The following is a 144,179-nucleotide window of genomic DNA, read 5'->3' as shown; positions in this document are numbered from 1 at the left end:
AAACCTAACAAACATTTGTTTTGGTCAGTTTGAGTATGTTATATTTAAAGAATGTACAGATTAGTTTTGTGATTGGTTAGCTATGTCCAGTGACTCCTCCTAGGACTACCTCTACTAGCACACGTCTACAAAGGTGCAGGGTCACCGAAAGACCTTTGGCCCTTGCAACAAATGATATCCCCATGTTAAAGGTGAATTTGGATTGGGCAGAATGTGTCCTCCCAGCCCTGGGACTCTAGACAGTTCTCAGAACATATGTACCTCTTCAAGGTAATGAAGAAGAACACAGAGGTGCAAAGTGTTCCCTAATGTTGCTATTCCCAGATCGCCCAAGCCTGTGATAGTGCAGTCAATTAATGAAACGTGGGCAACACTCGTATCTTCTTCTCCCTGGTTCTCTAGGAACAGTCTTCTCTGTTTGAGTCACGTGTGTCGAGACCACAAAATGAAGCCCTTTCATCTGTGATTATGAGGATTTTAGTCTGAATTTCTGCAGGTGGCTCACTATCTCGATAGCTGGAATTTTCCTGCTTCCACTTTGCCCTTTGCTGGACGCCTTGTTACTGCTGCTCGCCCCGAGCTGCGGCGATCACTTCAGCTTTTCTGTGCAGTCAGAATCTGTCTCTCCTTTCTTGTTTGTTTCAGAGGCCTATAACTTCTATAGTATTCCTTAAGGCTTCTCCATGTTAGTAGCAGTTAAGCATGTGCAAGCCAAATATATGAATTCTATGCATCTGGAGGTTTCAGCTTTGGTGGAAGACATGCATACAAAGTTATGTATGTGTGTTTGTCCTCTGCCTATGTGGGTCATAAGTATGTGCTTCATGCCTAAATACAATAAACTAGTACAAGTCCGTTTAGCTTCATGAATGGATTTATACATACTTCATGTATAAGCATTGCTACGTCGTGATGTCAGTGATGATGTCATTGTTTTCTGATTTCCCAGTCCGTCGACCTGATCGATTGATGTCAATTCCATGTCGTCCAAATCATCAATTGGGTATGGTCTGCTTGGTTGTCTAAGAGAATATTGCTTATCACACCAGCGATGCATTGATGATTGCGGTGATGGGCCTAAGAGTGATGCACATCTATTGTTTCTCTTTCTTCATGTTGAGAGTCGTGTGGGGGGGCATGAGGGTCGGATTCAGCTCCTCGTTTACAATCCCTCCTCTGGTCGATGAATCGTCTGTACTTCCCCTGTGTGTGGTCCTTCTGTGATATGTTCTATACTTTTATCTGTATTCCAGTAATCATCAAACATTTTTTGAGTCTTTAAATAGTTATCTTCACATGGGAACGTTTTCTTGGACATCCACCTTAGTGTTGCTTGCTTCCCTTGAAATGGACCTCTTGTGGTGCAAATTGATAGATGTATGAGGCATTTTTGATATTGATATTGTATTTCTATTGTGCTCATACACAAGTGTTTCAGAGCGCGACAAGGCAAGGGAAGGTCAACAGAGGAGAAACAAAAACAACGATCTTACTAGGCCCAGTGACATTGAGAACTCTCAGGTGCATGGAAGAGGAGGAGAGGGAGAAGTGCATGGAAGGGGGAACAGAAAGGCGAGTGCGGAGCAAGGAGGAAAAAAAACAAATAATAATAAATAAATTAATAAATAAAAAGGCAACAAACAGAGGCAGTGCAGCCGCAAGTGGCAGTGCTGGGTTTAAGGCAGCAGGCTGGGTAGGTCTGATAAGTGCAGGAAGAACAAAAAAAAAGAGGGTGGGGTCTGTATGGGTACAGATACAGACCCCAGTGCAAGGGGTGGCCCATTGTGCTCTTGATTCTGGAATTTCAGTTTCCACAAACGTTCTGGAAGCACTCATGGCATATGGGATGAAAGAGCAGACATAACAGCTCTCTTTGGTTGTTTGTTTCCCCAGGTTAGCCATGTGGTCATACCACATGTTATTCAATATGTGGGCTGAATTAGTTGTATATGAATTTACCAGATTGAAAACTACCTCTGTACTGCACCTAACTCTTTTAACTTGTTTTAGCAGTGCTTGCTGCCTGCCTGGACATAGCTTCCATAACAGTATGGGCTGGGGTTATGTGTCATGTACCATTGGACTCGTCCCTTCTGGACTTCCTGGTTCCTGACCCATAGAGGCTTGCACTCAGCAGTACTCCCAACATGGCCACCGAACGCGAAACGCTGTGTACCAGTTTCCGCATCGCACGCATCACGTTCTATAAAGCAGACACACCCCCGCAGCTCTGCGCGTCTCAATGCTACCGCTTCCTGTGGCTAGACGTGTGCTGTCGTAATTCGCTCTCGTTACTTCTTGTTTCCTGGTTCCTGGTCCCCATTTGTTACCTCCACATCCTTTCCTTTCCGTGCCTTCACTTCATCCCAGACCTCTGAATACTCACTGCCGAGTGTACGCTTTGCTGTTTCCAAGACTTCCAGGGCTTTCTGAACGATCCAGGACTCGGACACTGAACGTACGCTGGACCCCGAGGACTCTCGCACGGGGTTGTACAAGGCCCGCACTGTATGCAGGAAGACTCCATCGAAGAAAAAACACAGATAGGTGAGAAGGGGGGAAACCTGTGACAGATTGAGACGCCAACAAACCGACACTGATACGGACATGGAGGCGGCAGTCCAAGACCTCATGCGCGGCATGCAGGAGTTAACAACAGAAGTTAAGAATCTCAAAGCCGAGAATGCCGCATTAAAGCAATTAGTCCTTGCACATGATTCCGCAACCAAGGAAAGTGTATTGCTGGGCGGAGTAGTGGATAAATATGATGGTTCATCCAAAAGCCTTCGCGGATTCCTTGATTCATGTTTAGTCCACTTTACCTTTAAGCCCTATTACTTCTCTACCCCCAGGGCAAAGGTGGGCTTTATGATTCCGCTTCTTTCCAGGAATACGCTAACTTGGGCGACGCCCTTGGTTAATTCTGGAAATGCCCTGCTGGAGGACTATGAGGGGTTCGTACAGGCTCTAGAGGCCATGTTTGACCACCCACAACAGGTCTGTAGTGCCCAGGAACGACTACTGGATTTCCAACAAGGTTCCCAGGATATGCTGACCTATGTGACACGCATTAAGCAACTGGCCAAGGACGCAGATTGGTCCCCGGAGGCCTGCTTTACCCTTTTTCGAAGAGGACTGAATGAGAAAATAAAAGATGAGCTAGCTAGGGTAGCTCGCCCAGGTTCCTTCCAGGCTCTTATGGATCTCTCTTTACAAATAGACTTCCGTATCCAGGAAAGGAAGGCAGAAAGGAAGGAGACTAAAGTGCCTTCATAGAATCTTCCTCTAAACCTGAGCCCATTCCTGCCCCCACTACAGAACCAGAACCTATGTAATTGGGGGCCTTCCATGGACCCATATCCCCGCAAGAAAGAATGTGACAGATTCACACTGGGCTGTGTATGTATTGTGCCGCAAATAAACATCTTGTGAGAGAATGTCCCTTAGCTCCTCCACAGCGTTCGGGAAACGCCAGCTCCCGATCCTAGATGGAGCACAGCTTCGGGAGAGAGATGTTTGCTCCACATCTATTCCATCCTTGAACTCTCCTGGACAAAGAAATCTTGTGATCTTGCAGGCCTTTCTTTCGCCATCCGAGAAAGTAACTTACCCCATTTTGCCATTGGTGGATTGTGGGGATATTTATAGATCAAGATTGGGTCACTACCCACCACATTACATATAAGACTCGAGGCATAATGCAGCCTGTAGAAGCTATCGATGGAAGACCCCTTTCTTCAGGACCCATCACCTTGCAAACCAAAGAGATCCAGCTCTCCATAAACCATCATCGAGAGGTTATCAAATTTTACATCATAAAGTCTGCCCATTATCCAATGGCACTGGGTATGCCTTGGTTGCAGAAGCACAACCCAGTCTGCTATGGGCTCTCACTAGGCTCCCCAAAACTGCAATTTTAACAGCCATCCACCGTTTATCTTCCAACCACTAATTTCCCTATGAATTTAATTACAGGGCCCAGCAAGAGCCAAGACTGCCCCAAGGACAGCCACTACAAACACGACCAGGACCCCACTTGGGGCTCGCAGCATTGCTTACATGGTAAGAGGACCACCCTCCTCTCCACCAATTTTCCTACCGCTCGCCCCCTCCTGCCTCTCTTGCTAACCTCTCTCTATTCTCTCTCCCCCCCCTTTCTTTTTCCAACTGTTATGGTAATCCAACTATGAATGGAATGTACAATCATGTAATGCTTTTAATCTGTAACCACCACCTCACATCACCCACCACGTTAATTCAATGTAATTAAACATGCTTGTCACAAAATGTCATTTATCACACATCACCTTGCACTCTTGAATATTGTTCAGCCTTGTGAAAGACCCTCTGGGTCAAAACATGTGTCGGCTGACTGAGCTAGCGCACAAATGCCAGAACAGTGTTCTAGACACTCACCATTGTATTGAGAAGAACCACTCCAAATACCATTAATAAAAGCGAACCTGTATCGCACTAACTACCGTGTTAGAAGGATTATTTATCCTGAAATTTGAAGCAAGATAACCAGGAGCAAACTCACTTCTCCTACGCACCAAATTGGGGTCCAGGCTAAACCCCAACCCACTCCTGTGATCTTGCGACACCAGAACAGTCTTCCAACCCAAATTGAAGTGGCGCTCAGCACGGGCAGGTTCCAATTCTAGAGCCAACCCAGACCCTCCATACAACCCATACATCAACTGGGCAGCAGGATCCTTGTTTCTTGGTTCCGAACATTGTATGTCTCATTGTCTCTCCCTGGATTCCTCGTCAACAACCCCAGAAAGTGCCTCGACAAAACAGCAAGGCCCATTCACAGTCTCAAATATTATCCAGGTTTCTCGGACCTATCAGGATTACATAGATGTGTTCTCAACTACTATTGTTCAGTCTCTACCCCCTCGCAGACCTGAAGACTGTGCTATTGATACTGAACCTTCAGCCGTGATTCCTTTTGGAATGATGTTCATACTATCCGAGCCAGAGAAAAAGGCCCTCCGAGAATACTTGGATACCAACTTAGAAAATGGCACCATATGACCATCCAAATCTCCAGCGGGAGCTTCGACGTTTTTTGTTCCCAAGAAAGATACCAAGGAGCTTAGACCTTGTCTTGATTATCATGGTTTAAACCAATATACCCTCAAAGACCGCTACCCGTTACCCTTAATCTCAGATATCCTGGAAGCGGTGAGACGAGCTGTAGTCTTCACGAAGTTGGATCTTAGGGGTGCCTACCATCTAATCCGTATAAATGAGGGTGACAAATGGAAAACAGCCTTTAGAACACCCTTTGGACATTTTGAATACCTGGTTATGCCCTTCGGACTCACCAATGCCCCAGCAGTCTTCCAACGTTTCATTGACCGGATGTTCTCCGATATGCTGTTCCTCTTCGTCATAGTTTACCTGGATCATATTCTGATATACTCGAAGGACCATCTCAAGCATGAAGAGCATGTTAAGGCAGTCCTACAGTGGTTATGTGAACATAAACTCCTGGCTAAACCCTAGAAATGCCTTTTCCATGTCTCTACTGTTCACCATCTAGGCTTTGTCTTCAGTCCAGAAGGAATCGGGATGGATCACTCAAAGGTAAAAGCCATACTATCCTGGCCTGTCCCAACCACCGTGAAACAGATTCAATCCCTCCAGGGGTTTGCAAACCTGTACCGGAAATTCATACCTTCCTTCTCGGAGATAGTTCAACCGATCATTACACTGTTGAAAAAGGATTCTCCCTTTCTTTGGTCAGCAGCCCAAGATAAAGTCTTCCAACGATTGAAATCGTAGTTTACACAAGCCCCCATCTTGGCTCAACCTGACATTGATCGACCTTTCATAGTGGAGACGGATGCCTCCAACTATGCCATCGGAGCAGTTCTCAAGCAGGAACTCGAGGACAAGTTAGAACACCCCATCGCTTATCTCTCACGAACTCTAACTCCTAGCGAGACTCATTACTCTGTCCTGGAAAAGGAACTATTAGCCATCCGTCAAGCCTTTACCGAATGGCGTCATCTACTCTTGGGGGCAAAACATCCTGTTCAGGTCCTTACGGACCATCAGAATCTTCAAGTTCTGCAATCCCTGGAATGTAGGAATAGTCGTCAAGCCCGCTGGGCCTTCTTCTTCGCACAGTATCAGTTTCAAATACAACATGTCCCTGGAACTCACAACATAATTGCTGATGCCTTATCCCGACGTCCCAACTATGAAACTCTTGAAGATCGATCCTTTACAAAGATGTTTCCCCACACAATTTTCGGAGCCCAAGCAATCAGCCTCCTGGAAGACATTCAAATCCAAACCCAGTTCTCCGAGATCTGGAAGGCATTTACTGGAAAGAACCGGTGGAATCTTAAAACAAAGGATGGGTATTTATTCAAGGATAATGGCCTGGTTATCCCCACACAAAGACTGCGAAAAAGGATCATGAACCTCTGCCACGATACCCTTCATTCAGGACATCGTGGCATCATCAACACTCTCTGTTTGATACAAAGGCAATTTTGGTGGCCACAAATGAAAGTTGATGTCCAACGATACATCCAAGCCTGTGCAATCTGCAATCAAAACAAGCATGACAACAAGAGACCAGCAGGTCTCCTACTCCAACCAACACTACCAACAAGGCCCTGGGAATTCATTGCTACGGACTTTGTTGTGAAATTGCCACCTTCCAGGGGATACACAACTATCATGGTTACCATAGATTTATTCACTCACATGGCTCATTTTACACCCTTGTATAAACTACCATCTTCCTCAGAACTCACTGGAATTTTCCTGGAACATATATTCCGACTTGATATACTCCCTTCCAAGATCATATCAGACAGAGGACCTCAATACATATCTCAATTCTGGAAACACTTATGCCGTATACTAGGAATCCAACGTGCCCTCTCCTCAGGTTATCATCCACAGACCAACAGAGCTACAGAACGTGTGAACCAAACCCTGGAGCAGTATCTTCGTTGTTTCACCACCAAGGTCCAGGACGGTTGGTCACTCTTGATACCTGTGGCTGAATTCGCCTACAACAATTCGGATCACTCGGCTGTCAAAACCAGTCCCTTTTTCTGTAGCCATGGGTTCCATCCTTCGGTTCTACCATCCTTGCTCCCACATCCTACACCAGTACCTACACTCGACTCCTGGATTGAAAACCACATCAACGTACACAAGCAAGCCAAAGAACACCTCGAAAGGGCCCGAGATTCTACCAAGCTCTATGCAGACTCGAAAAGAAGACCAGGGCCTTCCTATGCAGTAGGTGACAAGGTCTGGCTATCCTCGAAACTACTGCCTCGGCATTTACGACCAAATAAGTTGGCCCCCCGGTATTATGGTCCCCTTTCCATAAAGGAAATTATTAACCCAGTGGCCTTCTGACTCAAACTACCAGACTCCTGGAAGAGGGTCTACCCAGTGTTTCACACGTCTCGCTGAAACCATACGTCCAGTCCTCCCAGACTGGTCCATGGTCTACCCCTGTGATTGTCAATGACCAGCTCGAATATGAAGTATCCAGAATATGTGACTCCAGGTACAGACGTGGTCAGCTACAATATCTGGTCGAATGGAAAGGGTACCCTCCCAGTGGATGTGCCTGGGAACCATTGTCAAACCTCAATGCCCCCAGATTACTCAAAAGGTACCACCTTATACACCCCAGCAATCCCAGAGGGACACGCCTTCGGAGGAGGCATGTTGTCATGTACCATCGGACTCGTCCCTTCTGGACTTCCTGGTCCCTGATCCATAGAGGCTTGCACCCAGCAGTACTCCCAACATGGCCACCGAACGCAGAACGTGGTGTACCAGTTTCCGCGTCGAACACATCACGTTCTATAAAGCAGACACCCCCCACGGCTCTGCGCGTCTCAACGCTACCGATTACTGTGGCTAGACATGTGCTGTCGTAGTTCACTCTCGTTACTTCTTGTTTCCTGGTCCCCGTTTGTTACCTCCACATCCTTTCCTTTCCTTGCCTTCACTTCATCCCAGACCTCTGAATACTCTTGCCGAGTGTACGCTTCGCTGTTTCCAGGACTTCCCGGGCTTTCTGAACGATCCAGGACTCGGACACTGAACGTACGCTGGAACCCGAGGACTCTCGCACAGGGTTGTACAAGGCCCGCACTGTACACAGGAAGACTCCATCGAAGAAAGAACACAGACAGGTGAGAAGGGTGGAAACCTGTGACGTTATGTTAGTAAGGGGCAAGGCTTGTGCATGTGCAAACAACAACATTTGTAAAACATGGAGTGTAATGAAATAGAAACAGCAGAAAGCACAAAACATTATCAGGGCAGTTCATATTATTTCCCATCTTGTTGTCTTGCAATGCCTCAAATGCCTGTGGGTAGATGCTGAAAAGCCTCAAATGTGCGTCGTTATCTAGTTAGTATGTGTTAATTCAAGCTCTGCATTGCTAATATTGGGCGAGTGATGCATCGAACAATCTCTCCCACAATATATGTATTCTTGGTTTTCCAAATAAAGAAATAATGGACAGGTCTCCACTTGTCAATTGTGGCTAGGTGTGGGATACATATACAGGCCAATTCATGGAATTAATGTGCGCTGAAATTTTCAGCGAAAGCGTGCGAAAGCGTGTGAATCACAATGCCAGTTCGAAAATCGCAGTGAAACCCGCGCACAGCGATTCATGGAAGTCCGTGTGCGTGTAAATCCCAGGATGTGCGCCAAAATTCTGCGTGGCGCACACATCTCCAAACAGTGTGCGTTACGCGCACAGCGAAATCGCACATAGCGCGGCGCACACAACAAAAGTAGGAGGAACAGAGGGCGTGACACACGGAATGGGGAACGAGTGAAAATGTGGGTGTCACGGGGGAAGTACAGGAGGCAAATGCGCAGAACGCCCACACGCACGTTCAAAACACGTATTCATGGATTCGAACGGGGCTAACGCATGCGCCAAAAAAGACGCGTTAATCCTGAAACACGTATGCCAGCAGGAAGCAGGTGTACGTGGACGCACGCAGCATAAAAGTGCGCGCAAACAACAAACAAGCTCAGACGCCAGGATGAATATACCGTTCCTAGCAGCAGTGGTCGTGGGATACTGCAGGAGGAGGAGGAGGATAGTCAGGCCCAGAATTTTCACACCCAGAACCAGCCTTTTTGGGATACCTTATGACCAGGTGTATGGGAGGTACAGGTTTCCACCTCACATAATACTCGACCTGGTGAGTGAGTGGGAGGATGACCTCACATCACCCACCTTGTGCTCCCAAGCACTCAGCCCCCTGGAGAAGGTCCTCAATGTACTGCACTTCTTGGCCACTGGATCATTTCAGCGGACAAGTGCTATAGTGGGGGGTGTCACAGGCCACGCAGTCACTCTGCCTACACCAGGTCTTGGCCATCATGACTGCACGCCCATCAGTCCGCAGGAACATATACCTGCCCAGAACACCTGCAGAAAGGCAGGCTGCGTCCAGGGTTTCTATGGGGTGGCACAATTCCCTAAAGCCCTAGGTGCCATTGATTGCACCCATGTGGCTCTACGTCCCCCCAGGGCATCAGAGCACATCTATAGAAACCGCAAGCACTAGCATTCCATCAACGTCCAGGTAGTATGTGATGCCAAGGGAATCATCACCTCAGTATATGCCAACTATCCAGGGTCCACCCACGACAGTTTTATTTACAGAATGTCAACCCTAAACCCGGACCTAGAAGCTGGGCGGCATGGCGATACATGGCTGCTCGGTGCGTATAAATGCCACAGCACATGCATGCATGTCAGATACTGAGTAATGTCACAACCCCACTAATGATACTCATCACCACCTCCCCAGGGGACAGTGCCTACCCTCTGAACACCCACATGATGACGCCAATCCGGAACCCCACCACGCCACCCGAGGTAAGATACAACACAGCCCACATTGCAACCCGGGGCATAGTGGAGCGCACATTCGGAGTGCTCAAGTCCCGCTTTCGCTCCCTTGACCGTTCTGGCGGGCAGCTGTTATACGCTCTCCCAGTAGTGTGCAGGATCATAGTGGCAGCATGTGTCCTGCACAACGTTACAACATGCCGGGGCCTGCCCGTGGACATGGTGGTGCCCCCACATCCCCAACCACATGCACGCCTGCTGCGCATGGGAGGGGAAAGGGCACGGGGTGAGGCAGCCCGTACGCAGCTGGTGGCTAATTACTTCACCTAAAATCACACCCCTGTGGAGTGCACACAGCCCTGGCACATACCATCTGACAATCAATGATGATGACATAAGGGACAGTCAACTGTCACAACCATACCAGCCTGAGATTGGTCACCTGGAAGTGTTACATTGTGTGCATCCCTACCTAGACAAACACCACCAATGCTGTGTCATCAAAAGACACACTTCTATGCTGCTAAATTCATTACCCCCTTGCAAAATACAACATGACAACAGTGCCATGTCACCCAACCCCTCCCCAGCACCGCTACCCAACACACCATGGCATGTCATGCTATGTGAGAGCAAACAAAGCAATCCCCAAAACATGACACAAGTGTCACAAAGTACAGTGTCCCTAATGGAAACTGGCCACACACACAATATGCTCCCAGTAATGTAGAACTAACAACACACATGACCAAATACTTACCAACAATACAATGCAGCTACACAACCTCAAACATAGCATAAACATGACAGTACTAAGTTAAATTAGTGGTAGTCTTACAACCTGATTATGCCAGCACATCGACCACTTCCAACTGTACAGTGCTGCTGCCACGCAAATGTGTAAGTGCACTGCTTACAACATGAACTCCATCTCCAAAGTAGATGGCCTTGTGAAGACATGAGGAATGAACCTGCAAATTAGGAGGAAGACATGGATGCACAAGCACATATCAATACACCATGCGGTGTACAATACAACAACAATATCCACTAAGAATGTATACACAGTATTGACTACAGACTGCCCACACAGCTCATGGGAGTCCAACGTCACTGTGTAAGTCACTGTCACTTGGGCACACCCTTTGCAAGCCCATGGAAACGGGAAGCAGGAGGGGTGTGTGTCTCACGAACCCAAGCATCTAACCCAAACTCAGGACAAGCCTGCATGTGTCCAGCCGGAATACAGTGGATGCCCATGGGAGCCACGCAAGGCAACACACTGTAAAAAAAATTAAAAAAAATAAAAAATAAAAAATGGGCATGTGGAGGCCAAGGGGGGCACCCAGGAGGTCCGAAGACAGGGTGCGCACCAACAGCCACCTGTGTGGATGTTGGGGAAAAAAACACCTCCATGGGCTCATGGCCTGCACGGCTATGCCAATGTGGGAGAACTGCTGCTGTCGCTCTCATCACCCTCTGCTGCTGCCACAGGAGGTGGTGGTGCTATGGGAGGCAGCCCACGCAAAGCCCTGGTATGGTCCTCCCTGGCAGCAAGCATGCGGGTGTGGAAGGTCTCGTTCTGGAGGATTATAGTGCGGAGACCCCATGCACCACCTGACGTGATGCCCGGATCTCCTCCCGAGTTGCCTGCATCTCACCTGAGAGCAAACGTGTGAGCCGCTCCAGCTGCTGTTCTGTCCTCAAGTTAGTGGAAGCCTCAAGGTCAACAAGAGTCTCCCTGAGGTGATGGAGTTCTACCCTCAGGGCTTCCCTGTGGCCCTGGGACTCTATTGATATCGATTGGCGTAGAGTCTCCAGTGCCGCCCGTCTGTCCCTGTTGGACGCCAACATGTCCTCCCTGTGTGATTGGCAAATGGAGTCTGTTGCCTGCTGTAGGTGCTCCATCTGCCTTTAAGGGGGGACAATAGAAGTGGCCACCCTCTCCATTGCTTGAGCCATCATCTCAACTGATGCTGCCTGCTGGGTTGCCATACCGTACATGGATTGTTCCCATGCAGTATTGCCTGGTGGCGTACAGCCACCACGGCGGCGGGCACCACACCTGTTTGGGGCAAGGCGATCTGCGCCTTGCTGTGCCGGCACTGCTTGAGGCTGCAGGACTGCATTCCCCCTCTGATCTGCTGGCCCAGGAACAGGATCAGATGTTGTGGAGTCTGACCCTGCATCCGTAACCACCAAAGGCGGACTTACCAACACTGACATCCCCATAGAGGGTTCTACCCCTGGTGCAGGTGGGTTGGACAGAACAGAATCCCTGCCAGAAACACCTGCGATGCCACATAGGTCTCATCATCCGAATCAGCACCTGAATAGAGGTCTGGGGAGGTGCACCCAGAGACACCCCTGGACAGAACGGTCTGCAGCAAGATTGGATTCTCACCCACCACCACACCACGTCCCCCACTGGTGCCCGGTCGTGCCTGAGATCCCTCCTGGGTCTGCACCATTTCCTCAACAGCATCAAGTGCGTCATCCCCTGCAAAAAGATGAAAGACAAAAAATGGAAACAGGCATTAGCACCATAGCACACAAATAGGCCTGACAAGCTACAGAACCAGTACATGATTTACACATGTCCCATATGACTATAACCCTCCCATGCATGCACTGTCACTGAGTTGGAAGGGGAGGCAAAAGGCAGACACTGATGACACCAAGATGGAAGAGCAACACATTTGCTGCATGCTGGGTAGCACTGCCATCACACATTGGCCTGTGAGTGGCATTCCAATACACATACATGACACATGCCATCACACAGATGGCATGTACCATAGCCATGGTACATTCCACAAGTACATCCATACGTCAGTGAATGAATACTGTCAGCCATCCATGTGAGATGGACATGATGAGATGAAAAATGCTACATAGTGTGACAAAACAGGCATGTGCCACACACTGCAACACATCCAGTGTACACAAATACAGTGATTGCAGGCCGATGTACACATCGATGGTTGTGCACTTCAACATGACAGGAAACAACTATCATGTTCCACATTCAAACAGGCCCCAAAAATGTATGTGATCAGGCCAATACTCAATCAGCCTGAATGGTCAAATCATTCACCTAACAAGGTAATACATGTGGGCCAATGTGGGGTTCATCAATGACAGAAGCATGTCACAAATGTGACAATAGGGCTGAGGAATGCGTAGCAAAAGTGGCAGAATTGAAACAATCAGCCTGAACGAACACTGAAAAATACAAACAATGTTGTTGCAAGATGCCACTTCAAGAGCAACTGCCGTAATGTTGCGCTAAATTACTACTGTGGGCAGAAGGGATACTGTCACACCCAAATCCAAGGCCGCTGAATGTTTTGGCTGAAGCACATGGGTGACCCATACCACTCAGGCACACACCCTCACCTGGCACTCAATCAGAACCTGTCACCCAAACAACATACACATGCATTACACACACATGCATGGGCACTCACCGGACAATGAATCATAATCAGGTAGTTCTCCCACACCTTGGATCTGTTCCTCTGTGACGAAGGCCCAAGCAACAGACTCATGTTCAGTGAGTTTGTTGTCCTCTTGTGGAGACCCACCGCCAATCACCAGAGTAGCGGCATGATTTGAGGCCAGCTTGTTCTTTGCTCTGCGTTTCAGGTCATTCCACCGCTTGTAGCAATCATCAGCTGTGCGCCTCACAAATCCAAGGGCACTTACGAGTTCCGCAATTGTCCGCCAGTGTGCCCTACGTTGACCAGGTGTGGTCTTGCACCCTGCAGTCACCACCATTTCGCGGCTATGTGCTGACACATAGGCCACGAGTGCATCAAGTTCTGGATCATTAAAGCAAGGCTTCCTTGAGGTACCGGAGTGTGTAGCCATGTCTGGGGTCTCAGCCTGTCATGCCAGAGCACCCTTCTTCCTCTTCTTTAAAGGTGGAGCAGAGCCAGAGTGGCTTACGCCGCTCTGGTCAGTAGGGGCAGAATCACCGGTGGACTGGGTAGTAGGAGTGTGGGAATGCACAATGACCATAGGTCTTGATGCAGGCATTGGTTGCAGGGTAATGTTGGCAGGGGGAACGTCAGTTTGATGGACCTGGACTGACACTGTCCTGGCTGGGAGAGTCAGAGCTGGGGCAGATGGAGCTGCAGCTGCCCCTGCAGCCTCCCCACCCTGCATACTTGGGGCAGCAGATGACATAGCTGCCCCAGATCCACGTGGCTTGGTGACAACAACTTGCACCGCCACACGTGGCCTAGACTTGCTGGCCTGGAAGTCAGCCAGGGAGTCATCCTGTGCCAGGTCAGGTGCCACAATGGGCTGGTCCAACATTGGCTGAGCTGGGATGGTGTCAGCCACGTTTCCCTCAACCATGGGGGGGGGGGCATGGGTGTCCCTGATTGTTCCTCCACACATGGGGGTATGGGGGCACCCTGTAAATCCCGGCTATGTCCCCTACTGAGCCCACCACGCCCACCTTTTGAAGGTCGGCCACCTTTGCCTCCCTTACCGCTTGGTCGCCTCCCAACCATGGCACTGATGTTGTGCGTATGGGAGTTGCAGTAAACTATTGTCCTGGGCAATTGGGGGTCAAAGAGGTAGGATACCAGATGGAATTCGTACCCTAGTGCTCTAACAGGGCTGTCTGTGACCCCTGGGGGAAGATAACGGGTCATGCAACGCACAGGCAGCCCAAAATCAAAAATTAACGTGCACGCAACCCCTCGTAGACCACGTGCGTGAAAAAATTAACCCGCACTACGCTGTGGCACCCAGAAACACAAAACTAAGCGTACGCGTAATACACGCAGCCTACAATGGCCTCTGAAGGGGAACGCGACACACCGGGCAAGCACAGTTGCTAAGTAAGTGCGGAACTCACCGTCTGCCTGGAAAAAGAACGTGAAAAATACGCGTGTTTGCGCGTTGGCAACACCCCTGCCAAAAGAAGAATTGTACGCTGTCTGAGGAGACAGGACAAAAGGAGATGTGAACTCTGTTTGAGGAAACAGGCCCAACGAAAATTCAGAAAACAGTTGTCAGAGGTAACAGGGAGTACGAACTAGAAACGCTGTGAAGGAATCGCGTGTGTACTGACAAGAAGTACAGATTTCACCAACTCGCTCTCCACGAAAAGCACGTACAAGGAAATGGTGTCTTACACATAGCTTTCAAACCGGGCCACACGTACACGTCAGATAAGCGTGTACGCGGGCGCTTTCCTCCAATTACACGTGATGACACTCAGACGTGCAGTTTTTCCACGTGTGCTCTGCCATCACGTGCTATGAGGGAAACGCCCGCGCACGTAATGTAACTTATGCGCTTACGCGCTAAGGGCCTTTGGTCCAATGAAATCCTGTGCGTGTGCTGATGCGCTTACGCGCAAAGGCCCTTTCCTCGAATTACTCGCTGACGAGCAATTTTTTCATGTGCCAAATCACTCCGTATCAAGCTGGCCACGCGAAAACACACGGAAGACCACGCTCCAGCCCAGAAGGCCGAATTACTGCCCCCCAGAGCCCCGAGCACGCTCCCACATGCCATCTGCTGCTGCCTGACTGCCTGCTGCCCACATGCCCTGCCATTTGCTGCCTGCACGTCAGTCAGGGGTGTAGTTGCTGTGACCACCCCTGCTGGAACCGAAGACTCCCGACCGGGATTCCATCGCTCCACAGCCCAGCCCCAGGACCCAGTTGCCCACCCACTCCTGCCTCTGGGGTTGCCATGTCCAGCACAACACCATCTGGCAGCACTGGCAACCCCCAGCCAGAGAGGCAGAGGGCCACCAGCTTCATTGCCACCAAAGTTGGTGTCCTGGTGGAGCAAGTTCTGGGGCAGTATGATGCCCTCTTTGGAAGTTCGCGAGCCGACAATGAAGGACGGACCAGGATCTGGATGGACATCGTGACTGCCATCAACGCGGAGAGGGTGGCAGTCCACGACTTACATCATGTCAAGAAGCGCTGGGAGGACTTCAGGCCCAGGACCCTCAACAAGGCCTGGCGCCTCGCTAAGGCAGCGGATGCCAAGGGGTGCCGGGGCCAGCTGTCGAACCATCAAATGAGGGTCCTGGAACGCATATGCCTAGCGCTCTATGTCCAGATCCTTGAGAGGCAGACCCGTCTGGAGTCGAGCGGTAAGTGTACATGCATGTTGATAGTACGCTGTGCGTGTCGGGGTGTGCCAGTAGTGTGCAGGTTGCACATGTGTTTATGTAGGGCCATGTAGGGATGTGTATGAACATGGGCTTGAGGCTGCACATGTGAGTCCTCTCAGTTGTGAGACACATTGATGGTGTATGTGTTGGTAAGCATGCTGGGCAAATGCAGGTGTGGGAGCACACGTTTGAATTTCTGTGTATGCACATTGGCATGGTTGTGGCATGGATGGTGGTTCATAATGCATGTATCTGCACTGTGTACATGTGCATGTATGTGTATCTGACAAGTGTGCAACTGTGATGCAACATGGATGCACGTGACACTGATATGTAGAAGGATGAATGGCAGATGTGACATGTATGGTGATCTCATCACTGCAACAGTTGTAGGAGATGTAGACATGCATGTAAGTGTGGCGGCGTGTGTGCATGTCTAGTGCACTCCTTGTGTTTCATGCGATGTCAGGCTCACCTTTGGCTGTTCATGCTGTTGTATGTCTATGGATGGTGCTGCCTGGTGCAATATTGCTGTTGAAATGTTCATGTGTGTGAGTTAAAATGACATGTGTCTCATGGAGTGTGATGCCGTGTCTGAAGTTAAACATTGCCACTCATGTGCAACTGTCATGTGTGTATCAGTCCATTGTACAGTGCCCTGATGCCTGTGTTTTATCTCTCCCTGCCTGCAGCGTCAACTGAAGAAAAGGGCGGAGAGGGTGCTGTGGAGCACAGCGGCAGGGATCATCCTGCCCCCGGAGACGCAAGGTCCGGCTCCCCTCCCAGATTGTCATCTCGCCGGGGAGTGAGGAGTTTGGTGCCACGTCCCAGATCGCAGCTGCCGAGGGTAGGTCCAAGAGGCGGAGGTTGGAGGTGGACTCCTCGGCAGCAGAAGGGGCAGCTGAGACCCCACAGGGTCCGACGGAGGAAGATGGCATGGAGTCATCCGGGTTGGTGGGGGGTTTGGTGGAGGAGGAGGCCGTGGAAGGGACACACACGGGGTCTGGAGGTGGGGAGTCCACTAGTGCTAGTGGTGCAGTGCAGGACCAGGGACAGGAGGCAGCACAGGCCGCCGCGGAGGTGCCTGTGTGCAATCCTGTCCCTGATCCTGTCACTGCATCATCTGGCACCAGCAGGGATGCCTACGTCCAGACCCGTTTTCAGGGAGGGGATGAGCGCACAATAACTGGCCTTCCTCTCCCTGCGGACGTGGCTATCCGGGACCGTGTTGAGCCTGTCCTGGCCAGGATAGCGTTGCGTCAACGGGTCATGCGAGGTGACGTGCAGTTTTTTTGTGAATAGACTGCACGTCATCTCACGTGCTTCTTTGACTGCGTTGACCTGCTGGGACGGGTCACCAGTGCTGGATTCCTCTGTGTGCTGGACCTCCTTGCGACCCCCTCCTCACCTGAACCCCCTACGCGCCAGTCGTCCTCCATGCCATCTTCCCACCCATGTATCACCTGGGTACCCTGTGGAGCTGCCTCTGACCCTGCGGCCAGGCTGGTGGAGGACACATCCCTGACACAGTCGGGAGTTGGACATCCAGCAGGGGTGGCCACCTCAACAACTGCACCCCAGCCGGAGGAGGATGTGCAGGCAGCAAGAGCCAGGGCACAGGCAGAGGCACAGCAGCAGCAGCAACAAGGTGGGAGCCATCATGGCTCAGGGCCTTTGACATCGGAGGGGCAGGCATCGGCCAGAGGGCAGGAGGACCCAGGACTGGAAGTGTCTTCCGTGTGGCAGCGGTTAGGCCATGCTATAGATGCGGAGCGGCAGCAGGCAGAAGAGGCACGGCTCACGATGGTCAGGGCGGAGAACTCCATGCGGAGGGCCCTGAAGCGGGCCGAGTGCCTCGAGGCAATTCGCAGGGAGTTGGAGGAGAACATGTCGTCGTCCCTGCGAACCCTCGGGGCCATGGAAGAGGGGCGCCTCCAGGACATTGAGCAGGAGTTCGATGATGCCCTGGCCCGGGACATCCAAAAGTGAGCCGTCGGACTAGCCCGCTGCCCTTGTAAATAGTTTTTAGAGTTAGGTTTCCTTTTAGTTTTCCTTTTATTTGTGGTCAATGGACAATGCCACACAAATTTGTATATAGTTATCTTGTTAGGTAGGTTTCATTTGTTTGGTTGGGATCATGGACCCTTTACATCCTTGGACAATGGATTGTATATAGTTTCATCATGTATTCATTTTTTTTTTGCATTATAGACATGGAGCAATGGATTTATTTTTTACGGACAATGGATTGTAAATAGTTGGACTATGGATTGATTTCTCTTTTTTTTAATTATGAACATGAAGCAATGGAGATTTTTTTTTACATTTCCTTTGGATTTGCGTTGTTGGAGGGTGACTTTGGACTGTTTTTCTTTCTAATTGTTTTGGATTGGTTATCATTTTCATTCAATCATCTTTTTCACATGCTTTTCATTCCATGTTTCATATTTTGGTATGCTTTCATTTAATTTTTGATTTTATGTACATAATACATTTTCATTTTTTAGTTCCATGTGTGGGATTCGCTCATTGGGTTGATGCATGTGAAAATGTGGGTTTACACAAGCAATGCCAACCAGTGTATGTGTGTGACGGACATGTGTTGATGTACATAGTTGACTTTTGGTTTGTGTCATGAGATCGGCATTTCACTGCTGGGGGTGGGGGTGCAGGGGGACATGAGTGGGGGCCTGCTGGCAGGTGTCCCACAGGGCTGGGGGGTGGGGGCGCAGGGGGACATGAGTGGGGGCCTGCTGGCAGGTGCCCTGCACTTCTGGGGGGTGGGGGTGCAGGGGAACATGAGTGGGACATGAGTGGGGGCCTGCTGGCAGGTGCCCCTCAGTGCTGGGGGGGTGGGGGTGTAGGGGGACATGAGTGGGACATGAGTGGGGGGCTGCTGGCAGGTGCCCCTCAGTGCTGGGGGGTGGGGGTGCAGGGGAACATGAATGGGGGCCTGCTGGCAGGTGCCCCTCAGTGCTGGGGGGTGAGGGTACAGGGGGACATGAGTGGGGGCCTGCTGGCAGGTGCCCCTCAGTGCTGGGGGGTGGGATTGCAGGGGGACATGAGTGGGACATGGGTGGGGGCCTGCTGGCAGGTGCCCCACAGTGCTGGGGGGTGGGGCTGCAGGGAGACATGAGTGGGTTCCTGCTGGCAGGTGCCCCTCAGTGCTGGGGGGTGGGGGTGCATGGGGACATGAGTAGGACATGAGTGGGGGCCTGCTGGCAGCTGCCCCACAGTGCTGGGGGGTGGGGGGGTACAGGGGGACATGAGTGGGGTCCTGCTGGCAGGTGCCCCTCAGTGCTGGGGGGTGGGGGTGCAGGGGGTCATGAGTGGGACATGAGTGGGGGCCTGATGGTCACATACCCCACTCTGACAGCAAAATCGTGTGTGAAACTTCCCGCGCACCCCAGGAATACACGTACCCAGCTCCAATCGCGTGTGAGACTTCCCGCGAACCCCAGTTATACACGTACCCCACTCGCACATGGCCAATCGCATGTGAAACTTCCTGCGCACCCCAGGAATACACGTACCCGGCTCCAATCCCGTGTGAGACTTCCCACGAACCCCAGTTATACACGTACCCCGCTCGCACAGGGCCCTTTCGCGTGTAAACTTCACATGCGATTTCAGCAGGGTACGTGTATTTCGGGGGTGCCGGGGAGTCCTTCATGTGAATTGGCAGTGTGGGTCCTCCCAGGTGTTCCCTGGGGACTACCCTGCACCCCTGGTCATGTCCCGCAGGCAGCCCATCCACCATGGGCATGCCCCCCAGCCAAGCCACATGTCAGCTTGCACTACTGATCACCAACGCATGACCCCCTGGACCCCCTCCCCCCAGCAGTGCAGGGCACCTGCCAGCAGGCCCCCACTCATGTCCCACTCATGTCCCCCTGCACTCCCACCCCCAGCAGTGCAGGGCACCTGCCAGCAGGCCCCCACTCATGTCCCCCTGCACTCCCACCCCCCAGCAGTGCAGGGCGCCTGCCAGCAGGCCCCCACTCATGTCCCACTCATGTTCCCCTGCACCCCCACCCCCCAGCAGTGCAGGGCACCTGCCAGCAGGCCCCCACTCATGTCCCCCTGCACCCCCACCCCCCAGCAGTGCAGGGCACCTGCCAGCAGGCCCCCACTCATGTGCCCCTGCACCTCCACCCCCAGCAGTGCAGGGCACCTGCTAGCAGGCCCCCACTCATATTCCACTCATGTCCCCCTGCACCCCACCCCCCAGCAGTGTAGGGCACCTGCCAGCAGGCCCCCACTCATGTCCCACTCAGGTCCCCCTGCACCCCCACCCCCAGCAGTGCAGGGCACCTGCCAGCAGGCCCCCACTCATGTCCCACTCATGGCCCCCTGTACCCCCTCACCCCAGCAGTGCAGGGCACCTGCCAGCAGGCCCCCACTCATGTCCCCCTGCACCCCCACCACCCGGCAGTGCAGGGCACCTGCCGGCAGGCCCCCACTCATGTCCCCCTGCACCCGCACCCCCCAGCAGTGCAGGGCACCTGCCAGCAGGTCCACACTCATGTCCCACTCATGTCCCCCTGCACCCCCACCCCCCAGCAGTGCAGGGCACCTGCCAGAAGGCCCCCACTCATGTCCCACTCATGTCCCCTGCACCCCCACCCCCAGCAGTGCAGGGCACCTGCCAGCAGGCACCCACTCATATCCCCCTGGACCCCCACCCCCCAGCAGTACAGGGCACCTGCCAGCAGGCCCCCACTCATGTCCCCTTGCACCCCTATCCCCCAGCAGTGCAGGGCACCTGCCAGCAGTCCCCCACTCATGTCCCACTCATGTCCCCCTGACCCAGGTCATGACAATCCTCAATCGTGGCCCTTATGGCCAGCCTCCCCAGCCCAAAGACCCAACCAGGTATTGCATCCACCCACATTAAAGAAGGCAATTACATGATACAACCCCAATGGCAAGTATGTAAATGAACACATGTCCGTCACACACACACAATGGGTGCAAGTGAATGTGAAAACCCATATCATGACATGCATGAAACCAATGAGATAATACCACACATCAAAGTATGAAGAAATAAATGTATCAAACACAACATGAATGTAATCTAAATCCAACACACAACAATGGGAATAATAAAAGAAAAGCTGCATGTCTGTAAAAGAATAAAAAACAAGAAATCATAATCCAAAGAAATCCAAAAGAAATGGTGTCCAAAGTCACAGTCCAACAAAGCAAATCCAAGGGAAAAAAGAAAGTGAAAACCATTGCTCCATGATGAAAATAAATTAAAAAATGAGAACAAGCCAATGGTGAACTATGTACAGATGAACAATCCAGGGTCCACGAGCCCAACTGATGAAATTAAACTTAGCAAAAATACTACCTAATAAAAAACTATATACAAAAACATGGTGCATTGTCCAAGCGCAACCAAAATAAAGAAAAAACGAAAGGAAACCTAACACTATCTAACTATATACAATGGCGGCGGGCAAGTCCAGCGGCTCACTCTGTGGTGTCCCGGGCCAGGGCATCATCGAACTCCATGTCTATTTGCCAGAGGCGGCGCAGGGAGGCACTCATGGCCTGTTCCAACTCCCTGCGAGTTGCCTCGAGGTACTCTGCCCGCCTCAAAGCCCGACGCATGGAGAACTCCGCCCTGACCATGGTGAGCTGCGCCTCTTCCGCCCGCCGCCGCTCTGCACCTATCTGCTGGCCCAACCGGTGCCACACTCCCATTCCTGGGTCCTACTGTCCTCTGGCCGATGCCTGCCCCTCCGATGTTGATGGCCCCGAGCCATCATTGCTCCCACCTAGAGCCTGCTCCTGCTGCTGCTGTCCATGTGCCGTGTCTGATGGTGCCTGCACATCCTCCATCAGCTGGTCTCCAGTTGTGGTGTCCACCCCTGCTGGGCCGCCGACTCCGGACTGTGGCAGGGATGTGAGCTCCAACAAGCTGGCTGTGTTGGTCGGGCCAGGAATACACGTACCCCACTCGCACAGGGCCCTTTCGCGTGTAAAACTTCACGCAAACCCCAGGAATACACGTTCCCCACTCGCACAGGGCCCTTTCGCGTGTAAAACTTCATGCGAACCCCATGAATACACGTACCCCACTCGCACAGGCCCTTTCGCTTGTGAAACTTCCCGCAAACCCAGTAATACACGTACCCTGCTCCAATCGCGTGTGAAACTTCCCGCGAGCCCCAGTAATGCACGTACCCCGCTCGCACAGGACCTATCGCGTGTGAAACTTCCCGTGAACCCCAGTAATACACGTACCCCGCTCGCACAGGGCCTATCGCGTGTGAAACTTCCCGCGAACCCCAGTTATACACATACCCCACTCGCACAGGCCCTTTCGCGTGTGAAACTTCCCGCCGCACCCCCGAAATACACGTACCCGGATCCAATCGCATGTGAGACTTCCCGCGAACCCCCGTAAAACACGTACCCTGCTCCAATCACGTGTTAAATTTCACGCAAGCCCCAGTTATACACGTACCCCACTCGAACAGGCACTTTCGCGTGTGAAACTTCACGCGAACCCCAGTAATACATGTTCCCTGCTTGGCGTTTGCTGTTTGGCAGCCCTGTAAACTGGTCCAGGGTTAGCGCAGCCCTTTGCGCTGGATTGGGGATTTTGATGGCTTTTCCTTGCACGAGGGCGTTCTTGGGGGCGTAACTGGCGCTGCTGCAGGATCGCTGCGCCACTCTGCGCCACGGCTGGTTTTGGAGGCTAAAATCCATGAATACGCTGTGCGCGGAAATCGATTTTAGCGCATGCAGCTGGCGCAGAAATTCGCATGCGCACACTGTGCGCCAGCCGCGTGCACCACTTGTGCGCGAAATTCTATGAATTACCCCCTTAATAGGAAAGCATGAAAAAATAGATAGTCCTGGAAGTATCATTCGCTCTGATTCTTTTCATATTACATAATTAATAAAGCACTCCTGGAATGAGTTATGTCTTTGAAAGTTCATATGGAAAAAACTGTATTTTACTTTGTTGATGAATGCTGCGTGTAGAGAAAGGACAGTGTACCTAATTTATGTGTATGTATTATTCCTTTTCTAGCTCTCTTGCTCTGGATCTCGTTATTCGCAGCTGTGGTTCTTCTTCTTTGTCTTCTTCTTGCATCAAATTGTCTTCTTTTAGTCAGGAAGAGGCCTCACCTCGGCAGTTCTTGACATTTCCAATATAGTTCTAAACTTTTTTACCATGCAGTTGTACTGCTCTGTCTGTTGCCTTCTCGGCAATAAAGGGACCGTCGAACCACGGTTTGTACCACAGCTGCATTAAATTTCTAAGTAAGACAGTACCTCCCCGGTACAACAATGGCCATTTCAAAAGTCTCTCCGTTTCGTCAGTGCTGTTGTCGTCTTCACTGTTCTTCAACCTCTACCCCGGCGCCTGCAGTTGATGAAAAATAAAAGATGCACTAGCCATCAAAGAAGCCACATATTCATAAATGTAATCTCCACACACATTGGATGTTTCATTCACGTCTGTCAATGCCCTAGTGGGAGGAGCCAGGGGAAGTTGCATACATTATCCTGTTATCACCTCATGGGGCATTAAATGGTAGTCGGATCCGGTAAACAGTAAAGCCATCCTGTTTTCAAAGTTACCTTTATCTTGGCAATTTCCCCTTTACGCTGGCCTTTTAGGCGCTCACACATCCCGTTTGCTTGCGGGTAATAGGCACAGGAGAATTTGTGCTTTATCCTCAGTAGGGTTGGGATATGCTCAAAAGTCTTATTCACGAAATGAGGTCCATTGTCAGACTGTAGAACTTCACACACCTCCCACTTTGGGAAAACACTTCCCTAACAAGGAATTTTGCAGCCCCAAGGGTATCGGGATGTGAACAGGTACCAGCTTCATTCCATCATGAAAACAGGCACACAACCACCATCATGTAGCGGTAGCCCTGGCACACCTGGATCATATCAACATAGTCTATATGGAGAGGTTGGAAGGGACCAGTCAGGCTTGGTACGACTCCTTTAACTACACATAAGGTATGTCCTGCAGCAAATGTATTACATGTTACACAGTTCTCCATAAATGCAGCTGCATGCTCCACCATATTAGTACAGAACCATTCTTCCCCCATGAGTGCAGAAAGTACCTGTTTACGCATGTGAGTAGGGTAATGCAATTGCATAAGTGCAATCTGTAATAATGCTATTGGGAGTACTAGTTCTCCTGTGTTTTCTTGTCGCCACAAGGCATAGGTGGGGGATATTGAACACCCATTCTCATCCACAGCTGTTTCTCCTCTGCGAGAGCCCTCCCCTGAAATTCAATTATTTGCTTAGCTGGTGATGTGTTGTAGACATCTTTTTCAATCATTTTGCAGACACGAATACGTCTATTCGATGGGGTATCAAAGGGGTGTTATTCCTGAAAAATATGCTGCGCACTTTGCTTCCGCAGCCACTGCTTCGTTGCCCCGGGAGACTGCGACCTCCCTGCTATTGCTGCTGGGAGTTAAAGTGCCTCTATGATGCTGCCCAATAAGGGCATATGCTGTCCTGGTGTGCCATCAGCACGTCAGAAGCCCCTTCGGAGCCATCCTGACAGACCAGTGTGTACTGTAGACATCATGTATGCAGAATCAGAATACACTAATATCCTGGTCCTTGCGCGCTTCTAATGCTATTATGAGTGCTACTAAGTCTGCTACCTATGCTGAAAAATTTGAAGACAATCTCGCACGCACTATCATTTCTGCTGTACCATCTGCCTTTAATATCACCACTGCCACCCCCATATGTCTCTCCTCTGTTGTCTGGTCTATTGTCGATGAAACATCAATATCCACTTCTCCCCCCTCAAGAGAGTTCTCCCCTACCTTGGGAATATCATCCTACTGCTACATGTATGTAGTACAGTCATGTACATAGGGGGTGATTCCGAGGTTGGAGGTAAGGGAAAAACGATGCCGGTAAAGGATTACCGGCATCGCTTACAGCTCCGGGCTATTCTGACCTAAGACCCCGCTATTAGCGGCACCATTACTAGCGGTGCCTCTAATAGCGGCATGGCCGCGGGCACGCGGCCCATCATACGGGCATGCTGCTAATGGGAGGGAATCACAAGTCAGGTGGACAAGCAAATACCGGCATCATGAAGGTGCTAATAGGGGATACCGGCATGCTGGTAATACTGGCACCTCGAACCAACCATAAAATGATATGTGCAGTGTTCCCAACTGCCACAGATGCACACAATCAGCACAGGTGGAGGCAATGGAGTCTGGGCCAGTACAAAAGGAACGCACCCACACACCACACCCCTTCCCACACCAAGATGATTCCAATAGTAGTAGCAATACTGGAGCTGGAGGACATGCTTGCATTGCAACACCAGCAACAACAACAGCAGGCACCACAGAGGAGATGCAGGAAGAGAAGGCGGGTGAGACAGGCCCAGCATGCCCTACCATGCCAGCAGTACCACGCAGGCAGCCCCCATTCCCTCGCATCAGAGCCAGTCCTTTCAACCTAACCCCGGAGCAGATCCACACCCTGTACCGTCTGGACCGGGACACCATCACCACCATCGTGGACATGATACACGACGACATGGTCAGCCTCATTGAAATACGCACTGCCATCCCCCCTCTACTTAAGGTAGCGTCTGTGCTCCACTTCCTTGCCACAGGCACCTACCAGCACACAGTGGGGCACATGCATGGCATATCACAACCCTTATTTTCTCGCATTCTGAACCAAGTGCTGGATGCCCTCCTCAAGCACATAAGGGACTACATATCCCTACCACAGACTCCCCAGGAGATTCTTGATACCTAAGTTGGCTTCCATGCACTGGCAGGCATGCCAAATTGTATGGGGGCCCTTGACTGCACCCACGTGGAGTTGGTGGTCCCGCATGCCATGGAGGTGGTGTACCGCAACCGCAAGGAATACCACTCCATCAATGTGCAGATGGTATGTGACGCCAGCAAGATCATAACACATTGTTGTGCCCGATATCCCGGATCAACTCATGACTCTATGGTCCTGTGAAACTCCACGTTACCACGCTACATGCCAGATGGCGTGCCTGGCTGCTTGCTAAATTGCATGACAGGCATATGGCACTGATTTGGGAGGAGAGATGCAGACACCACCATGGCGTCAATGTTGATGTGACAGCATGATGTGCACATCACTAAACACACTGCCCCAAAGCATCCCAAACAGAACATGACATCCAGATCCCATTGAACAGAAGTAAGGTCGACACCTATCCCAACATGACAAACAGTAAACTCCCCCACATCCTACTAAACGTGCACCACTCATCAGCGGACCTCACCTTCCATAACACCATCCAGCAACATGCAGTGAATACGCACTATGTTGCTGTCTCCAGCAAATCACCACACAATACAAGCATTCATTGGAGTGCATTGAACCAAACCACCAATGGAATCCACTGTCTGTCACAGGGCCGCAACACCCACAGGAATGCAGCATGTCACCATGGCAAAAATCAGCGCTGAATGCCTAACATTGCAAAGCCTACTGCCAACACTCCCAGTCAGCAATTCCTACAGAAGACAACACATCACAAATTAGACACGAACACAGCTCTATGCATACACGATGCATGTACAACAAGACGGCAGTGCACACCGTGTATCATCTTGAAGATGAAACCCACACCATTAGTCCATGGCACAGGACACAATGAGGGCCTGAAAATGGCGTGCATACAACCAGGGACATGTGCATGTGACCAACGATAATTTGCAGGCATGTGTGACTAGTACAGCTGCCCATCATGAATCGACTGACATGTACCTTTTGTTGCCTCCCATGCAGGTGACAGTGGCTATCCCTTGAAGCCATGACTCCTCACCCCTGTCCGAAACCCACAGAACAGGCACGAGGAGGACTACAATCGTTCCCACACCCGTACCCGTGTGGTCAATGAGCAGACCTTTGGCCTGTTGAAGGCACAATTTCGCTGCCTTAGCCGGTCGGGTGAGGCACTCCTCTACAGGCATGAGAAGGTGGCCAAGATCATCATGGCATGTGTAATGCTGCACAATATGTGTATCCGACGGAACGTGCCCCTGCCCCCTGACATTGAACTTCTACCACCTGGTGATGATGAAGGGGATGAAGAAGATGTGGCTGCACATCATCGCGGTGCCGATGCACAGGAGGGACGTGCTGTGCATCAGTCAGTGATAGCACAATATTTCTGACACACATGGCTGCAGAGGGTGACATGACAGTTTGACAGAGGGCCCTGGGTGTGGGAGTACATGTACACTATGCACTGTATATGAATAAATGACACATGCGCAATGGTGAATGTCCACTCAAGATGTTTATTTTTCACACAACGGGTGTATTTAAATTAACAATGAAGAAAGAAGAAAGTGCACCAACCCCCCCCCCCAAAACTCCCCAACACACCTTCACCACCCTCCCCCTACTCCCAAAACTCCCCAACACACCCTCACCCCCCTACCCCCAAACTCCCCAACACACCCTCACCTCCCTCCCCCTCCCCCCAAAACTCCCCCACACATGTCCAAACAAGTGTCCATTGCCTTCATCAGGCTGGCCAGTCTACTTTCTGCCACTCCCTGCACCTGGTGGCGGCATGTCCGGGCGGCGCAGGGTGCGTGCCGACCGGCGTAGTGGGCTGGTCTATGTTGAGCTGGAGGACGATGGTGTGGGTGCCTGCTCCATCTGGGGTGCTGGACGTTCAGCCTCCATAGGATCAGCGATGCAGCTGAGGACCTGCCGCGGGGCCGATACCTCCTCGCACACTCTACTTGTATTTTCTGCAAAGATCTTGTCCTGGGAGGCAGTGTTATCGGCAATTATCATGCCCAGAGAGGCAGTGTTTTCACGCCACCCCATCCGTGCTTGGGCATTGTCATTCACAAATTGACGCACAAGGGCAGTCATCTCCTCATGCCGCTGCGGCCCCACCGGTACACTTGTGGAGGTGGAGGGTGCTTGGGTGTCATCTTCGACTTCTATGGGCTCCACTATGGGACTCATGGCCCCTTGGTTATACTCCCCCCCCCCCCCACAGACTGCTCTGGGGTGGTGGCGTGGTCAGACTCTAAAGATGTGATCTGGGGGGATGGTGCTGTACTTGGTGTGTGCGGCAGTTCGGAGGAGTCGTCCTCCACAGGCACCCACATCTCTTCCTGCGCCGCCTCCTCAGCCAGGGGTGCTGTGGCTGCCGCCTCCTTGACTGAACTGGACTCTGCTGAGTGTGGAGCTTCAGCTGTGTCCTGTGGCAGTGTGACAGGGGTTGCTGCATGCCGTGGCATCTGGAGGTGGTTTCCATGGTGGTGCATTGCGGGCCTTGTGTTGGGCCTTTGAAGTCGAAGGCCTGTTGGCCTCATCCCGGGCCCTCTTCCGGGTTCTGGTTGTCTGTGGGGGTGAGTCCCGCGCCTCGCTGTCATGGTCTGAGCCTGTGGGGGTCGAAGAGAGGGACGGCATGAGTGGTGGTTTGATTGGCATCATGCATACATTTGTATAATTGCTCATCTACACAATAGAGGGTAATAGGCATTTGAGTTTGGATGATCACATTGCTTGCTACATGGGTGGGTGATGCAGGGATCCGTCGGGGTCACTCATGTTGGGGCAGACATATTCTATGTGACATGCATAATTGTTGTGGCCGCATGCAGTGTGACCTATGCCATTGACGTCTTAGTGTGTTATGTGGAAGGTATGGCATTGCCTTGCTGCAGGCATGTGCATGTGTCTGTGCTGCTTACAACAATTATGCTGGGAATGTGTGTGTATTGGGCCATGGCTTGCCTCTTTAGATAGACATATTGGTGGACTATCATCAGACTCTGCATCACAGTGTTTTCTTAGGACACTCACCTCCTTATGCGGATGATGTGGCGCCACACTTCATGTCTCCCACGCCTTCAATTGCCTCCATTCCCATCAGGCTAGCACATATGTCCTCCCACCGGGGCAGCTTTATGGGGGAGCTTGTTCCTCCACCAGTTGCCATGGCCTGGCTCCGGTTTGCAGAGAGGATGTTGCGTCCTCGCAGGCGCAAGTCATCCCACCTCTTCCAGCAGTCTTTGGTTGTGTGTGGGGTGTTGCCAACCGCGCTTACTTTTTCCACCACTAGTGCCCAGATCTCTTTTTTTCTGATGATAGCCTCCCTTTTGAGGCTCTGGGCAAAAACCACGTTGGCATGCTCTGCCAAGGTCTCCGTGAGCATGGTGAGCTCATTTTCAGTGAAGCGCTCCTTAAACTGGCATGAGGCTCTCTTTTTAACAGCCTTGGGCATTGTGGTGGTGTTGTGGATGGGATTTCACACACAGCAATATCCTGCAGGTCCTTGATGATGAGGATGGCAATGGATTGTGTTTTTTAATATGGCTGCCGTGCTCTTTCCCGTTCCTGTGCGATGACGCTACTTCCGGTTCCGCTTATTTACGGTCACCGCTATTAGCGGTGAACACTAATGCTGCCTTGCTTCATGCTGGTAGTGCAATCTGCACTTTACTTGATGGCGCTAAGGCCCCTTTTCGGGACTTTAGCGGCATGCCGGTAATGTCATTACCGGCATGGCGCAAAGCTTGTGCCCGCAAGGTCGTAATAGCCCTCTATTAGCGGGCTGTGACCTACACGGTATTTACTCCATGCCGGTAAGGGCAGTTACTTACCTCCAACCTCGGAATGACCCCCATAGTCTCCTTCCTCCACTGGTTCTGCTACAAATGTTGCTGGATTTACAGTCCTGCATCTTACTATTTTGATTGCTGGATTTGAGATAATCACCTCGTAACCACAGGCTCTTTATGTAGTCACTATACTCTTAGGCCTTTTGAGAATAGCAAAGAAGGCCTGCTCCACATAATGTGTGGTACTACACCCCATATTAATAGTCGCCGACTTCTCTACCGCAAATGTTGCAGCAGCCAGAGTTTCCTCACAAGGGTAATGTCCACTCATCACTGGGTCTAAACGTCCACTATAATAAGCCAAGGGCTTGTGTCCAAGGGTAGTCTACTGTGTGAGTACCGCAGTCATCACTACTCCATTGGAGTGTGAGAGCAGGAAAAATTCATCAGGATAGTCTGGAATCCCTAATACTGGAGCTGTGTATATTGCTTTCTTCAGCTCTTCAAATACATCAGTCATTTTGTGTGTCAATAACAACTTGCCATTCCCATTCTGCCCTTTCTTGAGACTGTTTCACAAAGGTCTTGTGTATGTGCTATATTCAAACAACCAGGCTCTGTCATAATTACAGAGGCCTAGAAACTGCTGCATCTCCCTCACTGTCTTTGGCATCAGCGTTCTGCGAATTGCCTCCGCCCTTTCTTGCGCCACCCTTCGCCGGTCCCAAAACATCAATCGTCCTTTATATAGCAATTCCTTTTGGTAATATTGTAATTTTGCTTGTCCACCTTGTATCCCTGTTCTGCCAGTGCTGACAATAAACACGCTGAGCCATTTCCATGCTGGTCTTCTGTCCTGCTGCAAATCAGGATGTCATCTACATATTGTAGGACACTGCTCTCTGTCTGCATGTTGCCTAGATCCATTTGAAGGACCATAGTAAAGATAGATGGTGACTCGCAATAACATTGTGGTAACCTTGTATGTTTCCACTCCCGGTTTTTAAATAGGAAACATGTCAGATCTTGTGATTCTTCATGAAGTGGTATAGAAAAGAAGGTAGCTTCAAGTCTGTCACCGTGAAGGGAGTAGCGTCCGTTGGGACGCTGCACAGAATTGTCGCTGGATTTGGAACTAATGGAAATCATGCCTCTATTATCTGATCTGATATATTTTATTTATATTGCGCTCATACACAAGTGTTTCAGAGCACGACCAAGCAAAGGGAGGGGAACATGGGAGAACAAAAACAACGATCTTACTAGGTCCAGTGACATTGAGAACATGCAAGTGCATGGAAAAGGGGGAAGTGCGTGGAGGGGGAAAAGTGGAAAGTGCGGAACAGAGGAGAAAACAGAAAAAATTATGAGTGCACTAAATAAATAATACAGACAGTGAAAAGTGGTAGTGCAGCCAGCCAGTGGCAAGTGCATGATTAGTCAGATAAGGTATATCTGATAAATGCAGAAAAAAATGGGGGACTGTATGGGTAAAGATACAGATCCCAGTGCAAAGGGTGGCCCGGAGGCCGTGCAGGAGGGAGGCAGGGTGAGCAGGTGCCTGGGCCCGAAAGGACAGAGGGTGACCAGGTGCACGGTGCCAAGAGAGAAAACAGATCAGCAGGGGAGAAGAGGGACAAAGGCAGAAGAAGCGAAGAGGAAGGTCTTGAGGTGCTTCCGGAACCACAGATAGTTCTCAAGTTTCAAGGTGGTCGGGAGGCTGTTCCAAAGGGAGCCCCGGCCAAGGACAGAGATCTGGCCATAGCTCGTTTCTTTGAAAAACATCTGACCCTATAACAGTTAGAAATAGAGGCGCGAAGGGCTTGAGAGGGGAGGTATTTACGGAGGTATAGTTGAAGGTATTTTGGACCCAGTTCAAAGGACATACGTCCTGGATAAAACACCAATACTCCCCAGTCACCTTATTCAAAGGGTACACAGCCATGTTACACTGCAATTCTGAAGGGACTTATGTTCCCTGCTTCACCAATGCGGCGATTGTCTCATAAATGCCCTTGTCGGCTTCCCTTAATATGGGATACTGTCGTGCCCTCGTTAGGCTAGCTCCTGGTTTGAGCTTCATCTTTACTGCTCCATTCCCTTCCAATAACCCCATATCATAGAGACTAGTGGTCCATAAGACACTGGGTACCAGCCCCAAGTCTTCTTTGACAAATGGTGGTACTTCCCAACAATGTATTCCGACCCAATGTGTAATACTCACATCAAATATCACTTTGTTGTCTGATCGATCATTTTGAAAAAGTTCCTCATCTGTCATGTCAGTCAGTCTGTGCCCTTCCCTTACTGCAATCACTGTCCTCAACAATCATCCTGTGTTGTCTGTCCCATGCAGGGGCGTAGGAGACACATAAAATCTGGGCGGGGGAGGGGACATCTTGGGGACTTTGCTTTATTTATTTATTTATTGTGTTTTAGTCAAAGAACTCGACTTTTCACAAAATTAGAATTAAAATAGCAATACATATTAAATTAAAAATATCACTGTATAAAACAAGAGAAAAGAAGAAAAGAAAACAGAAGAAAATTAAAGGATGCAGCAGCAAAGAACATGTCTTTGTATGTTGCATTTCTGGATTTATCATCTGACTATGAGCTCATGGTAAGAGAGAGGAAATAACAATTACTTCCAGTGGGCCACAGCTAGGACGTCAGATCGTTAAGAGGCATATCACCTGTAAGTGGACTCTTGCCAAATAAAGGAGTTGCAGCCTTTTCTACCAACTGCAAGTTGCTACTTTTTTTGTTTGGGGCCAGGAGACGTGTGTGTCTCTTGGAATGGAAGGATGGGGGTTTCAAAGAAAGAGGAAATCTTGGTTGCACCTCTGAGTAAGCTCTGTTACGGGAGTAGAGGGACCAGGTGTGTGTGATGTTGCTGCTTTGACTGTCCTCCAGGGGGTGGTACAGCAAACAAGGAGGATGAGCGATCGCAAGCCCACCCCCTTATAAGCACTCCCCAGGTCCGCGGCCGGATTGTCGGACCCGGGGGATGCCTAGTAGGTGGGGTGTATGTGAACCCAGGGGGGTGGCCAGACAGGCAGCCCGCTATGTGGCCTGCTCCTCTAGCGCCCCTGTGAGGGCCGGGCCAGCCTCTCACGATGAGTCTGGTCCCTCTTATTCCATCTCATGCTGGCTTCAGGGCCTAGCCTTTTTTTGCCTTCGTTATTCTGAATGCAGAGCTGGACTCTGTTCCTTTCTCATTTAACATTTGCTGCAAAGCCTGATCTATTTGATTCTCTCATATGTTACTAGGATGGCAGAGCATGGGTCCTCTGCCCTGTTACATTATTCTTGCCCTGGTGTGGAGCCTGGCCCCTACAGCCATGATGGGGGAGGGGCCTATTACTTTTGGTTATACATACCCTTTGAGGGTTGCCAGACATTGCCTCCTGCTTTAGCCCACTAACAGCTCTGCTTTGCAACTTTATCACACATACCTGTCAGGTGGCATGGAACTCAATGCTACTAATGTTATCAGCCTAAGAAGTCTCGCATCCTTTGCCACATCAACTAGGGTACAGGCTTGCCACCTGAGACTTACCCATGTCTGAGTCGACATCTGTCGCCCTGTGGAGAAGACACACGCAGAAAGAGCAGGGCACAGTGCCCTTGTTGGTTTTTCACACTTCTTCCTCGGGGTGGCACAATTCACTCCGCAAAGAAATTGGCAAATGCTGGGCAACATTCTCCCATTTTCACAATGTCACCCAAAGAGCGAAATTGGCCATTTGAAATACCTCTGTCGACTTATTATTGCACAATCCACACCGATGGGTTTAAGCACCTGCTTAACGCGAGATGGCAATTAAGAGCATTTGCCAACGCACTCAAAAAGCACAGGACACGATCTTACCAGCGACATGCCATGCTCACTCATTCTGATCACGAATTGCTATTACATGTGTAGCGTCAGGCAAAACTCCCAAGCATCAAGGCGCAAATTAAACTGCATGGAGTGGACCACTTCCATTGGCGCACGTTTTTACTTTTCCGCCACAAAATGGAAGATTTTAGCGTAAAAGGCGGGTGAAATCACATTGCTTTTCCACTTTGGAAGAGTGTAAATACCTCGCGCAATTAGCAATTGCTGGCGGAAGTGACAATGGCTTCCTCTGGACTCTGCCCACTTTTACCAGGTTTCATTTCCAAGCAGATCCCAGAGGAATCCCTTTCCTTATTTCCAGCATGAGAATCCATGCTGGCAGTAAGGCCGAATTTGTCTGATGGAGCGGGAAATACAGGGGGTCCTGGTGTGTCCACTCGACTCCCGAACTCCACCCAGAAAATGCACGGAAATCTGGCCAATTAGAAAAAGCGACAGTAATAGTGTTTTCCACCACTTTTTCTGAACCAATTGACCTGGAAAATGCTGTGTTGCATCGGAAGCTGAATGCATTCACTCTGCCTATTATCCCACCGGAAGATTAAGCCAGGTGCTGAACACAGGTGTTACATATTCCTGTACACAATCTACATTTGGAGCATTAACTAGATGAGCTACCTTACAAATGATATCTGCTCTGGGGCTGTACCGTCTTAACCCGTTAACTACCATGGGTATTTCCCCCCAATGCCAAAGCCTTTTTTGGTGATTTCGGTATCTCACCATTCAATCCCTTGTAACTTCTTTGTTACATGAGATATCTCAGCCAAAGTTGGCCCCTTTTTTCCCCACATGTAGGCGGTCGTTACGCCACCCAGGAATCCTAGTTTGTTGTAGGGGGGGGGGGGGAGAGAAAATAACCAAAAAGGAGAACATTTTTTTTCTTCAGAAAATGCCAATAAAATGTTGTACAAAGAAGCCTGTGGTGTTTTCCTTGTAAGAGCTAGGAACAAATGGTTTGCTGTGCTGGATTCGCCATTTTCCAGGCTTTCAAGAACAGATTGAGTGGAAACCAAAATAACATATTTTGATATGCTAATCAACCATTTTGTGAGAGGTAGGTAATTTTGGCGTTTTTTGTCCAATAGGACATGCGTGGACGGAATGGAAGAAAACGGTAGGAAGGGGTGATTTGCGCAAGTCAGGCAACAACTATGCGGGGAAAGATTCCATAGTTTGGGGGGAAATTGGGAAAATGACAGAAAAAAAACACAAATTCTGCACCTTTCACTCTGGTCACCCACCGAAACACGCAGCCAACAAAACATGGCCTACCTTCCCGCATTCCTACAGGTTTCCCGTCAAAAACGGTACCTCACATGTGTGGGTGGACCTACCTGGGTGCAAAGGGAAAAACCTAAAATACTGGTAACCCTAAGTCTTTTCGCACAGCAGTTTTTCAGGAATTTTGCTCTTGTGGACAACCTACAGATTTGGGCCTAGGGTGTCGAAGCCACAAAGGAAAACAGGGAACCCCATGCATTTCCGAAAAAGAAGACACCTGTGGGAATCCACAGAGGTCTGACCTGCGCGAATCGCCCCATAATATATGACCCACAATCGCTGACAAAGTCTGAAATTTGGTGGAAAAAACACAATTTTCATTTTGTCTGGGATTGTTGGTAATACATTCTGGGGCGATTCGCGCAAGTCAGACCTCTGTGGATTCCCACGGTTGTCTTCTTTTCGGAAATGCATGGGGTACCCGGTTTTCCTTCCTGGCTTCGACACCCTAGGCCCTAATCTGTAGGTTGTCTCCCCAAACCCTTTGGGGGTTACCAGTGGTTTAACCTTTTCCCTTTGCCCCCAGGTAGGTGCACCCACACATGTGAGGTACCATTTATGTCAGGACACTTGTGGGAACGCGGGAAGGTAGGACATGTGGTCTGGGCGGTGTATTTCGGTGGGTGGCAAGAGGGAAATGTCTGAAAATTGTAGTTTTTTCACCAAACTTCAGATTTTGCCGGGGATTGTGGGTAATACATTCTAGGGTGATTTGCGCATGTAAGACCTCTGTGGATACCCACGGGTGTCCTCTTTTTGGAAATGCATGGGGTTCCCCGTTTTCCTCTGTGGCTTCGACACCCTAGGCCCAAATCTGTATGTTGTCAACATGAGCAAAATCTGCTCTGCCGTAAGGCTTGGGGTTACCAGTGGGTTAGCCTTTTGCCTTTGCGCCCAGGTAGGTGCACCCACACATGTGAAGTACCATTTTTGTTGGAACACCTGTGGGAATGCAGGACGGTAGGACATGTGTTGTTGGTGGCGTGTTTCAGTGGGTGGCCAGAGTGAAAAATTGTGGTTTTTTTCCACCAATTTTCAGAGACATTTCTCTCTGCCCACCCACCTGAAACACGCCGTCAACAACAGATGTCCTACCTTCCCACAGGTGTCCTGACAAAAACGGTACCTCACATGTGTGGATGCACCTACCTCGGCAAAAAGGGAAAAGGCTAACCCACTGATAACCCCAAGCCTTTCGGCTAAGCAGATTTTTCTCATGTGGAAAACCTACAGATTTGGGCCTAGGGTGTCGAAGCCACCAAGGAAAACAGAGAACCCCATGCATTTCTGAAAAGAAGACACCCGTAGGCACCCCCCTTTCCACTAAAAACATCCATGGTGGTTTAGTGACCCCCACACCCACCCAAAACAAGTTATCATTTTTAAAATTTTTGTTTTTGTTTTGCCTCTTTCCTAGGGGCAGATTGTGCTAGCAATCTGCCCCCAGGGAGGGCTACATGAGATGCCCCCCATCCATTTGGGGTGGGGGGGACCCCCCCTTTCCACTTAAAACATCCTTGGTGGTTCAGTGCCCCCCACACCCACCCAAAACAAGTTATGTGTTTCATTTTTGTTTTGCCCCTTTCCTAGGGGCAGATGGGCACATGTGTGTGGCCATCTGCCCCCTGGGTGTGGGGGGTAAAACGTACTGCCCCTGGCTTGGGGGGTGGCTCTGCCAGTATTTGCAGTGGCCTCCCCCCACCCCAAATGGATGGAGGGCATCTCATGTACTCCTTCGTAGGGGCAGAAATCTGCCCTCAGGGAGGGCTACATAAGGTGCCCCCATCCACTTAGGGTGGGGGGAGAGGGCCACCCCGCTTGCAAAAATCCCTGGTGGCTAGTGATCCCACCCGCACCCACCCCACCCAAAACTACGTTTTTAAAAAAAATATATATTTTTTTGTTTGCCCCACTTCCCTGGGGGCAGATGATCACCCATCTGCCCCCAGGGTATTGCCCCCATGCTTTGGGGGCCAAGCAGCCCTCCCCCGACTTCAAAAACATATCCCTGCATGACACACCAAACACATATTCTGGGGGGATAAATGACATTACATCCCCCCCACTTACAATTGTGGGGGGGGATTTGTCCCCCCTGTACCCCACCATGGCCTACGCCCATGGTCCCATGCAATGTTATCATCTCGTCTCTCACTATGGCTGCCTTGATTTCTATTGGGATCACCTTTCCTTCCTTCTTATCTAAGGGAATCTCTGGTCTAAATAAGAACTTGCTCGGTTTTCATAACAGCCTCCCCTGAATCCCTGGAAGCCATGCTATTAATACTCCACTCCATATGAAAAAAGTTCAATGTCTACTGGCACCCCCCTCTGTGCTGTCTGCCAACAATAAGCTTGCATGAGTTTCCTCACATTCATGTAATTAATAACTGGTGTCAAGCACACTATCCCTTTGTCAGTAAATGAAATGGTCATGTTCAGACTGCTCATCATGCATCTACCCATTATATTTAATGGTATCTGTCGGGAATATAACTGTGGCATGGTCATGTCGTGCTCCCCTACAGAAAGTGATAATTCATCAGTAAAAGTAACCAAATCTGATGCCCCAGAAAATCCCTGTGCATTCATGGCAATGCCAGACACTGAATATCTCCCCTCCCTGATACAGGATCTAGTCGCCCCCATATCCAGGAGGAAGAAAAAAGTATTTTGCTGTTTTTAATACTAGATACTTACCATACCTACGTTCTTGCCCCTTGCCCCAGAACAGAAATACTGCTTTCCTCAGAGAGAGGTTAGTAATTTTTACCTCGCTTGGTTGTTCAGCTATTACAATCTAGCTCCTCTTACTACCATTGAGTATAATACTTGTCCTCTTTAATTTCCCACAGGTTAAGAAATTGACTATGCCATATTACCCAAGCTATACATTTAAAGTGAAGCCCCAACCCTGAAGATGGATCAGTAGATCCGAAATGCGTCGGTCAATTGCAAACATTCGCAAAAAGGGCTTCCCTGATGGGAGTTGGTGAATTGCACGACTCCCCTTTAAGAAGATTCCCATGTGGGAACTGATTTCCGCACAAGAAAAGTTTGATCTGTGGATTGTTATGGAACGCTGTATTAAGTGGATGATGTTGTAAATGCCTATGTTAAGTGTTTCATCATATTGGTTGCATTTCTTTTAGTAGATAACTTTTGTTTTGAAACTTCACATGTGATATTTGAATTTACGTTTTGAAAAATAGAGATAGGTCAATTAAAAAGTGCCATATTTCTAGAAATTGTTGCAAACATCGTCTTACTCTAAGGATCTACTTCACTATAGACTCCGCATTGAAATTATGACCGATTTTTGTTCTGGAATAATCAACATGAATTCTTCATAACACTTCACTTGTCTAGCCTGTTTTGGAGGCTAAAATTGAATATTTGAACTGAGGTTCATTAGGAGTGCATCTGGGTTTACTGCTTAGTAATAAGCAGTTCTGTTTTTGTGCATATTTTGTGTCCCAAGTGGTCTTGTGATGCCAGCCCGTCTGCACCTGAAACATTAGAACTATTCAGAAACTACTTATATCTTTCTTGCTCTCATAAGCAGTGCATTCCCGCTCTCAGAAGAAAAAAGTCTTGCCACCTATGGTCACACCTATAAGTGGTTTCTGAGCTGGATTATGTGTAACGGATAGGATCGAACACATCAGGTTTGTCTGTGGTGGAAATAGTGACATCCCTGTCCCTGTAAATGAATTGCCACCTATGACAGTAGCCCCTCCCATTTTTTGCACAGGAGTCGGCATCTGCGTCATGGAATCTGCATGCATTGTTGCTATGGTGTTCTGTTGGATTGGTGCTTGTTGCATTGGCTGTGACTGCTGCATGTGCCCCTGTGTCTGTAATGCATGTGTCATGGGCTGATATTGTTGCGTTTTCATGTCCTCGTTATGCATTTGTTGTGGTGCATAGGCCTGTGCTTGCATGTCTTGCGTGTACATCTATTGTAGTGCATATGTCTGTGTGGGCATGTGGTCTTGAGTCCGTTGTCCATTCTGCTCAGTCTGGTACATGGGTTGTAGTTGTATTCCTTCTTCTGATATATCGGTCCTCTATCCCCGCACATTCGGGCTATGTGTCCTTGTCCACAAAACCAACATACTATGGAAAACCCTCCCGTTTTCTGCTACACTGGATGTCTGAACTCTCTTCTCCAAGACATCCCTCCTTGTCCTCTTGACCACTGGTTCATATCCCCCCAATCCTGTGAAACCTCGTCCTGCCATCTGTGGCCTGTTCTGCACATGCTGAGTAACTACGCTTATTAGCACCGCCCCTTCCATAATATAGTTGGATAATGTTTTTCTGCACTAATTTTGCTTCCTCCCGTTTCCTCTCCTCCTGCTTCTTTCTCGCATTCTCTTGCATTAATCTGCAATAGCCTCCATCCCCACTAGCTTCTAAGTTGCTTTTGCACTTGGTCTGGTAGCTCCTGACATAATATATGAAAAAATAACCCCACAGTTTTATCCCACAGCTCCCTCATCTCAAGACACCATCTCTTCTCTCTTGAATTGAAAACAAGAGAAAGAGAAGCTGGTGAAATCACAAGAAGTGAGAGAGAAGCACTAAGAAGAGAAGATGTATGGACCTTATAGAAACTGATGACGAAATAAGGAATGAAGTTCAGAAAAGAAGATTGCATGTGCGTGCAACACACTGCAGAAAATGCAAACCGTTCAATGAATGTACAGATGCAGCAACGCAAGTATACTAAGTAATCATAGGAGTTAGGTATATGTAGTGAGTAGACTGCAAGCGAAGCCGCCATTGTACAGTGTCTGAACATCAGTGTCATACGTTTCAGTACGCTCAAACCCAGAGAGAAAGATGGATCGAGAGCAGTGAACGTTGCAGCAAAGAATTAGCTGAAGATCGTGGACTTGATGGGTGTAGCTGTTTGGCCTGGTATCAAAGCTAAAGCAGCCAAGAACTGGTTATCTATCCATGAAGAACAGAAACCGTGAGACGCTGAATCATCCCATGTTAAGGTGCAAAGAAAGAACAGCATGAGTGCCAGGTTTACTAATTCAAAACAATTAAATGCTGCAAAAATATGCCAAAATACGGTCTCCTGTCACATGAGCCTAGGATGGAAAAAGGAGTTGGCGTGCAGACCAGAACTGTGAAAGGCGTGTGCCTGTACTCCCTTTTATTTGTAAGAGAAGATAATCTACTGCAAGGCCAAGTTCAAGACCGTCTGCGTGGCAGAAGGCATGGGTGATGAGAGATGTGGGGCTAATTGGGTGGGAAACAAAGTCATGCACACCTCCCGGCACCTGGGTATGAGCTTACGTGCTGCTAAGGAGCTGAATGTTCCAGACATAGCACGAGAGTGCCAACCAGTTATAGAGGGCCATATAACGAAGGGCCTTATAGTTTAGGAGCCAGTAGTATTAGGTGTACTTAATAAGTGTTGAGGATGCCTTGCACTAGAGGCAACTATCCACAATCCCTCGTAGGTTTTTCTTATTTCCCACGTAATATGTTGTCACTTATGATGCATTTTTAGTACTTAAGTGTGTTTGTGTGTGATTTGCGTTGAGAGCTCGAGTGGATGTACATTGTAACTCCCTGTTTTATACAATTGATATTAAAACAGTCGAATGAGACTTTGACAAATTCCTGAGTCGGTCTGATTATTTGGTGCAAGAGTTCCTCTGCATCCCATCCTTTGCATAACAGGTTACTGATTAAGAACTATATGTTCAAAGGGAATATGGTTGTGACACAGCAGGGTATTAAGAGTGTTCCATGTGTATTATGAGAGGCTGTAGGCAAGCAGGGGGCCCATAGATACTGAGCAGTTGTAAAATGTGCTGGAACAAGTCTCCTTGCCCTGACTCGACACAGAGGTGGTGGTGAAGTTAGAAGACCACTATCGAAGGAGGAAATTAAGATGGCAATAGAATCCCTGGGGTTGGGAAAAACACCAGGGGTAGATGGCCTGCCAGCCAAATTGTATAAAATATATGCAGACTTATTGGCCCCTCAACTCCTCTGACTTTATGAGGAGGCCTTCCAGAAAGGGCACCTGTCGGTGTCACTGAGGGAGGCGACCATTGTGGTATTGTTAAAACATAGGAGGGATTCGCAACACAGTGGGTCATATCGCCCCATCTCGCTGCTGAACATAAGATACCAAGATCCTGGGGAAAGCACTAGCTGCTCGGCTCGTACAGGAAGTTCCCCGCCTGATCCATCAGGATCAATGTGGTTTGTGTGGGGGTGGAGCACCACAATAAACCTTGGATAACTCCAGTACATTGCGGAGAGGGTACGGGGAGGGAGACAGAGTTAGCAGTAGTCTCTTTAGACACAACAAAGGCCTTTGACTCGGTGGGATGGGCATGGCTTTTCCGGCTGCTCATGGAGAAATGGTTTGCGCCAAAACATACTGCCTTGGATTTGACTTCTGGATCAGGAGCACTAGCCAAGGTTGATCTCGCGGAGCTGGCAATTAGGCAGATGTATCCGACAAGGGTGTCCTTTGTCCCAGATTCTATTTGTGCTGGCACTGAAACCAGTGGCACGAATCTTCAGAGCAGAGTTCTGGAAGGCCGGTATAGACGTGGGGGGGCTTTCGACTTGTCATCTCCCGCTATGCAGATGAAGTATTACTATATGTATGAGACCCCGGGTTGCACATCCTGTATATACTGGAAATACTACACCACCTAGAAGGCCTCACAGGTTGCCAGGTTAATGAGAGTAAATCTCTGGTATTCCGATTGGGTTCGCTGAGAGGGGTAGGGATCTCCTGGATGTGAGTCTACGGTGGGAGCTAGAATCGTTTCACTGTCTGAGGATCCAAATTCACCATTCTGTAGAGGAGGCGTTCCAGTATAACGGGGGGAGGGCACTGGCAGGTATTGAGGAAGGGATAACATTTGGAAACCGATTGCCTCTTTTCCTAATGGGCAGGATTGCAATATGCAAAATTATTACACTCCCCCAAATTACTCTGGGTTAACATCACACACATGGCCAAACCACTGTTCTTCCACTCATTGGACAGTAGTATAGCAGACCTGCATTGGGGTGGAAAACGACACCGAGATGGCAAGAAGAGGGGGGTTGGCACTCCCAGACTACGAGCTATATTTTCTGGCAGCGCAATAGCAACATGCGGCCAAGTGGGACAGGGAAGAGGAAGGAATAGACGGTGGGCTAATGGGGAAACCCAAGAAATCCCATACTGGACTCGAGACGCTGTGGAGGGCGATGGGCGGGGAGGAGACATCTTGTCTGCATTCAGCAGTCAGGCAGGCCTGGGAAAGCGTGCAGGCAAAACTTATGTTAGGGAATGGGTACAACAAGACATAGGGGACATCAAATGTAACAGAGGGGGATGTCGTACATTGCAGGACCAATTTGAGGGGAGAACCTTGCTTCCCTTTCCCTTCTGCACATGGGCGGAACAATACCAAATACCTATGGTCAATTTCTAAATTACACCAGGTTGACTGGCACCCTGGCAACTAAGTGGGTGGGGTTGCAGGAGGAGCCTCTGGCTACTCCCATACTATAGGCAATCCTAACTACAGGAAACTAGAGACGGGCAATTTCCAGACAATACTCAGCACTACAAGGCAGCAGGTCCCTCCCCCAGATTAACATTAAGGAAAAGTGGGAACGGGACCTAGGCGTCATCTTTGAGGACCCGGAATGGCATATAATCTGCAAGAACGTAGGGAAAGTCTCCAGAAATGCAAGGTTCAAGCTGGTACAATTGAATATTTTGTATAGAACCTATCTTACTCCTCACAAATTGCAAATGATACACTCAGAACACTCGCACCATTGCCCGAGGTGCAGTCAACGAGTGGCAGACTTCTGGCACAGGACATGGACATGCCCAGTGATCACAGGGTACTGGCAGGTGGTGGTGTTTAAGGTCAATGCACTGTTGGAATACCAAATGGAATTCACACCCAAGATATGTTTTCTGGGAATAGCGCCAGGGTGAACCGAAAGAATCAAAGGTAGAGAATGGCTGGCCTCTTATTGCTTGTAGCGAAAAGGAGTTTGGCAATTTCATAGAAATGTCCCAGAGGTCCGGCTCTAACACAGTGGGTGGCAGATGCACAAAGATGGGTGGCGGCAGAGCAGGGGATTGTACAGGCCTGGAAGGAGGGGAACGCAATCAAGGGACTGGCCAGGAACATACTGTTACACAATCTGTGGTTCTCTCAAGATGGCCTCCCTCCCTAGGGAGAGTTAAGTGACTAGGTGGAACTAGGGACTGGAGCAGGAGTTAGGGAGAGGGGGACAGATGATAGAGAGGTCTGGGCACCACAGTGAACATGGTTGGACCTTTGTCCACTATACATTTCTTCACAGAACACTGGAACTGTACTACATGGACCCTTGTGTAAGGGCAGACATTCGAAGGGAGAGAAGACCCAGGGGATAGAGGGTGAGATAATGGGGGTGGGCTTTGAAATTGAGCAAATGGGGATTGGGCTGGGACAAGTGGGTGGGGCTCACTGTTTCATTGTTGTACTGTAAAGTTTTACCCATAATAAAATTTTTTTTAAAAAAATACTAGTGTCCCAAGAGGCCACAAAGAACACAGCATGCACCTTAGAATTCGCTAAAACTCAATAAATAGAAGGAAGTCCACTCTCAAACATGGCATCCTCGGAACGTGACCCAGACATGAAGAACGCTGGCTACTCATCATGAGCCAAACCCAAATAAGACCCGCAGAACTTCCTCTGTACACACACACACAGACACAAGATGGCACTCAAGGCAAGGTACAAAGACAAGCACTCATTGCTTCACAATGACCAGGAGTATTCTTTAATTGGAATTATGGCAGTCTACTGAAGTCTCTTCCCCCATTTATGTCCCGCTCATATCTTGACATCCCGTCAAAGTGTCCAAGGTTGGTAAGCTAGGCACCAACCAATGAAAAGTCCCCTCCACACCGCCTCTGATGGATAATGTCAAGCAACTAGATGCCCCTATAAAGATCTACTAGAACTAGTATTTATAGTGGGATGGGTCCAGGCGGAGCCATCAGATAGGCATAGACCAACAAAGTAACTAACCCCTGTACATCCTCTATGTAGTTTGAGCCATTAACCAACCCAGCTTTCCTGTAAAATGTGTAGACTGATAGTGAATTGTGATGGCGCAGTTTTGGTACAAAACATGCTTGAAATAGTTGAAAATGTTGAGAGCTATGAGAACAAGATGCTTGTATGCTGTCCCAGCGACGATTCACTGTTTGAATAAAGCTGAGTTTTGACGTGCACCTGAGTCCTCCATCATTGAGTGTTATTCTGACAAATTGTGTGTTCTTGGGCGCCCATTTACATATTGTTTGATGGAATATCATTTTTTTGCCAGCGGAAGACAGTCATAAAAACTACTGAGAGTGAGAATTAGATATTCATTCCAGTCACGGAAAATCATGCAACATGTAAAACCCATGCAATCTCGCCTTGAAATGCACCGGTAGACCCCTGTGTAATTTGAAAGGGCATGGGTGCTTTACTATTGTACCTTTTAATGGAGGTTATTACATCTCCAGCTCAAACTCCTGTAGATCTGGAGGAAAATTAATAGAAAAAGACAGAGCTGTACACACGTTAATTGAAAGCTGTATACACCCATGGTCATTGACAATTGCACACACATGTTCAGAGAAGTTTGCACACGCACATGAGAATCCCCTACATCACATTTAATGTAAAAAAAGTATTCTCATTTTATACATGTTGGGTGTAATGGGAAAGATTCAGACTGTAGTTTGATGTATTAAATGCTTCATGTTGAAATGTTTGGGTGAAATTAAGTATTTAGCGCGGTAATATTGATAAGAAATAGAAGCGTATTTAGAATGCTTACTTTTTTAGAATACAATATATACATAGAATTGATTATGGAAATGAATGTTTGTGTGTGAATTAATAAGATTTGTGTAGTCTGGGAATATTTCCTTTTGCAGAATAATTGTTTAGGAGTATATAACATTGCAGTGATTTTCTTTAGTGTACAGGTCGAGACACCCTTTGTTCAGATTGACTTTAATTATTTAAATACAATTCAAGTTCATTTACCAAAATTGTGGGGTGAGTCTGTATGCTGGGGGCATGGGAATAGTCATGTCGCCCTAGCGAGAGTTTATAATTTAATTGTTAAACAGACACAAATATCTTGACACCATGCAAGATTTTTAAAATGTATTTATTAGTATGATTGAAAAAGCTCAAAATATTTCATAGGTCTCTCAATCAAATATTCCTCTAAAATTCGTTTCAGTTGTAGAAAGATTGTCAGTACATGCACAAAATACACATATGACTGTAATAGAAAACATTAGAATTTTCATCAATTATGAGATGCTATGCAACACCAAAATTTAACATGGTTTGCGTCACACTTGTGTTGTGCAATGGCGCAGGTGCAAACAGCAGATTCAACATTGTCCTTTTCAAAAGTGAAAAGGTGCAATTCAATTGCAATCTAACACTGTAGTAACAATAGCAGTGCGAAGCATCTAAAAAAAAAAAATACTATTTTCCACACAAAACCTTATTGGCACAGTGCTCTACAGATGGTTTTCTAGTTTTGCATGTATAGTAAATGCTCCCCATGTTCCAACCTCATTTGAGGTTTTGGGCAGAGGAGGTTGGCATCAGCCCAGCTGCAGCTCCTCTTTCTCCCACTTGCTTTAGTCAGTGGTCCAAGTGTACGAAAAGAAGCAGTGGAACTATGTTGCCTGCTGGCCTGTCCCCGCTCCCGACAAGCCCCACTGCACGCCTCCTGCCATACGCAATACAAACCCCTAAACAAATGTGCCTACTGTTTAAGGGAACGTTCAGTGCACTGAAGTGCAATTTCAACTTCTTTCTACACTTATTTTAACACAGAACCATTCTGGAACGATTTCTTTTTAAAATAAAAGTATAGGAACTGTAAAACCTAATTTAAAAAGTTAGAGGAGCACCGCTCCTGCCCACTTCCACCACTGGCTTTATTAGACGTAATGATAAACTCTACAATAAGCCTTCCCCGTCATTGCTCTCTCAAGTATTTAAGAACCTTTTAATTGTTTGGCGTATTTCCAGGTATGGCTCTAGCAAAAGTTTCTTCTCCCAAAAGGATGGTTCTTGCAAGCAGTCGGTGAGAGCCCTGTACCTTGTGCTTATTTCCTCTCCACTAACAACCAGCCACAGCAACTTGGGTTTTTACAAAGGAATGTCTCACCATCACTAAAAAGAAAAATCATATTTTCTATGCCCAACGTTAGAACACATTTTGTTTCATCAATTCCCATCCAGGCGGACAATTCATTGGGCCATTGCTCAAACTAGAATATCTCTTGATGAATGTCATTTGCCATCTCAGAACTCTGCCTAACCCATGACTTTATTTTGTGTCATGAGTGGCTGAAGGTCTTGTGGCTTTTCATTAAATGAAAGAGTCCCACGTAAGCATCTTACAAAAAGAGCATAAATACTGGAGTCCTTTACTGAGGGGGCCCTGAACAATATGTGTCTTAATCAGAGCGAGCCATGGACATTTGGATGCCTTCCCAAGGGGTCAGGTATCATAACAAAGTGTATTATTCATATGGATGCGTATCGGTGGCTCTTGGTAGAATAATATTGGGCTGGTGGAGAAAATCACTCCCATCTCGGGCCCCTTCAGAAAGGAGTGAAATATTTAGAGCTCTTTTAGGAGTCCAAGATCAATGCCCGTAATCAAGAGGGTTTATTAAAGCCATTTGCTGCCACTTGTGCCCACCTACCAACTGGCCTGTCTGCCTCCCCCGACAGCTGGCAAGGTTACATGTCTTTATAACTAATCATTTTATAACGAATGCACATATAACGGAAAATATATGACGACAAAACATAGGAGGTCCTGCCCCAAATCCCCATTTCCCACCCATAAAAACACTCCCAACCATTTCCCCACAATATTTAACCCTTCACCCCACCCCACATACATTTCCGTTATATATTGTTTGTTATATATTCATTCTATATTTTCGTTATAAAGACTGTCTGCCAGCTGGCCAAACCCCAGTGAGCCAGTGACTGGCCATCAGAGGAGGCAGACTCTAAAGATCAGCTTTACCCGATTATCAATACAATTGACCATTGTGTTTCTTTCGTGTCCTTTTCTCTACCCTCCCACCATACAGGTCTCTACAGGTCTTGTGTTGGTGGTCTATTTTGTTGAACAGCTGTTGCAGAGTGGTGGAGGAATATCAGGAATGGAGAGCCCGGTTGATTTACACATTTGTGATGAAGCCTGAAGGGCCATCCCGACCTGCCTGCCGGGAGCCTGAGTGTGGGAATTAGCAGCTCCTGGTGCACCCAGCTAGCCTATGCTCTCTTAGGGGTTCCAACTATTGTGTACAGGGGCAAATAAGGGGGTGCATTTCTGTTGGCAGCACACAGCCACATTGACCACTACGTCACGTGGTCATGCAAGGGTGCCCAGTTGTCCCATGCTACCATGTTTCATCATCGTGTTGTGGACTTAAATGTTTCTATCATTTAATGGGCTTCGGAACACGTTTGCCTTTCCAGTCCCTATCTCTTGCTAGCATGCACACTTCCGGTCCTCACACTTTATTGGACCTTACCCAAATAGGGAGTGCATTTTGATAAGACATGTTAACGCTCAGAGTTCTGCGATGGCTATTTCCTTATTTAGCACTTGGCTGTCTGGAATTTTTCACATTAAGGAACTTACTGAAAGAACACCTGGTAATTAAATGAGTTGCCAAAACAGTTTAAACTAATCAATAAATACCTTACCAACAGAGCCGCAGGTGTGAGATTGGGCATTGGATATTTGAATATCTTACTAGGGGAATTCAGTGAGTGAGACGTGTCAGGAGCTCTTGGTACAGACTAAGGAATTTGAGTCTATTTTTGTGACTCCCTCAATTTGGGGCTTTTTTCGGTAAGGCAGTGAACGTGTGGGACCATTTCAAAAAGGCTCTCGAATACCTTTTGCCCCTTACTTGAGGCACTTACATGGACTTTTTTTGCTATTGTATGTAGGAGGCTCTTCCGGGGAGGGGCGGCAACCATATTCGACACTGCAAGTACAGTCCTTAAGTACAAGTGAGCTCAAGTAAAAAAATAAAAGTTTAAGTCTCTATTTACAATACAGTAAACAGAAAGGTTTGATTTTTTACCACTCTTTTGGGAAGACAAATGCATAAGATTCTTTGACATGGCTTTTAAATTTTGAAGCTCATTGGATAATGACGGCAAGAATCGGGGGACCTTCTTGGTAATATTCACACATTTGAAGTTCTTGGTGAAACTGATCAATGACCTTGGGTCTTTCAGCGAAACGCCAATGTTAGGTGGCACATGCCTCCAGCTTTATATTGGAGGCCATACGTTCTCGGAGACAATCCGCTAAGGCCCTTGTGTCTGGGGATTTTTGGGTCAGGCCATCAATTCTATGTAGCACTTTGGGGAGTGCATTCGTGTGTCTGTCAGCTTTGGGGCAGACATGATATCTGGGGGCCCTTTGTGCAAGGACCTCGCATCTGGAGATGATCGCTTTAGACTGGGCCCTTTGTTGTCTGGCCTCTTTGGTTTGGGCACTTGTTATGGGTGGTTCTTCAGAGAAGGCGCGCAGGTCTCCAGTGATGAGGGATGGCTGCCTCATGCTGTGAAAGGAACCTATGTGACTGAAGCTCATTGGTTGCTAAAGAGCTTACGCCTGGGGCTCATTGGGTAAGAACATTGTCTTGGGCTGTTTGGGTAATATTCTCTTCTGGCTCTAGTCTTTGTGGAGTGAGGTGGAACTTACACATATTTGAATGAAGCCATGGACTCCTTCGATCCCTGGAGAAGGCATTTGGGTAGCTTTTTGGTCAAAGCACTGTTGACTGAGCCTATCAAGGTAAGGTACTTGTGTCTGCAGCTGTGTGTTTAAGGTACTCGTGCTTAGGGTTCCACGTGCTGTTACGTTATTAAACTTTGATACTGAGCCATCACCACCAGCATTGTGGGATAGCAGCACTAGTACCACACCTGAGAAATGATTGTAGAACAGCCTGGGAGAAAAACAAACAGTCCTTGGAAGAGAAAATAAAAAAGCGCAAAAGTGAGGGTGGGTGGTAGCAAGAATAGTCAACAGACACACAAAACAAAGCAATTGGACAGGCATGAAGGGTTGGGGAAGGGCCAATGAACTGCATGTGTAATGGTAGGCAGCAGATCAAACAAAGTGCTGAGCTGATATGGAAAAGGGAAAAAAAACATAACCTTGTGGTGGCAAGCAGTTGCTAAGATGGCAGCTTCTAGCACCGTAGAGAAAGGAACCACAACTAGTGTATTCGGATTGTGATGGCCCCAAGAAGTGTTGGCGTCGAATTCTCCAGCCAAGTTTAAGCGCACCCTGCAAAACCCCAAGCATCCCAATTGTCAAAGGTGGCAGAGCCATGGATTGGCTGTGTGAAGAGGTGAAAGTGCAGAGCCACAGTGGTAGAGAAGAACAAGGAAAGAGCGAGGAAAGTGTGAATCCCAGGCTCCCAGAGCCATACTTGCATAGCCTCTGCATGCGAAAGAATTCACTACTGTGGGCTGCAGCCGAGCGAACATGTGGAGCATGGGGGAGATGGGACGATTGTGTGGTGGTGGTCTTTGGGCAAAAACCGAGGAAGGTAACATTTGCCCTCCTATGTGGTGATCTATGAATAAGTGCACAGTAGTTTAGTGTGGTAAAATCGCTTCAATTAATTTAAGAGTTGTGGGTTTGTGTTGTGATCAAATCTATAACCTTCAGTTCAAAGCCACTGCAAATCTGATCAAAGAGTGAGATCCACCACAATGACCCTGCCCCGCCAATCAAACACAGAATGCACACCATCACATGGACACATTCGTATAGAAATTCCATGCATGCATGTCAGTAATGCAACCATGTGGTGAATAGGGAACGTCATTGAAAGCAATGTGGGAAAGGAAATGATCACTAAGCCCATATAGGTAAAACCTTTTATGTTATACTTTGTTACCCTACGAGAAAAAAAACCTGGTCCCACGCAGACTGCTGTATAGCAGAAATGGCAGCTCTCCCAGCCACCTAAGCCACAAACGTGGAACCCTGAACGGGGGATCACGTGCCCTAAATAATCCCCCCAAGAAGAGGAGAGGAATCTATCCACCCTCCTGACCCTAAGCATGGACACGATTAGTAGGGGGTCTAGACAAAGAGCGTAGGATAAAATCATTCGGAAGAGGAGAGGAATCTATCCACCCTCCTGACCCTAAGCATGGACCCTATTAGTGGGGGGGAGGGGGTCTAGACAAATAGCATAGGGTAAAATCATTCAGAAGAGGAGAGGGATCTATCCACCCCCAGACCCCAAGCATGGACCCTATTATTAGGGGGTCTAGACAAAGAGCGTAGGATACATGCTTTGGAATGAAAATCCAGAATAGGAACTTGTCAAGGTAAAGTGGCAGCTCTACATGCAAGAGAATAACACAAATGATATCCTGATGGGGTCAGGATTGACATAACAGTAGTGCAATGAAAGCGGGAAAGGGGGCGTGTGATAGAAGATGCTCCCCACATGTGTCACAGGTGTAATTTGGTGTGATCTTTGGTGGCGGGGGGGGGGGGGGGGTTGGATGCCTGCCGCTGCTCTCAGCTAAAGGCTTTGCCTTTTCCAGGGTACTCATGCTGGTCACACAAAAAATAAAGGGTGATCCTTGAAAACTGTGGCGAGGGGCTCCGTCACCCAGGGCAATATACAGGCCTTGGGCCAATCTGGGCACCTGTGATAATCTGGGCTCCCTCGCACTGCAGGGACTGCAGAGGTGTGTGGCGCCCCTTGTTCTAAGAGATTGTCCAGTTTAAAACAAAAGCAGGCCTTGCAGCCAATCATTTTTGGAGTTCGAGGAAGTTTCTACTTAAGGAATATTATTTATTGCAGTAAGTCATGAAGTGGTAGTTTGAAGATTTCTAGGTGAAGTCCATACTCTGCCCTATATTAGTAACTACTTGCTTGTGTGTTTCTCCCATAGATAATACTATTGCAAATTGATCTTGGATATAAATGACAGTATCCTTACACCCTAGGATGTGGTGGATTGACTGCACATGCTTAGCCTATTCATATGATAACGCCATGCTTATGGGGTTAGTAGTTCGCATCTGCTTGTCCTGTTGCGTGTGTAGGACTGGTTGGATGGTTCACAGGATCATTGGCGGGTAAAAGCAAGAGCTGGTGGCAGAATCCACCGCAGGGGCCAAGGAGAGTTCTTTGGTCAGCTTGACACCCAAGGTTTGTGTGTAAGCCGGCTCTCTGGATAAAGCAATTGGGTTTGTAGCTTTTTGGGTAATGCACTCTTAGTTGAGGCTCTAGCAGTTAAGATACTGATGCCTGTGACTGTTGGGTAAGGTATTCATGTTTCTTGCACTAGAATCTTAAGCCACCTCTTTCATAAAGATACTCGGCTCTGTGGTTCTTTAGTTAGAATGCTTCAGCTCTTTGGATGAGACAGTTGTGCCTGGAGCTTTTTTGAGTGAGACACACATGCGTCTAGGAAAATATTAATGTGACTGGGGATCTATGCGGAGGGTGTGGGTGTCCAGGACCCTGTGATGGAGGCACAAGGTTTGTGGTTCTTTGGGAATGACGCCCAATGGATGTGGCTCTATGGCTAAGGAACCTGTATGTGTGGTTATTTGGGTACTGAATATGCAGCCCTTTCATTAATATACTAGGAGTTTGGGCTATTTTCAGGACGGCCCCGAGGTCTACAACTCTTTTGGTAAAGCACACATGGATGTGGCTTTTTGGGTGAGGCGATTGTGATATGGCCATTTGAGTAAGGCAGTCATGTAAGGTGGCTCTCTGTGTAAGGCACTTGTAGATGTGGCTCTCTGGATAAGGCACTCGTAGATGTGACTCTCTGGCTAAGGCACTTGTGAAGGCGGATCTCTTGGTAAGGCACTCGTGTATGTGGCTCCCTGGGTAAGGCACTTGTGAAGGCGAATCTCTTGGTAAGGCATTCGTGGATGCGGCTCCCTGGTTAATGCATTCGGGGATGTGGCTCCCTGGGTAAGGCACCAGTGGTTGTGGCTCTCTGGGTAAGGCACTCGTGGATGTAGCTCTCTGGGTAATGCACTTGTGGTTCCCTGGGTAAGGAATTTGTGGATATGGCTCTCTGGTAAAGGCACTTATGAATGTAGCTCTCTGGTTAAGGCATTCGTAGATGTTGCTCCCTAGTAAGGCACCAGTGGATGTGACACTCTGGGTAAGGCACTCCTGGATGTAGCTATCTGGGTAAGGCACTCGTGGATGTGGCTCCCTTGGTAAGGCACTCGTGTTTCCCTGGGTAAGGCATTCGTGGATATGCTCTCTGGGTAAGGCACTTGTGAACGTAGCTCTCTAGTTAAGGCATCCGTAGATGGTGCTCCCTAGTAAGGCACCAGTGGATGTGGCTCTCTGGGTAAGGCACTTGTGAAGGCGGCTCTCATGGTAAGGCATTCATGGATGTGGCTTCCTGGGTAAGGCACCAGTGGATGTGGCTCTCTGGGTAAGGCACTTGTGAAGGCGGCTCTCATGGTAAGGCATTGATGGATGTGGCTTCCTGGGTAAGGCACCAGTGGATGTGGCTCTCTGGGTAAGGCACTTTTGAAGGCGGCTCTGATGGTAAGGCATTCATGGATGTGGCTTCCTGTGTAAGGCACCAGTGGATGTGGCTCTCTGGGTAAGGCACTTTTGAAGGCGGCTCTCATGGTAAGGCATTGATGGATGTGGCTTCCTGGGTAAGGCACCAGTGGATGTGGCTCTCTGGGTAAGGCACTTTTGAAGGCGGCTCTGATGGTAAGGCATTCATGGATGTGGCTTCCTGGGTAAGGCACCAGTGGATGTGGCTCTCTGGGTAAGGCACTTTTGAAGGCAAGGCACTTTTGAAGGCGGCTCTGATGGTAAGGCATTCATGGATGTGGCTTCCTGGGTAAGGCACCAGTGGATGTGGCTCTCTGGGTAAGCCACTCCTGAATGTAGCTCTTTGGGTAAGGCAATTGTGGATGTGGTTCTCTGGGTAAGGCATTCGTGTGTGTAGCTCTTTGGCGAATGAATGCGTGTCTGTGGCTTAAAGGGTCTTTCAATAACACATTATATGTGGAAGGCTTTCTTAGGAAGGCTCTCAAAAGCGGAGTTGTATAAATATCAGAAACACGACATGTTACCAAGACGATTTAATCAGACTTTAAATACTAATGGAACATTAAGGTCTGTATTTGCCGGCCATGGTGACGTATGAATATTTAATTAATTCATAAAATCAAAACATGTATTTTTTAGAAGTTAAGAAATGTAATTAGCACCATAGTTTGCACATTTTAAGTAAAATCTCTAAAATTCTCCGTAAAAATCAGGAAGCCACATAAATGTCACGTATACATTATCACTAAAACCTACTGTTTCACAATCTAAATGTCACTACACTATTAAAAAAAAAAAGTATAACACAAAGAACACTCATGCTGTAAGCATCACAGTTAAAATATATATCTTCATCAGAAGATACAGGGTCTGTGGGACCATGAACCAGTGATGTAGGGTCCGTGGGGCCATGAACCAGTGATGCAGGGTCCGTGGGACCATGAACCAGTGATGCAGGGTCCGTGGGGCCATGAACCAGTGATACAGGGTCCGTGGGGCCATGAACCAGTGATGCAGGGTCCGTGGGGCCATGAACCAGTGATGCAGGGTCCGTGGGGCCATGAACCAGTGATGCAGGGTCCGTGGGGCCATGAACCAGTGATGCAGGGTCCGTGGGGCAATGAACCAGTGATGCAGGGTCCGTGGGCCCATGAACCAGTGATGCAGGGTCCGTGGGCCCATGAACCAGTGATGCAGGGTCCGTGGAGCTATTAACCAATGATGCAGGGTCCGTGGGCCCATGAACCAGTGATACAGGGTCCGTGGAGCCATTAACCAGTGATGCAGGGTCCGTGGAGCCATTAACCAGTGATTCAGTGTCCGTGGAGCCATGAACCAGTGATGCAGTGTCCGTGGATGTGCAGCAGCAGAGACCCTATCCCAGGAACAGGTGCAAGCCTCCCCCATGGCAGTGGTAAATTGATTAGCGGGTCCCCTCATTGTAAATTCATAGTCTTGAGCTCCGCAGTGGCAGTTCTGTGCGGGCAAAGTGGGGCTGATGGCATCAGTAAGGACATTTTGCCCGCTCTTCCTAGTAACGCTCTGCCACCGAATCAGTATTGCTGCCCTTAGCGTATGAATAGTTCAAAGGCCAAGGATGACTGAGGAACTGGAAGTTGGCAGAGGGTCAACAAAATTAGTCATTTCTACTGTGCACCCATCACGCCTCTGCTCTCCGCTGTTCCTACAAAAATCTGCTTTTCCTACGGTAAAACAGAGGTTCTCACATTTTTCATGAGGTCATTTCGTTTTGCATTGGGCAACCTTGTGACACTGCTCCTGCCAATTGTAACCTTATTAAGTTGGTTACGACTCAACTTTGATAAATCTGGCCCACTAGGCAACCAGATTTCAACTTTCCAGTGCCAACCCCGCCTTACCCACTATTAGGGTTTGAGAAACCCTGCTGCTAGACATGTGATCTTCTAAGGAAGGATATTCAGGCAAGTAGGGTCACAGTCAACTGTGCCTTCCCTACAGAGCCTGGAGTTTGCCATCTTCATTGGACCAATACCACAGTGGTATCCACCCTGTTAACACATTGCACACCGCAGCTCACAAGCAATACAAACCAGTTCTAAAGGAGCACCCATGACCAACCTTCGGCTGTAAACCTAATACAGTCGGATATTAACACTATAACTTCTCCTTACACAGACTAGCAGCTCTCGCTCAACTTTCCTATGCAATAAGCCTACCTTATCCTTCAGTAGTGTAGCGTTTCCACACTCGCAATCTCTCTCAGAAATTGTCATCCCAACTCTTCTATTGGCGCATCAAATCCCCTCCACTGCCCGATTCACCCACTTGCACAAAAAGGTCTGCTCCCTCCCACATGCACACAGTAAAAGTCCCCCAACTCAAGTGCAGCATAACTCATTAGGAAATCTAGAATAGGGCCTTCGTGGGGCAGTAGGCAAACCAAATTTCAGAACCTCACTGCATCTGCTTGGCCCTCACCCTACTGTGTGGCCGCGTGGCTGCTTTGGGTGCCTGAGAGAGAAAAGCAGTGGATCTCTGCAGTTGGGCCTTCAATGGTGCTGTGAGCTCAAAGGCCTGCAGAGGACCCTCCTGCCACCCACAAAGGGAGCCCTCCAGCATCCCCCAGACTTCATATACATGGACTATCTATGGTCCTAAACCCCACCTGCTCTAAGCGACACACTGGCCCCACACCCTCTGGATGCGGGAACGCAATGGCAGACAGCCGCGCTCCTCCACAGGTAGAGCAAAGAAAAGGACTGTGGCAGTCTGCGTCGTCTTCTTCAGGGAAGGTATTAGGTTTTCAGAAAAAAAAATGGACATGAAAGAGCCATTACAAATGAGGTTCTGGGAGCCAAGTAGTGCAAGTGTTTCTGTTCAGTTATTCGGTTTTGACAAATTGAATCCCAAATCCTTAAACATGTACCATGATTTCAAAGCACATATTGGAGGACACACCCACACGCCACCCTGACCACCCTTCCCCCAAGAATTGGGGCTCTTAATGAGACTACAGTGGAAATTAGCCTCATATCGACTCTGTTCATCGCCCTTACTATGTTGTCCCTCATTCACATGCACACGGTTTATCATTCACCCTCTATGTAGTCATTGCAAGAACTCAGAGCAAGACACATTTACTGTGTGATCAGAGAGTGAGAACCATCTAATGTTCTTTAGTCAATGTTCACGGTCATGTACCTCTCTCACCCATTACACTGATAAAACCTCATATATCTCTTTAATTAGTAAAGGTCTACTCTCCTTCCCTCTGAAATGGTAAATGACATTCACTCTTTCTTTATATTCCGGTCTCTCTCCTGATCATATATAGTTTATCGGCATGCTCTCATGCCTCCTCATTTACAACCTTGCCTACGACCCGTCACGCTCTTTCACGGATTAAACGTTATATCACTCTTTCAAACAATGATAGACCTTCACTCACTCATCCACACAGAAGCTAGTGCCGGTCTCAGCGAGTCAAAAAGTGGCTGTCCCACCACTCCTTCCCTCCTTTGCTCTGCGTCTCCTCATTGGCTTGCACAGTAAACAAGGTCTTACTATAAACAACCATTATGCCTTTTGGGTAGATCCTTTTGTAGGCAATGGCCCAAAATGTCGCCCTCATAATTCCGACGGCCGATGTGTATGTGATATTATAGTAATATGGGAGGGCTGTGGGGGTCTCCTCCCGCATATATATGTGGTGTAAAGGGGGTTAAAAAATGTATGTCAGCATTTTCGCCCATCGGAATTATGGGGGGGGGGGGGTCGCAGTGATCACATAGATCAGTTTCGTCCACAAAGTTCTTCGGTGCTTAACGGAAAAGTGGACAGCCATAAACATGGATACATCTGCGGCATTTGCAACATGAATATCATTGTGCGGGTATGAGCTTGTTAAACTTCACATTAAACATTCTAGTTGTTCTGTGGGTGGAGTCACCCTAGCAAAATACCCTGTTAAGATGGAGATGTAGCCATCTTGTGTCAACGTACACCTCGGAAACAGCGCCCGACTACCACAGGAAAGGAAGACTGGATCAGAAACAGCACACATCTGGAAGTGGCACACTGACAGTACACTCATTCACATTAACAGATAGGGCGACATCTCTGCCAACCATGACGTTGAACCCCTCTGCATGCACTAGGCGTTGTCACTCAGAGCCATGTGAATTATCTACAACAATGGGGCAACAATTGCAACATCACCGCTGTACTTGGACACCCCCTGCAGTCAGTGCCTCTTTGGAGTTCATTCAAAAGATATGCCAGGGGGGCGCCCGGCAATGCAGATGTATCCTTTTATACAGCCCAGTTGCAACGGAGTGAAGCCTTTTCATGAAAGCGGAGTGGTTGAAGTTCACCATGGATGGCATGTTGGGCTACCCCCTGCAATGGGGCACCTACAGAGGTGAATTGGGTGTTCTATTGAGTACTTTGATGTCAATAGCTGAATGCAAACAGACTAAAAACAATAGGCCAACAAAAGACATAATAAGACACGACGGGCTCAGAGGTCGGCCATCTTGGAGCAAGAGGGAAAGCAGTCAAAATGGAGTCATGTACATTCTTTGGTTGAATTGGAGATTAAGATAAAGTTCCTGGCCCTACACACACAAGGCCATTCCTTTGAAAGGGGGTATCCACCCCAGGAACACGCTCTTCACTCGATTTTCACCGGATTGTCATGTCAAGGTAAACACTTTGCATCACCTGATAAATTAAAAGTGTCACACTAAAGGAAATACTTTACAGGTCTCAAACAAAATTATAATACGTTCCTGGATTATAAAATTAGCAGAATGTCAAAAAAAGAAAAAAAAATTCATCTGAATGAGCAAAGGCCACGCTAGAATGAGAACCGATCTAAAATCTGGCTGTAAAATGCTGAAATCAAGTAAACAGTATTGTACATTCTACTAGCAATATCTGTTTCTAGGTCATTACCACCAGAGTTATTTCGGATAAAATAGGGTGGTGGGGGATAAACCAATTTAGCTTGCAGGAGCACACGCGGAATGCCGGTGGGTGGCTGCGCCGGAGCCTGGAATCTCCCGGCTCGAGACCCAACTGACGTGCTTGTGCAGAACGAGCAAGCCCACGCTTCCTTAAAAATCCACTCCTCGAAAACCCCTTTGCATTTGGGCTCTTCAAAAAGACATGTTCAGGAAATTGTCTTTTTGCTTGGATGTAGATGTGTTGCCCAGAGGCCTGTCTCTTATGGAATTTCCACGCCCTGCCTGCAATATAGTCATGGGTCAGGAGGCGAAGGGGGTGGAGTCACATGTAGAATTTGCTCCCCGATCCTTCCTACATTTCATTGCAGCATTTACCATAGGTCCCTACATCATGGCCTCGCAGAAGCAGAAATCTGGGCACATGCCACCAGGGGCATGGCATTCCCTTGGTGCAGATTTGGAGGGTGTATTCTTTCTCTCTTTTTCTTGTTCACAGTTAAGAGAGGATTTGCTGCAGAACTTTCATCGATTTCTTTTCTATAAAATATTTGTTTGTCTTATTTTCTTCCAAAATTCGCCTTCATCCAAATACCAAACCTTCTCTAGAACCACCTCGTTCACTACGGAACTATCCTACAAAGCTTTTCTTAGCAATCGCTTTTCACACATACTCTGACCCTCTTCCACTTTACCTTTAGCTTTCTCATTCTTCCAAACATTCTGTTTCCCCCCCACCCCCAACAGAAGCACAAAAAACAAAACAAACTTAATTTTAGAGTGGGTGCTCAACCGTTTGCCCATTTGCTGCATATCCTAGCTCTTGTAAGTTGCTGGTTCAGCTGCCGGCGCGGTCGGTACTGCACCGGGGTTCTTATGCTATATCGTGGAAGCGCTCCAACACTGTGCCCCTTGATCAAAGGACAGCTTTGGACATCCCTGCAGCCACCTGTAAACTGGGGGTCATGACCGTCCATCGGTACGTGCCTCCATGGCATTCGAACCTGCTGGAGATCTGACCCTCCCTTGATTAGCATCTAAGGATCTAGTTCTTGGAACAAGCTGTATACTATTGCCCCCGATGGTCCGGTATTGTCTTATTTCACCACAACTGCAAAGTGAGTTGAAGTTGGTTTGCCCTCTATATTCCGGTTTTGTTAATCTAGCTATATTAATGTACACCTGCACATTTCTTAAACTGTTGGCTCCAGCAAAAGCCAGCTCTTCGAACGGAGGGATTAGGGCGATAGCTGCTGTTCCGCGTCAAGCCCGTAGGCGTAGGTTGGCAAGCTGCCAAAAGTGAATCAGTGCATACGCCCATGAAACATGGACATCTTCCCTGTAAACGGATGTCAAGAGGCAGTGGCTTTTTTGCGTCACAGTGATTAGAGAGCAGCATCTGGATGGGAAAAGCGAGTGGGGTCAGTTGGCCGGTTTGTCTTGAAATATGGAGGACCATCCCTCGGAGGCCCTTTCTTCAGCGGCCCATTGCCACCACGGCTGTCGAAACGCTCCATGGGGAGGAATACGCATTGGCGAGTTCCTGAAATCCAATCAGCAAAAAGCGACATCCGGTCTGCAGTGCTTTCCCAACATTCTGTGAAAGGAAAGAAGAAAGAATCAGGTCATGTACAGTAGTTGAGCAGACAGGCACACCCTCTTATTATTTATCAACCAGGACAGATGAGAACCTGCAAAGGGACAGTAGCTCAATGGGTCTTAGTGTAGTCTGGCAAGGTGGTTGTTAGTGCTCAACTGTAGCCCACAACCTCTGAGCGGTGCTAGGACCTTCCGTTTAACAACTGCCCAATAGGAGCAAACAGGCCGATGCGGGCAGAGCAGTGACATTTTGTAGACATCAAGGAATTGGTTATGTCATGTCAATTGCCGTTTGCATAACACAACCCAGCCACTGGCATGGTTGTGTAGCTCCGTTAGCTTTTCCGGGTGCATTGTAGGCTGCCACCTGGGTGAGTAGCTGGGTGTGGTTGCAGTTTGCACAACATGAGTTATGTTAGAGGGTAAGCATGAGGGACAGTGGTCTGCTTCTAAGACATGATAGAATATCTACGATTGCCATTCGGAACATCAAGACCAGAGGAATCCTTGAGGAGAGGAGTCTGGGAGCCGAGCATACAGTAAAAGTGCATAATACATGGTAGTACCTGGTGTCATGCGTGATGGCCAGAGATACGCTCTGATCATGGTGCTGTGGACGTGCTACTCCAGGAGTGGTAGGTGATTGACATTCTGTGATAATAGAACAAGGAGTTAAGGAAGAGTTTGGAGTTTGGTGATGGCAAGTGGGTTTGGTCGTAGGTGATGGCAGGGTGTTGAGGCTCACGAGGTGTGGGTAAAGAGGCTTTTCATGAGGAAAGGTGACACACAAAAGAGGAAATGGGAGATGTAGGATACAATGGATGCAGTGTGTCGGGAAGAGGGTGGGGGAGAAAAGAGGGAGAGGTTAGGTGAAGGAGGAAAGACCGAAGCAGCTCTGCATTACTGTTCCAAGCTATGCTGAAGAGCACTGTCGCTACACTCTGCTAAAGAGCACTGTCGCTACACTCTGCTAAAGAGCACTGTCGCTACACTCTGCTAAAGAGCACTGTTACGCTATGATGAAGAGCACTGGTGCTACGCTACGCTGAAGGGCCTGTTGCTATGCTCTGCTGAAGAGCAGTTGCTACGCTATGCTATGCTGACGAGCACTGTTGCTACGCTATGCTAAGCTGAAGAGCACTGGTGCTATGCTACGCTGAAGAGCACTGGTGCTATGCTACGCTGAAGAGCACTGGTGCTATGCTACGCTGAAGAGCACTGGTGCTATGCTACGCTGAAGAGCACTGGTGCTACGCTGCTGGCGGATTGACCTTGTGAGCGTCTGCAGCAGAAGTCTGTAGAAGAAGCAGTCACTAAACAAGTGTGAAATGGTGGTGAGGGATGGGAGGTGCACATAATAGCAACCTAGGGAGAGAGTTAAATGTAAAAATAACAGTGCAGAAGTTCAGATGGCCATCAATCCTATAGATCTTTTTATGGATAAGGAGTGCAGTCAATTTGCAGTCCCGGAGTCTGTCTCATGGCAGGGCGTGACAAAGACTTACATTATATAGTTCTGCTTAGTAAGGAATAACGGGGCAAACTAAGTAACAAAATGGATAGCAATGCATGGAAAGGCACGATGAGGCATATGAAATACAAAAACATTACAAAAGCGTATGACACAATGTAGCCTCCTCCCCCCGACTGTTACTGCTGGCCAGGGAAGACTTCTCCAATTTTCACGTTCTTACTGTCAAAGTCCAAATCTATTTCATTGTTTCCCTTCGTCATTCCTTCCCGCTCTCCCCTCAGCTTCCCGTTGTTGGCACAGATAAAAGGCTGCACGGTGTATGCAAGTCACCGGCGGCCTTTCACCTTTCTTATTATGTTCACTGGCAGCCTGGCTGCCAGCTCCAATCTTACTCTAGTTTGCTCAGGTGCTATAGTCAGTGGCGCCTTCTAGGACATGTTCTCATCAGGTAACTTACAGCGTTTGTCCGGCAACCGGGAGCCAGAACCGCTGGCCATTTGTCCCAGAAATCTGTGACATAGTCACTAACAGGCCTGAAGTAGAATATGCACTGCGCAAAAGCACAGCCCTCTCACACAGCACACAGCTTCTGGTCATAGGACCATCCCCCTTTCCAGAGTCCCCCTGGTCCCCCAGTGCGGAGGTATTTCTTTAACTTCACATTCAAAATTCAAAGAAGGGTCCTAGCATATGGACAGGGAGAGCAGAAGGCAAAAGTGTCTGCCACCTGTGTGAGATGGGTAGTCACACAAGACTTCAATCTCACATTTGCAACATCTTGTGCCCATGACGAGAATGAATCCTGGCACAAGGCTCCAGGAAGTTCCCTCGCAAATGGGAAAACTGCTTTCCAGCGCTCCAGGCGGAGGAGTCCCAAAGGACGTGGAGGTCGCCCTTTGCTTCAGTCAACGGAGCAGCCAGTCACGGGAAAGGCACTCTTTGTCCCGGATCCCAGAATACTGCCGAATGAACGCAGGTGGAATGAGAAGCTCTAACATGGCGGCAGACACACCCTCAATCAGGTAGGAACCTTCACCCCTTCTCCAGCGCTCAGCTCAGATTTCCAGAGAAAACCTTAACTCAGCAGCTGGAAAAAGCCTCACTATGCAGATGGCTCGGATTTGAAACGGGTTTCCTACTCGAACAATGCTCGATTCACATCACAGTTAAGAAACTGCAGAAAAGCTTTCCTTATCTTCTGCACTGGTCCTCTAGGAGTAGCTTCCCCTTTTTCTAATTCTAACCAGTCTTGGCTTGGTCTAAAAATCAAGGGCACCTGTTTATGTTCACTCCATTCTGGGTCATCAGCACTAATCAGACCACCTTAGTAGGACAACATAACAGGAGGTCGCTCAGGGTGCGATAGAGGAGAGGACGTGCAGAAAAGTGGACAGGTGGAGGACGGAGTCCCCAAAAAGACCCACACAGCTGGATGCACTCTCGGCCTAGAGGGGGCACAATGGCTGCAGTAAGGGGAACACGACAAGCTGTAGAAGAAGTGCACAGCCAGAGGGAACCTAAAGTCAGCTAAGCTACAACTTTGATGCAAATAGTTCCACTGCGCAGGGGGTTGGGAGGTGTGTGGGGGGGGGGGGTGCCTCGTCAGCAACAAGCGTTCCTTCGCAAGAGGCCTAAGAGTGTTCAGGGAGGGGGCGTGAGGGCTTATCCCAAGCACAAGGGGTTAACTCTCACCGCAACGGGTCCCAAGGGATCAGTGAGGGTTCCCTTTCCCCAAGAGCACACATTTCCACTATTAAAGAGTTGGCTGCTTTTTTAATTCAAAATATTCGTCCTCTCAGGATCCAATGAAACAAAAAAGGGAGAAATCAAGCTCATCATTCTTACAGTCACACGAGAAAGATGCGGCTTTATTACTCAGGATAGAATAGAGACATGGGCATGTGCAATGCATGAAGGACTTGCAAATCCCCGGGCAAACGTCCATATCACATTCACCCGCATATTTATTGATTGGGTCCAGGAATAATAATAAAAAGGTATTTCTTATATAGCGCTACACACCCATAGGTCGCAGGGCACTCAAATAGCAGAAGACATTATTATCCCATCTCAAAGAGTGGTACTCATTTGATCGACCTCGGAAGGATGAAAGGCTGCGTTGACTCTGCCTGGGTTTGAACCTGCCACAGCACGCGGCACACAGATATCAGGGGTGAGCGCTTAGCAGTCTCTGGAGTATCCTCGCAGATTGCCATCCTTAGGCTGGGGACGGAAAGCATTTGTTGCAAACTGGCCCTACCTAGAGTCCAGATCAAATGTTATGTTGAGTTAAGTGGACATAGGGTGGTATTCAAGGATGAGGAAATCGGACATGGGACCCAGGTAGAGGCCAACTCTCATTCTAGTGCTATTTGGAGGTCAGAGAGACTGTCCAAAAAAGTAAAGTGGTAGATAACCAGAATGTTTCTATAAAGAGAACATGTCTGGGGCCCCCAGTTGATGGACACGTGATGAATCAACTTCCGGGGCACCTGTGATCCAGGGAAGAATATCGGTTTCTAAACCATCAATCAGCCCGACACCTGTAGTACACCAGAAGGGATCCGAAAAGATTGGAAATACAAGTAAATTATAAACCTTCTTGTCCAATTTTGGTAACGTGGACGGAACGGCAGGCTTATCTCTGCAAGGTCGTAGATCGTTGGTTAGTTGCAACACAGCGAAAATGCAATGATTCATTTTTGCCCAATGATAAAAGGGACTGGCCAGTCAAGGTTGTATAACAATATCTACTTTATTATTATTACAACAGACAATTGTAGCACACTACAAAATACAACCCACTCTATAAAAGGAACACAGAGGACAGACAGTTTCACGAAGAAAAGGGATGCCCTCTGGATACTAACAGGAGGGTAGTCAGTATAGTAATCAGTCTTAACTTTTCAAGGTTATTTGGTTTCAGCACCAAGGGAGCAAGGCATTGTAAATGTCACTAGAGGCCTTTGGAGAAGGACAAGGGGGACAGAACCATAATGTACCTGGTGCTTGAGATGATCTTGATGCTTGACAGTGTTGAGTCTGGTTAAGGACGCTTTGCAGCTCCTGCCACAGAGTTCAAGATGCGAGACAGCTGCAGGTATCAGGCGGCAGCAGTTCGGCAAGCGAGGTTGGACAGACGGCTGCAGACTGGCATACACGGCAGCTCAGGTTCAAGCATCATCGTCTCCGTGCTGGTTGGTGGATCTGGAACGCAGGTCGAGGCGACTTGTACAGCTTTAGTGAGTGCAGTGTGACAACAGTCAGTGGTGCAGCGGGTCATGGTTCAAGGGCTTGACTCCTTCGAAAAAATGTCCTTAAAAGATGGACGCTGGTTGATGCTTGTTGTGGCACTCCTAGCTTCTTCGAAGGTCTCGTGTTTTCCTTTAAGGCGGACGCGCGAAAGCTGAGGAGAGTGTTTGCGGCCACGGCCTCATCCTTTGTTCAGAGACTCTCTGGCACTTCCCATCTAGGAAGCTTGCTGGCAGAACCTAGCAGGCCACGCTGTGAGCTGGCTGGGTACCGGTTCAGGAGCTGCTGGGCGGGTCCTCTGAGGTTGGTATCGCCCTCTGTTCCTTGGGAGATGTTTAGGGGAGGGATATTGCTTCCCTCTTGGAAATCCTGGCCTTCCTTCACTTGCCGAAGCTGTAAGGCAGACTGTACTTTCAGCCAGGCTCCAAAGGAGTCCTTCTTCTTACTCCTTTTGAAGTCGTCAGATGATCTGCCAGAAGAGGGGTTCAACCCTCTTTTAAAGCCAAAAGGTGCCCCATTGATTGGTACAGGCTAAGCCTACCTTAATGAACCAATCCTGGGTCCACACCAACAATCTTCCTTTATGCGTGAGGACATAACCAGAGTGCTTTGCAACAGGAAAGGTAAGGAGTGACAACATGTACTTGTCTGCACGTATGACACACCCTCAGGAAGCAAGTAAATTATAAACCTTGTCCAATTTTGGTAACGTGGACGGAACGGCAGGCTTATCTCTGCAAGGTCGTAGATCGTTGGTTAGTTGCAACACAGTGAAAATACAATGATTCATTTTTGCCCAATGATAAAAGGGACTGTCCAGTCAGGAAGCACTTCTTGAGTTACCTGCACTTTCCCCCCCCCCCCCTGGCACGTCTCCCCGTCCCCATGCCCACACTTGCGCGATCTGAATGACAAGGCCTAGAAAATCGTTGTTTTGTCCTCCTCTGTCCCCCCACCCCGACTCCTTGTCTTGTTGCACCTACAAACACTTGTGTACAGGTGCATTATAAATGACTGATCATATCATACAAAGTCCCACCCATCTTCCTGTCTGTTGTGGATCAAAGTGTCTCTCTGGTTAATTGCGCACTCCAACTTCTGATCAAGCGCAGGTCTCCCTCCTTGAAGTTTGTGGCGAGAACAGACTTTGTCTCAATCAAATCACATACTTCTTTCCTCTGAAAGGGGCTTGCCTACTGTAAACAGTTGTCCAAGACATGACATTCACTGCCCTTCATACAGAGAAGTGGGAGTTAGCTTCATGTTGACACATTGCGTATCAAAGAGGTGTTGAGTTTACCTGCCATTTGTTAGTTCTGTGACAGGCCTGCTTCAATTAACTCTCGTCAGTATGCCGATCCATGGAGAGTTTTATAGTTTAATAGTTTAATTAGGCTGGCCATGGCCAGAGGATGATGTTACCTTCCCCCTTCTTGAGATGCTTTGATGTATCCATGGCTGTGACATTCCAGCTGAACATGACAAGAAGACTGTTGGTAGGCTGCGTCCCCCAGAGTACACTTGACTATGTGTTTGCTGTGCGGTGATCAATGGGAAATGTGTGCGGATTAGTCCGACACATTTCCCGCAGGTTTATCTACCAACATTCAATTTCTTTAAAAAATAAATATCAAAAACAGGCTCTTGAATGCACACTCCCTGTGCAGATGGTCAAATTCCTCACACCATGCCAGCAGTTACAACAAAGATCCATTACCAGAAAAGATTCAGGGCCGGGTTCTGTGCTCTGGGCACACATGATTGCAAGCATTTACTAGTCATACAGTGCAGAACCTCACTGCCGCATGCCTCTTCCTCAGCACAAGTCTAACAATACAAGGCTCATGGTGTCTGAAACTTAGGAGAACAGACAGGCAGGACATGTGGGTGAGAGTTCAGGGGCATTCTTCTTAGGAGCTAGAATGGCCAAACATCAGGCCCTAAGTGCCCGTCCACCACAGGTCAAGAGTGAAGGGGCAAATAATTGTTTTCCAGAGGGTCCCCAAGACGCAGCGAACATAGGAATTAGAGCCGCATACCACCAATAACATATGAAATGTATGCCTTGTGACCAAACTTTTTATGGCATATTCAAAGAGCACTCAAAGGATTAGAGTGGTAGCGTGTTTACCGGTTTACCCAGACATCGACTCAGACACAGTAACTGTGTCGAGCGAAGCACTGAAGCTCGCTGGATAATAACTGGAGGAATATCTTAGTATGTACTGGATCAGAAGTGAGATTCACTCCTGCCATCATAGCAAACCTTTCATATACTCATTAACTACCATTTATGTGTGAAAAGATCCAACGTGGAGACGCAAGCACCAGCAGAAGGGGTGGGCAGCGTCAGCAGTCACTGTACTCGCGCAATGCCGAGCCCCTACGCTATCCGTGGGTGCACTAAGCCTGGTCCGTAGATAGCAGCACGTTTCTCACAGCAGAGATAGCCCTGAAGCCAGCATTGCCATGGATAAACAGGAACGGTAAACAGCAGGCGGTTAATCATTGGCGAAGGTGACGCCTCAGCAGTTTTTTGGAACGCAGTTATGCAACAGTGTCAAGAATGACCCTGGAACGAGGACCAAGGAAGCGTTGGTATGAGGACATTTGGCGAGGTTATCTGTGCGCACCTTTACTCTCTGCAGGAAGGCTCTGCGTAATAAAAGAACGTAACCCAACCCAGTGATTAGGTTTCACGCAGCGCCTCGCTACGGCCAAACTGAATTACCGTTACCACATGAATCAAGAAGAATTTACCGCCTAATTTAGGGTATCCATTCACAAATACTGCATGTTTTATCAAAATCGCTGCACTGATAGCGAGGACTTTAATCAGCAGTGTTGTTCAATGTACCAGTTTCTAGACCCCTTTGAAATAGATCAAGATTAAAAACGTGTGCATACACATTTCAAAAGGAAGAAAAAAATACCATGTTAGCCAGAAGCAAAGTACAGTTTGCATGTATAAGTATAGTGCAATCTCTATCGCACAACACCTTTTTTAGGGTGGCGTGCCTCTTTTGGTAGCCCACAGAGGTTTCACCCTTAGGGTGTTAAAATATAACTCTAAGAGATCCTTTCTCCAACGAGAAGATTACTCTAAGCTGCAAAGAGAACATGATAAAATATGATATGAAAGGTTATTTATAACGCGCTTAAATACCCAGAGGTTTCTAAGCGCAGATCCGGGGATCGAACCTGTGGTGCTCAGTGTCTTCTTGCTTCCAAGGCGAGCACATTGCCCCTGAACTATCCTCCGCGCGCAAGCCCCGGATTCAAACGAAAGGAATAAGATCTGCCATATAGCCAGGCTGCCATATAGCCAGGCTGCCATATAGCCAGGCTGCCATATAGCCAGGCTGCCATATAGCCAGGCTGCCATATAGCCAGGCTGCCATATAGCAAGGCTGCATGTGCCTTCACTTCATTATTCCTCAATCGATTCAAAGAATTGACCAGGACTGCATGGCATAACCAATGTGCAGTGTTTGTGACCGGGAGGGACTGGCCTCCACAGAAGACCATGAGGCCTAACCACATTAGGTGTTACCTTGGAAAGAAAATCCTGCAGTGTCTGGTTAAGGCAGCACCTGCAGCATGGTGGCCAATGGGCAAACCTGGGGTACTAGTCCTCTATCCTGGCTGTTTGGCCTTGCTGACAGCGGGCCAACCCCTCACTCGCACCCTGAGGACCAACAGCTGAATTACAAATCGCATTATGCATGCTGCAAACATCTCATACAAATGATCAAAAAGGTTGCGATGTGTTTGCCAGCCAACGCGTCCCACCAATTACCATACGGTGAACACATAAAAAGAAAACATTTGGCTTGAAAGTATTCCACAAAACTGAGCTGGTGAATAACAGAAGAAGCCATAAAGAGGGAAACAGGAAGAAGAACACACATAAAGGAACCAAGAACTAGGTAACAATAGTTTGACGAAATTCCTACCTCTGGACCGGCCACTCAGCCTCAATTGCTACAAAACAAGAGTGATCCTAGCCTTTTGTGCTTACACAGGTCGAGGGAATGTTCAATCAAGGTTCTATAAAAATATGTATACTTTTTTTTTTTTTACTTTATCATTTTTCACAGATATTCAACAGAATTCAGTAACAGGTAACATTTTATCCAATAACCTAACATCATTATTAACATATACAGTAAGTTGATAATTTAAGTAATTTATCAATTCCTAAAAAATTATTAAAATATCTATACTTTAAACACACCAATACACAATAAAAACTGTACTAGAAAACCCTAACAAAAACCCACCCCGGTAAAGGAAGTCAGCGGGAACGCAGAATGCAAAGATACAAGCACTCTGGATACTTTGCAGGGACGAAAAAGGCCATAAATCACAATAATGTTCAAATCAATGTGCTTCTTGATGCAAAAGGGGGGCTTAACCAGTCTCGAAGGTCCCAACAAATGGACTGAGGGCGTGGGCATTCCAAAAGTATCTTAAATCAGTTCTTAGCGGTTCAATACATCAAACCAGGCTTCTTGTGTCATCGGCCTGAATCAGGTTTGGATGCAGGGATCTAGATGGGGAGCAGGGTTCGAGTCGGGTTTAAAGCAATGCTCGTTATGGTTCAATGCAGTGTTCTAATGAAGCCTGTTAGTTGGGCCACCAGTGTTGGTTGGATGTTCGATCATGGATCAAAGACAAAGACGCTGGTGGCTCAAGGAGATTGGTCAAGAGCCAGCCATTTGAATTCTTCCGCAGTATCGAGTTTCTTGTTTGGTGTGGTGGTAAAATGGTTTGCGGATGCAGCAACAGCAGCTCAGTTTGAAGAAGGGCCAAAGGCAGAATCAGAGGTTCCATTGGTTAGAAAATGAATGAGTTTAAACGCAGGAGACCAGCTCATTGGCTTCTTCTGATTCAGTGGCTGAAAGTCCCAAATTAGGGTCTCGGGAATAAGAGAAGTTCTTCTCTTTCTTGCAACCCAGGGGAGGCTGGTAACACCTGCAGAAGTCCTTCACCTCCAATGAGGTCCGGCGTAGCAGTGTAACTGGCAGGGAGGCAGTCCCAGCAGCATTTTGCCCCCAATGTACCCTCGGAATGGGTAGTGAGCAGAGCATGCCTCTGCCTTGGGTCACTGAATCTTCACCTCACTGATGGAGGGCTCAGGAAAGGTCACCTCTCCCAAAATAGGTCCAAATTAATCCTTCTTGGAGTCCAGGAACATATAATTGTGTCAAGTGAGTAAAGTGAGTAAATGCTGCCTGGCATGCCAGGCAGCACACTTTTTTTTGGTGAGCGCCGCTTGCCATGCTTTCATGGTAGGCAGCACTCCCAATTGAAATAAAACCCTCTCTGATATGATTGCTTGTCGGGGAGGGTTTCATTTGAACTGGGAACACTGCTTACCACGTGGGCATGGTAAGCAGTGTTCCCATTTGAAATTAAACCCGTGGGGAGGGTTTATTGTAAATGAACATGCTTCCTGCCATGCCATGCTAGCATGGCAGGCAGTGTGTACAATAGATCCCTATGGAGGTCAGCCTGTGTTATGCTGGTGCATAACGCGGGCGAACCTGTGAAGGCATCGTAAAGTAGACACAATGCACTAAATGTTTGGGCTTTATTCAAAATAAAAGAAGGTTTGAAAAAGTCCTAGCTTGCACTATGCTAATGTGGGAATTCCCTACCTAAATAAAAGTAAGGATTGTTTGTGTCAGGAAGTCCAAATTAAATGGCTGTCAGTGCGCAAAACCTATACTTGCCCTCACATCTATTTATATACAATGTGTAGGGATGTCAGCTTCAAAATGATAAGTGTTCACAAACAAAGTTCAGATCTTCGTCCAGCTCTTGGATTTCAAAGGATTTCCCTTCCCGAAGGTTCAAATTGTTCACCATGCAAAAAAGGGTTCCCTTTCCACACACTTTCAACACAACTCAATTCCTTGGGATGTGTCCCAGCTCTTCTGGCTTGGTACCTTGCACCAACTTCATAGAGTTCAATTCCTTAATTTCAAATCACACAAGATTTCCTTTAGAATCAATCACAAGCTTCCGTGTGGTGCTGTAAGTGGCTTTACCATAAATGGGTGTACTCGGTCTAGGCGCAGTTGTTGGACAACACAGTCCACCCATCATAGGTCATGCACCCAACACACCGTATTTTCTCCTTCATTTGGACGTTGCTACTGTGTCATCTCTACAGTGGCGTTTGGGTTATTTTCATTTCACATCCTTATGATGCTTTACCATTGCTTGTTTTACCACCATTCACTTTGTTGCACTTCACATACTCTCATTGGCTCTTGCCAATCCAATGCCTGTTCTCTCAAGCTGCACAATTTCTTTATGTCTCTATGGCTCTTGCCAATGCATGTTCTGTCAAGCTGCACAGTTCATATCGTGTTATTGGACAAAACTACTATAATTCATAATAGCATTCAACCGTTCTTGCTTTCATTCAGTTTGGCATTCAAAATGCTTGCTTTCATTTAGAGCGGCATTCATTAACTTTCTTATAAGACTTGCATGCTCACCCGCCGTCCCGGTGTCCCCCTTCTTTGGGTGACTCGTCGGTGAGTGCTTACGGTGTAACAGTGGGGCGTCAGGCTGCTTCCAGTCCTCTCTTTCTGGTGCAGCGTCTTGCTCCGTCGCCACAGCGGCTCTCTGTGGCTTCGCTCCCATCCCCGCTGTGTCTCTCGCAGCCTGGCCCTCACTCAGCAGCTTCACCTGGTCCAGTCAGTTCCTTTTCCATATGCTGCCACAGGCCTCCAGCTTCCTTTAGCCTTGCTTCCCATTGCATACTCTCTGCATCACTCCAGGTTCCTCGATCACTCTGTCTGTAATGCAGTCTTCTTGGCGAGGTCTTACTCGTCCAGCAGTCTGTACACCTGCTTCCACAGCTGACTCCATTCTCACTGTTCTTAATCTTCCCGGCAAGTTGATTGGTCCAAAAAGGAGTAGATGAGCTCATTGTTGACTTGGATGGTCTGCATTGCTCTTGCTTGCCTCCTCCGTGTCGCAGTACATAACTAGTGTGTGTGTGTGTGTGTGTGTGTGTGTGTGTGTGTGTGAGTCAATAAAGCGAGGATGTATGGCTCTGGTTTGTCTCTTCCTCGTCCCAGTACTTGACTGGTGTTTACTGGGAGATAATCTACCGGAAAAATCGATAAGGGACAAGTAATAGCGTACAAAGGCCTGGGGGATGTCAGACTCATAAAAGAAGTGTTAGGCAGAATTGCATGCCGTACCCTTTGGGAACACTACACACAATTAGGACTGCAGGTGTAAGCACAATCTCACCTTTGGTGCAAGTCTGTACTACACAGTTTTGAGGTAGCAGGGCTGAAAGCCAGGCTTATCTCGAGAGTGATGTGAGCAGTACAAGGTGTTACACAAAGGACTTGCAATCACAGTGGTTCAAACAAACACTTACTCAAGGTTTCTTGGTAAAACAATATACATTTATTTACACACTTAGAAAACATTCCACTAGTAATATGCAGCTCAATATCACACTACAATACACTCCAGTACCAAACCAATATGTTTCTGAACAAGTTAGGATCCCCTGAAGTGGGAGCAAAATGGCACTGCAGTAACTTTCAAAAGGGGTAGAAAGATAAAGGTTATAAGAATCAAACACAATTACTTTCATAGGCAGGGCAAATAGTTTCAGTTCACTACAAGAGGCAGTTCAATTCAATAGGCCTGGGCCAAAGTCAATGGATCAGTGTCTTGGATAGGATAGCACAGTTCTGGTAGTAAACGGTTAAGTCTTTGCCAATGTTCTTAGAAGTAGTTTGCATGAAAAAAGAGGTTATAGGTCGGTTTAGGAGCAAACAAGACTCCAAAGTTAGGAAAGTTTGACAAACTTTCACCGCGGCAGAGAGGATTTCTCTACCGCATTTGCACAGTACCTTTTGAATGAAGAAAAGCTGTAGCTGAGGCAGTTGTTCCTGCATATCTTGCTGTTCCTGAGCCTCAGTCGTGGGGTCTAGAGGGAGGATGTCGGGAGGTTCCTGCACTTCACAGGGACGGATCCACAAGCTTCGCAAAACGTTGGTTTAAGGTGCGAGTGCCTTAAAGTCCACAATATGGTATCTTTCTCACTGGCTATCCGGTTTTCAACAGCACCCTGAAGAAAATTCGACCAGTATGGAGATGGTGTCCAGGTGGCTTGCGAGTTGGTTGTTCCCACCAGCTCAAGGGAAGAAGTCGTCCTTTAAAGGGCTTCTCTGTCGAGGGAGTTTCAGGCAATTCGGACCTGCAACAGGGCTTCACCGGGCAAACCAATGGTGCAGGAGTTGCAGCAGTTGTCTTCCTTCAGCTCGTCTTCAAATCTTTTGTTCTCATGGTCGACTCTGCCTTTCAAGTCCCAGAGACCTGCTTTTAAACCGTTTACTCCCATTCATTCCAGCCTAGCTGGCACTCACCCAGCAGGGTGGCTGTCCTTGCTGGACAGTCAGCCAGCCGATCACACCAGAGTGCATTCAGGTCTCCTAGGAGAATACGCACAGGGTGTTTCGGGCACCTCCCTCACATCCGGTCCACCCCAGACACTCAGACGCCAGAGGGGGGCTTCAGTACAGAAGCCCACCAAAGGCAAACCAACAAAGGGACCAAACGAGGTGGGCAGACACAAACAGTAGAAGGACCCTTCCAAAAAGAAATGGTGAAAATAGTCGATCAGAGCCTGTTTTTATAGAGGGGGCTCAGACGCCATCTTGAAAAACATGGCTCTGGTGGATTTCAGCTACCGGAGCATTTAAACTGGCCGCGGTCAGGGAAATCATGATACTACCACTGCCATTCTGAGAGGAAAGGGTAGCTTTTGAGGGCTATATTAGTTTTCTAGGTGTAGGGAACACTAGGTATTCCCTCCAGCACTCTGCTGTAAGGCAGTGTGTGCTGTCTCTAGCAATTTAAAAAGACTAGCAAAGTCAATTTAACTTTACATTCACTGGGAGACAGTAGTCAGTCCCAGAGAAGGTATTTAAACCTTGGGAAGTCTAAAAGACACCCCTGTGCCAATGCACTGAAGGTACTGTGTGGCACACAAGAAAACAATGATGCCTATGGAGAAAACAAACAGAATTGAAAAGTACAGAGTCCCAAAGTTTAGCAAAAGAGCTGGGGTCTCTAAAGTAGAGAGGAATTAGCACATTTTTAGAATTCTCCCCAACAAAGACATTCAAAAAAATGGATTACGACCTTGTCCATCAGAAACATTGGTGAAAAATTGTATGTGTGTTGGAAAGAGTAGGTATGAAAGGTGGTAAATAGTAGATGTTTTAGAGAGGATTGACTCTGTACAGTATCCATGTGATTTTAATTTTTATGTTGTGATATAGTGAATTACATTTTTTGTAAGATAATTTGTTGTAGAGTGCGTTAATCCAACTACCTTACCAAGATCCATTTTTTTGAATATGATTATATTGTTTACCTGAGGGATCGTTTGGTTTACAGGTACCCTTAACTTTTTGTAGACTCAAAAGAGAAATGGGGCATACTGTGTCTCACCTAAGGGTGCCTCATCCTCATTCCCCAAGTCTCCTCCACCCAGGTGGTCCCCCCTCGCATATCCACACCCTCAAGTCAGGATCTGATAGCGACCTGGGAGGAGGATATATTGGGGAAAGAAGTGAGGACGCCCTCAGATTCCTCACAGACCCCATAGGGATCTCCAGCATTTGCACCGGCATGAAAATCGATGCCGGTGTAGATACTGGAGCATTTGTATGGCAGAGAGAAAGGGAGGGGCAGAAACGCAAGTTGTGTTACATCATTCCTCTATGCCATACAAATGATTGAACATGTTCCGTGGTGTGAATGCAAGGCGTTGAAGCCTTACGCAAGGCTTTTATGCCTTGCACCCATGTTATGGCTCATACAAAGACGAGCCCTAGAGTTTTGGCATGGGTAAGATTCAAATAAAATGTGGCTTTAATAATTACGTTTATTACCAGTCACCATGCCCAAACTCACGTATGGGTTATGTTTCACTCCTCTCCCCAAAAGGATGGAAAGCCTAACTGGGATAGTTGTTACAACAAACAGAAATCCAGCAAAGTAGTCTATCTTTGAGGGCAGTCTCGAGAGCTCAGTATCCACGGTTACTTCTTTAGCCCAATGTCTCCCGGCCGGCTTGACCTAAAGACACCAAAACAGGCAGTCTGTATTCGTTAAGGCCCACTGGCAGATAGGAACAATAACCGAAGCACACACTTTTGACAAAGATATTTATTTATTAGCATTTATAAAGCACGCAACTGCCCTCAGGCATTGTGGCGCTGTTACAGAGATACTTGCTTGTTACAGAGTATACAGAAAGCTTAGTGGTTACATAGGATGCAGAACACTTAGTTACATGATATACTGAGATATTATTAAAATTATAAAGTAATCCCAGCGAAAGGCACCATGGGGGTAAAATGTCAAGTTGCAAGGTACTAACTAGCCAGGAATGAAAAGTCACTCTCCACCTCAGTAATTCACATGCACAGAGCACACCAATTCTTTCTTGCCAAAAGGTCATTCCCACTCGCCAATGGCTAGCAGCTAGTGCACATTTTAAGGCTATACCCATGCAAACTGGCCCCTGGGCAAGGCTTTCAATTAACCTGGGCACAGGCAATTCAAATGGCCAGGGTGGGTGTCTTCCATAGCTCACATTCAGGTGCATCAGGCATCTTGCGCACCACCAGGGATGTGTGCGGTGTCGTCTGGCATGGTAACTGAGCCCTACGGTTATTGATGGTGATCACAGTATAGGTGACAAAATAAGGGTGTAACAGGAACAAGTCCGTTTTTCAGTGGCAGGTCTGCACATCAGGGCCATGTAAGGGTGAGCGAGCGTGGATTTGCAATTGTAATGTGTTACTTATAACGTGCTTAATACCCAAAGGTTTCTAAGCGCGGACCCGGGAATCGAACCTGTGTTGCTCTCAGCGTGGTCTTGCTTCCAAGGTGAGCGTGTTGCCCCTGAGCCATCCTCTCGACTTCTGCAGCTAGGAGTAGCTTTCATTAGGGGAGTAGCTTTCATTAGGGAGTGAGCTCCAAGTTACTACTGCAACTGAGATTTCACTTTCCAGACAGTTACTGGTCTCAACCAGTCCAGAGTCGCCACTTGTTTATGCCTCAGTATAAAATGGGGGAGGGGCACATTTGCAGGGGTCGCGCTCAGGAAGAGTGCCTCGATAGTGTGTTGTAGAAATGCTACAGCCTCCCGACTCTGGATGGGTACTATTTCAGAACTGCAGACATGATGCCAGAGAGCAGTAGTGTTGCCTTCGGGTGGTACAGAAAAAAAAGATGGCATAGGTACACCGTATCTTGAACTGCTATAAAACAGGGATGCGGCAAGCAAGAGTCGACTTGCCGCCACACGCTAAGCGAAAGGGCTCATGTTCAAAGCTTGGATACCCCGGCCATGTTCTTATGGTGCTAGCTGACCAGTCTTCAAAATACATGCAGCAACCACGCCATGCATTACTCCCAAACAGAGGCGTAGCCAGGATTGACTAACAAGTGGGTCCTGAAGCCAATGTAGTTGGGCCCACCGCAGTGACATTAACATATGTAAATGCCCACACCGCGCTGCTGAGTGGTCATTTACACCGTTTGGCCGGGCCTTGCCCACGCAGGCCATACCCGGTCTACGCCTCTGCTCCCCCAATCGCAACCGAGAATGAGACCAGGTCCAAATGGAAGAAATGAATTTCTGGCGGTGAATTAAGGATGTCAGAACCTGGGATACAGATGAGGCTGTAAGGTTACAAGCATAAAGAGAGCAACCTCACCGACCAGGATGAGGTCGTTGGACAGGATATAGTTCAGTCAGTGTGGGTATGAGTCTTAAAAGTATTCAGTGTCGATTCCAGGAATAGCAGTGTTCGGCATGGACTCCAAGCACAATTCTGGCTTGTGCACCTAGTTGTAGTGGACGTGGCCAGGGGGCATGTGTGTGTTATCCGAGGGCCCGTGGTTTGCTTCAAGGCAAAGCTCTCAGCTTTGGGGAGACCCAGATGTAGTCCTGAGATACTTTCGTCTTAGGTGATGGTCTAAGGCGCATATGCAGTGCAATAGGAATACAAACGCAAATGAACTTGAGGGTCTACAGGACAAAGACTGCCCAAACAGTATTTAAAACATGTTAAATAAGGAACGTAAAGCTGGTGCCTGGCCCTTCCCCAAGTTCAGGAATGTAGATAAGGAAAGGTTTGATTTCATACTGTACATACGAACTCAGAAATGAGCAGTTCATGTTGCATCCCACCCTGGTGTGGTTATGTACGTACAGGTATTGATGAGTTGTGCATGAGGGAGGACCGGACTTTGGCAAGTCCACATCTGTCCATGCTGCTAAATGGAAAGTGGGAGGAGTTGAGTGAGTTGATGCACAACCTTGGTTGACCAAGATTGGGGGTCTCCATTAGCGAGTTGGGCCATTCTCCTGCGTACATAGTAACAGTGCTTGTAGAAGGGATGCTCCAGATTATAACGGGAATGTCTGAAACAGCCTAAAAGGGATCTACGAGGTTAGCATCCCAATCAAAATGGGTACATCAGACCTACTGGCAGACCCAGCGTACTCAGTGCTAAACCGAGGCAGAATTGCCAATGTAGAATGGCCTTCAAACAAAAAGCACAACTTCAAACTATCAGGAATTGCATCCAAGAAGTGTCTTCCAGGAAGCGATTACAGAATAACAGTTGTAACATTTAGGCAGAATTCTGCAGAAATGCTTACTGCAGGTGTCCGAGTGAAATAATAACAAAACATGACAAGCTAACTGGATTAACGGGCAATTTTAACCCCCTTTGCCCATGCGATGAAGGGGAAACAGGAGAAGGTGCTAATCGGTACAGAAGGCCGGGTGCATGGTTTGCGCTACTGGGTATATCACGTGAGCATATGCTAGCTTAAGTATTGACAGTAGTACCTCTACCTGGAACAAAAGAGCAAATCGCAGGCTCTCCTTAATCATGATTAGTACCCAGCGGAGCGTGGTTTCTGCCTTCCAGCCAATGAGGAGGGTCAGAACGGGGGCTTTACTGAAGTGGGAAAATGGAAAAATAGACTCCCCTCTTTCTCCTCTCGCGCCTGGCCTAAAGGTTCACGGCCCAAGCACCCGCCACGAGAAGAGTTTGCCCATCTACCAGACGACCAGATACCCTGGTACAGTAACATAAGGATGTGTCCACCTGCCTGCCCCGCATCCCGCCCTGCCCATGCCGATGCCTGCGGCATGGATCAACTAGACTAAAACCTATACGTCGTTAGAGATGCCATGACGACCTAGCCAACGGATAGCACACCTGTGCCAACATACACACTGGACACTCCCGCACCAATCTACATGAAGAATATACTCAGTGCTATGACGTAGGCGACAGACATACTCACGGACGTGCATCTTTATTATTTTTCACCTAGGCTCTCAAAATGCAGAAACGCAAGATGCACCATGAACTCATCTAAAGAGCTTGCTTACGGGGGCGTGGCCAGCAGGCGTAGGATGAGGACGTGATTCCTCGCTGCTCCCGGCCGCCAGCCTAATCCTACATCCATCCTGCGACTAGAATTATAGATAAAAAGCCCTAAAATACTACAGCGACATCCGAAATCCTGTTGCTTCGAATCGGAACATTGCGGACCCGAATCGGTGCGGGCTTTGCGAGATATAGCCCTCAGCGCGCTCAAATTGCGGACCGTTACCAACATCCAAGATGGCCGCCTGAGGGCGAGGGAGGCAGAGACTGAGAATCCTTGAAACCACGGCCACCCCGGGAAACTGCGAAGTGAGCGCGGCCTCCCACACGCTGGCTGCGACATACGGGAGCCTGTGGGAAACTATACCGTCACCTCGCCTGAAGGGGTGAGAAGCCAGCCGGCAGCTCCAACAATACGAAGGCGCCCTCCCCCGCCGCGATCCACACCTCCTGATACGGGCGCGGCACGATACGGGCCCCACCAGAGGATCACTGGGACAAAGCCGCTCCGGTCCCAGTCAAGCACCCGCTGAGCTCCGACGGCGACTCCTGATCACCCTCCCGGTCGCTCGCTGAGGACTCGGGCCAAGCGGTAAGGAGAGGGGGAGACGGGGGATTGGATCCTGGCACCCTGTGAGACTTTTCCCGGCCACATATGTGCAAACGCCACGCTCTGGGCCCGATGTGTGTGTCGCAGCTCCTGAGCGAAACTCCGAACCCCGGAGAGATAGGCCTTACCGGCTTACCCAAAACCACCTAGTCGCGGTGCACAGAACTTCGGCCCTTCGACCGAACCAGACCCAAATTTGTGGGCTTCCCCCCGACACGTGTCCAGCTGCGTGCACATGGACTGTGGATGCCCCTCTCCCGAAGGGCCATCAGTGGAGCCTGCCATAACCATTTCTTCTGCCTATTGAACACCAACACTTGCTTCTCTGCCCTCTAACGAGAACCTTTGCCACCACCTCCCCACCTCACCTACAATGGGGAAAGATAAGCCTAGGAAGACCTCCACTCAAAGCCGGATTGAACAATACGCAACTACGCCACTCACCCGCTCCCCGGAAAGACCAACGCAACAGGACTCAGACCCCATGGAGGATAGTATCTCCCTCAGAGACATAATGGGTGCTATTGCCAGTTCTAGAACTTCCATGGAGAAAAAGATGGACAGCATTGGTGCGGATGTATCCCTGCTAAGACATGATCTACAGAAGCTGACCTCTCGTACTGGGGAAGCGGAGATGCGGATCTCCGAAGCGGAGGACAACCTTCGCGGTGTGAACCGACAGATGTCCGGCATGTTGGCACGCATAAAGCTCCTCGAATCGAGAGCCGATGAGAGTGAGGGCAGATCAAGACGGAACAACGTCCGCATACTGGGTATTCCGGAGAAAGCAGAAGGAGATTGCATGGAACTTTTTCTTGAAGGATGGCTTGCGGACATATATGACCTACAATCCTTCTCCAAATTCTTTTCCATCGAGCGAGCCCACCGCATCCCCACAGGCAAGATCATCCCAGGAGCACCACCACGTACAGTCATTGCGAGGTTCCTAAATTATAGAGACAGGGACACAGTACTGCAACTGGCGAGGTCCAAAGGGACTATTACATACAATGGCTCAAGGATTGCCTTCTTCCCTGACTTCACCAGAGAAGTACAGAAAGCGCGTCAATCCTTTGATCCCCTCAAAAAACGCCTGCAAGCAATGGGAGTCAAATACGGGCTAATATTCCCTGCCCAACTCAAAATATATCACAAGAACACGACAGTCCACTTCACTGATCCCAAGGAGGCGTGGAGCTGGGCTGAAAGACACATAGACGGCGACTGGAGTACTGCCGGGAGAGGAGGGAGAGAACGGAATGGACCGCGCCCTGACCGACCGCCTGATCGGGAACCGCAGCAACAACAACAGGACGGAGTCCCACAACAAGCAGAACTTTAGTAGACATCACTAATATCTGGGATATCCAAGCCATCACTATGACCCTGCAGGGATGCTGTACTGTACACTGTAAATGCGACTAAGATAGCAATTCCGGCTGGCGGCCGTCCACACAGCGCCCCCCCCCAGCCCCTGGACACCAAACCAAACGAACTCGGAACACCACATAGCGGAGTTCCAACACCCTGCCTTGTGTCTCCCCCCCGGGGCGTAACAACTGGCACATCTGTGCCCGAGACGCGGATTGCCACGAGGCAGGCAGATGTAGACTATTGTTAAATTGTTTAAAAGTTAACACTGGGTCGACAGATGCTTCAGTTGTGGGTGGAGTATGGGGAGGGGGGAGTTGGGTTTTTTATGGTTATTCAATGTTTGACATGCAGAGGCAAGACGAGCATGCTATACGGATCGAACACGACGGAAATACTGTGCATGCAACCAAGGAAATATATCTGTGTAAACAAACTGCCCATTGACAATGGCAACCCGAAACACTGCAACCCAAAGTAATCTTAAACTCCTGGCATGGAATGTGAACGGACTGGGTGCCAGCATCAAAAGACGGCTAGTCTTGCAATATCTAAATAGACATTCCCCAGACATAGCCATACTGACCGAAACACACCTGGCCGGAACCACATGCAAATTTTTTCAAAGATCTAATTACCGCACTGCGATACACGCAGGCTTTTCTATGGGAGCGAGAGGGGTCCTCGTACTAATCCACAAGAGGCTTCCGCTAGTGACCACAGACGTGTTGCTGGACAGGGGAGGCCGTTATGCATTCATTCAGGCAACACTATGGAACCAAACACTGGCACTCATGGCAGTGTACTCCCCGCCAGCTCTCCTCAAAGATCTGCTAAACGAAATCACCCCCATCCTGGCAACGAGAACTGCAGACACATTGGTGATAGGGGGAGACTTCAATGAGGTCATGGACTATACGCTTGATCGCACGCACCTAAGGACCAGGAATCCCGCCACCACAACCAAACTGGCCTCCTTCGTGTCGGCAATGGGCCTCTGTGACGCATGGAGGGCCCTTAATACACAGACTCGTCAATATTCCTTCCACTCGGGGGCCCACGCCTCGATGTCTAGGATAGACTACTTCTTCCTCCCACACCAAAGTGTCCACCAAATAAACAATGCATCCTTCCTTCCCCGAGGAATCTCTGACCATTCCCCATTGCTGCTGGAGCTGGAAATGGCCAGACCGAGACCACCCCCTTCATGGCGCCTAATTACCTACTATTTGGGATTCCCAGAATTTCAGGAGATGGTAGAGACCGCCACTTCCGACTACTTTGAGCTTAATATAGACTCAGTTGATAACCCCAATACACTATGGGAGGCATACAAACCAGTCCTCCGCGGAGAAATCATATCGTGGACGTCCCATAAGAAGAAGAAACAGCGCGAAAAGATCGTCGAAGCTGAAGCCGAGGTCACATCCAAGGAACTGGACCACATTGCCAATGACACCCCGGAGTCAAACAGGGCTCTACTGTTGGCACAGAGGAAGCTCCATAACTTATCCTTGGACTGTGCCAAGAAAGCACACGCAGCAATGAAGGCGCGTGTATATGAAACAGGCGACAAAGCAAGCAAACTGCTTGCGTGGCTGAAAAGACGTGATGAAGGACAATCGAAGGTGAAATGCATCAGAACCCTAAACGCAAACCTAGTCTATGCCGACGCAGAGATCGCTGAACGCTTTGCTGAGTTCTACGAGAACCTCTACGAACCCCCCACCGATACTGTGGATAGTACCATACTAGATGATATCGTTCTCCCAACACTCACCCCAGACCAGACCACTGCCCTAGATAGTAAAATCACTACTACCGAGATATCAACTGCCATTATGCAACTCCAGGCCGGCAAGACCCCGGGCCCGAATGGGTTCCCGATTGACATTTGGAAAAAACTACAACATCTGGACATACCCGCACACTTGCTCAAGGTGTTTGAACACTCTCTAACCCAGAATGAGCTCCCACCCGACCTTCGCAAAGCTACCATCGTAGTGATCCCTAAAAAAGGCAAACCCCCAGAAGAATGCACATCCTATCGTCCCATATCCCTTATCAATAGCGAAGCAAAAATTCTGGCCAAAGTTCTAGCCAACAGATTACAACTAGTCATTACATCACTGATCCACCCGGACCAATGTGGCTTTATGCCCCAGCGGTCGACCAGAATGAACATTCGCAGATTACACTTGGCACTAGAAAGAGCCCCGGCCCTGCAGCAATCTCTGGCTCTGTTGGCCATAGACTTCGAGAAAGCATTCGACTCTGTTCACTGGGAGGCGCTATGGGCCATAATGCAGAGGATGCACTTCGGAGAACCGTTCATAAAATGGGTGCAACTCCTATACAAGAACCCAATAGCCGAGGTTAAAGTAAATGGGTGGCCGTCGCGCACTGTCCGAATAGGGAAGGGAACCAGACAAGGTTGCCCACTTTCGGCGATGGTGTTCGCACTAATAATGGAACCACTAGCAGTCCTCCTGAGGGATTCTTCCGCATGGACTGGCTTTCGATGGGGTCCGGGCTGTGAAGATAGAGTTTCCCTCTATGCAGATGACCTCCTAGTATACCTGAGCGACCCAGCCTCTTCATGCCCTGTGGTCACGCAAATCCTAATAGAATACGGATCCTTTAGCGGACTTAAAGTAAATTGGTCCAAATCTGTGCTGTTCCCGGTTAAGGGGATAGACTGCGTTCCGACAGCGGGCTCCCCATATAAGGTTGAAACCAAACAGTTCCGATACCTGGGTATTTTAATTGCCAATGAGTTAAATAACTATGTAGAACAAAATCTACGCCCACTTACTAAAAGATATAAGCAAGATGTAACCCACTGGCAGGCACTCCCGTTGACACTGTTAGGAAAGGCAGCGCTCTTCAAGATGTTGGCCCTACCCCGCTTTTTATATGTTCTTCAGAATGCCCCCCTCCACGTTCCCGCTACAGAATTCCACAGTATAAATAGCACAACACGTATACTCCTCTGGGGTGGGAAGCGCCCGAGAATTGCCCTCCACACTCTCCAACGTTCAGTTTGGGAAGGGGGGATAGGGCTCCCGAATATCCAGATTTATTACTGGGCATCCCAGATGGCAACAGTCAATGATATTCTACAAGGGGACCCGAGCATACCTCACATAAGAGCCGAACTAGCGGCGAGACATGGAATGTCCCCACTTGAAAGTCTCTACTGCAAACAAACTCACCCACCTGCACACACGATAGCAGTACACACAGCCCTGATATGGAAAGAAATACACAGACACTTGGGCTGGGACAAGAAAATCACCCCACTCCAGCCCATCTGGAACAATGCTCACCTTTCGAATCTTGCCAACCTCCCGAAATGGCCAGCCTGGGTCGTAGCTGGCATACAGACGATCCAACAGATAATTGTAAACGACCGGCTGATGCCGTTCCCCGAGCTCGCAGCGGCACATGGCTTGCCGGAATTTGAACAGTATCACCACAGACAGCTACAACACGCACTTGTCGCACACAGAGCCCAACTTGTGGACATGCCGGAATGCACACCTATTGAAAGAAATATAGTAATGGACAAGGTGAACAATAAAGTCACGTCTACCATGTACAATGTTGTTTCTTCATTCGGCACGAAAGAACTTCTGACCCTGAAGACGAAGTGGGAAAATGACATTGGCCCCATATTACCGGAAGACTGGATTGGAATCCTAATGTATCCTAGAGAATGCGCAATCTCGGCACGGATTCGTTTGGTACAGCTTAAAATACTACATCGGATATATTATCCTCGAATAACACTCTACAATTGGGGTAAATCGACCGACCCCAAGTGCCTACGCTGCAAACAAGAAGAAGGATCCTTTTACCACATCCTCTGGCAGTGTGCACGCATACAACGCTTCTGGCATAAATGTAGCGCAAGGCTCTCTCGGGCCATGTCCCGCCCAGTTCCGACAGACCCTAAACTCATGCTCCTAGGTATTACAGACGACCTAGAACTGTCACGATTCGAAAAGCTACTTGTGTCAACTGCCACAGGAATTGCGAAAAGGAACATCGCACAATTATGGGGTTCAGAAAACACCCCGAAATATGATCACTGGCTATCGGACGTGGATGCAATCATTTTAATGGAACGCAGAGTCTACCAAGCCAGAGGTTGTCCGGGCAAAGCGGACAAGATTTGGGGAAGATGGGAACAAACAATGTAAATCTACTGTAATAGCGTTATTGTGCATTGGCGTGCAGTCCCGCAAAATCCATACCTGCTAACACCATGCTTTGGGGCATTTTCACGTAATATGACTAGCCAGGAATTGATTGCCACCTCAACTGCTCATATACTTTATTTCACATGTGTTGCTATGCTTGCCTATGTCCTCCAGTGTATTCGTCCAGGCTACCCTGCCAGCCGTATGCAAAGTCTTGTAGTCTTGTAGTTTTGTTGATTTCTTGTTGTTTCTTGCACAAAATATAATAAAATATGTTATTAAAAAAAATAAAGAGCTTGCTTACGCTTCTTCTAAACCTAGGTGCCATAATGAGAATTATGACGAAGACACGATATTGGTCATAAGACAATATGAGACTATAACCTAAAGCGCCTGTGCACCAGACGGTTCCACCTATATACTAGGCCTGAGTAGGCCGCAAGCAAGAGCTCCCGTGGACGTTAACAGAACAAGAGTCAGGTTGCTGATCCTGCAGAATGAGCCTGGGGAAAGCAGACAGCCAAGGTCGTAATGTTGCAAACCCACATTCCAAAAGCAGACCATCAAGGGCACGATGTTGCAACTTCGCACGCTGTGAACCAACATTAAAGTCGCACCTGCAATTAAACCAGGCACACAGTGGAAAAACAATATTAATTGTGCAGAATTCTGCCTCAAACACGGTCCCATCCCACGTGACCAAGCCGAACCGGACGAGATGCCAAGCCCAGGAGGAAGGAGGCTTCTGGATCCCTCGTTACAAGACCCAGGCAGATACACTTGAAAGGATCAATGGACATCTGCAACGGTGGGAGTAGTCGGCCGTCTAGCTCACGAATAAGTCTTCACATTGTCTGCATGTACCAATAGTGAAACATTGTTGCAAATTGCAGGTACACCGAGAGCTGGGAACAGTGATGGTCCCAGGCTGGGAAGCTCACGGGCGCACCAATCAGAACATGGGGCTCTTATCACTGACGCCATTAACATCAACCAATCATTAGGAGTCTTCATGTAACAATTCTCATGTATCTAAGTGTAGGGACAACCCAGATATATCACCTGACTAACCCTCGGCCACTCATATTATTCTCTATACGTATGCTATACTAACCCTACCACTCGAGCAACCAATTAAGAGTGGCGATAGGTTTTTTTTGTTAATCTTCTAGAGTGACGCAGGTAGCGCGTCATACTACAGTAAAAAGGGCCTGCGAGCCCCACGATTGTGTGTGTGTCAGGTCAGACGCGTATGATCCTTGACCCATCCCTGCCGTTTGTGTTTAATAAACAGCAGAGTCACATTGCTTCTTGTGTGTGTCTCATACTCTGTCTCCTTTGGGATATACGGGAGGAGTTGGGGCCTCCCTGCCCGGAGGTCTGCGGACGGCCCGGCCGACCCCGGCAGAATTTCCCCCCGACATTACCAAATGGTAAAGCCCCCCCTCTGAGCCAACTCAGAGCTGGAGGCTGCCATCTTCCCCCACCGGATAATCAGGTAAGTGCTGCCTCACCTTTCTTTTCCACATAGTTAGCCCCCCCCGCCCCACTTACATTGCGCTGCTGTCCCTCGCCCACGCTGGGAACAGTAGTGTTCCTGGCGCGTCACTGAGCCACAAATAGTTATGGAAAAGAAGAAGGGACTATATGCATTTCCCTTCTCCCCCTCCATGGTGGCCATCTCATTTTGTAGTTTCTTTAAGCTAAGAAACAGCGAGCATGTCGTTTCTCAACTACACTATTAGTATCTCGGTGCCAGGATACTAATAGCAATGTAATCTTTATGGGAGGGGTCATTACCGGGGCAGGAAATTCCCCGGGCTATGGTTAAAGCCCTAGCTTGCTCTGGCTTCTAACTAGGCTGGCATTACCTGTCCCGGTAATGCCCCCCCCCCCCACGGCTTGGGTTATGTTGCTTAATTAAACATATACACACACACAGTAAACATTATTATTATGCGGACACAAGTGAACCTGGAAATTTGCTTTAATGAAGTTCAGGTGGTTTTCAATAACGTTACTGGGGTAAAACATATTTTCTGTAATTATATATATATATATTTTCAATGTGTAGGTCACTAGCCACCCGTAGAAGTCACTCACCCCCATTTGTGAAAGAAGTGTGGTAGAAGATGCGTCGCGACACCATGTGCGCCAAAACTTCAGCAATAGGTTACACATTAAAGTCATTTGGCGTGAGAGTCGTTTACACATAGGCTGCAATGTCAGCTGCGTCTAAACGGCCCTCATGTGAAATGCCAGTGCCGTCTAGACCTCAAGCTCAACCCATTGCTGTGGACACAAAGCAGCCTGTTCACACTGGAGTGGCAAAAGGATGTGCAGCAAAATAGTTGAAGCAGTAGACCTAAATCAGGGAGAACATAGCTCTCAACCATTTGTGTTGCAAAGGCGGGTGAATCACCCGATTTGGTTTTTGGCGGGTGAGACGCCCATTGGAATGAATTGGCGTGCAGGAGTCTTGGCGGGTGAGTCAGCCCTTTACAATGTCGGGTGACAGCCGGCAAAAGCGTGCGAGTTGAGAGCTATGGGGAAAGGATTGACTTTTCAGTCCTGCCGTGAGGAAAAAATGCTGGCTAAAACATATGGGCTCCTCAGGGAGGAAAGCCATTAGCTTTTCAATCCTGCACTAACACACTGAGTGGGAGGGTGCTCAGGCTGCCACTCTCATGGGGGAAAGGAGTGTACACTTCGCCATGTGACTAGAGCACGGCCTTCTTGCATGGACTGGTGCGCCGTTTGAAGAAGCGTGGACTCAACATGGGATGAGAGCACAGCCTTCTTGCGTGGACTGGTGCGCCGTTTGAAGAAGCGTGGACTCAACATGGGGCGAGAGCACGGCCTTCTTGCATGGACTGGAGCACCATTTGAAGAAGCGTAGACTCAACATGGGGCGAGAGCACGGCCTTCTTGCGTGGACTGGAGCGCCATTTGAAGAAGCGTGGACTTCACCATGGGGCGAGAGCACGGCCTTCTTGCATGGACTGGAGCACCATTTGAAGAAGCGTAGACTCAACATGGGGCGAGAGCACGGCCTTCTTGCGTGGACTGGAGCGCCATTTGAAGAAGCGTGGACTTCAACATGGGGTGAGAGCACGGCCTTCTTGCGTGGACCGGCGTGCCATTTGAAGGAGCGTGGACTTCGCCAGAGGGGGCGAGAGCACGGCCTTCTTGCGTGGACTGGCGTGCCTTTTGAGCTCACGAGGGAAGCCAGCAGTGGACACCAGGTGATAGGCCTGCATATATTCTGCGCAGCTCATGAATATAGAAACGTAAGGGGGACTGGAGCGCGGCGTTTCCGACCATAGATTAGCCAGAAACATTTGAAACGGTGAGACTGCACAACATGCTTCCACGGCATAAATTCTGTTCCTACGTTCTCAAATAGTGGTCACATTTGCAGTAAAACGTCCTGGTGCCAAGCGGTACTTCCGTTGCAGCCTTGCCCCAGGGTCGGATGGGTGCATAATCCAAAGGACTGTTCTGATGTATTGAGGCCATTGTTTGGTTTCAGGTATACCTCAGGAAAGATAATGACATTGTGCTGATGGAGGTATGCCAGGAGCTGTGCTGCCTATGGCAAAGTCTTGTGCGGGATGTTTGTAAACTACAGCTTCTCGTTTTCCAGTATCACTAAAAGGCGGCCCAAGTGTTGCGAACTCGGACAGAAGAGTGGCATTGATTGCACAGTAGTGCATTGCTTAGTTTGCTTTTAAATGCTCCACGTATTTAGAAGTGCTTCATTATAATAGGTTTGTAAGTGTTGTCTTCCTCTTCTCCTGGCAGCCACCCATGGAGCACCTCGCTGTTCTGATAGAATTTGACATCCGAGCACAGCAGCCATTATGTTCTAGCTACTTTCCGACAATAAATTTTAAGTTTTAAAAAAAAAGATAATGGCATTGGAAAGCGAGCCTCTTTCTAGGGTCACCTCTTATGAGCTGCAGACACCAGAACCCGCAGTGGATTAGAATTACTGGCTAACTCTGAAGCTGCGTATGGACCATAACTGCACGCATTCTTGAAGGACTAAGGCAAAGGTTGTGACAGGGTTCCTCTGTGAGCTTGGCTGCCTTGGCAACAACCGCAAATAACACGTGCAGGCTCTGTACAGGAATTTGCATTTTGAGTAGAAGGGTAAAAAGCATAACTGTTGAACCCATATGCAGCAGAGTTAAATTTGTTGTTGTGGGGTGTGTGCGTCATGTCTTACGTCCCTTGCCCTCCCCATGAAATATTAAACCACAACAATTTGCTCAAGTTTTGGCAATAAAAGCCTGTAGGTTTTTATTGATACAGGTATGGTTATGGGAACATAAACAATACACGTAATCATATTAATAACATCCTTTTGGGCTCCGGGTCCAGAGGCAACCCCCTCTGGCCCGTGCCACCTTTCTTTTCCCACGACTTGTTGTGGTCACCGTACAGTGTCCTGAGTTTCTTTCCATTGTTCTTCTCCCCTTTTTCTAGGGTGGGAGGGTTTTTGTGGAAAAGAAAAAGAGCAGGAAGACGCTGAGTAACACAGCGAACTTCCCTATACTGTTTGTGTCCCCGAGCAGGGTCCACAAACAGTTTGTATGTTTTGGAGCTGCAAGCAGCTCCTTATATAGGACCCAGGGAACCCTTGGGTCTTTGTAGTATGTGTGGTGGGGGGGGCTGTGCACCAACCCCCCAGGCCAGCCTGCAGCTGACTAATTGGGCCCCCTACGCTCCCGGGGTTGGGGGGCTCCTTTGGTATTTCCCTGCCTGGGTCTCCTGGGTGCAATGCACCCATATATTCTCGTGGAAGTGTGAGGTATTTTTATTACCTCACCCTTCCTGCGCTTTGTGCGCCAGACCCTGCTGTCTCCCTTATCCATGGGGAGGAGAGGGGCGCTGACCCTATAAGAGGGCTGCTGCCCCTCTCCTGACCCTGCTGCCATTAACAACAGTTACCTGGCCTCGCCTTGTGCGGCCCGGCGGCATTCCCATAACTGTTGAACCCATATGCAGCAGAGTTAAGTTTGTTGTTGTGGGGTGTGTGCGTCATGTCTTACATCTCTTGCCCTCCCCATGAAATATTAAACCACAACAATTTGGTGGTTGTTGGCAATAAAAGGCTGTAGGTTTTTATTGATACAGGTATGGTCATGGGAACATAAACCATACACATAATCATAATAATAACAATCTTTTGGGCACCGGGTCCATAGGTAACCCCCCTCTGGCCCGTGCCGCCACACACGGGCAGGTTCTCGGCTGTTTGTGTTCTCTAAAGAAATGCCCCATGCAAATGTACTGATAGTTGGGTGCCGTCCTTGTGAAAAAGGTCGGGGTCCCCCAATGTTATGGATGGGTGTTTTTACAAACCCCAGGCCCTTGGCTAGGCAGAATGTATCTAAACCTCTGTTAAATTTTCTCCTGAAGTTGTCTATAGATTTATCACAGGTAGGGCTAACCTTTTGGTGGGATGGATCCTGCTCTGACCGCTCACGGTTTTAGCTGCTTCTAAACCCCCCCCATCTGTTTCCTCCACTTGCCGCAGTACTTAAATAGCCCTGCTTGGAGGGGACTTCTGGCCCGTCCGCTGCGTTTTGCTTTATTACTTCGATTCCCACCTTTGCTAGCGTTTGCGCATGTTCCCGGGGAGCCCCACTTGGTTCCCCCGTTTTCCAGTGTTTGCTCATAAATCCAAACTGTTTAAGTTAATCTGCACCTTTAGCTGCTTTCTGGCCCTGGCCTTTGTGGCGTTGGCCCGTTTGTCTGTGCTGTGTGGTGTTTTCCCACCCGGGGTGGATTTGTCACTGCTTATTAATTTTATTGAACCCGTTTCCCGGTTCCGTGCTACTTGTAGCACTCTGGCCCACGCGCTTGGGCATTGGCCTGTTGTGCTGTGGGGTGTTTATTCCACACTGCTCATTAATTACGTTGAACCCGTTTTCAGGTTCGGTGCTAATTGTAGCACCCTGGCCCCAGCCCTCTGGTGTTGGCCTGTTGCGCTATGTGATGTTTGTTCCCCACTGCTTATTATTTTTGTATAACCCGTGTTTGGGTTCAGTGCTACTTGCAGTTTTCAGGTCCCAGCATTCGGTTGTTGGCTTTTTGTCTTCTTCCATTTCTTGCTTGCATTTTCCTCTGCGTATTTTTGCTGCCTTGTGGGCTGTGTCCCCCTTTTCTCTGGCATCTTGATATACTGCCTGCCTGAAGTGTGATGCTTCCCATGTATTACTGGTCTTTCCTTGCGTCTTACACATACACCTTAATCTCTTGTATGTTCCATTACCTCTTTTGTTTTCCTTCTCTATTTTGTTCTGAAAACACATGCATCACAGGTTTTGTTTTTGTTATTTATCTGGCGCTACGTACCCTCAAGCATCTGCGTGCTGCCAATTTCCCAGTGTGTGGTGCTCATTTGTCGACCTTGGAGCAAATGAAAAGGCTGAGTTCGGCCCTGCCGTGGTTCGAACCTGCATCAGCAGGCTCCGCCCTGATGTCAAAGTGAGCGCTCTGCCTGCTGCGCTATCTGACTAGCTGTACCGTTTAGGAGGGTGTTGACCATGTTTTGGAAATATATCCTCTATTTGATACCTTGGCTGCCCCTCGCGGTATGCCTGGGCATTTATTCTGGCCCCTGGTTTGTGCTGGTTTGTTTTGTTATCTGTGTTGATGCTGTTTCTTCTCCTGTCTCAGCCACCTCTACCCGCTGAGGAAACTGTCATCTGCATGTTGCGGGGGGGTCCTAATGGTCTGGAACGCTTCTTGTTTGTTGGCACCTTAGTTTCTGGTGAAGTGGGAGAATGGAAAAACAGACTCCCCTCTTTCCCCTCTCGCGCCTGGCCTAGAGGATCACGGCCCAAGCACCCGCCACGAGAAGAGTTTGCCCACCTGCCAGACGACCAAATACCCTGGTACAGGAACATACGGATGTGTCCATCTGCCTGCCCAGCAGCACGCCCCGCCCATGACGACACCTGTGGCGCGGATCAACTAGACTAAAACCTACACGTCGTTAGAGATGCCATGACGACCTAGCCAACGGTCAGCACCCCCGTGCAAATATACACACTGGACACTCCTGCACCAATCTACACGAAGAATATACTCAGTGCTATGATGTAGGCGACAGACATACTCACGGACGTGCATCTTTATTATTTTCCACATAGGCTCTCAAAATGCAGAAACGCAAGACGCATCATGAACTCATCTAACAAGCTTGCTCACGCTTCTTCTAAGAGCCATGTACCATAATGAGAAATATAACGAAGACACGATACTGGTTATAAGACAAGATGATACCATAACCTAAAGCGCCTGTGCACCAAACAGTTCCACCTATGCACCAGGCCTAAGTAGGCCGCAAGCAAGAGCTTCCATGGACGTTAAAAGAACAAGAGTCAGGTTGCTGATTCTGCAGAATGAGCCCGGCGAAAGCAGACAGCCAAGGTCGCAATGTTGCAAACCAACATTCCGAAAGCAGACCATCAAGGGCACGATGTTGCAACCTTGCACGCCGCGCACCAACGTTAAAGTCACACCTGCAAATTAAACCAGGCACACAGTGGAAAAAACAATATTAATTGTGCAGAATTCTGCCTCAAACACGGTCCCACCTCACGTGACCAAGCCGAACCTGACAGGATGCCAAGCTCAGGAGAAAGAAGGCGTCTGGATCCCTTGGTACAAGACACAAGCAGACACACTTAAAAGGCTTGATGGACATCTGCGACAGAGGGAGTAGTCGGCCTCCCGACTCATGAATAAGTCTTCACATTGTCTGCACGTACCCATAGTGAAACATTGTTGCAAATGACAGGTACACCGAGAACTGGGAACAGCGATGGTCCCAGGCTGGGAAGCTCGCGGGTGCACCAATCAGAACATGGAGCTCTTATCACTGACGCCATTAATATTAACCAATCATCAGGAGTCTTCATGTAACAATTCTTATGTATCTAATCGTAGGGACAACCCAGTATATCACCTGACTACACTTTATCCACTAATATTGTTCTCTATACGTATGCTATACTAACCCTACCACTCGAGCAACCAATTAAGAGTGGCGATAGGTTTTTTGCTAACTTTCCAAGGTGACGCAAGTAGCGCGTCATACTAAAGTAAAAAGGGCCTGCGAGCCCCACGATTGTGTGTGTGTCAGGACGGACGCGTACGCTCCTTGACCCATCCCTGCCGTTTTTTGTTTAATAAACAGCAGAGTCACCTTGCTTCTTGTGTGTGTCTCATACTCTATCTCTTCAGGGATATACGGGAGGAGTTGGGGCCTCCCTGCCCGGAGGTCTGCGGACGGCCCGGCCGACCCCAGCAGAATTTCCCCCCCGACACTGGGTTTTGTTGAAACCGTTGGCTCTCACTTTGGTCTGTGCATTTATTATTACCCCTAAACTGTGGTGCTGGGTTTTTTTGCCCTTGTGAGAGGTGAAAATGCTGAGGTTTGACCCAGCCAGGTTTTTAGAAACTGCTTGGCCGACTCGGGCCAATGGTAAAGAGGAGGGCTCTGATAGTTGTTCCCAATAAGCTGTTTTTAAGGCTGGCTCGCTATTAGTCTGCCTGCGTGTGCGTTTCTTTAAGACCCTGGCTGGTTGGGTGGCCGTCGGTGGGTTTGCGGAATCGTGTGCCTTCTGGTGCCCTGTGGGGGTTCTCCCTTACTTACCTTGCAGTGGGGGATTCTTTGGTGCCAATGCCCCTTTTACACCTGGCTCCTTCCTGCTAGCTCCCGATGTCCAGAATGCTTCTGTGCTCCTTTGCCGTATTGTCGTCACCCCCTTCCGTGCCTGTGGTCTGGTTCTGTTGCACTACCTCAGTGGTGCTGTTGCGACTGGGTCCCCCCCCCAGTACAGGTTTTCCTTAATTGTGGGTTGTTTCGAACCCCATGTCAGGGTTCTGTGTTTATTCTGCGTACACAGAATTTTTTTTTTATTATTTTTTTTTTTTGTCAAGCTCTGTTTTGGATAGCTGCTTGGAGTTGGAGATCCCTTTCAACAGGTTCTCCTTTTCATGGCCTTCTGTTTCTAGCGTGTGCCTATACACATTGGCTTGTGTGTTGGCTCTGTCAAGCTTCAAACCACATCAGTAGGCCATGTCCGGGTGTACAAGAATTGAGGGCTTATGCCGCCTTTTGTATGGGTGATTTCCCAATTCGCTCAGGAGGTCCAAGGTATCATCTTGTTCCTTGATCTGCCCTCAAACTTTCCGAGCTATGAGGGAGGCTTGTGTCATAGGCGCTGCTTGTGATGCAATCAATTTGGCAATTCGAGAATCTGCCATGTTTGTGGTAATTTTGGCTTGTTGCGTGCTGTCCATGGTCTACCCCCTTTTGTTGGGTTGCATGTTCAATGCCTGGTTGTGCCCCGTGTCAGGGTACCGGATTGTAGATATAAACCGGTCTCATGGGGCTGGTTAAACAGATTTGTAGTGCTTGTGCAAGAAAAACTTGATCCGTGTGGGATTAGTCTTGGTCTGAATATCAGATTTGCACTTCCTCTGTCATTTTTGCTTTCATTTGTCTGTGAGGTGGCATGCCAGCTGCAAGTTGTTACTGATCGACCCCTGGTCTAACTGTTGTGTTATTGGGAAACACCCTGGCGCTTTTAATCGAAAGTTTGTGCTGCCGACACTATTTATGCTTCCAGATTGCTCAAAATGGGCGTACTCTAGCCGGTGGTGCCCCCCCCCTCGTAATGACGTTTGTGCACTACTATGACGACTGTCGTTGCAATTTTTCCCCATATAAAACCAGGCGGACTGTTGTGGATGGTTGCCCCTCTGGGTGGCTCTGCGGTCAGCCAGAGCAGTGGTCAAACTAGCCCTCCCCAGCTGGCTCTGAGCCAGAAGGGGCCACCAATAACAGTAAGGATTTAGCATTTTTGTACCCAGCCAGGATTGGAACTGCAACCATAGGCTCTGTACTGATGTCTACGGGTGTTCTAATTTATAACAAAGAAGGGGCTTTTTGCTGCGGGCAATATTCGTTGCTTTTGTCTCAGACGTGCTTAGCTGTCATGGGGTGCTGCACGTGATTCGGAGCTTCGCCGTGTTTATATTTCTGAGAGACATGGGTACATGTTTCCTCTCACTCTCTAACTGATGCGCCGTTGGTAAGCTCGTTTTGGTGCTTGTGTTTCAACATGGGGAGCTAAACATGATTGTGGATAAACCTATCTATGCTCGTTGGGGCGTGCGTGCTTTAATTCACAACTGTGTTGTTTTGACTGCAAGGCAAAACTATGCCATTGTTCAAAAACCACCTATTGCCCAGGGAAGGTATTATTCCTTGCTACTCTAACTGTAAACTCAAGATTACAAATGTTGGTGTTACCGATTTTAGGCAACTGCTGTGTTGCGCCTTGTGACAGCTTCTGTCTCTGCCCTGGTGCCTTTGCCGGTTTGTGACCAGTTATTATATGGTGCACTCTTAAAACATGTACCTGTGTTTAAACACCGTTATCGGTATTGTTGCATAGACTTGCGTTTAAAAAATGCCTTCCATTCATGTTTTTAACCTTGGATTCGTAGTCTTGATTTCTCAAATTCACTCTAAACCATGTGTCTGCTCCTGTTTTGTGCATGGATATCATCCCCTCTGCTGCACGACACGTGAACCTGAATAAACATTTCTATTTCGCATTTTTCACACCAATTTTTTTTTTATTCCTTACATTCGCGCAACCTGCGCTTGTGTTTTTGGGCTGCCTTTTTATGTCACATTCAAACTTCCCTGATTTTGTCTTATTACCCTTGTTTGGGGCTGAAAAAACGTGCACTGCTCTGCGCCGTGTTGTTGCCCGGTAGGGCGAAAAAAACATTTGGAACAGGCTTGTAGCTAAAAACGCTTTTACATGCTGGAAACACCTTTTGTCAGCATTAATCACCTCGTTATTAATGTAAACGTTTGCTGTGACTTGTGCACACACCATGCTTTGTGCCGTCTCGCTGAGCTTGATGCGGTTTCTTATAGCAAAACCCCCTTTACCCCGTGATTTTAAATATAATATGCTTCAGCAATGTTCTTTGTGAGTGGGTAGGTCTTTCCAATTAAGTTCGCGCGCTGGGATTTATTTTCCTGCATTCGATCTATGACTACGAATGACATTTTTTACAAACTCTCTCTCCCTATCCCCACAGTACAAATTGGAGCCGTTACTCCGTGCTGGCTTGCTTCCAAGAAGCTGACGTGCCCGCTGGGCCAGTGTTGCCAACTCCTCAGTCCGGAAAGTAGCTAGAGCCTGTCCTAAAAGTAGCTAAAAGTAGCTAAATGACATCATCGCCTAATTTGCATAATTGCCTTTGCAAGTTGCGCAATGGACGTAGGGGATCAATGACGTGGGGGTAACAAAAAGTGAATAAAAAACACCCTATATATGTTTAGAAGGCAAAAATGACCCAAAAATACACACTGGCAGAGTTGCTTTCTTGGTTTTTATTTTTTTATTTTTTGTTTAGTTTTCTCATGTTTGGTTTTTAATTGTATGGCCCAGTTCGGAGCCCTGAACAAATCAATGTATAACATGAGCATACCATCTTTTTAATACAATTTGCATTTAGTTAACTGAAATGAAAGAAAAAGATAACAGAAAACACGGGCAATAGAAAAAAATTGGCAATAGAAAAAAGCTGTCAATGTGGGAAAATAGATGGGCCTTAATTCAAAGTTTATTGTTTTGTTTCCAGACCCTCCTCCACACACACACGCAAAAGCCACAAGCTGTTCTCGCTCACAGAAAGAGTGGGACAATGTCATCATCTGCATCATGGCTCTCTATGGCAGGTTCAGCAACTGAGGGAGCTGACTTGAAAGAGTAAGCAGCTGATGTGCCAAATTGTTGCAAAACACTGTCGGGCAGCTGGTGCTCATAACAGGCTTCACCAGACAGCTTCAGTCCATATCGGATGTACAGGACTGAGTTAAGGCTCTGCAAGGACATCCGATTGCGAAGTTTGGTTTTTACTACACCCATCTGGCTGAATACTCTCTCAACTTGAGCATTTGAGTGTGGCAATGACAACACCGACACAGCAGCCATGGCGACTTCTTGAAATGGATTGATATCTGCTGCATCCCTGAACTTCCAAATCTCACTCCAGAAGCCCAGTGTGCTTTTGGTCTCGTTCCATTTCCTGAGGTGGATGACAAGCCATTGCTGGACAATCTTGTCTATCTCTGCAGGGGAGTAGCCAAGGAGCTTGGCTATTTTTACTACCTCTCCAGGGCTCTTATTATGCTTCAGAGTTTCCTGCACATTGAAAACAGACATATACTGCAATGCATCAATGTTGTCCGGTAGCCGCACCCTCAACTCATTTGTGAGGGAGATGGTGAAGGATGTACACCGCTTTCGGACATTGCTTTCATCCTCTGGCGCAAGGCGGAGTTCAGCTGCCTTGGACTCAAAAAGGTGCCCAAAATACGGTTTTGGACAGATGTAACCATCTATTGGCCTTTTCAGTACATCAATTTTTGCCAGAGGATTGAGTACCCTGCTGCTCACAGACTTGATCAGGCTAACCAAGCTGTCAAGTAGCTTAAGAGGATCCACCTGCTCTCCCTCAAAAGCCTTGATGGCCACCTGTACCTCACCCAGCACTGACTTTAAAAAGGTCAGATATAATATGTGTTGTGGATCACAGTACATGGAGTATAACATCTCAGCCATGTAGCAGTATTCACTGGACCTGGTAACTGAGAAATGAAGCTTAAGCTCCTCCCACTGGTCCAAAATGCGTGAAACTGCAGGTTCTATGGAGAGCCAACGTGTGGAACACACCTTTGTTATCTGTAAGGCTTTCTTCCCACAGTTGATGGTCTCATATATGGCCTTGTAGGCCAACCTGCGCTTGGGAGACACTGAAAACCATTTGTAAGTCTCCCGCACCAAAGTTTCCACGCTACGGGGGATGCCTTCATTGGAAGCATGAGTTACAGCAAGCTGCAGAGAGTGGCACACACAGCGAATAAGGATCAGATCCTTCAGGCCATACTCCTCCTTCAGCACTTTATGCACTCCATTGTTAACCCCCGTCATAACAGACGCATTGTCAGTCCCTATCCCCAGGAGTTTCCCTTTTTTGAGAGAACACTTCTCGAGGAAAGCCACAACAGCACGGGCTATAGAGCTGGCATCTCCTCCCTCCAACTCAACAAGCCCCAGAAATGTAGACACAATTGTCTGCTTTGTGACGCTGAAGTACCTTATCACAATCCCCAGGTACTTAGCAACACTTATATCTGTGGACTCATCGAGCAGGAGGCTGAAACGCAGGTCACCCACATCAGCAACCAGCTTTTTCAGAAAGTAGGGCGCTACAACACGATTAATCATTTCTGTGCACTTTGTCCTGTGCAGTTTGAAATGGGTAGCAGCACCAGAGTCTGGGAAAGCAGCTCTACATGCTTCGCCAATGTGATCAATTGCCAGCATAGGACAGTGTTCAGCGATTGCCATTGCCATGATGGCCTCAGCCTTTTTAGCAGAGTCAATTTGTTGAACCATAAATGGCAGCTTGATTTGGGTGGGACAGTAAGGCTTTGCCTTTATGGCATGCTTTAGTGTGGCCATGTGTTTTTTGACATCACTTAGTTTGGCGTAAAAATCAGCCTTACAATACAGGCATGATGCCCGTGTATCATCGCCAATAAGTGGGTTCAACCAGCCTTTGAATGCAGGGTTTGTTTCCCACTCCTTTCTGTACTTCTGTGTGTACAGTTTTGTCTGAGACATGATGAGGTAGGCAAATGCAACGATTTATACTTGTGCAGTTAATATCTCGGACACAAAGAACAGGCAACAAATACAGTGAATGTAAAAGGGCAGGATCAGCCAGCGCCGCGGAGGGATCAGTCACTAAGGGTCGCGACAGACCAGAGGGAACATCAAGAAACCACGGAACCCGACAGGAGCTACATGAAAAAGGAGGGGAAAAGGTTATGTTACAACTAGGCTGCAAAAGGTTATGTCACAACTAGGCTGCAAAATCACACAAGGGCCGGGGTAGGGGTGGAGTTTGAAGGAGGCAGAGCTTGCACTGGCAGTTGGACTCCGCTCCAATGAAATGTTGTGCCCATGAAGTGAAAATCAAAGGTAGCACCCATGAACCCACAGTTTAATTATAACTGCTGTCAGCACACACCTGTTCAAAGTGCAGACAGAACTGAGAGAATCTTTATACTCCGGATGGACATATTACATTGCCACACGCTTGCAGGGATTTACTGCATGCACATGGAAAGTTTGGGCATCCCCATTGTTGTCCTGCATGTGGCGCAATCTGGGTGTCAGGAGATGTGTCCCAGAGTGCACAGAAAAGAGCCACCAGCCTGATGCTGATGAGGAAAAGGCAGCACATATGGCACAACCGCAATGCAATGAGAGAGATGGGCAAAGAGCGAGACACTGTGTGTGGGGTATGCTTATGTAACATACTTAGCAGGATTGTTTTCCATTTGGTAGCTCTTGTTGTTTGGGAGGGGCTGCCTTTCAGACCTGTGCCTATAACAGCGGGGCTGTGCACCACTCACAGACATGCTAAGTTGCTGTTACATGCACAACTCCCTGACATGGTCGCAGAGTTGAGCCCATACATGTATCAACGTGCGCACACCATCCACACCATACAGTCCCCATCCACACATTAAAAGAAAAGCCCCCTACACAACGTGCACACAGTCCCCATCCACACATTAAAAGAAAAGCCCCCTACACAACGTGCACACAGCATACAGTCCGACTCCCCATCCACACACATACATTAAAAGAAAAGCCCCCTACACAACGTGCACACAGCATACAGTCCGACTCCCCATCCACACACATACATTAAAAGAAAAGCCCCCTACACAACGTGCACACAGTCCCCATCCACACATTAAAAGAAAAGCCCCCTACACAACGTGCACACAGCATACAGTCCCCATCCACACACATACATTAAAAGAAAAGCCCCCTACACAACGTGCACAGGAATACATTAAAAACAACCCGTATGGCAGGCAGCACTTACCTTGACGTCGGAGAATTGCAGCTGTTCAGCAGTGGCAACTGCGAGTCGGAAGGAAGAAGGATTCCAGCCAGGCCAGGCAACAGGATTCACACTGGAGTCCACCGAGGCGAGGACGAGGTAACTGGCAGCAGAGGCGCTCAAAGCGAAGGCAGGCAGGGCCGGCTGCAACAGGAACGATGAACTGGATGAAGATCACGGTGACGGCAGTGGCACGTCTCAGCAGGATAGGAAATTAAATGGGAAACTAGTGTCCGCAATCCGCATACGCATTTCTTTTAATTTTGTAGGCGACAAATGAATCTCGCCGCATTCTCGCAGGCCGCGGCGACATGAGTCAGACGTCACGTGTTGTGTGGCGGGGGCCTGGCCTGGCTGGCTGGCTGCCAGGACGGGGGCACTGATTGGGGGTACTCCTATTGTTTTGGAGACGTACACCCTTTTCTATTGGTTTGGAAACGTGCAAGTCTCCAAACCAATAGAAAAAAAGTGTATGTCTTCAAACCAATGGGACTCGGGAGAAAGTAGCTAGATTAGTCGCTAGTCGCTAATGGGACTCGGGAAAGTAGCTAGATTAGTCGCTAGTCGCTTTCTATGGGAAAAGTCGCTAGGGACCCGCACTTTGTCGCTAAATATAGCGACAAAGCCGCTAAGTTGGCAACACTGCGCTGGGCTGCTATTCCGGGGTTTGTGAGAGGATCCCGTTGCTGGGAACCCGGCACAGCGGCTGACTTACTTGCTACAATGTTATGAAATCGTCGCCTGCGCCGGGCTCCCTCGCGGCTGAAAACTTCTCCTGCGTGCCTCCCAGCTGCTCCCTTTCGAAGACGTTCCAGGCCCCAAAACGTAGTCCCGGGTGGCGCAGCTGTGTTTCTCCCCCAGGAAGGCCATATTCTCCTGTTCTCCGGCTCGAAATTGCTGGCTTTTGAGCAGGACAATGCTCTGAGGAGAGTATTTACAGGGCGAGAGCGACGCCGAGTACAGTGAACGTCCGCAATGCAACTTAACATGTTTGGGTTCCCGTGCAGGGGCCACAAACCAATTGCAAAAGAAAACAAAAGAAAAAGAGCAGGAAGATGCTGAGTAACACAGCGAACATCCCTATACTGTTTGGGTCCCTGTGCAGGGTCCACAAACAGTTTGTATTTTTTGGAGCTGCAAGCAGCTCCTTATATAGGACCCAGGGAACCCTTGGGTCTTTGTAGTATGTGTGGGGGGTAGGCGGGCTGTGCACCAACCTCCCAGGCACAGCCTGCAGCTGACTAATTGGGCCCCCTATGCTCCCGTAAGGGGGGGGGGGGCTCCTTTGGCATTTCCCTGCCTGGGTCTCCTAGGTGCACTGCACCCATATATTCTCATGGAAGGGTGAAGTATTTTTATTACCTCACCCTTCCTGCGATTTGATGCGCCACACCCTGCTGTCTCCCTTATCCGTGGGGAGGAGGGGGGCGCTGACCCTGTAAGAGGGCTGCTGCCCCTCTCCTGACCTTGTTGCCATGTAACAACAGTTACCTGGCCTCGCCTTGGGTGGCCCGGCGGCAATGCCCAGAATCCCTTGCAGCTGTTGGGGCACCCATCATCATAACTGCACATAGCGCCAACCAGAGGTGTTGCTAGGCCTGGAAAAGATCTGGGGCTATATAAATCCTTGCGTTGTGATTCAATCTGTTCCAGATGCATATCTGTGCCATTGCTAGCAAACATCTACAGTGTATTCACTCTTCGGTATCCTTATCCTTTTACAGCGTGACCTCGGTGAGGCACAAAACTGATACACAGAGCGGCAACATCTCATTTTGCGCCGATGAAAAATCTTCCTGTGTTTCCCAAACCCAGCCTTCTCCTTACAGTGCTTGTTGTACGGTTTGGAAACGTTGAGAACATGGGAGAGGTGAACCCTAACACCTATCTTCTGGGCTGGCTTCCAGGACACTCACACCTGCCTTGACTTCGTTCCATCGAGTCTTAAACAGGACCGGTCTTACAACAGATTGCACCCCAGGCGGGAAGCATCGTTGGCGCCCCGCCCCCCTCAACCGACCTTTGATCTCATGCATGTGTCATGGGCTGAGCAGCGGAAGTGGGAGTGGGGGACTATGAGTTAACAAAATTGTCAATGCTGGCATCTGCTGAATTTCATGAACCTCAGAAAACAGCAATAAGAGGGTCAAACCCGAACAGGCCTGGTTATGTTAGTCTGTTTTTGCTCTTCATTTTTAGTAACAATGGTCGTTTGCTGCTGTGACTCAGGTCGAAGAATCGACAATTTCAGATCTACACTAATGTCATTTGTGGGACCTCAAACATTTAGCCACTCTTAAAAGGTGATGAACTGGTCTTGAATAGTGTTACTCGAACCTCCAAGAACAAGCACCAGCAATATACCCACCGATAGCTGTACAAGCCAGTCTATCTCAGCATTAAAATACTTGCATTTATGCAATATGTATTGCATCAAATATATCACGGAGAGTTAAATATATTTAGGAGGGACACACGTCAACAATATCACTACTCCATGTGAGAGGTAAAGTGTACTTTAAACATATGCAGAGTTCACATGCATGTACAATTCAACATAGCTCCCAATGTTAATGTTGGAGAGGTGGCGTTCTAAAATTATGACATTAAAATGAGGACTTTACATTGAAACACACTGCAGTGCATTACCGTGGAAGAGAAATGGCAGTTCAAGTGTTGGGGTTTGTTTCGCTCATGCTCGTGAACTCACAATTTTTTAAGGTTTCCTTCGTGATCACTCATTTTAGCTCCCGACAGCACGACAGCACCATGAAACTGTAAGATCGCAAAGAAAAACGATGTCTACCATCTCAACTTAAAAACAAGAACAATCAAATTCTTAAAGGGTGGAAGGCAACCTTTTCTTGGGACTCAAGTTTACTTTTTGCAAATTACTAGTCACGTGCTGCTTTAATGACAGCGGCCCTTGCACATTGTGCAGTGTATAGACAAATTTCATTTCAAGGGACTTGGAGTACTGCGGGTTTCAGGGGACGCATCTCCAGTGTACCCCAAGCGTAGTGCGCTTTGCCCTCCACCCTTGCCCCCCCCCCAGCCTTGCAACCCTGCGCTTTTTCACATTCTCCATTATGGAGAAGAACATTGTCCCGAGCTTGGGAGAGAAATGTACTATGCAGAGGGAGCTGCCTCCCCAGGGTGTGTTTAGCTGCTGGTGTATCAAATGCAGAAATGGGTGGCATCAAGAGCCCCACGCTCTGAAACATCTTTTGCTCACTGGTTGGTCACACGACAAAGTGTGAGCAGGTGATTCCGCAACACTTGAACCATTATTTAGAGACCTGACTTTGATTAATGTAGCGTTAGCTAGTCATGGCCATATCCCAGCGTTTGTGTTTAAGGAGATCGGAAGCTGCACCCTGCTGGCTATTTTAAAGGCCATGAATTGATGCTACAACATGTCGCCCCCAATGGAACAAAGAAAGTGAAGCATGCATCCTGCAAGTCTGGGTATTTGCATTATACGGAAGACGGCCCAACCGTCCATGGAGACGGTTTCTACTGTAGTTGCTCAGTCGCTTTCCCAAGCCAGCTGCTGTGCATACTTCGCTCAGCTTTTGGTCCAGCGCCTGCATCCATCCTTCACGCCAACATTCACAAGGCGCGTTCGTGGAGGTGTTTGTTTATCTCGTTAGACTAGCGTGATTGCTATTCCAAACAAAAGAAGCACAACGACAAAGAAGAGTATAAGATAAGTCTGAGCGAACAGGGAAATGTATGAAACTCTTGCACTAAAATAAAGTCAGCAGTGCATGCCCAGGAAAGAGGGATCGATGAACAATATGCTCGGAAGCAGGAACTAGAGGGGCGTAGTAACCCCCAAACTGGCCCAAGCGAGGTACCGGCCCCCCAGGGCCTCACCCTCGAAGTGATTTTGGCCCAGCCACGAGCCGAATGGCCGACGGATGGACGAATCCAACCCCGCTCGAACATGCAACTGTCTAAGATCTGCTGACGGTGACACTCTGCCCAGGCCTTCCGAGAACCGGCCTTTTGATCTCCTGAGGAGAGTCCACCACCAGTGCTCGCTTCCTTTTTCATGACTACTTGAGCCTTGACAAAAGTGTCTAGCTTTGTGGCCTCCAGAGGCCGTTTGTGGCCTCCAGAGGCTGTTCTTGGATGGCCCAGTCATCTCCGCAATACCATTTTAAAATTAAAAAAAAAACGCCTATGCAGCAATAGGCATCACCTGCGAGGACGGGAGCAGGAGGAAAGAAGTGTGCTTTCCTCAGCAGGCTGTAGTTACTGCTGGATTTCCTGAAACAAGGCCCAATCAGTGAGGGCAGGATGCAGCAACTGTTTGTATTTGCCGATTCTGCTGCTGCTTGTCAGTGTGTGCTTGTGATGGGAACAACTTCAGGATTTAGTGACCAAATCGCTCCTCTTTTCTGTAATGGCCGGGGCCGACAACACCAGCCAGCCCCAATTGATCCACACTTCAGTGTCAGTGCGCGCCCATAGCCTGGAGGAGGACACCAGGACGTGCGCCCATGGGCCTGGCTGGTGCCAGCGGCACCGGCGCCACCCAGGGCTGGGGAAAGGTAATAAAGCAACAAATGTTGCTAATTTATTTGCCAGTTGCCCTGCCCTGCCTGAGGGCCGAGGCCAGACCGTTTCTTGCCTGGAGCCTCTGGAGGGGATGGAATTCCCCAGTTTGTGGGGCGGCGCATTGACGTGGGGAAAGTTCCGCAGGTCAGGTGCTGGCGCTGCCCCTTCCGACTGTAATGTTACATAGTACAAAAGTACTATGTGACATTACAGAAGTCAAAGGCTCCCTCTGACCACTTTCGCACCACTTGGGGTGGGGGCATAAGCACACCAATAAAAACACTTAGGTCCCCCTGCAGCTAAGACCAGCCCCTTCCATCAAAATGCCTGCAGGAAACTGCCAATGGTGGCCCATTAGTCACAAAATGGTTTCGTGCTGGCATGGAGCTGGGAGGGGAGGTGCAGTGGGCTGTGGGGAGTGGGTGTGCCTTGCCCATGGTGCGTCCCTGCAAGCCCAGAAAATGGCCAAAATAATAGTTTAAAGCAGGGCTATTTCTTTCATGCCGCTTCTTTTCCAAACTATATATCAATTACTCTTTAAACCACTTCCATGGCACTGGTGATGAGTTACTTCACTATGCGGATAATAGTGTTGACCAGTGTTGCTGAGTAAATATTCTTTAAGCCACAAACCGGTTTATTTATTTATTTATGCAATGTTTGTCGGATACCTGTATCCGACACACATTGCATAAATAAATATGCAGGTACCCGACAAACATTGCATGAATAAATAAATAATCCTGGTCCATGTATCCTTCCAACAGTCAAGACTTACTGTATCAATGCATACTCTTGATTCCCATTCAAAGAATGTTAAAGAGATTGTTTATTGGGTTCAGGTGTCTCCTTGTCATTGCCCTTTTGGCCCCCCTTCAGCATCTTGTGTTCTTTGTTGGTTGTATATACTGCATCCTATGCCATATTCATGGTCTCTTGGTGTGCCCAGTCCTCATTATCTGCAGCCTAAGTGGGACTGGGGCATAAAATTGTCTTGGGCACCAGTGAAAAAGTGGCCTAAAGTTGCAAATGGCAAATCATTCCTTGTGTGACGGACTGTTTGACTTTGGGTAGGAGTTCCTTAACAGTGTAGTTTGGGAATGGCGCGCCGGGTGCAGTGGGAGTGGTGCGCAGGGGGCGGTGGGAGTGGTGCGTGGAGTGCGGCGGGAGTGGAGCGCGGGATGCGTTGGGAGTGGCGCATGGGATGGAGTGCGGTGGGGCGCATTCCTAGTGTTTCGCCCTGGGCACCAAATGGACTAGAAACTGCCCTGGCCGAGGCCACAGCCTGCAGCAGTGCCAGTGGTAGAATACACGTGTAACACGTTCGTTTCCTAACATTATAAAAATTAACCGGCACATTCATTTTTATAATGTTAGGAAACAAACGTGTTACACGTGTATTCTAGCACTGGCACTGTGGACTGCTGGTGCAGCGCCCCCTAGAGGCTGCCTGATGCAAAGACCGGCCCTGGTCTTAAATGCAACCTATTTAACCCTTCTTAGAGTTTCGTAAATCAATTTTTTCCACTTTTGTAAATCGAGAAACCCGGTGAAATTAAGGCCCATGGAGTTTGTTCGACAAGTGGAATTCCACTAAAGCAGGGATTTGTGCCCGTTTTGCTTACCAGACGTTTTGGACTACAACTTCCATCAGCAGTAGCCAGCATAGTCCATAGCAAGGGATAATTGGAGTCATGGTGCGAAACACCTGGAAAGCTGCAGGTTGCAGACCCCTGCAGTAAACTATAAAGTTTTCTCACAATCGCATTCAAGGCTTGCATCAATAACTGCATTAATCCATTACTGATACACGTCAGAGGAAACCAGTGCATTATGTATTCCCCGTGACTATATTTAGCTCTTTTTTTAATGTCAGTTCGTGTTTTTTTAAATGATTTCATTTAATGTATTACCTGTTCCTCGTAAACATTGCTTATCCATTCAAGAGAGATAGCCCTTTCTGCCTTTAAAGCGTCAAGAGTTTGTTTGCCTTGGTATTTACAATAGATAATAAAGAAGATAAGGCGTGTAAAAAGAAAGCATGCAAGATTAAAGTACAGAACATAAAAGTCAATATCAGTATAAAAATAAGCATTGACAATGCCAACAGTTTGGGCCTTTGTGTAGGCATGGGAAAGGCACAGCCGAAGTGGTATCAACTAACTGGTCATTGATGGTAGCAGGTGCAAAAAAGTGCGAGAACATGGGCATCTAATAACAATGCCTGGCAAATGCCTAATACTTATACACAAGCCAAAACTGTTGGCTTTGCACGTGCATTTTTTTAACAGCACTTCAGTGAAGGACACACAGAGTGCTTGCAAATCGAGTGGCTGAAGGCAGACTTGGTTAAGCATTATTATTACACCAGTAGCAGGTTTAGTGCTCCAGTTAAGCCATTAACTCTCAGAAGACTGCTTTTAAAAAAAACCCTAGCAGGCACTTCGAATGCAAAGTTTGATGGTAAGGCTTGTTTAAAGTGAGTTCGCATGGTTCCCACAAGGAGGTTTTTGGGCGGGAAGAGCAGGAGCTGGTGGCAATTGCCATAGGGATTACCATTTCCACAGGCAGTCAATAGGTGGGCAAATAACCAAACAACACCTACAAGATTTGTGTCCGTCCTCGTATGCCATTTCTCATAATCTGTACTCTAATGCAATATTTTTGGCTTCTAGGTGTCGCAAGCGACACCCAATAGCCCACACTAAAAAAAGACTAATAGAGTTGTCAATGTGCACTTATCAGCAAAGATGATTCTAGAAGGGGCTCCCAAACGACATCAAAGATAACGAGAGAAAATGTCTATGATGGTTTCAGAATAAAGGCACTATATACTTCAGTGGAAAAATAACCAAAGGCAGATCAACTAGCGCTAGGAAAATACCAACTAAAACCAAAAGACACCAGTACATGCCAATATCTCTCAAGAGACAACCAGGATTGTCTTCCTTGGGTGTCATCAAATTGGCTAAAAGCAACAGCTTAGAAGCTGGAGGAATTCAGCATGAAGTGCTAAATAAAGATGTACGCCCTGACTGACAGCTTGTTAGGGCAATGTTGCTGGGTGACAGGTGGGGACATGGTTGGAGTGCCATTGGGGAAGCAGGGAACAGCACAGGGCAGTATGATGTCCCCATTGGGCACCGCCACATGGCACAGGAAATAAAGACGAAGCACAGAGTCTTGGCCATACCAGAACCTGGGACTATAAAAGGAGAGGGGAAGGGATGCTCCCACTATTTGTTCACAGTGGACACATGTCCTACAGTGTTCCCCTGCATTTCCCCAGAGGATCCTAGTACATTCCTTTGGGGAGCGGGTACTGTACTGTACAGGAACAGAGTCTGCATGATTGGTAGAGGCGTCAAAGGGTTGGCCCTTTTTTAGTTTTGGCTACTAGGCGACGTTGTAAGCGCTACCTTTAAGCCAAAACTATTGTAATTAAAATAAGACCTTTAAATTAGGGTCTTTAATGCTTTTCAATGGAGATGACAAATGAGGCTGGATACATAGGCTTTGTGTGTTGTTGGGCTATGTCCACCCATTTTATGACCATCTCCAAGTCAAATATATATGATTTTCCACCCATTCCCACCAAAACCACACTCTTTCCCTGCATTTGTATTGTGTGCTGAATTTGGCAGCCATTTTGACTTCCAAAATGGTGGCCGCCATATGTTAATTTTTCTAACAGTTATTTTACTTGTTTTTCTGATTGAAAAAATATAGTAGTGCTTTTAAGTTATGTAATATATTTGTATTTATTTTGTATTAAAAATAAACCAACTGTTATTGATAAATTGTGTTTCAAAATGTCTAAATATTTCCATGCACTTACTTGTGAGTGTTGGTCTAGTGTTTGTGATGTAAGCAGTACGTTGGTGATGTCACTATGATTTGATTGGCTGTGGAGTCTATTTGTGTTTGCTCACTGTAGCCATTTTCTTTTACTTTTGTTTGGAGATTTGGAAGAGAACGGGAGAAGACCGGAGACCACTGTTCTATACCATTGCCATGCATTTTTTTTAATTTATTTAAAATGCAAATTGGTTAATTAAAACCTTATACACTAAAACCAAACTACAAACCGAACAAAATTCATTCAAACAAATACATTGATTAAAAGAAAATAGTAATTAATTTCATTTCTACACTTATTATGTACTTTCTATACTAGCAACTCCATTTCCAATAAAAGCAATTTTCTAAAACATTTACTTCAGCTCCTATCCCATAGTTGTCATACATGTATATGCTCTTCATCATCCTCTATTAGGGTTATATTCCTTATAATACTTTAGGCAATTCTATCATCACCCTTTTCCAAATATGAAATACTGCCCCTATATATACACCAATGGATCTGCCATGGTAGGCATGGTTTCTATTTCTTTACAGCAATATCAATGCAGGCTTTCCTCTTTTAATATATCTGACCATGCCCCTATATATTCATTGCAGGGTAGTAAATTAAAGCGCAGCATCATTATGAATCTCACAAACTCCCTATTTCTAACCTTTATTAGGTAGTTCCGGGGGACAGAGGGCTTTAGCCCTTATACCCTCTGTCTTTTGCTCAAAATTGTGAGATTTTCACTTGCATCCCAAATAAGAGCTTTCTTTTTCAGCACTTTATACATCGGCCTGACATCACTAAAAACTGTGGGTAATTTCACATTAACAATACTAAGGAAATTAATGGTTGTGGTTTTTAGGCCTTGAATAAATACATTCCCCTTTAGTGAAAAAAAAACAATGTCTTCCCCTATAAGATTCAAGGTTACCTCTTTGTTATTACGGACCATAATTTTTACATACAACTTACAGCAATTTATTTTCCTTAAGGTTTCCAAAGATGTTATGCCCAGTTCACACCCAATTGCTTCTATAGGCGTGGCTCTGGGCAGAGCTAATGCTGTTTTCCACATTTTCCCTTCTATCTTTCCAAGATTCCCCATACTTCTTTCCCCCACTGTTTCCAATGCATATAAGCTTCCCGGTATTATGCATGTTTTATAAATCTCTAAAAGACCTTCTACTGAATATCCCCTTTTCTTACTCATAACTATGGAAAGGATTCGATTTGTTTGCAGCTCTCAATGTTGCCATTTCAAAATAGAAATCACTAGGTAGTTTACTTACAATTGGCATTCCTAAATATGGATAGCTTTCAACCACCTATTTTTTTTGGAGTCAATGTCCATACATATGTTATTTTATAAAACCTACTTTTCCTGCCAACAAAAACCATAATCTTCGTTTTCTCTACATGTATACTTAGATTATTCTCTCTTGAATATTGTTGTATTGCATTTAACATTCTTTGTAGACCCACGGGCGTCTTATCTAAAAGAACTTTGTCATCCACATACATTAACCAACTAATGAGTAGTTTCCCTATTTTTGGTGGGAAATGATTTAAATTCATGAATCTTTCCCACATGTCCACGACATAATGATTATAGAGCACTGGGGAGATCACAGAACCTTGTTTTAACCGCATATTAACTCTAATGCAAGGAGAGTATTAGATCCTTTGTCCAGGCAAATTACCACCGTAATTAATTGCCATGCATTACCCTCAACAGAGCAAACACTTACCGTTGCATGCAGCAGAGATGCCTCACCTCGCCTACAAATGGTGGAAGATGCCCCCATTTCACTCTTGGTACATGTTTCAAGCTGGTTTGCTTCCCTCCCTTCTCCTGTGCCATTGTCTCTCCCCCAGTCCTGGGTGCTTTGCACTGACCCTTCGCAGGCATTGGTGTCATGGAGGTGTATTTCGTGTGCAGGCCCCGCAGAGTCAGTAGCATTTTTCTTTTGCTGCCTACCTTGAGGCGAGTATTGAACAGAGAAGTTTAGAATCGCTGCTTTTAATGATGTAAACCTACTCAAAAGGCGTGCAGGATACATCCAGACAGAATTGTGGTTGTATTTCTCGTTGCCAGAGTATAGATTTTGTTTCGTTTCCTGGTGACATCTGGGTAAGGCACGTATTTATTGTTGGGGGCATCTATTACCAGCTGCTACCGCCAGTGTTTACAGTCTACCCCTTTGTGTGCGCATGGGGTTTTCGGGGTTGCTTTGCAGCATAGTTGGTACATACTGATGGAGTCATCTAATTTTAGACTGCTCTGTTTTACTACATGGAAACCAATAGTTGATGTTTACGTGCAAACGTGCGATGGGTCGAGGGTTACACTATGGTGTATTATGGTCGGGTTAGTCCCACTATTATCCAGTTCAGAGCTAGCGAGGCATGGATCGTAACTGGGGGTGGGTTTGATCAGTACTTGGTCTGGCTGTTGAGGTATCTCAGCACGGATGGACCTCTGCTATCTTAAGCACTGGACATTCGCTGTCATTTATTTCATAGCTCTGTGGGATCTTGGTGAAACCACCCAGCGCTTTGAGCAGCTCTGCCCCTGTAAACAAGGCGTTCATGTTAACATGGGCTCGTGAGTCTGTCGTTTTGCTCCAATTTCTATTTTGCATAGCATCTATGATTCTAGTGTCCCTAGCTTGTAGCGTATGAAAAAGGAGAATGTAAGAGCCGATCTCAACATGCCGAGGAGAGTTATCGGCGAAGATCGACTTTTGGCTTTGTACCATATAGGGTTGGTGGGCATGGTTGGACTGGGGCATAAAATTGTGTCGGGCACCAATGATAAAAATGGCCTACAGTTGCAAAATGCAATTCATTCCTTTTGTGACAGACTGTCTGAATAGTACCCATGGGGGGAGTTTTTCATAAAATGTAATGCAAATTGGGCAAAGTAAAGAATATTTCTCAGCAGCAATGGTCAAAACGACTAGCCATATAGTGAAGTAACTCAACAAACTGGCCCACACTGGCCCAAAAAGTGACCCTCTTTGACCAAAAAAAGCTGACCCACACCAGCATTTTGCGTTTTTGGTTCTGGCATTGCCCTATTGACCAATAGGTATTTAACCTTACTTAACCTTCTAAGACTTGATGCCCAAGGCGGCAGCCTCTTCTATAAGAGGACAGATGAAGCCAGAATCTGGGGGCTGTGGGGGACTGTTCAGAGAGTTCATGCATTATCAGCTTCATGTTGGAAAGTTAACACTGCAATATGATGGCTCTGCATTGGGGCAGTCTAAGGGAATTTTGATGGTCGACTTATCCCGACGAGTAAGGGGTTGGGGCAGTCGTGAAATACACCAATCCTGGGTTCTGGCTTTGTATAGGGTTGTTGCGGCAACAAATAAAAGTGATCACTTGAGAAGCGAGCTTGGCCATTCTCAGTGGGATTACAAGGTGCATCTATCGCTCTGCTCGTGTACTACCATTGTTTAAAGGAACAGGTGGAAATGGTATGGAGAAGGGGCTGGTAGTACATGGTTGTTAGTATTTGCCTCTGATCAGCACATTATACATTTTTGCTCTTGGGGCGGATAAAGTCCAGGCTCAGGAATGGAAGTTCCTGAAAGATGGCTTTTTTATTTTTTATTTTAATTTGTAGAGCGCACTGCTGCCCGCGGGCATCGAGGCGCTATGAGACAATTTAAGAAGGCTCGATTCAAGGTTACACGAATGCAGCCTCAGCATATAAAGCTTGATACAGAGAGCAAAGTTACAGGATTAACAGAGAACAGCAGAAGGCATACATGAGTGTAAAGTGCATAGACAGCACAAGGCATACAAGCATTGTCAAACAAAGAGCCTCGTTTTGATAGCTTTCCTGAAGGTTGCATGGGAGTCAATCATCCTAATGAAAGTGGGGTGAGGGAGTTCCAGTAGGTGGCTGCCATGTTGGGGGAAGATGGAACCCTCTGCTCTGTTTTACTAAGCAGAGGCCGTGTGCTCCGCAGCTGTAACAGATCTCCCAACTCAAGCTTTTGGCCTGTCAAAAATGAACTCGTCAGGTTCCACCCACCCTGGGAACATACGTTTGAAAGCTATCTTGTAGTGTTTCACTTGCCCCTTTCATCGGGCTAGTGATGCAGGTGTGTTTTTTTAAAAAGTTTTTCTGCATGATAATTAACATTTTGTGGACCAACAAGCTTCTGTAGTACAGTGGTTAAGTGCCATGGGTTAACCCGTGTGGGGCTGGGTTTGGACTGCTGGGGTCCTTTGATCACCGCACTTTGTGCATTTTGTATCATTTCCAGCACCCCTCCTTCCACATATTCCACTCTGAGCCTGCCCAGGTGGGCCATGGATGTCCTGAAACAGGGCCCCTGTGCTTGAACACGCCATGGGCAGTGTGTTTTCGACCCTGCATTTGATCAGTTTAGGCTATTAGGTGGTGCCCTCTAGGCCGATACTATTGCATTGACTGCTCATGGCCATGCTAATCCCTATGGCCATTCCAACCCACTTCCTGTGCATCCCCACCCAAAACACATCATCAAGCCTTACCATCAAACTGTGCATTCAAAGTGCTTGCCAGTGTTTTTTTTTTAATGTAGTGTTCTGAAAGTTAATTACCTGGAGCTTTAAACGCGGGGATGGGGTAGATTTGATTGAAAAAAAATGACCTGCAGCCCCCCTTTCCCCTCCCTACCCTAACTTTTACCCTTACCCCCCACCCCACCTATTATGCACTACACATATACAACATCACCTACTATTTTCAGTCAAATAAATTTGGTCACTTCTCCTTACGTAAAATTGCATTCGGTTAAATCTACGGTCTCGTAAACGCGGCACTGGTGCAATAAAAATGTCTTAACCAGGTCTGCCTTCAGCCACTCCATTTAGAAGCACTATGCGAGTCCTTCACTGAAGTTGTTAAAAACAAGCATTGGCAAAGCTAACCGTTTTAGTTTGTGGAGAGGTTTTAGGTAGTTGCCAGGCACTGCTATTGTATTCCCTGGTACTCGCAACATTTTGCAGCTGCTACCATCAATGGTCAGTTATTACCACTATGGCAGTGCCTGGCAAATGCCTATTCCATGCCTACACAAAAGCCAAAACTGTTGGCATTGCCAATTCTGGTTTGGATTGGCCCGGGGTGCAGTGGTTGAAGCTTGAGAGAAGTGCGATCTTTTGGTGCCAGGTTTGGTCATTGTTGATTGAGACGAAAGGATTTGGCGACAATTGGCGGCAGCACCTGCATGAAAATGTGATGGGGAACTGGCATGGGTTGCAAAATTATTATTTTCCGGGGTTGCATATTGCCACAAGAAGGTACTGGGGAAAAGAATCGCCAACAAGGTAATTTGGGGTGCAGAACAATGAAATGCCCCAGATGACAGAGTCGTGGGTATGTGGGCAATGGCCACCATGGACTGATCCACATGTGTACCACAAGGGCTGGGTGCAAATTGCTCTCGAGCTGGAATGGACACATTCATTGAGGAGAGGATATATTTCGCAAAGAATGGAATCTCACAGGACGTGTTGCATCACACTACGTGTGCGGTTGTGTCATTAAAAAAATATTGCAGGCTAGACTCTGAAAATGGGACAATTTTGAGGCAGGATCTTTTTGTTCCTAGGTGTGGGCTGAGGTTTCAGTGCATTCTGGGTACGTTGCCGCGGGGGCACTCACCGTCGGGTGCTGATCTGGTAAGTGTGCAATAGGGACTGAGAGACTGTAGGCTCACGAGGGGTTACAATATTTACCCCAATGCTCTTCCCTGGTTGTGGCACGGGGCATGGCACCCTCAACCCCACCACTATGTCCATTTAGAATGCTTTATGCAACCATACGGACCGAAGGCTGCGTTATTAGACGTGAGGTGTTATTGAGCGCATCATTTTGTTAGTGATTTGTCTCAAGCTGGCATTTTTTATAACAAATGCAGCCGAATGCCTTCTAAAAAATAAAAAATAAACAATAGCCTTCATAGGGTGTTGTAATGATTCCGTCCTTTCACTTGCCACCCATAATCAAACACCTGTATTCTATGCTGCGTCACGCAGTCTGCGTGCAGTTGGACGCGTGTGGGCGGGCCTGGGCCAAGGAACGTGACGCTGCTGCGTGATCCTAACACACCGAGGGCTGCCTCAGAGACGCACTGCCTGCTTTTCCGGAATTTCAGAGCGCAACTATTTAGCCCTTTCAGGAATGTCCCTGGACTGGAAGGGTGGGTTACAAAGACTACTGCTCTCTTTTCCATCACCTTCATTACAACGAGCCAAAACCAAATTCTCCCGTTCAGAGCAGCAGCACGGGCCAGGCAGGGCGGTAACGAAGGAGGGAAAGTGGTGGCTGGAAAGCCAGGACTGGCTCAACGCGTCACCTGGCAGCAGTGTATTGAACCAGCCCGATTAAGAATGCTCACGTTTCACTACATTTATTTTAATGGCCTAACCTCGGGGACTAAAATAATCAGAGGCCACTTCCTGTGGCGTCACTGTTAGTCAAGGTTTTTCATGTAAAGACCTGTGCACTAACACATTTGCGATTTCTATATACGGCTTCATGCTGTTGCGTAGTAATACGCGAGTGCGCGCATGCGTGAGCGATGACGAGGCTCGCGCATGCGCAGTGTGAAATAAAGACGGCCCACCGGCAGTTTGCGCCGGGGACCTGAGCACCCACACGTCTCCGGCGTGTCTCCTTGTGCGAATGCTGAGTGCATGAGTGGATGCTAGCGTGGGGCCTGACACCGCCCCCACAACACTGGCGACGAGGACGGCGCTGGAGCAGTCCTCCGCTCCGATAGCGTTCGAGGAGGCGAACGCTGCTCCGTGTTGACACAGACCCAGGCGGCCATTTTGGATCACACGCGGAGTGCGGTGGTTGCGGCCCGTGAGGGTGCTCGTGCGCCACCTGCAATCTGCACAGCGAAGCATCAATTTTTTGAACTCCCACAGCCTCTGCAGCTGCAAGGTTGTAGCACACTGCTTGGAGGTGAGAAGAAGCGCAGGAAGAAGGAACTACGCCACAAGTGGACTGGGCTGACCAGAGCCCCAACCACTGGAGAATTTCGACAACTACCTGTGAGTAACACATTCCAGAATGGGGGAAGAAGATGACCAGGAAGGCGCCCTTGCCCCCATCCCACGCAGGATGACCAGCACACTAGCCCCCCATGCCCGAATTCGATACCACGGGCCCTCCATCCAAACTGGGACCCAAATGGCTCCTGTGGGTAAAGAGGTTGGAGATGTTTTTCAGGGCCTCGGGGATTACGGATGATGAAGAAAGGATAGCCACCATGGTGTACTCGGCAGGGGCGGAGGTCCACAAAATGTATGACTCTTTGAACATTGTAGTCGCCACATATGATGCTGTGAAACAAGGACTCAAAGACTACTTTCTTCCCATGGCGAATGTTGACTTTGACAGGTTTGTCATGAGTGCGGAGAAGCAACGTGAGTCGTCGTCGTTGGACCAATTCTGTGCGCGGCTCAGAATTTTGGCAAGCTCCTGTAGATGGGGGAACGAAGAGATGATTCAGAACCAGTTGCTGCAGGGTTGCAGCTCGGGAAAACTGAGGAGACAGGTCCTGAGAGAACCAGGTTTGACTCTGCAACAGATCTTGGACACGGGAAGAGCATGCGAACTGGCCGATGCCAGGGGAGCGAAGATGGACGCAGCCACACACGGGAGAAAGGAGGATGAAGCTTTTGCAATAGGACGCTCCAACTCAGGGAAGGCAAGATGGGCATCAAGAGGAGGTAAGAGCCTCACGGGGTATGGCAACGCCCCATCGTGTCAATACTGCAGGTATGACCTGCCGCACGTGGGTGATTGTCCAGCCAAATCGAGAGTCTGTGGCCGGTGTGGCACTCCAGGACACTATGCTAGGGTGTGCAGAGCAACAACACCAGTCGCAGCATCTAGAGGGCCTGAGAGGATTGGCAGAGGCAACACTCAGCGAATAAGAGGAGTGTCGTCCGTCGAACAAGGCATGCAAGATCTTAACATCGCAGAGGAGGAGGAAGAGGATGAAATCTTCTTCATCTCAAGCATAGCCAAGGGCCCAGGAAAAAGACGACAACCCACGTGCACGGTAAACATTGGGGAAACACCCACGCCAGTCTTGATAGACACTGGTGCATCCGTATGTGTACTGGCGACTGAACACTACAATGCACTCCCTGGTCCGCCAGGCTTGGCAGAATCCACAGCACGTATATACGCCTTCGGAGGACACACACCTCTTCCCATCCAAGGGGTGTTCGTGGCTCCAGTAACTCATGGGCAGAATAAAATAAGAGCGAGATTCTTTGTCACAAGCGTGAGCACACACTCCCTTCTGAGTTGTGCCGCAGCTGAGGCACTAAACATTGTACATTTCTCATTTGCTGTTTACCGCGCCGACCTGGAGAATCTACTGCAGCGGTTTGAGACGATTTTCAGAGGCATAGGGAAACTAAAGGCTGACCCGATACACCTCCACATCGATGGGTCGATGAGACCGACAGCACTTAAACACCGCCGCATCCCATTCCATCTGAGGGCACAGGTGGAAAAAGAATTACAATCCCCAATTGACCGGGACATCATTGAAAGGGTGGAAGGCCCCACCCCGTGGGTCTTGCCAATCGTGGTGGCCCCAAAGCCCAAGCAGCCGGGTGCAGTACGCATCTGCGTGGACATGAGGCTGCCCAACATAGCAATTAAAAGAGAACGCCACCTAGCGCCCACCTTGGACGACATTATTGGAGAACTCCAGGGAGCAAAAGTATTTTCAAAACTGGACTTGAGATCTGGTTATCACCAGTTAGAGCTCCACCCCGAGTCAAGATACATTACGACCTTTACGACTCACGAGGGGTTATACCAATATAAAAGGCTCAGCTTTGGGGTCTCATCTGTGGCAGAGGTCTTCCAAAATGCCATCAGGGGGGCCCTGTCTGGACTCAAGGGGGTGATCAACACGTCGGACGATATCCTAGTCTTTGCCCGATCGGAGGCGGAACACCTAAAGCACCTAGAGAACACCCTTGAAAGGCTGCGTGACCTCGGTTTAACAATACACAAAGAAAAATGTGAGTACCTAAAGGATAGGTTGGAGTTTTTTCGGATTTGTCTTCCATGCTGGGGGCATCTCCCCTGATCCTTAAAAGGTAAAGGTCATCCGAGAAGCAACCCCGCCAACCTCACCAGCGGAGATCAGAAGTTTTCTGGGGATGGTGAATTATTGTGGTCGCTTCATCCGCGACTTAGCCTCCTTGTCGGAACCCCTGAGAGCGCTCACCAGAAATGACGCTGCATGGAACTGGAGCGGTAAGGAACAGAGGGCGTTCAACGACATCAAGAATGCCCTATCGGCACAAGAAACAATGGCCTACTTCAACCCTGACCGTGAGTCAGAAATCGTGGTTGACGCCAGCCCCGTAGGACTGGGAGAAGTCCTCATGCAGGCAGACAATCAGGGGACCATGAGACCCATCGCCTATGTCAGCAAAGCTCTCACCGAGACAGAGAGGCGGTACTCCCAAATTGAACGAGAGGCCTTGGCCATACTATGGGGGTGCAGGCACTTCCGGATCTACATTTTGGGAAAACCAGTAGTCGTCGTAACGGACCACAAACCACTCATCCCGATCTTGTCAGGGACCTCGTCCAAACCACCACCTCGCATAGAAAGATAGATGCTTTCGCTAATGGAGTATGGTGTCAAACTACTATTTCAGCCGGGTACAGACAACCCAGCAGACTATCTGTCCTGCCATCCAGGCGCTGGGCGACCACGTGACTCAATAGAGGTGGCAGACGGCGTAGAGGCAGTTCACCTAGCAGTCGAATCGGCGCTACCCGTCGCCCTGGCCCGCCAGGAGATCGCGGAAGAATCCAACACGGACGAGACATTCATAAAGATAAAGCAGGCGATGGCAAGTGGAGAATGGCGCGAGGTCCTTCAGGACAACTCCCGGAGGGCGCGACATGAGTTGTCCATAGCTGAGGATGGCCTCCTGCTAAGGGGTCACCAGATTGCGATTCCAAGAACACTGGTTGACAAGGTCTTACACCTCGCCCACAATGGCCACCAGGGGATGGCCAAGATGAAATCACGTCTGAGACTTAAAGTCTGGTTCCCCGACCTGGAAAGCAGAGTGGAGGAATTTGTGAGAAATTGCATCCCCTACCAAGCAGCACGCCCTGTGGAGAAGGGCCAGCCAATCCAGGCCATGGAGCGGAGCGACCAGCCGTGGGGGACGGTTCATGCCGACTTCAGGTCCACAGGCCGAGGGTTATACTTTCTAGTGGTGACAGACCAGTGGTCGCACTATCCAGAGGTTGAGCTGGTTGAATCCACAGCCAGTGACCACACCATCATGGCCTTGGAGAAAATGTTCGCCACACATGGGTTTCCCCTGGAGATATGTTCGGACAATGGGGCACCATTCAAGGGACAACAATTTGCCCGCTATTGTGAAGAAAGAGGGATACGACACAGAAAAGTCACCCCCCTCTGGCCGAGGGCTAATGGGGAGGTGGAGCGCTTCATGCGAACGCTCAACAAAGGGTTCTGCATATCGGCGGATGGGGGGGGGGGGGGAAGACCTCCGACGCAACCTATTTGACTTCCTTCGAGAATACCGCCTGACCCCGCATCAATCCACCGGGGTCGCCCCAGCAGAGGCACTCTTCAAGCGTGTACCAAGAGGATTGCTCCCGGAAATTGAAGGTCGTCATCCGGAGAAATTGATAATGAACACGTGCAAATGGAGAGAGCCGCTCAAAATGAGAGGGAGACAATCAGAAGGAGACTCCCAGAGAAAGATTGCCGTGGGCGACACTGTGCTGGTGCGAAACAGGAGAGCAGAAGGGAAGTTGTCGCTGCCATACGAAACGCAGCCCCTGGGAGTGACACACGTCAAAGGATCGATGGTCACCGCCGCCAATGCACGAGGAACAGTCACCAGGAATGTCTCATTTTTCAAGCGCATCAGAGCTGCGGAAACGGAGGTGACCGACACGCAAGGAGCAGAGCAGAACGCAGGATCGACACTGAGGAACGATGAACCGCCAGAGACTCAAGGGACACAAGATGTGCCTCAGGCCGAGGCACGCAGATACCCGAGCCGGGAGGGGCGCAAGCGCCGCGGAGGTTCCAGGACTTCATTATGGACCCTGCCTCGTAGTCAGTACAGTATGGACAGAGAAGGTTTGAAGAGCGCACTGTTTAAATATAATGTTTGTTAAAGTTTACTGTTTGGGGGGGAAAAGGAGGGATGTTGTGTAGTAATACGCGAGTGCGCGCATGCGTGAGCGATGACGAGGCTCGCGCATGCGCAGTGTGAAATAAAGACGGCCCGCCGGCAGTTCGCGCCGGGGACCTGAGCACCCACACGTCTCCGGCGTGTCTCCTTGTGCGAATGCTGAGTGCATGAGTGGATGCTAGCGTGGGGCCTGACACCGCCCCCATGCACACAACACATGCCAGCTTTCTCCCTGTAATAAAAGATATTACCCGATTAGTCGGTAATCCATTTCCCGACCTTGGATGGGTGAAAGAACGCCAGGTCAGCATGTGCCCCTCATGCACCAAATGTCTGTGGGGGGGAGCTTAACTCGCTGAGCTATCTTGCCAGCCTAGCCAGAAAGGGTTATTCTTTATATGCAGACAATCTTGCATTTCTGTTCGCATAAGCAGGCAGGGGTCCAAGCAAATGGCTACACTGTGACCCCCATTTTTACTCTTAGGCCTCCAAGAGCTTCAGACCTTTTCAGTAGAGTTCTCACAACTGCAGTCTGACAAATGAATGGAAAGGGTGCTCAGAAAAGGGTGTTCCATTCCTCCATGATAAACACAGGTGGAATGGTAGTAGGGAAGCACCCTCAGTATTAGCTCAGTAGACTATTGCAACTGTATCTAGGTCAACATTCGGGTTGAGCGCTCGCCGCTGCGATCTGAGCGTGACCTGCAGGTCGCAGGTTCGAATCCCGGCAAGGCCAACTCAGCCTTTCGAGGTCGATAAATGAGTACGAATTTCGGTTGGGTGATATAGTATGTAAAAATGTGCTATGTAAAGCGCTTTTGATTAAGGCACTATATAAATAACAAATTATCATATATAGTGCAAAACGTATGCAAAATTCAACCCAGTGGGACATTTGAGTCAAGTGCCCCCACAAGTTGTGGCATATGCCCCAGAGGGTTAAGACGCATGTCCTCATCTTTACCCTGCTCTGAGGTTATCCCATGTGTTTCCAATTCAGCTGTATATATAATTCCATGCACACCCTCAAAATCCCTCCAAATAAATCCTTTTGTTTGCTGACAATGTCCTATTTTTAACATTAATGGCCAATATTAAGAACCATTGAACTTTAATTGTTCACTTCTCTGGGGATGATCCCAGCCTCCCAAACCGCCCGGAAGTGTTGGTGGTCTGTTTGACACTCTTCACAGCCCACTGGCTCCCCTATCAACCACTACTTGGAATATTTTGTATTAATTGCTTAAATTTAACCATTTGCTGTGAAGAATTCAAAGGGCACCAGTGCTCATGAGTTGTGTGTACATTTCTGTGGATGAATTGTAGACAGTTATTAGTGGTGGGAGATCACTCAACGTGATTTTACTCCAAGTGGTGCTTGGTACCAAAGGTTAACTATAACTGGCTAATGAAAGGATCTAGATTAATATCAATTATATAATAATATTTCTGCACTTTCATATAAATACCGTCGCACACTAACCCACCCCACTGCTAGGCTCAGTAATAACGGGGATATTACCCAACCTATGACATTTGGTATGAGTTTGGCGGCATGTGGTAAAAACAGGTGGCATTATAAATACCTCTCATTTTTAAAATACCACCTCTATAGGAGTTGGGAACCTCACAGGGTACATGGAAAGTAACCCATTCAGGGGTAAAAAGCAGTACTTACTACTTATGTGGTATATAAGAAAAAAAGTGGGCCAGTAAGGGTTCGAACCCTGACCTTTTCACCTTTCTACGAATGTACAACAATCTCAGAAAGGAATGCTTAACTCATTGATATGTCTCATCGGCTATATCCCCAGCATCCAACCTCTATCCTTCCAGAGCCACTAGACCCGGTGTTCGGGCCTTTCAACCTTTGCAATTGAAGTGGGCCCCCACACCTTACGGACCCGTCCAACTCAGAAAAATAAACTTTAATAGATGTTCTTAAGTGGTCATTCAGTGATTTGGCTTCACCAGCATCTCCGGTGCGCTGTCTATTAATGCTCTGCTGTGCAGATGCCAATAAACCGGTCCTGTGAATCTGCAGCCCCCTGACCCGTTATCGCCATTGCTTTATCTAGGATGTTGTCACAGAATGAAGCTGCAAGGTGGGCTGAAAGTATGCACATATTTTATAGGGAGGAATCAGTTTTCATAAATTAGCCTGGGCAAATCTATCAACCCCTCCCCACCACAAATCCACATGGTCTCAATCCCTAGATTTGGGTGAATCTGGAGGAGCCTCTCATAGAACGGAGCCATCCGCAGGTCTATCGCAAGCTGGGACAAGCCCATACACAGATTCAGGCATCCTGCAAGGATTAGGCCCAGAGCTTCATAGTCTGGGTATTGGGACAAGGTAGAAAACGGGTTTGGAAGCCTACATAAAAAACCAGCAACTTCCGGTTTCCTCTGGCGGTTGAATTTGACTGCAGGAGGAGAGACAGGGCTGATCCACAGTGTGTGTTAGAGAAAGAAAAATATGTTTGAGTGGTTAGACAGCATTTCCTCTCTCCTTGGGGGCTGCTGGTGTTATTTTGGATTTTGTTTTTTAGCCGGGGAAAACTTTATTTTTGTTTTCTTACTTTGTGAGCCAGGCACTCACACCATTTAATGGGTATCCATTGGTTTGTTCGTTAAGCAATCCTTTTCTTTTGTGTAGTGTTTGAATTCAAAACTCTGTTACTTAAGTTGGGGGAAAACGTGTTTTAGTCAGTTGATTTGGGAAGCAAGGTTTTTTGTTTCTTTTGGGGGTTGGGATCCGTTCAAAATAGTACATAATTATTTCATTTAGTAGAACCTGGTTTTGTTGGGAAAAATGGCAGGAATGCAGGCAGAACAATCGATGTGTTGCTGTCTATGCAGTAGGAGTACAGAAAACTGGATTCAGAGGGAACAAATACAAGGAAAATTAAATGAGTTTCTTATGAGAGGTTTCAGACCGGACACCAGCCTGTAAGCACGGGGCCAGGCAGTGAACCTGTGCAGCTAGGCATAGTCTTGTTTCCAAGACGAGAGTGTTGACCCAGAGCCATCCCACAACCCATGCAGACACGGATTTTTTATTCCCCCTACTTGTAATCTGAAGAGTGGGAGGCACAGCTGATGAACATTCCCGGGATAAAATACGGAATCTGCCTTCTCCTGCAGATGATGCTTCTGAAGAAGTAGGTGAGATTGGTGAGGAGGATGCCAATGGGGGCGATGGTGGGAATGGGGACGACACAAGGGAAGCCTGCGCCAGTGGCACAGTCAGTACCTCGGGGTCAGGAGGAGGAGAGCCAGTCCTGCAGGGGTCAGGTGGAGGCCAGTAGTGCATGGGTCCGGTGGAGGCCAGTACTGCATGGGTCCGGGGGAGGCCAGTACTGCATGGGTCCGGGGGAGGCCAGTACTGCATGGGTTCGGTGGAGGCACACAGCCACTGAGGGTTCAAGGAAGGCCTAAAAGTGCCTCCAAAAGTACAGAGGGTAGGAAGACAGACCCCCCCGCCGCCCCCAACACCCGTATGCCAGCTTCATCCTCTTGGGTATGGGATTACTTCAAGGTGCCTGATGGGGATTCAGCAGCAGAAGCTGAACCGGAGGAGTGCACCTTGTGTGCGGTGTCAAGGACCATTAAGAGGAGGACATTTCTGCTACCAATTAACTGGGTACTGCGGCACGGGCATGTGTATAAACTCCACCCACCCAAAGCTCACACCGGTGAGGACAATGAGACTGCAGCAGAGACATCCCAGGAGGGAACAGGGGAACAGTGAAGCCGTCATCAGAGGCGTAGACTTGGTCATGCAGTGAGAAAGTCCTGCTCACAGAGTGACAGGTTGGAAGCTAACCACAAAAGGGTCAGGCGAATCCTAGGTGCCGTTACACTGTGTGGGGGACATAGGGTCCGTATCCCAGAGGGCAGTGCCATGGACAGCATTGCCCAGCAGATTAGGACGTGCAGGCACATGTTCATATGGGAAGATTGGTGCATGAGACGGCAACAGCCAGTGCAGAGAACCATTTTGAGAAGCACCGCCCAGAACGCATTTGAAAATGCTGAGAGTTTTTCTGTAGTAGCGTGGCATGGGGAGCCTGTGTAAATATTTTTTCTTTTCTACTTCACTTCCTAAAAAACCAAGAGAGTTTAAACAATTAAAAAAAAAACAAATTTCTAAAAACCAAAGAATACCAAAAAATAAAGTTAAACTTTGTTGAATTTAGTTTGGTGTAATGTTTTGGGTGTTCAAGAATAAAAACTCACATGGGGGTAGAAATAAGAAAAGCAGGTATCCTACTTCTGGCATCGGAACCAATTTATTTTGGATTGGAATGGAATCGTAGGGCATTTACTAAGACTTTGCATATTCTCTCTATTCCCCTTCAGAAAGGCTGTGCACAATTCACTTGTCTAGAAAGAGAGCCTGTAAATAGGGACTGTTCTATTCCCTAATCACAACTAGCACTAATGCTGACTCAGAGTCTACCCTGGGGCAACAGTTGCCTTGCTGAGAATTGGTAATAAGGTTTTGCAGCAAGTCCCACCATGTGAAGGGACTCTGCTTATGTGCGATAGTGGTTCATCGAGCAACGCCACTCTATCCGGGCTGAGGTCTCCTGTGAGAGACGCAAACATATTAAGTGTGGCCTTATCCCTGCATGAGAGTAGTAGACGCATACAAATTCAGTTTGTGCCCGAGCTACATAAAAACAGTCTGTGCCTTCACCCCTACAAAGCAGGAGAGGTGTGCAAATTCAGGCTATGCCCCAATCCTGAAAGTGAAGAGACCCAACAATGATATTCAATCATTGGAACATCTACTGTAATGATCATGCACACGTGCTCTGCTTCGATAGACACACAAAATGCAGCACACTTGGTACTTCACACTCTGGGCAGATGCATCACTAAAATTGTAATCAATCATCACCATGAATCACACCCATAATACAATGAAATTATGATATCAATGGAAAAAACAGTAGCCGTCACCACCCCACTCCACTGCCAGGCTGCCCTGCCCACAGCAACACAGGTCATTCTCCGACTCAATTAGAATCTGCTTCTGACCTTGTGGATACAGACTCTATGCTTGTGAAATCAACAATATCTTACCAAAATAGACAAATGCTCATTCTTTTTAATGAGCATGAGTTCTACATGAGCTACAGATGGGCTTCTCCTATAATCAGAGAATAACAAAAGCAGCACTAAGAACATGCTCTGACTGCACAGTCTCCTGCGGGCAGCTTAGTATGTCAATTGGTACATTGGCAAGTTTGGAGAACCAATACTGCACTGGATCAGTGCTGAAATATACATCCAACATCCATGTAGCTGTAGGCCCACAACTTCTTCCTGTTCTAGGAGGTCCAGACAAATCGAAGAATGCAGAATCTGGAACAGGGTTCCATGGTGGAGCATGTGTTAGAGTTGCACACCCTACATGGGTTGACTCTACACCTGGCAATTAAAGTGGAGAGGGTACTATCACATCAAGATAAACTTGTAACCGGCTGTTGGGATGTGCAGTTGTTTTTGCCTTTCCTTTGAGATTCTCTCTGCAAGCAAGTGAACTTGCAAACACCTCTCAAGTGCTGTCTTCCATAAACAAACCATGTCTTTTACATGTGTCATCTGTGGTAGATGAGAAGAAGGCAACAGACACGTTTTTGTCATTCTTAATAGCTTTTATTGAAATAATAAGTGAAAAAGGACTCGCTATACCTAATTCAAGGGTTTCCCTGCCTAACAAAACTAACTAGGGAGCTGGTCGTCAGGTGCACAGTCCAAAGTAAACACAGTATGTCCTCCGTCCAAAAACTAAACTACACTGACCCTTCCACTAAGACAACAACAAAAGCCCAGGGGAATTACTCCCTTCTCCTGGATAGGCTTCCGCGGCCTCAGTAGATCAATTTATCTGGTCTCCAGTTCTTTCTCTTCCCTTTGAAAACTTCTTTTCTTCAGTGTTCCTGGCCTAGGTCTCTCTGAAAGTCTCTCTTTGGGGTCTGTATGGGAGACTCCATGATTATTCTTAGTCTCTTGACCACTTTGTGTATTAAGACAAGAAAATAAACCTCCGTAATGATTCTCAGTTTCTTGAGTCTCTCTAATAATGCTGAGACGAGTTGGATGGGTTTCACCTTTCTTTGTACTGGGCCATTCACTGGGATGAGTAGGCTGAGTCTTTGAATGAGTGTCACTCTTCTTGATATTTAGCCCGACTGACAGTACTCTTCATTCCTGTATTTCCTCCTGCCGGGGCTCTCACCATCCCAGTTACCTTACTTCCAACAGGTATGCATGCGTCTCCGGTCGTGCATGCAGGATAGGGAATTTACTTTGGGCCGGGACAGCTTCGAATTTCATGCCCTTTGTGGGGCCTGTGTTTCAGCGGTTTTGCTGTCATTGCCAGATTAGACAGTCCACCTCTCGCAGGTCACGCCATCACTCATGACTAGCTCTTCTCTTTGGGTTTTCTTCCCCGGTTCTCTTTGGTCTTCTGGTCCTTAGGCACTTCTCACCTACACCAGTTGGTTGCTTCCTCCCAACGGAGTATCTCCCCGTTTCGGTCAGCTTCCACGACACTGCAGATTTGAAACTCCCGGGTCTCACATCTCCCAGACAAGAGTCCTTCTTCCCTTTTTATTGCTGGGTCTTCCCCAGCAGAGCATTACAGTCCTTTTCTCCTTTAGTTGAAGACTTCATGACTTGTTCACTTTCTCTCGTGACAGTATTTCTGATTTTCCACCACTGACCGATCGGTATTACACGCTCAGTCTTCACCTTGGTAGTTTTATCATATATTTCTTCCGTTTCAGTCTTGGGTTCTATGGTACAATAACAAACAGTGGCTTGGTCTTCAAGTGTTTTCTGAAGCCCTGGTGTTACTGTAGGTCCCAAAGAAAGGGCCTTAGGAAGTTCCTCTGTGGGATGGGAATCCTTGTCCCCAAGAGTGGAGTCTCTTGTGTAGCAGGCTCACCTCCCTAGCCTCTTTTGCAAGGGCTCCCCTCTGGGGAGAAGTGACTGAATCCCACAATTCATCACATACTTTTCCCTTATGAGTTTGGCTCCCCCTTTTTCACAGATTGGAAAAGTGCTAAGAAAATCAAAGTGTCCTTGCTCTTTTCCCTTTCTGTACTCAACAGTGAAACAATAAGGTTGAAAAATGAGTAACCATCGCATTATTCAATTGTTTGAAACTTTCCTGAGGCTTAACCACGTATGGGGAAATGTTCCGTTATTAATCAAAACCTTCGACCTGTTATATAGTTCTTCAAGTATGTTATCGTCCACTTAATGGCTACAGCGTTTAACTAAAATGTAGCATAGTTCTGTTCTCTTGGAAAGAGTATTTTGCTGATATAAAAGACAGGGTGTTCTAGAATTATAATTATCCCCTCATATTCCTGAGAGAGAACGGCTCCGAAACCCACCTTAGCAGCCTCTGTTTGAAGGATAAACTCCTTAATGAAATCAGGAAAAGGTGAACTATATAAAATGGTTTTTAATGCATCAGAGCTATCTTGGTCTTTAACCCAACTTTTGGGGCTCAGCATTCTTAAGTTTGTCTGTTAAACAGGAAGGGATGGTAGAATAATTGGGGATAAGCCTATGGGATTACCCTGTAGGTCCTAAGAAGTCTCTGAGCTCTCTTTTGGTCTTTGGTGGGTGGGTCAGCTAAAAGCTTTGACTTTTTCTATTTGTGGTTGCACTAGTCTGTTGTCCATTAAGAATCCTATGTATCTAATGGCGGACTGCGCCAGATATTTTTTCAGATTAGCAAATAGGGAGGACAGGAAGGCTGGCCTATCTGCTCTGACTATCTCATATAGACGAGAGATGTTCTTTCCAGGTTTCGCTATGAATTAAGATGCCATCGAGGTATGCTCGAGGTATGCTCCGCCAAAATGGGCAATGGGTTGCAACACTTGGTCCATCAGCGCTGGAAAGTGACGGGTGTGCCATGTAACCCGAAAGGTAGCACCTTATATCGAAAAAACACCAGAGGAGTGGAAAAATCAGTTTTCTCCCCATCAGGAGGATTTAAAGGGACTTGCCAATAGCCTTTGGTAAGATCAATCGAAGAGATGTATCGGGCTTCAGATAGCTTGTCTATTAAGTCAACGATTTTAGTCCTTGGATAGTTATCAAACAGAGATGGAATTCAGTTTTCTAAAAAATGAGGCAAAACCTCCAGGATTGATCAGGTTCTGCCACCAAGACTATTGGCAAAGACCACGGACTCTCCAACGGCTTGTGATGTCAGCCTCTACCATCTTTTACACTTCCCGGAGGATTATTACTTTTCAAAATTCAGGAATCATTTAGGGTTTTAAGGTTACCACCTTCCCTTGTGGAGTTCCAATGGTATGTACACAATCTTTAACCCTCCAAGTTTGGTTGTGGAAGACATCAGTGAACTGATCTACAAGTTCGCTAATGTCTTGCTTTTGGTCAAGGGTTAATTCTGCCAAAATGAGATTATTCTCTTGACACATTTCCGTAAGTAAGGTGGGCATCGTTTATTGAGGGGTTTACGTTGGGATCTACCCTCCACTCATTTAACACGTTGATGGGATACAACAGAGTTTTCTGCCTCCTGTCTGGTTGTGTAATTACAGGGACCTTTTTTTCTAGAATGTCATAGGGTCCCACCCATTTCTACAGCATTTCCTGGTGGGAAGTGGGTAATCTATAGCATTTCCTGGTGGGAAGTGGGTAATGGAACTAACACTTTCTGACCCACTGAAAAGGAGCGGTGTACGGCAGGCAAGTTTTCTGAAGCCTTGATGTTACTGTAGGTCCCAAAAAAAAAAAGACTTTAGAGAGTTCATCTGTGAAATGGGGGGTCCGTGAGGGAAAGTCTCGCCCTGTGAGGTCCCGCTGTCCACCACCCCTAGGAGGAAAATTGCATAGCGTGCTCACCTCCCTAGGCTCACAAAGAAGAGCTCCCCTCTGGGGAGAACTGACTGAAACCCACAATGTGTCACATATCCTACTGCCCACAGTCTAGAATGTAAGCACTTTAACCCTAAAACAGGGGTCAAGGAATAATGCCAAAAGATACTCAATGTTTTCTTTCATGCATATTAAATGTGGATCCTTCTGAAAGATTTCCAGCAGTTCTCTCATCAGATTTGCAATGGCGGACTAGCCTGGATAATCATGTTTGTTACTCTTTTGGACAAGTACATTTCTAACAAGTAGATCAATGGAGGTTCTTCACTCAGTGCCAAAGCTTTGGCTCCAACACTGTGTGGCTTACTCAAAGGGAGATAGGAAACAGCAGACATTGCGCCTAAGCTGCCCCTGAGTTGGGGTGAAATAGGTGACATCCAATACGCAACCTTCTTAGTCACACAGCTGGTTGGAACAGACATTTTTAGATGGTGATGTGGGAGTTTGTATTGCACCTAGAACGGACTCGAAGCATTTCTGGCAGTATACGACCAAATGAAATGACAGCAGATCTTGTGCGTCACAACAAGCACATCAAGGGCACGGGAGAAATCGCTTACAAAACGTGGCACCACAAGGTGGAAAACATGTGCAAAGCATTTCACATGCAATGTGTACCCCACCCTTAGTGCAGCGATGACATTGTAGAGCCACTGTCTGCTGCCACAAAGCCCGGTGGTGATTTCAGGGGAGTTAGTCACTCTGCCACCACCTGCTCCACTTTATCGATGATGTCTGCTCCGGGTGCCTACTACCAATGCCTACAAAATGGCTTGCTGATGGAGAGCGTGCAGCTGCTCCGATGACTTCCTTTGCTTGCCACTAGAAGCAAAAAGGTGACCCAGTGCACTATTACAGCCATGTAATCGGTGATGTGCTCGCTTGTTCATATACCCAGAGTGGAGCGGACTTTCCCGACCTCTCACTTGTCCAAGGCCTTTCTCACCACAAAAACAGCTGCACCACACAACACAGGTACAGCCTTGTGTAAAAAGTAAGTCTGGTTGGGAATTTGCTAGCAGAAATCAGCACTTGCCATCAGCGCTCTGAAACCTTCGTTTTCAACAAAGTCGTATGGCAGAAGGTCACCTGCTATCATGATTGCCAATTCAGCGTTCAGCAGGTGTACACGTGGATGGTTACGATATTTCTGGCTCCGCTCAAGTGACTCACTAAAGCTGGGATGGCACATAATAGACATTGTTTCCCTATCACTACTTTGTGAGTGCGTGCTGCTGATGGCTTCTGTGATGTCTGGTAGGTGGTAAATGATTGACTACACTACTGCCACCTCTGGATCAGAGGTGCTGAAGCGACAGTGTACACAGAGCAAGTGCTTTGAGATGAGATTTCTAAACTCTGAACCATTGCAGAGGTTGTGGTGGTGGTAGATGCCCATTCAAGCGGAGTTTGTTCCTCCAAATCTCCCTCTGGGCCACTGCTGGGGTTGGACCCAGAATCAGTGCTCATAGCCTTAAAGACTTTACCCAGTATCTTCTTACAAGAATAGGGGTGTAGCCAACATCCTGATATTAATTATCACCCCCATCATTTCCATCTGCGAAATCAGAGGCCATGGAGTGGAAGGGTGGGAGGTGCAGTGGGCGTGCTACGGTGAGAAACATCCTTTTTCCTCAAACATGGGCAATTGGACATGGCTCTGCTTGCCCTGGCCTCCAGCTGAGAGTTCCCCCACAGATTGAGTGGCAGTCTCTTCGGCTGGCACCTTCACAGACCCCTGACGAACTCTGATGTGCATGCGGGTCTGTTGCAATAAGTGGACATGGGATACAGCCCCACTTGTGCCAAACTCTGATCTTGGGGAGTTTGGGCTGAAATGGCAGAAACATCGAAGCCTGAGAGGACATTCGAAGGGCTAAGAGCCACTCCCACAACTGGAGTTTCAATGCGTGCAGTAGTTGTAGCAGTGCTGGAGGTACAACTTGACGGACATTGTACTATGTTATTACCCAAGATGTGTGCATTCCCAGCAGCTACTGTTTCTGCCATGAACTGTGCAACATTTCCATGGGACCTTCCTTTCCCCCTCCGAAACTTGTATAGTGTATACTGTAGTCCAGAATAAGTGCTGCAGGGTTCCCAACTGCACTAACTGACCCTGCAATATTATTATTCGCATGGATCCACTGCTTTCTTTGCATTTAAAAACCTTATACTACCCAGACAGGTTTCCCCCCCCCCCAACTGTAGCTAAAGGGGCCCCCAAACATTATTTTGAAATAGGGCCTCCCATATCTTCTTCCAGCCCCGCAAGCCACTCACATCTCCAAAGATGGAGGCAATCTACTGAACTCCGGCTGCATTCAAGGTTCAAAGGTTTGCAGCCCTGTCAGAGGTTGACGCAAGTTAGCTTTATGACACGCAAGAATGCAAGTAATCTCCTGTGGAATTCGCGGAAAGCAATTTGCTCGATGCATGTTTCCCATGGGCATGGAGATGGCGGGCATGTGACTGGCTCTCGGGGAGGCGGCAAGGGATGTTAAACAGTTCTTGCAGAGTGGTCTTGTGTAGTCACCTGACAGAAGCCATCTTAGTCTGCTGTGCAATAAATGCTGCGTGCGTGCAAGCCCATGGGAGCGCGAGGCTGTTCTCCTCCATTGAAGGCCAAGGTTTGGTGTATATCGACATGATTTCCATTTCGAGCCAAACATGTCCCATTGCATGGTGGGAAGTGTAGTTTCATGTTTCTCCATTACAAGCGTGGGCCTATACTTCCCAGCATGAAATGGAAATAAAAAGGACTGGCTCAAGGCAGTCCCGTTTCTAGGGCGGGCAATGGTCTGGGCACAGTGGGGGCAAGGGGCAGACCAGGCAGCTTCTTCAACTCCTAACCAGGAAGAGGAGGGACCCTTCACATTCAAGAACATTAGTCACTGCAAGCAAGGACCCCGGACAGAGGCAGGGAACCACAAAAAGTCTGCCCTGCCCACATCCATCAATCTCCCATAATGCAGCCAATGGCTAAATACTCTGCTCAGAGTTTTTTTATGAAGTCTCCCACCTCCCAAATTAGCATCCCTTTTATAATCATTATAATAATAATTGTTCTTTTATAACACGCTTAATACAAGCGAGTGGTTTCTAAGCGTGGTATCGGGATTCAAACCAGTGTTGCGCTGCACTGTCTTGCTTTTGAAGCCAGACGCATTGCCCCTGAGCTATCCTTCCTCATCTGTTTGTGAAACTAATCATGCTTAAACGGTGTGATAATTGCTGTATGCCAGAATGAAAGGTGGGGAGGTTATGCTGGACTAAAAGGGTTGTTTTTTTCCTGGCTTAAACCAAGGGCGAGAGAGAGCCTTCAGGAGTAGGCAGTCGGGAAGGCAGGAGTGGGGGGGCTAAAGTAAAGGGCCAAAGGAAGGTGTAATATGAGGAGGGGTGAATTGGCATTCCTTTATGGTCTTATAGCAGGCGACTGGGCTCATTTATTTTCTTGCTTGTGGGGTGTTTTAGGGTAATCAAATGAGTGACCCCATGTCACCTGAACACCACTGTGGTTTCTTTTGAAAATCATTGTCTTCTGGTATGTTAATCGAGTTGAAACAAAATAATACAGCTCCCAGAATGCATTGATCCGTTACACAAAAGCACAGGACTAGAAACACATTCCAAGATCACTCGAGTCACCTTGCCAAACTATGCTCTTTACTGGGAGATAAAAAAATAAAAAAAAAAAAAAAAAGTTTGAGTAAGTATGGAAAAAAACTATTTGTACACATTAGGTTTGTTGCTGCCCTTTAAGTTTTAGCAAAAGGGGCAGGAGTTGGAAAAATAGAAGGTTAAAGTGAGAGGGGATTGCACTTAAGGGTATTACTTTGTTTGATGGTGTGCGTTTTTGTTTACTGTGAAACATGTATGTGCAAAAGGTAGAAAACAATAATTGCAGCAACAATTATTGACAAAGCCGAATGTTTTCACGTTTCTATTGAAAAGGTTCTCTTTCTTGCTACTATAGATGTTGAGATCACATGCCCATTGTGATGAATCACTTGATGTCGTCACTCCTCCCCGAGGGGGCGGGGGGGGCCTTCCCATGAGGCCAGGGAGTTGAGGGTGCTACCCGATAGTCCCCCTGGGGTGGTATAATGCAGGAGGATCTCATGGGGAGGGTGCCCCCCCAGGGATGAATACGACCATCAAGGGTGCAACCCTTGTAACATCAACACACCCCCAAACACTCTAACCACTCCTTCCTTCAAGAACCTCTTTGTAGAGAGTAATCCTATGTACTGTTATCAAGTAGAGATTCACCTGAAGGTACTATGACGAAGTAGTGTCACACTGACAGGACAATCAGTCTCCAGAACCGAGAGCAACAGTCTAGTCTCCCGCCAGGAAATGAACATTTGAACACAACAAAATGAAGAAGTATAACTGAAAGAGAGCACGGCTGGTAAGCCATACAGAGCATAGATGCTGCGAGATGCAGGAAGTTGGAATCCCGAGACCCCGAGCACACTGGTGGAAAAGAGAGAAAAGCCCCATCTGACCCCAGAGGAGAAAGGCTGCGCACCGCTCTGGCCGCTGAGAGGAACGGTAACACTGCCTTGAGAAGTCGGACAGGCGAGTCTTTGGCAAGCATTGAGACCGTAGTCAGTAGAAGGACGCTGACCCACCCGAGCAATGGGCAAAACCAGCAAAGCCAACAAGACATCACTTTTAGTCCCAGTGAGGTCCGGAGATGTGCCCCAAGCCCCTACAAGGTAATGGGAGACGTGGGTCTGCCAGCAGGGACATGAGGTCTCTGCTTGGTCCCTGGTGTAATTCCTATGACATGAACATTGAGAGAAGGGTCAGGGACCCCAAGTGTCAATAAGACTTTTTGTATATTCAAGGACATCTTCCTTGTGACAGTGGTGGAGTCATAACCACTGACCACCTGAGAAGGGTCAGGGACCCCAAGAATCAAGAGGACTATTTGTGCATCAGAGGAAATCTTCCTTGTATCAGTGGTAGAGCCATAACCACCAACCATAAGAGACGGGTCGAGGACCCCAACAGTAAAGTAGCAGATTTGTACATCAGACGAAATCTTCCTCATGTCAGTGAAAGAAAAAACCACTGACGATCCGAGAAACCCGGGTCATGGACCCAAGTTCAGAGAGAGACACGAGTGGCAGTACTTGGCAGGTTAGTGTACCAGGTCTGCCAACTCAAAGAACAACCTGGGTTTGGGACCCAAGCACAGTTGGAACTTTATATGGTATTGAATAGAGGAGACAATGGAATTTCCAGGGGAAGGGAGTCATTCGCCCTGGGTCTACTGTGACTGGCACGTAATATGAAGCATCAGGAATAAGAAGTCCTCCTCCTGATATCAAGGGAAGGAAGCAAGGACAAGCTTCCAGCCAGGGGAAGGGAGTAATTCCCCTTGGCCTTTGACTACAAAGTGTTAAAAGAACCTTTCCATCAGGGGAAGGGAGGCATTCCCCCTGGTAAGAATTATTGAAGTTCCTGAAGTGAACTTCAATCGCAACCCAGGAAAAGGGAGCCATTCTCCTGCGCAAGGAACACTTTAGCCTCATCTACTTTAGTTATATGTGTGAGGGACTGAATTAGGGATTTTGACACAGGAAGGTGGGCATTTAAGTTAAACGGACATTCTGACAGATCCCCTATAGAAATAAGGAAAGTTCTGCCTTTCTTCTCTCTTTTCAAAAAAAATAAAAGTGTTTGCCAGCCATCATGCCGCCTTTATGTTGGTCTCGTTCTTCTGCACCCTTACACCGTGCCCATTCACGCTTTGACTATTGTTACAATTGCATGTCCAAGATAGCATTTTTTGATAGGATAGATTCATTTAAAACACATGACAGGTTTTGCCATCAAACAGTAAGAAACTCACATCATTGCCAGGTATTTATACAAATGGCCAGCTTGTGCCATCAGACAACAGCAACTTGCACAATTGACAAGGCATTTCAATATGTTGGCACTGTACTTGCATCATATAATTATAATTGTGATTGTCATAGTGCTTCATGTATATGGACCACTTCTAAGCTCGGTATTAACCAGTGTTATTACCCACTGATGCTACTGGATTCATCGCCCTCAGAATGATGAAGGGTCTAGTCGGTGCCACCAGGGTTTCAAACGTGTTGCATGGCATTGCCCCATTCCCAAAACCATGTTGCACAGGAGCTCTCCATCCGGATCCGCCAAGCAACTATTTGCCAGAGGTTAACAGGATATACCCAGGAACTCACAAGTAGATAGCTGTTGCCATCACATGCCTAGTATACATGCCATTTTGTAGATATTGCCACCCTGGAGTCAGGTACTCTCGCCGTATAGCAGGTAAAGGCTCTTGTACTCGCACCATTTGGCAAGTATTGGTATACTTTTTCTTGGTACGCAGATCATACGACAATATGACTGCTTCACCTCATAGCACTACTACTTCTGCGTTCTTCCCCTGTAGCACTTTGAAGTAGTTTCAAGGAATTCTTCATGACCTACTTTACTTAATATAGCTTTGTCTTTTTCACCACCATCTAACCCTTTCCCTTTATTTCACACCCATCTTCCATTCTTCCGCCCAAACATTCGAGCATTCGGAACAGCCTCCGAGTACTATATTCACCAACTGAAGAGAGCTATTGGCTTTTGCGACACTTTCAATTGAGAGCAAAATTGTTCAAAAAATAGATTACGGTGGCAGCAAAACACTTTTGCGGAAGCACCTTCTAGGAGAGAGCCCTTCATTTAGATAATGAACAAAAACCTGAGCTACAAAATTAATTCTTGTATAAAATATTGCTGCATACATTGGTTGTCAACTTATTAATTTTACGTACAAGTCCATTAAAAGGTATTTAAATTGCAATGATTACATTATTTGGGAGAGGGAGTGCACTGCGTGGTAGCAGTAGAGGAGCAACGAGGGGGGCTGGCGTAAAATGGGTTTCACCCTGGGAGTACCCTGGCTGGCCGCAGGCACAGCTAGGTGCCCAAATGGTGGAGGGCTCCTAATGGTGCACACCACTTCGGAAAACCTGCGAGGCCCTGCTACCTCAAGCATCATAAGTGGAAACTATCCAGGCATCAAGCTACCCACCCTGTTTTCGACGACCTGGGACGACTCGTGCACCAGATTTTTCTGCAACTATCTTGCTGCTAGGCCGCCTGATGAGTTTGTTGTGCATCATGCAGTTTCTCAGTCTCTCTCTCTCTCTCTCTCACCCTTTCCATCTCTGTTCTCTGCCTCCATGGTGTTATCCATCTCTCCTATTTACTCTAACTGCTCCTCTATCTTGAACTCTGAAGAAAAAAAGTTTGAAAAAGATCTCCTGGTCTCCAATCCAGACCTGCCCATCGAGGACACCTACGTCAATGCTTCCTCCAGGCAGACTGTCACAGACGTCCTCTTTGTCGCTCCCTCTCCCGACCTATGGACTCTGTCCTCTCCCCTTTCTCTTCGATGCCCATTAATGGTGGCACCAGATGGGAAGTACTCTTGGCATACTTCTCATTCTCTAGGTGCATCATTAATATCTATCAGAATGGCACTGTCATGTTCAGGGCTCTCGGTCCCACCTCCTTCTTGATGGGCGTCTTCCTTCTTTCGTCAACTTTTTTCCTTCTCCTGCCACTTCTCCATCTGCCATCCCTCTTACCCCATCCCCACCCCCGATGGGCATACCACATCCCTGTACCCTTCCCCGGAAGACCTTCAAAGGTGGCAAAGAGCATCCACTAGCTACCCTCAACTCTCGTTCTGCTGTTAAACACTCCTCTGATATCTGTCTGCTTCTTGAAGACTTTGACCTTGAGGTTCTCGCTCTCACCGAGACGTGGTTCAATGCCAGCCCTGTCACTGCTTTTGGAACACTCCTCACTGAGGCTTACAAGATCCTCTCTAAAACCAGGCCTAACCGGTCTGGAGGCGGAGTGGCCTTGATCTTCCCTGAATGCGTCCCTGCTACTATCATTCCCACTCAGACCTACCCTTCCTTCAAATGCCTAGTCTGCAGGCTTGGTGTCTCTCCAACCCTCTTGTTATCACCATCTACACGACCCCTGGTCCGGTTTCCCTCTTGGAGTGGTCTGACCTCACCTCTTCTTGCCTCCACCTCCAAGCTTCTCCTCCTCTGAGACTTCCACACAACATTCACCTTGACTGTCCTGATTCGGCCACTGGACTCTTCGGCAGCCTCTGTGACTTTCTTTCCCTCACCATTCATCCTTCTGGTCCGATGCACTCAGCCAGACATACCTTGGATGCTCTCATCTCAGCAGACATCTCCAACCCTCTCACTACACCCCTCCCCTTTCCTGGTCTGACCATGCTCTCCTGTCCTCTCACCTGGATCGCTTAGGTCCCCCGGCTAAGACTCTGCCTGCACTGCCAGTCTCCTTCTCTGTCATTCGACCAATGAAGCGAGTGTCAGTTGCTGCTTTTGCCGCCACTAGTATTCCCCCTCCCACTCCTGCCACGTACTCCCACACTGACTCTGCCCTTGCTAATCTTCACCTCTCCATCACCAACACCCCGCACATCCCTGCCCCCGTCATGACGATCCACACGAAGCCTGCTCCAAGCGCAACACCTGGTATAAGAGTTGCTGAGCAGAAGTGACAGGCATCAGGCACATCCTCTGACAGACTGGCCTGTCGCCTGCTCCAAAGGCAATACAGACTCTGCTCAAAGAAGAGGGCCCATATCCAAGCCTGCATCTCTGGGGCCACAAACAACACATGCAAACAGTTTAAAATATGCAAGGAACTCGCCAATCCTACTGCAGTCTCCATTTCTCCCCCACCATCCATGACCCTCTGTACTTCACTGGCCTCCCACTTCTTAATCAAAACTCAAGACATCCTGTCCTCACTCTCCTCTAACTCCCCTCCCTCCCCCCAGTATACCTTGGCCCCCCTATCCCCTTCTACTCTCCTCTTTTTCACCCATATCACCTGATGAGGTCTCTAGACAAGTCCTCTCCATGAAAGTCTCCTCCAAACAGGTGCTCCTCCAGAACTATCAAGGACAGCATTGCCTCCCTTGCGCCAGCCATGGCCAATTTCTGCAATCACTCCTTTGCCACTCGCCCCTTCCTGCTACCCCTCAAGCACTCCCTTGTGCATCCTCTCCTCAAAAAGCCCTCTGCTGAACCCTCCTTCCCGGCTAACTACTGCCCTATATCCATTACCCCCTTCCTGGGCAAACTCCTGGAGAAGCTGGTCATCTCCCAAATGATATAACGCACTGAATCTGTTGGTTGTCTCCACGCCCACCAGTCTGGCTTCAGAGCAGCCAGAGGCATGGAAACTGCTTTACTGAACACCCGTGAGGACTTGCTCTCAAATCTTGATTCCGATTCTCCGTCCATTCTTATCCTTCTGAATATTTCCTCTGCCTTCAATGTGGTCAAACATGCCACCCTGAAAAACCGGCTAAGTGACACCCTTGGCATCACCAGCCCGGCACTGGACTGGTTGACCTCATTCCTCTCCAACCACCCTTCCCAGGTTCAACTGGGACCTTTTCTCTCCCTGAACACTTCACCTGCAGCATCCCTTAACATCCACCTTGCCCCTCTGGCCCACCTGATCTCCTCACTTCCAGTGGTATGCAGACGACATGCAGCTCCCCTTCCAGCTTCCTCTTCCTCCTCTCTCATCCCCGACTGTCTGACTACTATTCAGGCATTGGGTGCTGCCAATGATCTCTGCCTTAATGCCAGTAAGACTTGGATACTTCTCATTGGGACCCCAGCTCCCTAATTCCCTCCTACCCTCTGGCTGCCCTCTATGGTTCCCCTCCCAATCACCCTCTTGTGAGGCAAAAAACCTTGGTGTCATCTTCGACTCCTCCCTCTCCTTACATCGTGGGCCTTGACAAAAAGGCCCACTATCAGCTGCACCTCCTCAGAGGCATTCTCCCTTTCTTCACCTTCCCCTAGAACCACAATGTCTCCAGAGCTCTGGTCCTCTCTAGGCTGGACTACTGCAACAACCTCTTCCTCAATCTTCCTTTATCCTCCCTTTGCCCCTTCAACTAATCCAGAATAGGACTGCAAGACTTAGCCTTGGTCTCAAGCCCAGGGACCGCATCTTTCGAGTCCTAACATCTCCCCACTGGCTCCCAGTTGTTGCTAGGATCAAGTTCAAGACCCTCTGCATCATCCACAAGGCTGTCTGGGCCTGGGACTCCGCTACATCCAACTGTGTCTCTCTAAATACCTCCCTGCTAGAGCCCTTCGGTCTTGTAGCTCCAACTCTCTGCAGATCAGACGCTTCTCTAAGCCGATAGTGGGGGGGGGCTAGATCTCTCTCCTCCGCATGAGCCTCCCTCTGAAATTGTCTCCTTGCTCATTTTAGGCTTGAGCCGGACCTCCTTAGCTACCGGAAGCTCCTCAAGAACCTCCTATTCTCTTCTTCCTTCCCTACTCCCCTGCTAACACGCCCGTCTGCCACAGTGACTGGCTGCCTGGTTCTCAGTTCTACTGGGCACCAGGACCCCCACCCAGTCGACCCACCTCCTCAAACTTTAACATGTGGACCCTGACCCCCGTGCAATCCTTGGTACTTTCCCTTCCGGCCTCCCCTTAACACTCGCCTAGCCCCTGTGGCTCTCTGCCCCCTCCTCCACCCTTTCAGTTGCACTCTCTCCTCTTTACCCTGCATTTCCCTTCCCACCCAAGCACTTTGCAGAGACCGCCCCCCCAAACCCCCCTCCTTCGCACTTCTTCTTACTGCCCTTGCAAGATCTGAATGTCATTAAGCCTAGTAGGACCGTTATTATCGTTCTCCCTTGTTCCCTCCCCCCTTTTTTTTGTCTTGTGGCGCCTTGAAACACCATTTGTTGCATAGGCGCCTTACAAATATCCACACACAAAAATAATAATAATAATATTGTCTAGAAACTGCCCTGACTGGAGGTGTCACGCAGGACACAGGGCAACTTCGCAGCTGTTAGTAATTGTCCTGGAGACGTTAACCAGGGCTGTGCCCAAAATGTGCACAAAGCGGTGACGATGGGAGGTCCACCAGTACCTTTTGCCCATTTCCAGTACTGTTTCCAGCTTCATAAATTCAGTAGCATTGGGCGTTAAAGTAACTATTGGTGCAGCGCTTGAAGCGGAAAAATGCAGAATAAATATTAGGGAAAATACTCCAAAGTACCTGGAAAACGGTGTGCAGCAAAGTCGGATAGAGCAGCAGAGAAGCTCCGCCTTTGTGACTTTGTTTCTATTCTCGGTCTAGATATGGCATGTGGGCAGGGACCGGCACGCGGACCCATGGGTGCACATGCATTTTCAAAGACAGGCGTGATATAACGTCGCCATTCATGTGATGTCCGGGAGGCATTGCTGCGCTCTGCAATACATTCTGCCCCCCTCTCTCCGTGGTGCCTCCTCCAACCACCCTCCCCATCTGCTAAAATGCCTCCCTGAATTCTCTAGAAATGGCCACAGCCGGCCGATAGACGCAAAAACCTTTCAAAATGTTGCCGATTATATACTAGGTGAGCCGACAAGTTCCAAAACACCTCTAGTTTGTATGTTTAGTTTATACTTTAAAGGAGTGTAAATGTGAGGTGCTCCTTTATCGACCCCGAAAGGATGAAAGGCGGAGTTTAGCCCTGCTGGGATTCGAACCTGCGTGAGCAGGCTCGGCACGGGTGCCAGAGTGAGCGCTATACTCGCTGTGCTATCCGACCAGCGACATCTTGAAAATGGGTCGCAATGACGCGACTTTGGTTTAACTAGTTCTTGTTCAAGTTGCAATATTTTGTAATAACACTGACATTCATTTCGTTCTTTTTATCGGCTAAAAATAAGGCATCCGATTTCAATGCCCGAAACCCAACCTTTCCCAGCTGGGAGCAGTAGAAATGCGTTGCAACTGGTCGAGCTTGAGCCAGCGTTCATCCACACTCGGATGTAAAACTACAAGTATCAGAATGCAAAGATTGAAACCAGAGCTAGCTGGCCCAAGCGGACCCGATACAGTACTAAGCCGCGGCTTGGCAAATGCACAGAAGTCGGCCTTGACATGGCCACGTTCCGCTGGGCGCATAGTGCATGCTTACACATACATGTGTGTGGCACGATAGTTGCACGTACCTTCGCATATTACACATACATGTGTGTGGCACGATAGTTGCACGTACCTTCGCATATTACACATACATGTGTGTGGCACGATAGTTGCACGTACCTTCGCATATTACACATACATGTGTGTGGCACGATAGTTGCACGTACCTTCGCATATTTCCTCGCCTTCTGCTTTCTCTTGTACTTCTTCTCTTCTTTGCGCTCCTGCTCGCCCCCGCCTTCCACCAGCGGCTCATACCTGTCCGGCAGGGGGGCGAGGTGGACCTTCTTGGAGCTGGGTTTCTTGTTCTTCCCTGGGCGGCCCTCCTCCCTGGGCTGCGGCTGGGCCCCTGGCGTCCGCTCGGGGCCCGGGGCCGCCGCAGGGTCACGCCCCTGCACCTGCTGCGAGGTGCTCCTGTCGCCGCTCTCCGCTCGGCCGCCCATGGGGTGCTCCTCCGCGAGGATGGAGGCCTGGTCCTCGCCGGGCCGCTGGCGGGGATACCTGGCTTTCTTCTTCAGCCTCATGTTTTCGGGGTGCGAGCTCGGCCTCCGCCGTGCAACGCCAGTGGAGGTTGTGCGGGAGCCGGGCCCCTTTGGCTGTGTGCTGCTGCTTCTGCTCGGTGTCAGCCTGGCCCCTGGCAGCAGCGCGCAGGAACTGCAGCGGAGGAAGGAAAACCAGGGGAGTTGCTCTGCTCGCAAAGTCAACAGCACGTCCCGGCAGCGGCCGGCTACTATTGTTCTGCGAGGCTGCCCGCCGGCCCTCTGCCTCCCTGAGGTATATCTGAATGTACCTTCTCCGCAGGGAGTAAACCCGGCTTCTTTCAATGCCAAACTCCTTTCAAAGGCAGTGCGTCTTGGTAAATCATTGCTAATAATTAAGGTGCGTACATTGCAAATAACTTCTGGCCTTGGCAATCACGTGCCAATTAAGCGGGCAGGGTCCGAGATTTGCTCAGCTGTGTTGCCCATTGTTCTGGCTATCACCCGCAGGTGGAGACAAGCTGTAATGGGTGTCGGGGACCCCTTGTCGCACCTTCCACTCATCTGATGTAATCATTGCCACCCTGAGACCACAAACGCCATCCGGCTGGGCCCAGTGTCCCGAGTGCCAGACAGGAGGGGCTTTACTAGCCAGTGTTTACAGAACCTCAAAGCATCGGGCCAAGTTATTTCCTCCCCCTGCTTTTGGATCAAGGTCGCTGCTTCCTTTCCCTTCCCAGTTCCGCAGCCAGTCAGCTCTTCTTGTAGCAGTGCACACCGTTTCAATTCTTGGTGGTCAAGTGGCGCCTCAAGAGGTTACCGAGGGGGCGTGCGGTGGCCAGGGGTCACAAAGAGGAGGGGCCACAAACAAGTAAGGGTTAACTGGCCAAACTGCTTTGAGTAAACCTGTATTTTACTAAGCTTTTGGGATGTATTACAAAGGTGACATTATACAACCTAACTGTAGGTTTAAGCCAATAAAAGGTTGTTAATGGACACTCTAAAAAAATCTTCAACGGTTGCAAAAAGGCCCTCAAAAATTCTTCCAAAGACATTTAGTTTTACAAGTTTTTTACTGTGTGATTTTTCTTTTAACATATTTCATCATCCTTTGCTGCTGTAGCTTAAAATCGATTCCTAAAAAATGACAATATATCGTGGCATGGATCTCAAGGTTAGTACAGACGGCCCTGGTGATTGGAGGTTGCTATAAAGGGCTCCAAAATAGACATCAGGTGGATACATATGATGGAGAGATGGACATAGAAAAAAGACGAGTCAGGCAGGAAGTAAGATGTATTAAAAATAATCCCTAGAATCATTGTGACAAATTGAAGTCCATCACAGCGTGCAAGAACAAGTATTATAACTGGGTGAAGAGAAGGCGACGGTCCACTCGCGATGCCGACTGGCGGGGCTTCTTTATGTCCATGTGTGGGGGCGATTCCAAGAAAATCTGGGAAACTTTGCAGCAGGTTAAATGGTAGTAAGGATTATTTATATGAGGAATTCCCAGCGCTTTAAGTGGGGTAAGAAATTGAGAGGGGGGGGGGGGGTTGCTCATTTGGGGGCGTGGCTTGCATGACGGGTGTGATCTAAGACTTGATGGACGTGGCCTAAAGACGAACATGTAACAATGGTCTGACCATGACAAAGTGCATATGGCAACACAGTCTGCTTGCCGCCTTCCTTAAACTATAACCAATCAAAGCTCAAACCACGCACGGCACGTAGCCACTCCCCAACACAATGCCCATGCCGAGTGTGTCCCTCTTGCCTTGGGCACAAGCATGCCAGCAGGCATAGCACCCACAGGCCCGAATATCATGTGGGAAGGAGTAGTAAAATCACTTGTGCAGAGCCATTCCTGACCCAGCGATGGATCATTGTCCAGGTAGATCCCACCACACTCACCGCTCACTGCCGTGTACCGGGGACCACGCCCTGAGGGTGACAGTCACATTTTATATTGAAGAGATTGCAGTTCATCAGACCGTGTTTGAGAATCAGGGTGGTGTATTGTGGGTTGGAATACGGCCCTGTATTCTATTTCCCCAGGTCTGTCACTCACCTGGTCCTCAGTCCTTGCTGCTGTCATCTTGACCCCTCCCGGTTTCCCTCTGCCCCATAGACTCTCACCTTTCCTCCTTCCAGTTTCAGTGTCACACCTCCAACTCTACCCTTTTCTAATTCTCTGCTCAGTTCTTTTTATTGCACTCAGCTTTCCTTTTGTTCTACTTTCCATTCCCTGTTTTCCTCTGATCTTTTCTCCACCTTCTGTATTCACTTACTTCACTCGTGCTCTCTCCCTATTTAATTTTCTCCCCCTCTTTCTTCCTTTTCACCTTTCTCTGCATTCCCACATTTTGGTTCACTCATTTTTTTCTCCTTTCATTCCTTTGCTCCCTGTATTTAAGTTCTTTACCTTTTCATCCCCCATAACTATTCTTATCCGTTCTTCCTCCTCTGCTTCCAATAACGTACTCCTGACTTTCAGGCCGCTCTCCACATCCCTCTCGCCTGCTCCCTCTGGCATTTCTCTTTAGTTTTATTTCCAAGAGCAGCAGCGCACTCTGCCCTTCGGGGTGCAGGGTTCTCGGTTCTCTGGCATAACTGTAAGCGGGAGCAACACCCTGTACCCCTTTATACGTTGTCCCATTCACCATTCCCTTTGTCTACATGGAATGCGCTCTGATGCCTGCGGGCTGCAGCGCTATATAAATAAATAAAATGTAGGTCCTGGCTCGAGACCCACAATCTCAGACTTAAGTCACCTAGTGGGAGCAGCAGGTTATGATGTCATCACGCTGCTCGGCACCAAAACATCCTGTACACTCCTCTTTGGCCAGCTGCTCTGCATCCCAAAACGCTGCACCGCCATGCTACAAGAAGGGCGTGATTAGAAAAGGCGATGCTGCCTTCAATGTGCGCTGATCTTAATTGTAATATTCCAATTGTTGCTCAGTTTATCAACTTCCAATTAATGGAAAGCGGAGTGAACACCTCACAACTTGAATCTGTAACTGACTGACCCTATTTCATGCTTGACAGAGCAGCTCGGGTAGTTGGGCCTAGGATGTAGAGCCCCCATGGGTGGCAGGTTTGGTGCAGGCATAGGGTGGGTGCCGACCAAAGTAAGAACAGTTTGGCCTAGGTTTTGGAGATTTGGGGTCGGGCATTGGCAGATCAGTATAGTGCTGTTCTGGGGGGCAGGGGAAGGTCGCACTGTTCTAGCAAAGGCCTTGTAAATGTTGTAATGTACAAAGGCAAGACAATCCCAGGTTCAAGAACTCTCTTTTACTCACTGCCATCCCTCCTTAAGTGCAGGTGTAAAACTGAATGGTAACCCTAATGAGCCATGGACTGTGGGTTGTTCAATTGAAATTGAACAAAGAGTGGTCTGCCCTATTAGTTTACAACATGGATCATTCTTGCATAGTTTTAAGTCAAGTGTTTATGTGGTACTTGAATTCCAGTTACCTTCCTAGAATGGTTATGTATGGAAGAATTCGCAACACTTTGTGATCCTTCATATGGTCTTTACAAGCTATTTTATTTCTTTTTGCTTTTTTCTTTTCTTACAGTTTGTTTTGTTTCTCGATATAGTTATCGTGCATCTCTAGGGAATATGCTTTTGGTACTTTCTCAAGCAAACTACAGTTGATAAGACATTTAAATATCAAAATGTAATGGAAAACATTTGTGAAGTGCATTTGTAAAACAGTGACAAATATATCTTGAAATCATAGCAAATCTTAATGCAATTAGACATTTGAACCGTTCATTGTTCGTTTTTCGTCAAGCGTATGTCTTGACCAATCCTTGGTCTATGTCACTATGGATAGTGTGGAACTCGATTGGACGTTGAGGAGTTCTAGTTGGTCCTTGACCATAGACATTTCGGCTGGTAATGTGAGCGCTTTCGACTGGGCCTTCGGATTGGGGAGCTCCGTGGTTGGGGAAACATAAATTGATGTGTGTCACCCAGTACACAAATGAAGGCGGGCACCTACAAAAAGCACCCAATATCCAATAGAACAAAATAATGCACACACCCGGTTGGGCAATGAGACCAGGAGATAAGTTGCAAAGATAAACGCGTTGCATATAGAATATAAAATAAGCAAGCAAAGAACTCTGCTGCCCGAGAGTGCTCTGCCAAACAATACACGGCCAGCATATTATAAATCAAGTTGTTGTCACGGATGATGTGACGATATACAGTACAAAATGACAGTCTAAATTGGTCGGCCCACATGGCACAGCCTGCTCTATAGGTGATGCCAGGCTATAATTGGCTGCTGTGTCCAAGTCGATCAGACGGCACGTGGGTCAGCTGGGCTCATCTCCGAGGTGAAGGTCGGGTGAACACAAGACACATTTCTAGCTAATCTAAACTAAGCAACAGGAAGTGGCATAGAAAGAATAATGGCGAACATAAAAATCATTGCATGAATGTGGGGTTTTTAGAAAACATGGGCAGATATATTGGCATTCCGACCTTTGCATTCAGGGGATTTTATTGGCACTG

The 144,179-nt window shown here is 48.1% G+C and overlaps 1 protein-coding gene across 1 annotated transcript; it reads right to left on the bottom strand.

The window, feature by feature from the left end:
- Positions 1 to 45,035: 45,035 nt before the first annotated feature.
- C4QH1orf115 (chromosome 4q C1orf115 homolog) lies at positions 45,036 to 140,343 on the bottom strand. Its single transcript, XM_069608597.1, has 2 exons — positions 139,337 to 140,343; positions 45,036 to 59,077 (listed from the first exon to the last, which is right to left on the bottom strand). Exons 1-2 carry the CDS (start codon positions 139,691 to 139,693, stop codon positions 58,958 to 58,960), a joined length of 477 nt encoding a protein of 158 aa, XP_069464698.1. The 5' UTR covers positions 139,694 to 140,343; the 3' UTR covers positions 45,036 to 58,957.
- Positions 140,344 to 144,179: the final 3,836 nt, after the last annotated feature.

This window comes from Ambystoma mexicanum, chromosome 4q, assembly GCF_040938575.1.
Source record: "Ambystoma mexicanum isolate Mex_15411 chromosome 4q, UKY_AmexF1_1, whole genome shotgun sequence".
In the NCBI taxonomy this organism is placed as follows: Eukaryota; Metazoa; Chordata; class Amphibia; order Caudata; family Ambystomatidae; genus Ambystoma; species Ambystoma mexicanum.
Note: the sequence above shows the minus strand (reverse complement) of the source record. Positions and strands in the feature narration are given on the sequence as shown.

What these genes read in the sequence shown, in the direction of transcription:
- C4QH1orf115 (XM_069608597.1), bottom strand. Translation starts at nt 139,693, where the DNA reads ATGAGGCTGAAGAAGAAAGCCAGGTATCCCCGCCAGCGGCCCGGCGAG. An exon ending in AGGCGAGGAAATATGCGAAG is followed by an intron (nt 59,078 to 139,336) that starts GTACGTGCAACT and finishes TTCCTTTCACAG; the next exon opens with AATGTTGGGAAAGCACTGCA.